The following is a 144,179-nucleotide window of genomic DNA, read 5'->3' as shown; positions in this document are numbered from 1 at the left end:
TAATTGTTCCTTTTTTTCTCTAAAGAAGTAAAATGGACATTTGTGTTGAATTATCAGCTGGTTCATTTAAGAAAAATCAGTATATCAGGGCTCCTGGGTGGCTCAGCTGGTTAAGCGACTGACTGATTTCAGCTCAGGTTATGATCTCAGGGGTCTGGGATCCAGCCCCACGTCAGGTTCCACGGTCAGCACAGAGTCTCCCTGTCCCTCTCCCTCTGCTCCTCCTCACACTCTCTCTCTCTCAAATAAATAAATAAAATCTTTTTTTTAAAAAAGGAAATACCAGTATATCAATAACAGGAAGATAAAGTAGCTATTGGTATTACACTGGCAAAATGTATAACAGAACAAGAGAATAAATTGTCTTAAATATCTCTGAAGTAATGCAGCTGAATATTTGAAAGTTCAAGCCACTAGTACCTGCATGATGAAGATACAAAAAAATCCTGCTCCATAACCTGTCGGGGATCATCAACCAATTTCTTTGGAACTACCTAGCCATTTGAAAGACCCCTTCCTTGGCATTCAGAAGACTTGACTTTTCCAGTCTCATAAAGTAAGCAACCAAGAGTTTTCCATGCAAGGATAAGTACTTTCCCATGAAAACTTTATGAAGTGACATAGACCCCTCTTCTTTTAGAAACCAATCATGCACTATATGTTAAACCTCTCTATATTGAAATGCCCTGCACAAAGGTTTATTCTCTAATTAGAGTATACTGGAATACAGAAAGAGTCAGAGATGCAGCTCTGGATATGTGCAACGAGCAGCTCAGTCTCCTGGCCCAACCCAGACTTCCCAGTTTCATGGGTCAATAACTTACACTCTCACTTTTTCTTCCCAAGAGCTAAAAAAAAAAAAAGCCACAAGAATAAATACAGAAATAATGATAATATCTGTTTCTATAAATAAATACACAAAAGCACATATTCTCGCTTATTTCAAAAAAGGGTTTAGGGCTGTTTTTAAAAATATTGTTATTTTTAAGTATATTAAGTTTTAATATCACATATTAAGGTTGTAATATCAAAACTAACATTTCTCATGGCATGATTTTCATTTGAAAAAAACTTAAATTGTATTTCCTAAGTCTATTCAAGATTCAAAGAAAAGTAATCATAGCTCCAAACCTTGCCAGCAGTAATTCAAAATAAACTACCTGATCAGGAAAAGGGAGATGTATTTCATGGACTCACCTGGCAAACAAGGTTTATATGTTTAATGAGCATCCAAAAATTATGAGGAAAATATAGTGGCATGAATAATATTTGAGTTATAATTATATGTACTTAAGCCATGTCAATTATATTCTTTAATGGTCCTAAGATCATCTATACTTCTGAAGCTTTTCTGCTGTCATATCCTGATCTCTAGATCCTTCTCTTGAATACCCTCATGGCAGCTCTCATAGGGTTAACTAGTCCAGCTGAAATTAAAGTGGACTAATGTAGTTTGAATAGGGGAAAGATATGATTGAACAATAAGAGACAATTTGAGGGACGCCTGGGTGGCTCAGTCAGTTAAGTGTCTGCCTTCAGCTCAGGTCATGATCCCAGGGTCCTGGGATCCAGCCCCATATCAGGCTCCTTGCTCAGCAGAGAGCCTGCCTCTCTCTCTGTCAGCTGCTCTCCCTGCTTGTTCTAGGTTGCTCACTCTCTCTCTCAAATAAATAAATAAAATCTTTTAAAAAATAAATAAATAAACAAGAGATAATTTGAGGGCCAATCCATTCTACTCAGAGATGGAGGGGTATGGAGGAGAATATGGACATTTAGAGAAATCATGGGAATCACAATGGGATCTAGAAGGATCTAGAGACACACACACACCTATCATTCAGCTAAGAAGAGATGTAAATATGATATCCAATTATTTATTTCAAACCTTCGATTTCAATTACAAAATGTTAGTGTTGAAAAAGGCAGAGAAGATTACCACATTTTTCTCATATTTTACAGTCATCTTTGTCATTTTGGGATGCTATAACAAACTACCATAGATGGAGTGGCTTAAACAGCAAACATATCTTAGTCCTAGAATCTGGGAAGCCCAAGATCAAGGTGCTGACAGATTCATTTCTGGTGAGGGCCCATATCTGGTTTGTAGACGGCCGTCTTCTGTGTCCTCACAGGGCAGAGAGAGAGCTCTCATGTGTCTTCCTCTACTAAGGGCACCAGTGCTATCAGATTGGGGCCCCCACCCCTATGACCTTATTTAACCTCCTCACCGGCTCTAGCTCCAAATACAGCCATGGGGTGGGGGCACAGGAAGGGCTTCAACCTATGAAATTTGGAGGACACACACACTCAGTTCATAACAATAGGTGCATAACCAAGGACAGGAGAGGCAAAATTGCTTATTCAAGGTCATGGAGTGTGCAGAGTCCGTTGGAGATGGGCAAGCCAAAGCTTGAAGAGCCCACGGTTAGGACAGGAGCCTGGCAGTGGGTGAGCTTGGAAAGGAAACTGACCTGGGAAGAATGAGCTCCTGGGGAAAACCCCCCTCCCTTTCTTTTGCTCCCCTTGTGGCCTAGGGCCTGTCACCCTGCAAGTCACAGTCACTTCCTTCCATTCCACATTGCTTTTACTGACAGTCCCAGGGTTCATGTTTGCTTTTTTACTGGCAACCAGCACATCAGCTAATAGTAAATCCCAGCAATTCTTTATTCATCTGTGTACAGCCAACAATTACAAAGACACGCTCATTTTATTTCTTCGATTGCATGATGAAAACAGAGACTTTTCATTTCACTTTTTCCTCCCCTCTTGTATATTAAAATTCCACATTCTTCAAGGGGAAATGTACTTGAAAATGTAGATGAGGGGCCCTCGGGTGGCTCAGTTGGTTAAGCACCTGCCTTTGGCTCAGGTCGTGATCCTGGGGTCCTGGGATAGAACCCCATCGGGCTCTCTGCTCAGCAGGGAGTCTGCTTCTCCCTCTCTCTTTGTCCCTCTCCCCACTTGTTCTTTCTCTCTTTCAAATAAATAAATAAGATCTTAAAAAAGAAAAGAAAATGTAGATGAACAAACTAAATTTTTTATTTAAATGCCACCATTAAGGGTTTTTTTCTATCCACTACCCATCTTTTTTTTGTTTAAGTAAGTAATTTTTGAACTTCATATCATTAAGATAATAAAATAAAGGCACAGGGCCAGTGTGTGCTGTGGCCCCTTGGCTTGCAAAGTGTCTTGTCTTCTTTTTCTCCTGAGGCTCGGGCTTTGAAGAGAACAAAGTAGCTCTGGAGTTTTCTCTTCCTTCCCCAGAGTCATTATTATCTGAAGAGCAAAGAAAATAAAGCTGAATGTTGCTTCACTGCAGCACTTCTCAATCTTGCATGCCTGTTTCATCTTGTGGTAGTGGTGGCATTGTTCCCAGCTATGGGGAGAATAGGCTCTTACCTGGAGTGCTTAAGCAAAGAGTAATTTATTAATACTCACAGAGGAGTCCATAGGAATGAAAAGAAGTAAACAAAAGGAAGAAGCCCTTTAGGCATGTTCTCAACAATAAAGCCAATATTTCCTGTAAGGGTTGCCCAAAGAAACAGCCTTCCGTCTCAGGGCCCCCCCACCCCTGACCACCACCACCACCACCACCCCCCCATCCCCATCTCTAAAATTTTACACTTTCTTCAGCTTTTTCTCATAGTCCAGTCTATCCTGGGGTGAACTAGCCTGTCTCTGGTTAGTCACACAGAAGATTAGAATCAGAAGTATATGATATGTCATTTACTAAACTGTAATCAAGTATGATGGCTCCCTGGAGATGATCAAATGTGAAACTGGTTGAGACTTTCCGCTTGTAATATAGATTCAGTACAGAAATGCCTATCTGGTGGTTTGTATCTGGTCACTCGCCAAGGAGCTATTTTTTTCTCAGGTATCAGACAATTATTCTTTCTGCATAAAATTTTTTATTTTGACACATTTTAAGTGGAAATCCTTCTAAAGTGCATAACAAGTTTGCATGATTTTACCGGTAGGGCAAACAAAACATAATTTAATTCGTTACCAGTCTCAAGATAATTAGCGTGTCTTTCGGATTGGGATGTTTCCTCACCGAAGAGCTGAACAGCCTCTTCTACATGAATTGTGGCAAAACAGACAGCTACTAAGTAAAAGGACTTCTGAGTTGAAGGCCGGTGGTGGTCAGATACTTGGCCTCAGGACCTTCACCTGGGGACCCGACATGATGCGTTCTCAGAAGTTCTGGGAAAGAGTCCTATTTAACTCCTCCAGAGCAAAGACTTGGCACGCGACTGTAGCTACACCCAGAATTACAGATGGGGCTATCTTGTGATTCTGTGGGAAATTTGCTTCTTTACTTGGCTTGTGCTGCACAGTATGTCATTTTCTGCCCACAACTTGGTGAAAGAGAATTTCTCTGAGCTCCTCTCCAAGCATGTGTGTGCAATGCAAAGCAAGCCTTGTGTAACTTGATAAAGGACAAAGGAATAAGATTATCTATTCTCCAAAAATACCTTGAGCAATACAACCCAAAGAATGCTATCTTCAAGCCTGTGCCTATTCCAAGTAAATGTAATCATCATCACCCTTGAATTAAGTGGATAATAGAAGGTTCTAAACACCATGTTTTAAAGTACTAAAAAAATAATTCAAACTCAGTCATAGTAATGATTATTGTATAATTTGAGCAAAGAGTTAATCTTTGAAGACTACAGATACTATAAATAATTAAAATATCTAGAAGAGAGATACTAATTAAAACCCATTCACATACTTGGATATAGTTTGCTAGAAGTATGTTTTGTTGCTAGATGTTGATAATGATATTTAAGAAGACATTATGAACATAAAGAGATTTACGAAGGTTATAATTCATACCATCAAACCCTCTTTTCCCAACTTCCTGCATTGTAGACTGATTTCACTTTTCTTTTTTTGAATACTAGATATATTTTACAAAACTTTGATCCTGTTCAAAATCCTGTTCAGGATTTTGGCTCCCTTTTTCCTAATGAAGCTCATATTCATTGTCTTAGCATTTTTGACTTTATCCCCTCTTTGACCCCAGTTTGTCTTTCCAATTTAGTTTCCAACCCTTGCTATACAAACGTATACTCTCACATTATTAGACATTTCATCATTCCTTAAGAAAGCCTTGCACTGGTCTTGGGCCATTTCTAATGTAATCTCTGTGAAGCCTCTGTGATCCCTCCAAATAAGAGATTGGTCCTTTATCTGAACTTCTGTAGTCCTTTGTACTTCCCATGTGGCATCTGTCACATATGGTGTTGTATTGTTATCTGTATCCATCTTATCTCTCTTACTATATTGTAAAGTACCTTAAAGGCAGAATGGGAGTTAATTTCTCATAGGACTATCACTCACAATACCCAACATGGTGCTTTACATATACAAAATGCAAGACGATCAAGTGATATTACATATGTATGCAGCAGGTCACTTTCAGTGGCAAAATAACAGAAACCTAACTCACACTGGCTTAGTTTCTGAAAGAGGAATGTATTGACTCATATAAATGGCCAATCCAGGGATGCAGCTGACTTCATGTATAAAAGGATTGAGGGGCTCAAAGAATGTCATTACTGTTATCTCTCCTCAACTCTCTGCTTTTTTCTATATCTCTTTGTCTTCATTTTTCAAGGAGATATTTTCCACATGGTTTTCAAGAAAGGCACATACAACCTCAGGTCACATACCCCAGGGAAGAGAACTATTGGCTCTTCCTGGGTTTCATAAAGTTACACCAGATAGAGAAAGAAAGCATAGTTTTTAATGGAACTCAAAGACAAATGATAAGAAAGCACTCTGGACATTAAAAAACTGTTAAATTATACTACAAAATTACAAATTAACTTGCTAAGAATCTTTCAGACTAATGTAAGGGTTAGCCTTCCCATTTTTAAATTGTAGTGAAAATATCAAATCAGCAAGAATATATTATACAACTGTGTATTATACTCAATAGACACAAATGATATAAAAGCCAAACTCAACCACTGAGGAAATGTAGTCTAGTTGGTGGTTAAAAAAATTTGATGCATGACAAATAAATGAATATAAGACATGGTATTAACCAAATGTTAAAAATTGCAACACAGGTTGCCTGGGTGGCTCAGTTGGTTAAATATCTGCTTTTGTTCAGGTCATGATCTCAGGGACTTAGGATCAAGACTTGCATGGGGCTCTCTGCTCAGCAGGGAGTCTGCTTCTCCCTCACCCTCTCCCTCTGTGTTCTCTCTCTCTCTCAAATAAATAAACAAAATCTTTTTTAAAAATTGCAACACAGATAATAACTTTAATAATAACTCAAGAGGGGCACCTGGGTAGCTCAGTCGGTTAAGCATTCAACTCTGGTTTTGGCTCAGGTCCTGATACTGGGGTTGTGAGATCGAGCCCCTCGTGGGGCTCCACGCTGAACGGGGAGTCGGCTTGAAGATTCTCTCCCTCTGCCCCTCCCCCTCACTCATGCACCCACTCTCTCCAAAATAAATAAATAAAATCTTAATAATAATAATAATAACTCAGGAAAGACAGGATGATTGTGGAATAGAATGATCTTTGAAGGTTTTATAGAGTTTGGGAAAACTATTTTGTTCAGTGAAAGATGGACTGTTTTTGAATTGTTAGAAGAGGGTAGGAAGAAATTAGGGTGGAAGGAAAGAAAATTAAATGGTCTAGAGGTAAGCATTCTATTTGTAGAGACATAATTATAGACAACAGCTCAGTTATAATGGAGAATTCTTGTCAAGAATGAGGTGAAATGGTTATAGTGAAGTTAGCTTAAAGCAGATTTTGAATCCTGGGTCTCTGAGTTTGAATTTGATTTAGTTCTAATTTCCACTATATGTAGGTTTAAAGAAGAATTGAGAGGGAAATCCAGCTGCAGGTCATGATAAAATTGGAGCTCAGCCTTTGGAATTATGTTTCTACTGTGAAATAGGGGTCAACATTTCCATTTATGTGGGTTGTGAGCTGCACAGCCCTAGTGGGCACCAATCACATTGCAGTCTCTTGGGGTTGTGCAGTGCACAGCCCTTATAACAGTGTATGGCTATTAAAAAGAAACCCACAAGCCCAAGGTGGAGTCATTCGACCCCAGAACAGTAAATGAGGACTTAACTGCAATTTCAGCTTCTCCAGGAGTAGAATTTTAAGCCAGTCAATTTAGAATTTTGTGGTCAGCACCAATGAGGTAATCTGCTATGGGCTCTCTCTATCACCCAAAGGAAGATGAGGTAATCCACCTAATAAATCCCTCTGCCTTTTCCTGTTAGGGAAGGTGACCTTGCCTGAACAATCCCTTCTTTTATTTTGCTAATAACTTCTCGTCCCACCCTTCCTATAAAAACCTTCCATTTTGTACAATTCCTCCGAGCTCCTCTACTTGCTAGATGGAATGCCTTCTGATACATGATTCTATTTTTTTTTAAAGATTTTATTTATTTATTTGACAGAGAGAGAGATAGCGAGAGCAGGAACACAAGCAGGGGGAGTGGGAGAGGGAGAAGCAGGCTTCCTGCAGAGCAGGGAGCCCGATGTGGGACTCGATCCGGGGACCCTGGGATCATGCCCTGAGCCGAAGGCAGACGCTTAACGACTGAGCCACCCAGGCGCCCGATACATGATTCTATTAATAAAGTCAATTAGATCTTTAAATTTACTCCGTTGAATTTTGTTTTGCTTTGTTTTGTTTTGTCTTTACATGGCCAATCTGGATGACTTTCAAGAAACAAAAGAACACATCAGTTTGACATTGGTGGATGTCTTTAAGTAGAACTTAAAGAGAAGGTTGAAAGGTGGGGACTAGATTATGGATTGCCTCAAATTCCAGGCTAAGAAATACGGACTTTGTTCTGTGTTTAATGCAGGGAAATAATTGGGGAAGCCATTGAAGGATTTTGGATAGAATAGTGAAGTTGTGGGGTGCCTGGGTGGCTCAGTTGTTAAGCGTCTGCCTTCGGCTCAGGTCTTGATCCCAGGCTTCTGGGATCAAGTCCCACATTGGGCTCCCTGCTCAGCGGGAAGCCTGCTTCTCCCTCTCTCACTCCCCCTGCTTGTGTTCCCTCTCTCGCTGTGTCTCTTTCTGTCAAATAAATAAAATCTTGAAAAAAAAAAAAGAATAGTGAAGTTGTAGTCAGTGTTTCAGGTGAATTAAATTTAGACTACAGGTTGGGGATATATTCAAGGAGCAGAAACTAGCAAATAGCGAACAATTAATAGATCATTTGAGTAGTGCAGAGAAGGTGGACCATAAGATAGAAAGCAAAGGAGAGATTTGGGAGGGTTTTGTTTTGGTTTGGTTTGGTTTTGGTTTTTAAAGAAAAAGAAGGAAAGGCAAGAAAGAGGGATTTTATGAATCTCTTATGAAAGAAATATGTGCCCTGGGACCTATTATTATTATTTAGATAGAGAATAAAGGACAAAAATTACATTTCCTTCAGATCACTCCCAATGACTTTACTGTTGGCAGTTGTATAGCTTTTTACAGTAATTTCAAATATATTATTCCATTTGGTTATAGATACTTCTTGAAATCATGAAATTAAACAATGTCCTAAGCTTATCTGAAATATAGAAATTGCAATTCATTACCTAAAATAGAGTACAGTTTAGAATTCTAATGACAACTCTTCCTATGTCTATTTGGACCAGAAGAGAATGAATGGTGAGTAGCACCAGCATGTCAAAATCAGACTTTTCATGTGTTTTGGATCCCATTCTTCTTCAGGGAACTTGTTCCCTATCTCTCCTCTTCCCATCACTGAGTTGCCCTTCAGCATTTTAGAAAAACATTCTTTAACCACCTGGGGTATCTCCTCACTTTCCAACAGTCCAAGCTACTGGTACAGAAAGTGTACATTTCATGTCTCTTTGTCCTTTGCACTCAGTCACTTCTCAGTCCATCCCACCTCTGCAACTTTTCTCCCTGAAGATAACGCAAACCTCCTATTTGTTATTTCTATTGGACAATTTTCAGTATTTACCATCTTTGACCTCTCTACAGTGGATAATAGTTTTCTTTTCCTTCATTCTTTAAACTCCTGCCTTGGGTTCCTGGTCTCATTCTGTCTAAACTGTGTTGCCTCTATGCCCTTGACTTTCTCCTGTCCTTTCATATTAATAATCCTCCAGGATTCCATCCTTCACACTCTACTCTTTCTCATTATATACACTTTATCTGGGGAATTTCATTCACTCCTAGAGCTTATATACTGATAGTTGTCAACTCTATATCTCTAATCCAGATCTAAAGCCATGTATTTACAATTGGATGTTCCACACATGCTCCACAAAACATGTCTAACACTGAACTTCTTACCAGTACAAGTCTCTTCCAGATTTATGGAACCACCATTAATGCAAGGAACTATGATAGAAAACAGAGAGTGGTCCTTTCTTCTCCATCCTCCATGTGATAGTTAGTTTTATGTGTCAACATGATTGGGCCACAGGGTACACAGATATTTGATTATACATTTCTGGTTGTGTCTGTGAGGGTGTTTCCAGATGAGATTAACATCAAAATTGGTAGACTTAATAAAACAGATTTCCCTTCCCCTATCTAATCCATGAAAGGCCTGAATAGAATAAAAGGTTGAGTAAGAAAGAATTCTTAATCTTGGCCTTAAGGTCTTCAACTTGAAACATCAGTCTTCTACCTTCGGACTCAAACTCAGCCTGAGACCTACATCAACTGCTCCCCTCGTTCACAGGCCTTTGGACTCAGACTGGAAATTTACCCTCAGTTCTTCTGGGTCTCCAGCTTGCTGATTGCAGATCTTGAACTCAGTCTCCCTAATCACATGAGACACCTCTTTCTATAGAAAAGTATATATATGTATATATATACTTTTGGTTTTCTTTCTCTGGAGAACTCTGACTAGTTCAGATTTTGGTACCAAGAGCAGATCTAGAGGACCACAATTTTAAGGAAGAGTAGTTGTGAGGTTTCTGAAATTGGTTCTCTAATCTCATTAGACTGAAAGATGGTAATGACCCTATTTCCAGTAGTGAAGAAAGTCCCTGGCAAGATCTGGCAATAGAGATATGCAAAATATCTTCATTAGATATTCTAATCAACCACTTTAAGAAGTAAGGAGGTTGGTGACTGCATATATAATACTTTCAAATGTTTTTGCAAATCCAATGAATTTAATGAGGTTGGTTGGTTGCTCATAACTTTGCTGGAGAAAGTGATGAAAGAAAGGATGAGCTCAGGGATGTAAATACTCAGTTCCAGTGTCACATAAATGACCTAAACACTTCTGTGTGTGCCCTAAAGTAGACCCTTATCTCCTGGAGCCTCAGGGCTGAGATTGTTGAAAAGCACAGAATTTCATCCTACAGTTGGCTGAATTACAACACTAGTGGAACTCCCAGCTCTACAGGGAGTCTACTGTTCAAATGAGGGCATTGATTGGGAAAGAATAGAATCCTGTAAATTGGAATGGGGACCTGTAGGAAGAGCCTGATGAGGTTGGGGACATTGAGCCTCTGAAATCTGGCTAGTCTTCTTTCCCAGTGTAAGTGGCCTCCTCACTCCCAGTGGTATTGGCTTCTCCAGCTCCCCCTTACTCCCCATTGGAGGGAATTCTGCGTTACCTGAGGAAACTGTAACGCTATGCAATACAAAGCTGATTCTCCTTAGGACCCACATCTACTGCCCCTCTTTGCTTCTAGACCTATAACTAGACTCAAATTCCAGAAGGTCCCTAAGGATGAGATACAAAGTGTGACCTATGAGGAGGTGTGCTACACTCCAAAAGAATTATGTGACTTTTCTAATTTATATAGACTAAAATCTGGAAAATATGTATGGGAATGGATACTGAGGGCATGGCATAATGATGGAAGAAGCAGAGCTGGATCAGGTTGATATTATCAATATGGGCTTACTAAGCAGAGATCCTGGATTTAACATTGTAGCTCAGGGAGTTGGAAAGGGTTTTAACAGTTTTAGTTGATTGGATGAAACATGGACCAAAAAGTGGCCTACTATGAGCAAACTAGAAATACTTGACCTACCTTGCTTAAATGTAGAGGGAGAGATTCAAATGCTTAGGAAGTTTGGGATGCAGATTTGTCAAATTAGTGGATTTGTCAGTTAAGACTTACCCACTCTGAGAGTCCAGGTGACATACCAGAGTCCAGAAGACACCTTTCACCACTACTCTGAGAAAAAAATTGTGAATAGAGCCCTAACATCCTTAAAGAGCTCTGTAATCACTCTTCTTTGTAGGCCAGTCCTTAGAGTGGGGACTACAGTCACTGAATCAGGACACCTAAATGCAATGGGAGTAATTGGATCCTGGGGTAGCAACGGCCAAATGGCAGCATTCAACCACCAAAGGCAAAGTTACCATAATGGATAGCAGTCAAGCAGGAATCAGAATAGTCTGACTTGCACAAAACTGTGGCATTGGCTGGTTGATCGTGGTGTTCCAAGAAGTGAGATAGGTAGGAAGCCTATATTCTCACTTGATCTATCACAACAGAAAAGTTTTAGGTCAAGTAGCAAAAGTGTAACCTGAATCATAAAAATAGAGTCATGGCTTCTCAACCAATTCCTGGACTTGATCAATTTTTAGACCCAGAACCTGTTGAATAGAGAAGACACTGAGTCCCCTTGAGACAGAGTCCCTGTATACTGCCAAAAATTTATAATCTTTCTTCAAGCCTTCACCGAAAGGACCTCCAGGCTTTTACCAGGGTAACTGGGCATTGAGGAAAGAAAATAATGAAACTTGGGGTGCCTGGGTGGCTCAGTTGGTAAAGCGGCTGCCTTCGGCTCAGGTCATGATCCCAGCGTCCTGGGATCGAGCCCCACAACAGGCTCCTTGCTCCACAGGAAGCCTGCTTCTCCCTCTCCCACCCCCCCTGCTTGTGTTCCCTCTCTTGCTGTGTCTCTCTCTGTCAAATAAATAAACAAAATCTTAAAAAAAAAAAAGAAAGAAAGAAAAGAATGAAACTTTTAGGGATTACTGGACATTGGCTTTGAACTGACACACTAATTCTAGAAGACCTGAAATATCACTGTGATTCACCTGTTGGAGGAGGGGCTTATGGAGGTCAGGTAGTCTGGGGACTTAGCTCAGTTCCCTCTTACAGTGGGTCCGTGGATCCTTGAACCCATCCTGTGGCTATTTTTCCAGTTCTGTGATGCATAATTGGAATAGATATAATTTAGCGGCAGGTGGATTCCCTGCACTGGCTCCTTGACCTGTGGAGTGAGGACTATTATGGTGGGAAAGGCCAAGTGGAAGCCTCTAGAACCTCCTCTAACTAGGAAAATAGTAAACCAAAGCAATATTACATCCATGAAGAGACTGCAGAGATTTGTGCCAATATCAAGGATACAGGTGTGGCAATTCCATGACATTCCCATTCAACTCACCTATTTGGTCTGTGCTGAAGACAGATGGATACTAGCGCATAACAGTTGATTTTGTAAGCTTTAACCAGGTGGTGACTGACTACAGCTGCTATACCAGTTATGGGTTCAAATTGTTGAGCAAATTAACACATCCCCTGATAGCAGATATGCAGCTATTGATATGGCAAGTGCTTTTTCTCCATACCTGTTAGTAGGAACCAGCAGAAGCTACCTGTCATGAACTGGATGTTATCTGACCCACCAAGCCATAAAGTTAACATGTACAACAGCACTCCACCAACAAGTAGAAATGGTATGTATGTGGTGTGTTTTAAATGTACTGAGACTCATTTATATCTCAGAATATGGTCCATTTTGGTAAATGGTCCATAAGCACTTAAAAAGAATGTGATTCTGTTGTTGAGTGGAATGTTCTATAAATGTCAATTAGGTCTTGGTTGATAATGTTGTTCAGGTCTTTATATCCTTACAGATTATCTGGCTACTTCTTTCATCAAGTACCAGGAGAAAAGTGTTGAAGTCTCCAACTGTAGCTGTGGATTGGTCTATTTCTCCTTGTTCTATTAGTTTTTGCTTCATGTATTTAGAAGGTCTACTATTAGGCACATCATCATTTTGGATTATTAGGTCCTCTTGATAAATGAACCCCTTTATCATTACGAAATGATCGTCTTTCTTCTTGATAATATTTTTTTCTCTAAAATCGACTTTCTCTAAAAAAATTAAAAAATAAAGTAAAATCTCCTTTCTCTGTTATTAACATCACCACTCCAGCTTTATTTTGATTAGCATTCTCACAGTCTATATTTTCCCTTTTGGGCATTTTTAACACTTTTTATTTTGAAGTAATTTTAGACTAACAGAAAAATTGCAAAAATCATTCTCCTTTACCAACTTCCCCTCACACAGACTGTCTCTTCAATCTGCCAGGGTTTTTATCTCCTGTTGGGGAGATGGCCATGCTCCACCTGGGCTCCCCCTTCTCTATGCAGCAGCCTTCTGGCCAGACAGTCGTGAGAACAGTCATTACCTCTTTTGTTTTCTCTCTCTCTAGAAGCACTCTTTCCAGATGCCTTATGGATGAACCATTGTATCATATATTTTGTTCAGTTTTTTAGTTATTTCAGGCTGTAGTGCAAATCTGGTCTCCTTATACAGTATTTTGTATCTTGTTTTTGTTTTTTTCTCATTTAGCATTCATCATATCATGGTCTGTTCTTTACGAACACAGGTTAGCAGATATGTCACCGCCCCATGCATATTTGCTGGGAAACCTTTGCCATTTTCCTTCCCCCCCGCCCCCACGCCCCCGGGCTGCTGGTGTGCTTCACTGCTGTGGTAACCAGTACCTGGGACTCGGGCTGCTGTGGCCATTTTGCTGTTTGCACAGAGGACAGGGAAATTTCTGGGACTTTACGCCCCTCAACCAAACCCTTAATTAATGACTCCATGGAGCAGTGATATAAATATGCCAGCTCTCTTGCTCCTTATGGGAACAACTCTGAGTATGATCTAAACTTTTTCCAGAGCTCTTCTGAGTGAGCAAAAGTTCCTTTGGGATTGCTCATTTGCCATCCTTCCTGCTATCCTGATTTTTCATGAGAATTCTTCCTAATAACCTTCTTCCACATGAAAGCTTTCTTCAGGGTACCTTTCTGAAGGTTCCAAGCTAAACAACTAGTTTTAATGTCTGCTTAATATTTCTTTTAGAGATTCTGGATGAATCCAGAGAGAAAAGAATCTTTTAGAGATTCTTTTAGAGAATTCCAGCATGGGGGTGTGTTCCTCCCATCCACAACACCAAGCAATTCTTGGACAGCAGCAGGCAGTCCGAAAATTCAACTCAAGTCTAATCCTACCTAGGGGCACCTGGGTGGCTCAGTTGGTAACCAATGGTAAGCATCGGCCTTCAGCTCGGGTCATGATCCTGGGGCCCTCGTCTGGCTCCCTGCTCAGCCAGAAGCCAGCTTCTGCCTGCCACTCCACCCTGCTTGTGCTCTCTCTCTCTCTCTGTCAAATAAATAAATAAAATCTTAAAAAAAAAAAAAAGTCTGATCCTATCTATCCAGAGATAGCATCAGATTTCACAGGTTGAAGGCTCAGTCCCACAAGACTGTACCCCGACTCCCAACCCTTCAGACACTTGTCTCAAGCTGTTACTTGTGCTTTTGACCAACCTGTTACAAATTGGAGGTTCCAACAATCTCCTACTTAAATTTGATTAATTTGCTAGAGCGGCTCACAGAACCCAGGAAAACACTTACTTATGTTTACCAGTTTATTAGAGGATATGATAAAAGATACAAATCAACAGCTAAATGAAGAGATCCATAGGGCAAGGTATGAGGAAAGGGTGGGGAGCTTCCATGCCACTCTAAGCATGCCACTCTCCCCAAAGCTCCACCTGTCTACCAGCCAGGAAGCTCTCTGAAATAAAGGACCAAAAAGCTGTCTTAGGTTTTTCTGGAGGCTTCGTTACATAGTCATCATTGCCTAAGTCATTGCCCATTGGCTGATTCAATCTCCAGCCCCTTACCCTGACATTGGAGGATGGGACTGAGAGTTTCAATCCTTTAATTACACGTTTGGTCCTCCTGGCAACTAGTCCCCGACTTTGACCTTGGGTCGGGTCCAAAAGTCACTTTCATTCTTAACAAGACACCCATTTCACCTTTATGGCTCTGAAGCATTTTCAGAACTGTGGATAGAGACCAAATATATCTGAGAAATATATTGTCGTCATCTGAATGACTAACTGTATATTTCTTATAAATCATTATATTGCAATGTTCTATTCTTTTTTTTTTTTTTTTAAGATTCTATGTCTAGAGACATAGCAAGAAAGGGAGCACAAGCAGGGGGAGTGGGAGAGGGAGAAGCAGGCTTCCCACCGAGCAGGGAGCTCAATGTGGGGCTGGATCCCAGGACCCTGAGATCATGACCTGAGCCAAAGGCAGACGCTTAACTGACTGAGCTACCCAGGCGCCCCTATACTATTCCTTATATACCATTTATACTATAATTTATTGAACTATTTCCAAATAGTTCGGCATTTAGTTTGTTTCTACTTTTTTTACAATAACTAATTTTGTGATAATCATCTTTGTTTTGTTGTTGTCGTTGTTTTAAGTTTATTTATTTATTTAAGTAATCTCTACATCCAACATGGGGCTCAAATTCAGGACCCTGAAGTCAAGAGTTATATGCTCTACCAACTATATTTCTACAGATAATTATCTTTGCAAATGTTTTCTTGAGTTCTAGACTACTTCCTATGCATAGATTCCTAGAAGAGAAATTACTGAAAAAAGGTATGAATATTTTATGTCCTCGATCTGAATTGCCAATTTGCCTTCCAAAAAATGTATCAATTCATAGTTCCTTTTGCAGCATATCTTTGTTTAAAATATTTTTGACCACATGAAGCCAATCTTAATGTAAACTTTTTAAAAACCCTTGCTATTTTTATTAGTTATAAGATTATTAGTATTGTTTTCATTTCTTTGATTACTGATACTGAATACTTTCTTACATATTTACTGGTTGTTTACCTGCTTATGAACTGTTTATGAACTGTTATCTGTTTATGAACTTTGCATTTTTTATTATCTTAGTGTTTTAACAATATGCATATAATTATATAAAGTTGTTAGATCTATGTAATTTATGCAATCTATTTAATCTATGCAAATATTCTCTGTATATGTCTGCTTTTAAACTTTTTAGTATTGTTTGAAGTGTGACAATTTTGAATTTCAAGTAATCCAATGTATTTATTTCTTTTCATTTCTGATTTCTCCTAAGGCTTCCCTACTTAGAAACTGCACTACATTTAAAATCAGATAAATTTTATTCTACATTTTTCCCAAGATTTTTTTCTTTCTTTCTATCTCTTTATCTTGTAAACTCCCCTGTTATTTATTCTGATCTTTGTCAGAGAACAAAAATAGATTTCATTGTGTGCTAAGTTTACTCACTCACTCACTTAAATGTGTTCAGTGTTTACTAGGTACTAGGCGTAGTGCTAGAGACATTGTTGGTAAAGGCAGATGTTTAGAGGGACACTGAAGTCACATCTGAAGCTGATGTGACTGGGTCTGGCTGGCTGGGTCTGCGGGACCCAGGGGGTCCCACAGGACCAGCCAAAAAGGTCCTTGACTTTGTGCACTGGATAGAAATCAAACGTGAGCCGAGAGGAAGTGAGAGCAGAGTTTATTAAGAGAGGGAAAGAGTGTAGAGACAGAGCATCTGAGAACCTCAGAAAGGAAAGAAAAGTGAATTTTGTCTTTGCTTGGGGCCTGGGGTTTTTATTGGGGGTTGTGGTCTGGTGCGCAGTGTCTTCTCAAGCATCCAGGAACAAAGATGAGGGTCTAGGTGCTCTCCATAAGTCACTTATGCCCTGGAGCCAAGGGTGTTGATGAGTCAGTGGTCTCCGGAAACATTCATGACAACCCCACCTAGTCACTCTTAGATGTTATTTATTGTGCTGGAAGTCTCAAAAAAAAAAAAAATCATTAAATCCTTGACTTTCACAAAGAGGACATACACTCTCTGTTTTATAAGGCACGTGTAAGTTGGGGTGTAGGTCCTAGCAAAAATAGAAGCAAGAGGGGGAGGAGCAAGATGGCAGAAGTGTAGGAGACCTAAATTTCATCTGGTCTCAGGAATTCACCTGGATAGGGATCAAACCATTCCGAACACCTATAAACTCAACAGGAGATTAAAGAAAAGAATAGCAGCAACTCTCTGAACAGAAAAGGGACCACTTTCTGGGAGGTAGGACGTGCGGAGACGTGAATCCGAGGTGATATTCGGGAGGATAGACGGAGGGGGACGGGGCCTCTGTCGGCCACTACCGGCAAGTGATAGAGCAGCGGAACACAAAATCAGAACATTTAGAAGTCGGCTCCACTGAGGGACGTCGCTCCGGTGGCTCAGCGGGGTGTGGAACCCTGGTGGGACAGTGTGGACTCAGGACCCTCGGGGTCACAGAAAGATGGGGGTGCCTGAGTGCAGCAGAGCTCCCAGGTATCAGAGCAGGGAAGCCAGCTATAGAGACAGAGCCAAGGCGCAGGCTCTCAGCTTGGGGTTGCCATAAACCGTGATCCGCGGCACAGTCGGGCCACTGCTCCTCCAGCAGGGAACCAACAAGTGGCAGATCCGGGGAGACTCCCCTTCCTCCCCCAGGAGGAGCGGTGTGGGAGCACACTGCAGGGATCTTCTGGGTTTGGAGACTCCACATGGGGTCGGGTGCCAGAGATAGAAATGCTTGGTCACAGGCCAGGTGAGCACGGAGTGCGGCCACAGACTGGGGAGACGGGAGTGATTGACTGCTTTTCTCTGGGGGGTGCACTGAGGAGTGGGGCCCCACGTTCTTGGCTCCTCCGGGGCGGAGACTGGGAGGCCGCCACTTTCACTCTCATCCTCCAAAGCTGAGCGGGAAGCTTGCAGGGAACAAAAGCTCCCGAGAGCAAACCCGAGCAGATTACTTAGCCCAGACTGGCAAGGGCGGGGCAATTCCGCCTCCGGCAAAGACATTTGGGAACCACAGCAACAGGCCCCTCCCCCAGAAGATCAGCGAGAACAGCCAGCCAAGACCAAGTTTACTGATCAATGAGAACAGCAGAACTCCAGCACTAGGGGAATACGGCACATAGAATCCATGGCTTTTTTACCATGATTCTTTAGTCTTTCAAAGTTAATTTTTTTTAACTGTCTTTTTTCTGTTGTTTTTGAATTTTTCTTTTTCCCTTTTTAAACCACATCTTATCAATCCCTTTTTTAAAAAATATTTTTTATTTTTCATTTTTAGAATCATATTCTATCCCTTCATAGTAGTTAACCTTATTTTTGGTATATATATATACATATATATATATATATGTATATATATATATATAAGTTGCTCTCTCTTTAAAATTTTGGGATACAGTCTCTTCTAACAGACCAACCTATACCCTAAATCTCTAGTGTATGGCTTTGTTCTAGTCTCCTGCCTGATCACATTCTCTCCCTTTTTCTTTCCTTTTTTAAATCCTCTTCTTTCTTTTTTCAACCAACATCTTATCTTCTCAATTCCTTTTATAAAATCTTTTATAATTTTCATATTTACAGTCATATTCCATCCCTTCATCATATTTACCCTTATTTTTGTACATATATAAGGTTTTCTTTCTTTAAAATTTTGGGAGGCACTTTCTTCTAACAGACCAAAATATGCCCCAAATCTAGTGTGTGGCACTGATCTATGCACTAGCCTGATCATATTTGATCATATTCTGGTTTTTTTGTTTGTTTTTATCTTTATTTTTTTCTTTTTTTTCCTCTTTTTTCTTTCTTTCCCTTTCTTTTCCTCTGGTTTCAGGTCTCTTCTGATTTGTTTAGTGCATATTTTTCTGGGGTCGTTGTTACCCTGTTAGCATTTTGTTCTCTCATTCATCTATTCTCCTCTGGACAAAATGACAAGATGGAAAAAATCACCTCAACAAAAAGAACAAGAGGCAGAACCAACTGCCAGGGACCTAATCAATATGGACATTAGTAAGATGTCAGAACTAGAGTTCAGAATGATGATTTTAAAGATACTAGCTGGGCTTGAAAAAAGCATGAAAGATATTAGAGAAACGTTTTCTGGAGAAATAAAAGAACTAAAATCTCACCAAGTCAAAATCAAAAAGGCTATTAAGGAGGTGCAATCAAAAATGGAGGCTCTAGCTGCTAGGATAAATGAGGCAGAAGAGAGAATTAGTGATATAGAAGACCAAATGATGGAAAATAAAGAAGCTGAGAAAAAGAGAGATAAACAACTATTGGATAATGAGGGCAGAATTCGAGAGATAAGTGATACCATAAGACGAAATAATATTAGAATAATTGGGATCCCAGATGAAGAAGAAAGAGAGAGGGGGGCAGAAGGTATATTGGAGCAAAGTATAGCAGAGAACTTCCCTAATTTGGGGAAGGAAACAGGCATCAAAATCCAGGAGGCACAGAGAACCCCCCTCAAAATCAATAAAAATAGGTCAACACCCCAACATCTAATAGTAAAACTTACCAGTCTCAGAGACAAAAAGAAAATCCTGAAAGCAGCTCAGGAGAAGAGATCTGTAACCTACAATGGTAGAAACATTAGATTGGCAACAGACATATCCACAGACACCTGGCAGGCCAGAAAGGACGGGCATGATATATTCAGAGCACTAAATGAGAAAAATATGCACCCAAGAATACTATATCTAGCTAGGCTGTCATTGAAAATAGAAGGAGAGATAAAAAGCTTCCAGGACAAACAAAAACTAAAGGAATTTGCAAACATGAAACCAGCCCTACAAGAAATACTGAAAGGGGTCCTCTAAGCAAAGAGAGAGCCTAAAAGGAACATAGACCAGAAAGGAACACAGACAATATATGGTAACAGTCACCTTATAGGCAATACAATGGCACTAAATTCCTATCTTTCAATAGTTACCCTGAATGTAAATGGGCTAAATGCCCCAATCAAAAGACACAGGCTATCAGATTGGATAAAAAAACAAGACCCATTGATATGCTGTCTGCAAGAGACTCATTTTAGACCAAAAGACACCCCCAGATTGAAAGTGAGGGGGTGGAAAACAATTTACCATGCTAATGGACACCAAAAGAAAGCTGGGGTGGCAATCCTTACATCAGACAAATTAGATTTTCAACCAAAGACTATAATAAGAGATGAGGAAGGACACTATATCCTACTTAAAGGGTCTATCCAACAAGAAGATCTAACAATTTTAAATTTCATAGCCATCTATGAAAACCCACAGTGAATATCATTCTCATTGGGGAAAAAATGAGAGCTTTCCCCCTAAGGTCAGGAACATGGCAGGTGTGTCCACTATCACCACTGCTATTCAACACAGTATTAGAAGTCCTAGCCACAGCAATCAGACAACAAAAAGAAATAAAAGGCATCCGAATCGGCAAAGAAGTCAAACTCTCACTGTTTGCAGATGATATGATACTTTATGTGGAAAACCCAAAAGACTCCACCCCAAAACTGCTAGAACTCATACAGGAATTCAGTAAAGTGGCTGGATATAGAATCAATGCACAGAAATCAGTGGCATTCTTATACACCAACAATAAGACAGAAGAAAGAGAAATTAAGAGTCGATCCCATTTACAATTGCACCCAAAACCATAAGATACCTAGGAATAAATCTAACCAAAGAGGCAAAGAATCTGTACTCAGAAAACTATAAAATACTCATGAAAGAAATTGAGGAAGACGCAAAGAAATGGAAAAACGTTCCATGCTCATGGATTGGAAGAACAAATATTGTGAAGATGTCAATGCTACCTAGAGCAATCTACACATTCGATGCAATCCTTATCAAAATACCATCAACTTTATTCAAAGAAATGGAGCAAATAATCCTGAAATTTGTATGGAACCAGAAAAGACCCGCATAGCCAGGGGAATGTTGAAAAAGAAAAGCAAAGCTGGTGGCATCACAATTCCAGATTTCAAGCTCTATTACAAAGCTGTAGTCATCAAGACAGTATGGTCCTGGCACAAAAACAGACACATAGATCAATGGAACAGAATAGAGAGCCCAGAAATGGACCCTCAACTCTATGGTCAACTAATCTTTGACAAAGCAGGAAAGAATGTCCAATGGAAAAAAGACAGTCTCTTCAATGAACGGTGTTGGGAAAATTGGACAGCCACATTCAGAAGAATGAAACTGGACCATTTCCTTACACCACACACAAAAATAGACTCAAAATGGTTGAAAGACCTAAATGTGAGACAGGAGTCCATCAAAATCCTAAAGGAGAACACAGGCAGGAACCTCTTTGACCTCAGCCGCAGCAACTTCTTCCTATAAACATCACCAAAGGCAAGGGAAGCAAGGGCAAAAATGAACTATTGGGACTTCATCAGGATAAAAAGCTTTTGCACAGCAAAAGAAATAGTCAACAAAACCAAAAGACAACCGACAGAATGGGAGAAGATATTTGCAAAGGACATATCAGATAAAGGGCTAGTATCCAAAATCTATAAAGAACTTATCAAACTCAACACCCAAAGAACAAATGATCCAATCAAGAAATGGGCAGAAGACATGAACAGACATTTTTCCAAAGAAGACATCCAAATGGCCAACAGACACATGAAAAAGTGCTCAACATCGCTCGGCATCAGGGAAATCCAAATCAAAACCTCAATGAGATACCACCTCACACCAGTCAGAATGGCTAAAATTAACAAGTCAGGAAACGACAGATGTTGGCAGGGATGCGGAGAAAGGGGAACCCTCCTACATGTTGGTGGGAATGCAAGCTGGTGCAGCCACTCTGGAAAACAGTATGGAGGTTCCTCAAAAAGTTGAAAATAGAGCTGCCATACGACCTAGCAATTGCACTACTGGGTATTTACCCCAAAGATACAAATGTAATGATCCGAAGGGGTACATGCACCCCAATGTTTATAGTAGCACTGTCCACAATAGCCAAACTATGGAAAGAGCCAAGATGTCCATTGACAGAGGAATGGATAAAGAAGATGTGGTATATCTATACAATGGAATTTTATGCAGCCATCAAAAGGAATGAAATCTTGCCATTTGCCATGATGTGGATGGAAATGGAGGATTATGCTGAGTGAATTAAGTCAATCAGAGAAAGACATGTATCATATGATCTCACTGATATGAGGAATTCTAAATCTCAGGAAACCCACTGAGGGTTGCTGGAGTGGTGGGGGGTGGGAGGGATGGGGTGGCTGGGTGATAGACATTGGGGAGGGTATGTGCTATGGTAAGCACTGTGAATTGTGTAAGACTGTTGAATCATAGACCTGTACCTCTGAAGCAAATAATACATTATATGTTAAAAAATAAAAAGAAGAAGATACCAGGAAGGGAAGAATGAAGGGGGGGAAATCGGAGGGGGAGACGAACCATGAGAGACTATGGACCCTGAGAAACAAACTGAGGTTTCTAGAGGGGAGGGGGGTGGGGGATGGGTTAGCCTGGTGATGGGTATTAAAGAGGGCACATAACTGCACGGAGCACTGGGTGTTATGCGCAAACAATGAATCATGGAACACTACATCAAAAACTAATGATGTAATGTACGGTGATTAACATAACATAATAAAAAAAATTAAATAAAAAAGAATACAAGCAAGAAAAGGAGCAAAAACAGTTTATCATGGGGTTGCTTTAGCTTCCCTGTCCCAGTCACTCAGTGAGACAGTTCACTTAATTCATTACTGATAATGGAAGAGAGAGAAGGAAGACGTGTGTGAAATAATGCCTGCCCAGGGCTGAGTATTTTACTCTCCTTTTTCATTGTGTGATATCAACTCACTCCTTATAGAAAAACAGATCTTATGATCAGGGATATATTCAACAATTTTAAAACCAGCAAATGAGTAGAAAGCATCATTATCCTGAAGAGAAAAGATTTTCATGAGTTATTGAAAATATCCACCTTTTCCCCGTCTTAATCTAATTACTTAAAAGTAGCAATATATAACAAATTATTTTTTCCTTAAGCATTTTAAGATGATTGCAATAATATTGTTTATGCAATTTCACATTTTCCTTTTTTCATTTAATGTTATGAAGCATTTGTAAAAGTCATAAACTACTAAGTAAACATATCTAACAGTTATACATAAAAGGTTTTAAATGGACCAATTACTGTTATTCAAAGCGGAGTCCATTTTTCTTTTTAAATAAATACATACTGTTTTACAGATTCTCTATTTGGGATATTATCATACAACAGTGCCCATTTTGGGGGGTGTGCACATTTAATCAGAGTGAATTAATACAAGTACACACCACCTTAGGCCCTCAAACAAATTTCTTTTTCAATTAGCCAGGCAATCTTTTCAATTCTCTTCCTCTTAGTGACTCTTAAGACCATTCATTCCATAATTTATTGAGCCTCTAAAATGGAAAATGAACTATAATAGGGCACTGCCTTAAGAAGTAACGTTCCAGACATTCCAATGTATTTAATGTGACACTTCAAATCTTTAACCTATCCCTCTCTACTAGCTCCTTGAAGAAATTCTTGTGTGTGCTAATCCAAAAACAAAAGCCCCCACAGCAAACTTTCCCTCAACCCCATTGTCTCCCCAAGCTCCACCCAATCTATCTTCCTTTGCAGGCAAACTATCAAAAGCAGAGTTCACCCTCCTACTCCTCTTCCCTTATTTACCTGTCACCCATTTATTCCCCAGCCCACTGTAATCTTCCACCCCACCCCAATCAGTTCCTTCTACAGCCTCCTTGTAGTCTTTATCCCAACTTCCTTTTGGTAATTCTACCAATAATGCTCAAAGTTCTCTTCTTAATACCTTTGGTTTCCCTGTTACTTCTTTCACATACCTTTTCTTGATCACCAGTTCTTCCTTTTACCTCACTAGTCATTTCAACGTATGGTAGAAGCCCTTAATTCCACTTAACCAACTCACTGGATGACAGGAGGCCTTCCCCCCTGCGCACTTCAGGGCTGAGGACTCCTGGCACTTAAACTAATCTCCGCTTGGCCTGTGTTTGCCCCCTTTACTGAATGCTTCATAGAAACTAGTGGTTTGTTCTAAAAGCTGTTTATGCAATTTCACTTGCTATTTTAATTATGTAATTTAATCAACTGTTATGTAAACTAATGAAATATGAGAGTGAAAAAAATGAAAGAGTTGTTTCTATGAAAATTAAGATAAGTGATTTGGAAAAGCTCCATAATGGCTGGTGTCCGAAAGAAAAATTGCGGTCAAATTAGGTGAAAAACAAAACCTTCCTTTCTCGATGTATTTCTAGAAAGAAAAAACTCCTTCCAATGTAGACGTATTTACATTGAATGAGTTTACCGTACAAATATCCTGAAGATCTTGCCCCACTCAACGAAGCTGAAACTGGAATCTGAACGATGTTCTTTGGCTTAAGTGGCTAAGCTGAGCTCCAACCAAAAACAGATCCCCACACAAAGCCAAGACCTTGCCCTTCATCAAAAGAGAATGAAAGCAAAGTAACATTTCTATGTTTGGAGGGGTCTATGCATCACTTTTCTTTTTCCCAGCTTGAACTGCCTCTACTGATTAACCGATACCATTGCTTTCTCTAACAGGCCTCCTTCTCTAGAAATCATGATTACATCATGAGGCCTCCTGTTCTCTTGCTCTGCTCTCTCCTTGCGTAATTTAATTTCCAACCAGAGCTCCAATTTAGCCTTTAAATCAACAAGTACCAAATACACAAGCTCTTCACCAAAGGGTCCATGGTTCGTTCATCATTATATCCTCCACCTTTCATTTCCCTCCCCGCATTGTGCCTTGCATACAATAACTACTTGAGAAAATTGTTGACATATAAAGCCTAATGAAAACATTAGTCCAGGGGTGCCTGGGTGGCTCAGTCGTTAAGGGTCTGCCTTCGGCTCAGGTCATGATCCCAGGGTCCTGGGATCGAGCCTCGTTTCGGGTTCCCTGCTCCGCGGGAAGCCTGCTTCTCCCTCTCCCACTCCCCCTGCTTGTGTTCCTGCTCTCTCTGTCTCTCTCTGTCAAATAAATACATTAAAAAAGAAAAAAAGAAAGAAAACATTAGTCCATAAATTATAACCCAAGAATTAGAAATCTAGCTTGAATAAGCGGATTACAAGAAAAGTCCCCTAATGTCATAATTCATCCCTTCTCAACTATTAAAGAAGCTCAATTAATAATTATGATTGGAAAATTATCATTTTAAAATGGGTAGCTGATTTTTTTTTAATCAACTGTTAGTTTTCCAGAAATGTACAAACAAATTTAGGTCGACAGTGACAGTATCACGACAACATTCAATTTTATTTCAATGAAGTCCAGAGTTTGTCTTGTTCTCTTGAATCCTGTGGGTTTATTCTCTCTGAAGCTAGCCAGCACAGATATGATTATCCCTTGCATTTTACAGATGAGAGAATTAAGGTCCTAACAGTTCCTGACTTACTGTTGACCTCATAGATAGTTTGTAACTTAAATGGGATTTGTATCCTGGCAGTAGGCATCTTGAGTCACCTTTGAATGTTCCTGAATCCCTTTTCAATTGGGCAGGAGAATCAGGGACTAAGTAGCAAAAAGTGAAACTCTTCTATCCATAATTATGGCTCATCTGCTCACCAGCCTGTCTAGGATTATGCCATTAGAGTTCAGTCCTTTGGCTTGATATATTTTCTCACAAAATTCTTGAAAGCAATAATAAGTTAATAATTCATCTGTTAGTATCTCCCTATTAATTAATATATTCAATTTGCTTTCCTTTGAATAACTGATTACTTGAAGGACAGTAATAGGTGTTTTGAGGAAGATTATTTTAGATTTTTATCCTTTGTCTTCAAGAAGGGAAGGACAATGTATATGTATGTGGGTGGGTAGTAGGGAGTGAGGGTCATAGTCATAGACAAGGATCCTGGGAAACAAAAGGAGATTACTGGGATGTTGGATGCCAAGATTTGAAGAGTTGCACTAGAGAGTAGAATGAGAAGGAGCAGAATGAGGGAAGACATGTGTTTTTATTTCACAATTTTAATATGAGCTGAACTTAATGCTGAGGTAACTCGACTCTTACGATCTTTTTCTTTTTTTGAAAGTTTGCTCTACTTTATTTCTGAGTAAAACCATTGATAGTCCCTTTGTTTTGACTCAAAATATTCCTGAAACTAGAGCATAAAAAATATTTATGGAGCAGTTATGATTTCCCTTAGGAATAGTTCTGAAATTGAATGTTGAATTTCTGACCCAGGACTTAGCATTGGATACATCATAAATATGATCAGCCATGTCTCATGACAATTAAGAAATTACTACACATGCCTATCATATAACATTAAAATTTTAATACCGATTCTATAAAATGGTCATGGATAAACCAAGCACATCTTTTATACAAAGCAATCCAATAAACTATACATTTTGGGGGAACATTAAAAGTGTCATGTTTCATTGACTACTGATCTTCCCACCCTTTGTTTGTCTGAAATCTCTGAGTTACTGAAGACAGTGAGCTGGTGAAAAGCAGCCTGAATGAGTCAATGGAAGATTTGGGAAGTCCAGTTTACCTGAGTCTCACATATGGTCCTTTTCCATACATTCAAATATTCTATGAAACTAAACTCTTTTCGGGGCGCCTGGGTGGCTCAGATGGTTAAGCGTCTGCCTTCGGCCCAGGTCAAGATCCCAGCATCCTGGGATCGAGTCCCACATCGGGCTCCCTGCTCCTTGGGAGCCTGCTTCTCCCTCTGCTTCTCTCTCTCTCTCTGTCTCTCATGAATAAATAAGTAAAATCTTTAAAATATATATATATGTTTAAAAATAAATAAATAAATAAACTCTTTTCTAAAAGTAATATGCTAGCTATAATAAACATTAAGCAACAAATTCAAAATAATCTCTTATGCCACCTTAGAATTTGGAAGAGTTTATGGTATGCTAGATTGTCCTCACTTGGAAGGATGTTAAAGACATTTGAAATGAGAGTTCTTATTTCTTTAGTCTAGCTACACATCTACACATTTAGGGGCTCCTAAATAATTTTCATTTTTTAATTATGAAATAATTTTCATACTTTGTTAATCTGCTAACAATTACCAACAGGTTATTAGCAAAATTTTGTGGAAAAGGAGTTTCAAAACATTTCTCACAGAGTCCTCAAAAAAACAGAGTACCTTGAATGTAGCTTCCTTACCTCTCAAAACAGAGTATATATAAGTGGCAAGCAGGAAGCCTTGTGTTAACTAGGTGATAGCAAATGGGTGAAGTGGCAAAAAGGCAGAGATGGAGAGTGTAGTTTTCTACAGAGGAAAAAGGATAGTTGATTTCTGCAAGATTTACATGAAAAGGTTAAAGCTGTGCTTTATTAATACTGAAACACCATTTACAATTTTATTTTTTTACTGATATATAATTGACATATAACACTATTATTTTTAGGTGTATGAAATAATGATTCAATATAAATATTTATTGCAAAATGATCACCACAATAATTCTAATTAACATCCATCACCACACAGCTACAAATTTTTTAAAAAATTATTTAACATTCATCACCTTTTCTTAGGTGTTGATGTCTCTTGCAAACTATTGAATTCAATTTGTAGTAAAGAGATTTAATTTAAAAATTTCACAGACAATGGAAACTACTTACTCTAGGGTGGGTCATCTATTTTTATTAATTATACACCTGCAGTATCCCTCAACTATATTTTTCTTGCCTTCCCCTATTTTGAAAATGAACAAATTTCATTGAAATGATAAATTTAGTAAAACTGGAAAGAATGCTAAGGTTTCCAAATACTACCTTAGTCCTTCTCAAATGTAAGACCTTGAATCTTTAATTTCTTCCTGCCTTAGAAATAAAATATTAAACTGGTAAAATACCTCAGGATATATAATTTTAAAATTATATATATTGTTAAATATATGGCATATAGAAACATAATTATATAATACTATTTAAAAAATGATAAATAAAAGTAAAATAGAACTAACAATGGACCTCACAAGACCAGTAGAAATAGCTCATCTATTACAAGTTCTACCCAAAGGCAATGTTATGTAAATTAAATTTATAGGCCCTGGATAGCTTCCCCAATGTTGGCCTCTCAAAAGCTTTATACTGATATTTTTAAGAAACTAGCAGCATACTTCACCTTGGAAAAGTAATTTTATAAAGACACTGCCATTAGTGATTTTATATACTTCTGCATACTCTTCCTGAATTGGAAATAATGGATAAGTCCAGGTAATAATTTTTGTTCTCTTTCAAATTTTATGACTAAAATATTGAGTTGTGTTTTATGGCCTACATTTATTATATTCTGTAGCGTCAGCCAGCAGCTTTAGGCAAAGAATACCTTTGGATTCTGAAATCAGATGCAAAGGAATCAGATTTTTAAAATGAGTAATCATGTATCCTAGAAGCATAGGATTTTCCAAAGATTCTGAAATACAACTAAATATTGCATACTGTGTAATGTAGGAGTAATAATTTTCCAATCCTCTGTACAATTTCTTCCTTCCTTTCTCTCTCTCTCTTTCTTTTTTCCTTTGTCTGTCTTTCCTTCCCTCCCTCCCTCCCTTCCTTCCTTTTCAGTTAAGGTAATTTTCTCTCCTATTATGGGCCAGGATTGTTGCTATAAAACTTCATTTCCAGAGTAGTTTTGGTAGTACTTTTGGAAGAAGTGTTTATTTAGCAAATTGTACACTGATAATACTAAGGACTTTTTATAAGGAATTTTAACAAGGTTGCAGGAATTACCCAGTCTCAATTTTTAGAAGTAAAACTGAACGAGGGAAATTTAAACAGTGGTAGATTGAATAATGAGTAAGGCTATATAATATCTGTATGACAGAACAAAATTCTAAAACTTCCTTAAATAATTTTCTTTTTAAACCAGGTTCTCATTTTAACGGAGCAGACACAGTTTGTTAATATCATTTGTTTAAAAAGAATGAGAACTTGGCTTCCACAGGAGAAAGAGATAAAAACAGCAGGATTCTAACCTAGATCTACTGCTGAACTCCTTTCTGCATGTGGAATGTAGGTCCTAGAGCTATCACAGTCCCTTTAATAAACTTTAGTTTCTTTACCAAACTGTGAGGCTAATACTTAATCTGGGTGTGATAAGTGAGATAGTGTATTTGTAAATGAAAGCATTTTGAACAATATAATTATTGTTATATTGTAAGTTATTGTTTATTAGGGAAAAGCAGATGCCAGGCAAACTTAGTTTTCATGGTAGTATAAATGTCATAGGCTTGCTAGGTTGTAATGAGGTTTATTTTATGGTTTAGCATTCTCTAATTTCAGAGTCTACCTAAAAAAGTTCTGCACCAGAGACCACCTTTATGTTTAATTGGCTATGCAGATCTACCCTCATTTTGAGCACCCATTGGCTATTATTGTGATAACTAAAGTCTGGTTAGAATATCATAAAAATTATGCAGCATAAAATAAATTCCATGACATTTCTGAGGCATTTGAGAAATAATTTACTTTCTTAGATGTCAGGTCAAGAGCAGAAACAAAATGATCATTTATGCCTAACCTCAATTTTTCCCCCTCAAGTACATAAAAAGAACAAAAGCACTGTTTTCTTTGAATTTGATTTTCTTTGAAGAGGTTTGTGGTTATTAAGTTTTACTTTGTTTTACATAGGGAACCTTTGTTGGCCTTTAAAATGTAATTTAGCAATGTAACTGATGTACAATCCAGCAAATACATATGACAAAATGTATGCATACTTATTTCAGCCTCTGAGATTTGTTTTTAAATTACTCTGTTTGGAGCCCGGGGAAGAATATGAGATCATTTCTTTCCCCTCTGCCAAAGGCAAGCTGATTTCCCCAACCCACATGGACAGTTGAGCAGTAAGTCTACCGTGTTAGCGTGGCTGACTCTCCCGACTCGCGTCCTGCCATCAGTGAGCACACACGCATTCACTCTAGCACGCGGGATGGGGCAAGAGTCCATTGGCAAGACATCGCCGGTTCGGCTACGCAGCTTATGCTGACTGTGTAGCTATGCTACGTGTCTGCCGCTTCTGCCCAGTGGCTGGGGTAAGAAAGAGAGAAAGGGTATTTGCTAGAGTGTAAGCAGTTGCTCCCACCCACTCTCTCCCACTTATATACACTGTACTCCTCTCCCCACGTGCATTCCGAGTGCTGGGTCACGCACACACTCACTTGCACTCACACACGTGCGCACCGTAGCTCGCCCAGCCGCAAGCCGGGACACGTCGCCCGGGCACCCCAACCTCCCCGCCCCGGCTTGGCGACCTCTCCCCATCCACCCGCGCTCCACGTGGGCGCACCCCGGCGCCAGGCGGCCGCTCTGCCCACGGAGCCCCCCGCGGGCCCCCGCGGTGGGAGGGAAGGCGCGGCCCGGGGTCGGACGGACAAAGCGGGCGTCCAATCGAGCCCCGCACTGCCTCCCCGAAGGGAGGGAGCGGCGGCTCGGACGGGCCCAATGAGCGGGGAGCCCGAGTGGGACTTCCTCCCGGAATCCCGTTGGCCAGAATAGCGGGGCCGTGGGTGACACGTAAGTTGGGTGGGAGGCGGCGGCGGCCGAGGTTCGGCAGCCCCGTCAGTGACACCGGCCCGCCGTCCCCCAAACCCCGCCGGGCCCGTCGGCCCCCGCCCATCCACCTACCCCCGCAAGCCGCGCACGGAGGCGCCGCCGGGAGCCGGGTCCCTTTGTTGGGCGCGCACCCCCTCCTTTTGGTGGCAACAAAGTCGCGCAGTGGGGAGCCGCCGCGAGGGGGCGGGGAGCGGCCGGGGCGGGACTCCGAGCGCCGCCGGGGGCAGCCGAGCCAAAAAGTGGGGAGGAGGAAAAAAGGCAGGCGGCGTCTGGGGACCGGCGCGGGCACAGCCCGCTCGGAAGTATGCGGAGGGCCCACTCTCGGGCCCGTGCACTCGCGGAGAGCCAGCCTCGCAGAAGTTTGGCGGCCGCTGCCCAGGCGGCGTCGATGGCTGTGCGCCCCGCGGCGCGCGGGGGCTGAGCGGGCGCCACTTCCCCTCGGGCCCCGCTTTTGTGTCTCGCGTCTTCTCCTCATGCTGCGCCCGGCCACCTCCTGCGGCGGCCGCTGCTGAGGCGCTGCGCTCGGGCAGAGGGGAGGAAGGGACGGCGGCGGCGGGGGCGGCCGCGGCGCGGGGTCCAGGCGGGACTATGGGAAACGGGATGTGCTCCCGAAAGCAAAAGCGGATTTTCCAGACGCTGCTGCTGCTGACCGTGGTGTTCGGCTTTCTCTACGGCGCGATGCTCTACTACGAGCTGCAGACGCAGCTGCGGAAAGCCGAGGCGGTGGCGCTCAAGTACCAGCAGCACCAGGAGTCCCTTTCCGCCCAGTTACAAGGTACGGTTAACGGGACGCGCGCGGCCGGTGGCCAACTTCGCCCCGCGCCTCCCGCCCCGGCTGGAAAAGTGGCATTGGTGAAACGCTGGCACTGCGGGTGCCACTTGTGACCATCACGGACATCAGAGGCGAGCCCTGCAGGGCCGCCGGGTCCCCGAAGTGTCAGGGGAGATGACATCCCCACCTCCCACTTCCTCCGGCGGTTACGTTTGAAATGGGTAGCACCAGCGGCCGGTCGCGCCGGGCGTTGGATGGGACGGTGCCCACTGGGCGCTTTACCCCAGCACTTGTCAGTGGCCCAGCTGTAGTCTGGGCAGGCCGACCAGTAGCCCTTCCTCCGTTTCTGCCAGCCCATCCCGGGGTGGGGCGGGGGGCATGGTCTCCGTTGCTGGGTATTCGCTTTGAGTTGACTTTGTCAGTAGCATAAGAAATGGAGATTGGCCGCGATTATTCAAACTATGCTGTTTTTTCAAGGGAAATTTAGCCATGACCTAGCTGCCCAAACCAATGGCCCAATCGAATGGAACCTAGACCTGCTAGTTTCTGTTAACTTAATAGGGTGACTTTAGCGATGTTGGAAGTGTTGGAAAAGCCCACACTACTACTGTTCACCATCCTGCAGGTATGTTTTTTTGGGGAAAAAAAAGTTTGTCTTCCTGAGTAACTTTTAGTTTATCACAGAGGTAAGGGTGTCTGTGTGTTGTGTATTTTACAGTTAGCCTTGAGAAGTCCAAGGGGAGAAACACAGTTTTTCATTCTATCAGATACAGTGAACACAACTTGAGCAAGACCTGCAGAAAGATTTAAAATTCCTATCCTTCTATTTTAGAATCTCATTTAATGTAAATTTCAGAAACATAAATGATGCAGGACTGCAAACTAAGCACCATGTGGTCTTAAGAGCATAGTCATCCTATACATATTTTTTTGAAAGCTTTTACTTGTACTTGTGTCTAGTTTTCAGCAGTCATGCAGTCTTCTCCCCAACCAAAAAAAGTAATACTAGAAAGCTCTGAGTAGTGAAATGTTGACAGTCTTTGCTGATAATGCAAATATAGCTTATTTCATGTTACTGGGAAGATACAAGCTGGATGGATGTTTGTGTCAGGGTATGTGTATACAAATGGAAAACAGATGCCTTTTCGTTGCTTCAGCTATTTTGAGTGTTTTCTAGTAAAAAAAATTAAAATGAGAGAAAATGACATGCGGCTGATTGCTTGGTCTTATTTTCTCTTCCCAACTTAGAAGAAAGGGAAGTATTTTTAGCTTACTGAAGCTGCATAGCCACAGGCAGTGAAAATATGTGAGCTGGGTTTGGTTCAAAAGGAAAACCTGTTTTGATACAGACTTAGGTTAAGAAAGTTTTTCTTTAAACTTGTTGAAATTTACCCATGACTTATTGTTGGTATACAAATTTTAGGTATTTATGTATTTACTTATTTTACTTAGAAGACATTAGTGGTTTCCCTATGAAGTTCAGTACAGTTAGACAAAGGGAAAAATTTGCCATCTAATACTACAAGGGCAGGACTGGATTTTCCCACATGTGGCTGGCAGGGGCGTGTATGGTGGATGATATGAGGTTGGTGCCTTGGTGTCTTAGTTTAGGAGACCCAAGCAAACAGACACGGTCAAGTTCACCAATACATCCTCAGCAGTGCACAGTGCCTGACACTCATGAAGGAATCAATATATATTTATTCAGTCAACAAACGAGCTAGTTATCCTGAACTGTGGTGAGAAGATTAATTCTGCGCTCTTTTGTCTGCTTTCTCAGGCTTCACTTCCCTGTTTCTGCTTTTTGAAAAGCAAAACAAAACAAAATAACGAAATATTTTGCCCAAGTAGAGCTTCTGCCTCAGCAGCCAATGCTGGAACTGACTGACTGAAGCCCTGATTTCTGAGTCATGGCCTGTATTTGCAGTATTTCATCTTGAAAATCAATCTCAATTTCTTTTCTCCTTTTATTTGCCTTCTTTTGGTGGTGGTAGTGGGGGAGACTGGTGGCAAGTGGTAATAAAAGGCCATTAAAATATACAACATTTGTTTTGTAGCAGGAGATGAAAAAATAGCTAGTTTGAGTGGACCTAACGTCCGTTTCTTAATGTATTTTGCCATTTCCTCTTGAATTGTGCTGCAACAATTATAATACGGTTATGCATGAAGAATTATTTCCTAAGCAGGCTATAGTTTCTTTTTTTAATGGATTCACGATTGACTTCTAGAGCATGTATTTTGTATTTCACATCTGCAGGCCATTTAATGAAGATTTTTCTGATGGTATGCAGCTTTTGCTTCCCTTTTCCAATGACAAATGACACTTTCCTCAGCAGCGCTATGTTGTACCATGTGCATAGATTTGTTTTGAGGGCATTAGGCTCTCCATTCTTAGGAATCGTTTAGTTAAGTGAGATCTCTTGACCTGGGTTGGATTAAGATCAGAGTTAATTATGAGTGGCCTTCTTTAAAAAAAAAAAAAAAATATATATATATATATGTATATATGACTCTTGAAATGTTTAAGTAGTTTGGCCCTGTAATTTGAAGGTATACATTTGTTAAGTGAGCATATTTAGGTCATCTTCAGTTTAAGAATGGGTTGTACTCCAGAGATTATTTTGAGAGTAGGTTACGTCTAACTGCACGTGCCTTTTGTAGTAGACCCGTTCCATAAATAGGAGATGGTGAGGGGTGACCTGGGGCAAGTTCCAAGACTAAGCAACGTCCTCTCCAGTAAAAACAAATGTCTGTCTGCCAGCCAGTATGTCTCTTTCCTCCACTATCTCCCGCTTCTGCCGCACATTAATTCTACTGAGTAGTGGGGCAGAGGTTACATATAGGTGGCAGAGGCAGTGGTTACAACCTTTGACCAGCACAGTGTTTAGTTAACCTCTTAAATTTTTTTTAAAACTGCTTTCAGGTGGGCCATGCCCCACCCTCTGTGTCTATACACAGTGGTTCTTAGCTCTGACTGCCCCTAAGAGTCACGTGGGCAGCTCCCAAACCCAATCACTCACAATCTGTGGGGGTGAAACCCACATGGTGTCTTCCCCAGGTGATTACAATATGCAGCCAAGGTTGAGAATTGCAGCCCTGTAATCTTAAAACGGAGCCACTTCACACATTTACTTTACTTGCTTGGCCGCAAAGACGTCCGAGGGTTTTATTGTTGCTTTTACCCCAGCATGTGATTCAAATTTTAGTCCTGCAACTTTCTGTGTGAACTTGGCCCTCATTTTTCTGATTTAGACGATGGAGATTAGAATGATCTATTTCGTAGGGATAATGTGAGGATAAAATAATGAATACCTATGAAGCTCCTAGCACATACCTGGCACACAGTAGGTACTGCTCATTAAACATCTTTAATGATCTGTTATTATTATCATCATGGTCCCTGTTTGAGGTAAGATAGTTCACATCTTTCTCTTCCCAGGTTTGTCATGGGTAAAAGTTTTAAAACTGACAAAATTTGTTTTTATAATTAGCTACCTCCTCTTATTGTACCTGATTGAACATCAAAGGAAACAGGTAAACGGACATGAATCCAAGTACTTTCCTCTGGAGAAGGGACCTTCATTGACAATTTAAACTTAAAAAATTAAAGTAGGGTTACTGATTAACTCTCTTCTGTGTCATATCAGATAAGAAGAAGGTGTAACTCCTAGGGTAGGCAATAACCTTGTGTAATAGGATCTGGAATAGAGATAGAACTATTTAAATTTTTTAAAAGTAGGGGCAAATAGCCCCTCATTCCTGAAACACTGTATTACATTTTTGCAGTGCTTTTGGTCCTCCCAGTGATGGCCAGAAACCATTAAGAAAAGGTTTATATAATGTTTCCTACGCTCCTGTTCCAGATAAGTGTATTACAGCTATTTAAAGTAAAAAAAAGTGGGCGCCTGAGTGGCTCAGTCGGTTAAGCGTCTGCCTTTGGCTCAGGTCATGATCCCAGGGTTCTGAGATAGAGCCACCTGTCAGGCTTTCTGCTCATTGAGGGGGAGGGGGTCTGCTTCTCCCTCTGCCCCTCCCCTGCTCATGCATGTGAGCTCTCTTTAAAAAAAAAAAATTAAAAAGTTTGGTGCTTCTAAGGCTCATACTGTTATTTAAGTTAGTTGTCCCTTGCATTGTGTTCTCCTAACACAGGATGGCACGCTAGCCTGAGCGTGAACCTATCACATTGGAACTGGTGACTTCTTTGTTTTTAACCTACCCTGAATCTGCTTAAAAAAGAGTTAAGAGTCTCCTTCAGCTCAGGGCCAGGCTTTCTTTCATCTCCAGCGCGTGGTGCCTGGCATACAGTAGGCGCTCAGTAGAGAGTAGGTCTATAGCTTTGTGGTATTCTCTGCTTATGAATGTGCTTCTATACAGTGGGCAGGGAAGTGTAGTGGCTACAGGCTGAGGGGTCAGAATACTTGGGTTTCAAGTCTTGCTGTCTTTTTTTTTTTTTTTTTTTACCGTCTGTGTGATCTTGGGCAAATTACTTCTCTGTGACCCACTTTTATCATACGTAATAATCAGAATAATAATGCTTATAATAGGTTGTCATGAGGATCAATCATGTTACCCGGCATACAGTGCTTGGAATTATAAGGCTTCCATTTTGGACTGTACAACAGAGTGGTTCACAGAACTCAGTGATTTAGACCTAGGAGTGTGGGCTGTATGTGGTTAGGTGTACTCATTTTCAAGTGCAAAGTTAGGCCTTAAAAACATCAACTAGATACTGTTCATTAGATGAACATTTTCATCTAAAAAATAGAATTAAATATTCTTTAACTTCAGTAGTTTTTATTTATATGTAAACCCCTGCCTTAAAATGCACTCCCTGAATAAAAGATGAAAGCTTCTAGGTACTTTGTGAAAATCTGACTCAATTAAGCGTTCTGTTAAATATATATGATTTGCACAAATTTGTAAGATTCTACATATTGTGTCTGCCTTAGTCATCTGTATAAATTGGAACATGCCCATATTGGTTGACCACATAAGAGAATTTCTCATTATTTGTGAGCCTTTAGTTTAAGTCCCAGATAAACTGGAAGACTTACCTTGACTTTATTCTCTTCTGCCTTTCCGAGGACAGTTTCTTATAGGGCTGGGGCACAAGACAGGTTTCAGCAGCTGTCAACGAATGAGTGACTTGGCGTTGGAGAACTGATATGCAACAGATTTGAGAGAAACTAAAAGAAGGGAAAGAGGGAACGGGACTGCTATCAGTTTATGACTTTTCAAAGCACTGAGGAATATTCTTGCTCACGTGTTTATGTCTAAAAAGAGAGAAACGGACTAGTGAAGGGAGGTTGGTTTTGGCATCAAGTACTGTTTGAATACAGCTCTGGTGTTCACAGGAAGAGGCCTTGAACAGGCAAGAAACGCCTCTGGACTTCAGTTTCTTCATGTTGAACTGGGGATAACAATGTCTATTTTGCACACTTGTATAGATTGTAAATAATACATCCAAAATGACTAGCACGGGTCCCAGAGCACTACTACATTTATTAGGTGACCAGGACTGCTGTTGCTGGATTAGCATTGGACTGCTTTTTATTTTGCTCATTGTTTACTGCATCTAGTAGGCAATAGTGTTATTAGTTGTGGTCTAAATGTGGCTCTTTTCAGAATTAAGTGCCCAACTTGGCTGAAACTTTTATTTAAGACATTGTCACTCTGTCTTTTCTACTGTATTGACCCTTTCTTTTCTTTTTCTTTTTTTTTTTAAGAAAGAAAAGGCCTGTGTACACTTAGGTGGGATCAATTAAGAGTGCTCTTTTTCTTTTTGACAAATAAGTGTTTTTATTTTATCATTGAGGACAAAATGTTTTTGCTACTTTTGCCAGTCAGTGCTTTATGGATTTTGTAGCTTCGGAAGTAAAAGTTATATATAATACAACTTTATTATAAAAGAAAAGTGGCAAACTATTTTTTTTTCCCTTTCAAGCCACTGTTATTTAAAGGGAATGTATTTTGATAGAATTTTGAAAATTTATTTGAAGAAATTAAATTATTTTATTTTTTTATTTTTACTTTTTTTAAGATTTTATTTATTTAACAGAGAGAGAGACACAGTGAGAGAGGGAACATAAGCAGGGGGAGTGGGAGAGAGATAAGCAGGCTTCCCACCGAGCAGGGAGCCCGATGCGGGGCTCGATCCCAGGACCCTGGGATCATGACCTGAGCCGAAGGCAGACGCTTAACGACTGAGCCACCCAGGCGCCCCGAAATTAAATTATTTTCAATACATAATATTTGTTGAATGTCTACCAGGTTCAGGTGCCGTGTTAAGCATGTTACATGCATTTTTTTTCTTTTAACAGTGACATAAGCACGTTAATGTGAGTGAGCATTCTGAGGCTCAGAGGGGTTAATTAACTTGCTAGTGTCAAGGTCAAATCTAATGAAACTGAGCTTAGAACCCTAATGTAACTTCCCAGCCATGTTCTTTTCACAGTACTCCATTGCCCTCAAAATTATTTTCGTGTGTCTCATGACAATATCGATGGCTTGGGAAAGTAGGTTAGGTGGGTCGTATGAAGAGTCAAGATAAAATTTAGAATCAGAAGTAACAGGGTGATTATTTGATGCAGAGTGTAGGACATTTGCTGCTGTTACAAAAGGTAATTTTGGTTGACATGGAGTTGATTTTGGTTGGTATGCAGATGCTGCATTAAATAACATTGACTCATATAATAAAAACCTTAAGCCCTTTTGATTTCCCTTTCACTGTTTTCTTGACAAGTCAAGGAGAAACTCTCAGTTTGATGCTAGAATCTCTCTCTTAGATATAGTTACTCATTTGTTTTTCTCAGAGAGCTGAATAAGGTCAGCCCACAGTTTGATAGCTGGAATTTAATAATTGTTTGTTGTTTTATTGCATTTTAAATTTACAGTCACTATATCCATTAATACCATGTAAATCATATTTTCCATTTACAAGGTAGTAGTGTACAGGGTTTTTTTTTTTTTTTAGAAGTTTGTTTTAGGGGAAAAAGTGAAATTTGGCAATCCATAGTACCTGTGCAGGTTTTGCATGCATAAAGTAAAAAGTCCTGTTTGAGTACCTGCATGTCTGTATTTCAGGAATGCGTTAACTGAATCTGAAACAGACATTGAATTTTATAGCTAAAGAAACAGTTCTGAAGCGGATTAATCATTTATCATATATCTCAAGTCCACGTATCCTGACTTCCAAAACAGCATAGCATTCCTCTACTGTGCTCTGCCCTCTCTGGAGACCAGTACCCTCTTCTCAGTTCCAGCAGAAATGGGTGTTGCTATTTTTAAACAATGCTATGTATTTCTGAATGGCATATTTGAGTTCTTTGTTTTTATTGGCCAGTGAGTGCTTATTCAGAGGACATGCCAGTCATTGCCCTTCACTAATAAACCTCACTAAATAGACTCATAGCCTGGAGGGATGTGGGCATGAAATAAATTGTTCTTTAAAACAGTATGACATTTTAAAAAATATTGCCTTAACTATTTTTTTCATATATAAAATGTCACAATATGATAGATTGTGAATGGAAAAGTAAAAGATGGGCTGTCATTCTGAAAGATAAGGCATTATAGCACATTTGAATGACACTATTTCCTTTCTGTTGAGAGCGAGTTTAAGAAAAATATATGATTATTTTGGGAGAGTCGAACATTTTATTTCCCATTTCACATATCATTTAAACCCCTTCTTTAAGTGGAATTTTTATTACAAACAACAACAAAAAAAATCTGCAAATCAAGATATTTAAGAGAGCTTTGACATTGCTTGTATGATCTTAACAATAGCTATGATGCTATATAGTAGATATTCTAAGCAGATTAAAATTGGGTGGCTGTTAATTACTTTTTTACTTAACTTTTTTATGTAGAATAGTTTAAGTTTTACATTAGTGAGATTAAATCTATAATCTCTCAACCTATTAACGCATTGATTTTTAAAAGAATTTTATATCCTTTTTAAAGGTTTGATGCTATAAAACATGTTAATTTGCACTGATGTCAAGCATCACTTTCATGAGAAGATGAAAAATAACTTGTCTTCACTATGTAGGTGAGCATCGGCTCTAAATCCAGAAGTCATCTAAGTTTGAGCTGGGTGTGGGTGAGGCTCCTTGGGTATAGTTCCTCAAGTACAGTTCCTTGTCATCTCTATATCTGTGAAACTAGAGTCAAGATACTGACCTCAATACAACCAGCCTACAGCAATGAGGCTGGCATAAGATACCTACGTGTTCTTGTTCAAAAAAGGGTAACATGCATGGTATGTAGGAGTCACTGGTCCATAGCAATTCTGAAATCCAGCTAGGCAGATGTTCCTTGACTAAGTTTCCAGACCTGGGGATAATTCTCCATGGCTTTTGATTCTACTCCTTGGGCTGTTGGCTCTACTCTCTGAGTCATCTTTCCTTTTTTTCATGAAAGGTAGCATGTGTTTTGCAGCCAAGTTTTCTCAGCCTGCTGCCTGACAGTAGAATTGGGGGTTATATGGCCTTTTTTCATTTAGTACAGTCTCTGGTCCTTTCATTCTAAACCGGCAGGGTTTCTGCTGATCAAATCCTCTCAAAACTTTTGTCAGTCTCCTGTGAAACTTGGGGTTTACTCTGTTAGACAAAAACCATACCCACATATTTCTTGGAGATAAATCCTTCTCTACCTGGGGCTTCTGCTGAGACAAGGGATAGGCAGTGACCTTTCCCTTTCCAAAGGCCTGTTGATAGGCTCTCTGTGTCATAACCTTAAGCTTTTAGGAGACTTACAGTCTGACTGAATAGCTCTTTAAGAGGCCACATTTCTGGGGCGCCTGGATGGCTCAGTCGGTTGCACCTCCGATTCTTGGTTTCGACTCAGGTCATGATCTCAGGGTACTGAGATCGAGCCCTGTGTCAGGCTCCATGCTGGGTCTGGAGCCTGCTTGAGATTCTCTCTGTCCCTCTGTCCCTCTCCCCCCCCAACTTGCACATGCATGCTCTCACTCTCAAAAAAAAAGGGGGGGCACATTTCTAAGGTCTTAACAAGGATTTCTGAAGCCACATCTTCTGTCTCATCTTTAGACCATGTATTCTCTGACAATTTTCTGGAATTGATCTTTGCGTGGAAGCTGTTTCTTAATTTCAGCATTGTTTGCTGTCCAGAGACGCTGAGAATTTTCAGAACTATCAAGTCCTGCCTCCTTTTTGTTCAGCAGTCCTTCCCTCAATTTATCTTCTCACAGTTTACTATAATCAGCAAGAAGAAACCAGGTAGCATCTTCAGCACTTTGCTGGGAAATCTTAGCTAAATTACCCAGTTCATTCAGCACATTTTTTTTTTTTTTTACTTCTTATATAACTGCAAGTGACTGCAGGTTATGTAACTCTGCATAAGTGTGGGTATTGTTAAACCTTTTGCTACTACATAATTTCCAGTTTCCAATAAAATTTTCCTCATTTTCATTTATGCCCTTCCTCGCAATCTCTTCAAAGTCCAAAATTCTGTGAATATGTTTAAGGCACTTTGCATGTTGACTCACACTCTTCTTAAGGCCCATTGCACAGTTCCAAAGCTGTTTACCTTTCAGATTTTTGTGATGGCAGCACCCTATTCCAAAATCTGTATTGGTTATCCTATTGCAGAGCCAATTATCCCCAAACTGAATTGGCTTAGAACAACAAATGTTATCTCACAGTTACTATGGGAAAGTAATCTGGGCTTAGCTGGGTGATTTTTTTCAAGATCTCTCATGATGTTGCAGTCAAGCTGCTGACCAGGGTTTTAGTCATCTTAAAACTTGCCTGGGATTGAATGATCTGCTTCAGAATTCACTATTGTGTTTGTTGGTAGGCCTCAGAAGATCCGCTTTTAATCTCAGTTATCTGGGCCTTTCCCTAGGACTTTCTACAGTTCCACCAGGGAACTTAAAAAATGATAGTGGGCTTTCCTCAGGGCAAAAGATCCAAGGGAGAGCTAAAGAGAGAGTATGCAAGAACCTAAGATGAAAGTGAAAGTATTTTAATAACCTCAATCTTGAAAGTGATAACCCATCACTTCTGCCATGTTCTGTTCATTAGAATTGAATCACTAAGTTCAGTCCATGCTCAAGGGAAGGGGTTTGTGAGGGCCCGAATAACAGAAGGTGGAGGTCATTGGGGTCATCTTAGGAGCTGCCTACCACAAAGTGGCAGGTAATAATGTCATTATTGTCATTGTTGGCAGTATCATTACCAAGGTCATCATAAACTAACATTCACTGAGCACTTGCTCTGTAGCAGGCACTGTTCTAAATTATTTTCTTGGATGATCCAACATAATACTTTCGTAAAAATGTGTTACTACATATTTTAATGTGATTTATTATTTAATTTGAAGTGTATTAGCAAAAAGTGGCATTTGAAATCATGGCACTTTAGAGAGAAATTATCTGGTATTTAAACCATTTGACCTGTAAAGACTGAAATTAAAAGAGTCCCATGCAACGCTCTGAAATATAAACCCAACTAGTAAACTGCCAAGGGAAATCCCATAGTGGAAAGGATCATGTCCTTGAGGAATTTCAAAATCTATTGGCAATATGTGAAAAGGTCTCACTCATACAATATTTGACTGTATTTTTTTGGCAAGTACATAAGAATGCAGTGCAGTGTGTTTGTTCATATAATATTTTTACTTCTGACTGTTCCTTCTGATTTTATAGACTGCAGTCCTTGGTGAAGACCTTGTTATTTGATGGTCAGAAGATAAATTTGGAAGGGATGGGTTTTACTGGTCTTAGAAAGATAAATATCTTTGATTGATTGATTGATTGATTTATAAAGATTTTATTTATTTGACAGAGAGAGACACAGCGAGAGAGGGAACACAAGCAGGGGGAGTGGGAGAGGGAGAAGCAGGCTTCCCTCAGCAGGGAGCCCTACGCGGGATTTGATCCCAGGACCCTGGGATCATGACCTGAGCCAAAGGCAGACGCTTAACGACTGAGCCACCCAGGTGCTCCAATATCTTTGATTTAAAGAAAGAACATTAATTGCATGACTGGTGATTTCAACTTGTTCATTGGTCTCTTTGAAAATCAAGTTTAAAAAATTACAATAGAAGAGTATTCTTTCATAATATTAATAAAAATAGATTATAAGAGCATATTATGAAAAAGACATTAAATGTTTTCTAAACAATTGGTATTCCAAATTCATGATATGACCTCACCCTTCTTTTTTTTTTTTTTTTAAAGATTTTATTTATTTATTTGAGACAGAGAGAATGAGATACAGAGAGCATGAGAGGGAGGAGGGTCAGAGGGAGAAGCAGACTCCCTGCCGAGCAGGGAGCCCGATGCGGGACTCGATCCCGGGACTCCAGGATCATGACCTGAGCCGAAGGCAGTCGCTTAACCAACTGAGCCACCCAGGCGCCCTGACCTCACCCTTCTTAACATATTTTAGTAATTACAAGTAATTTAGAAATTACGAGTAAATACGAGATCAGTATTTCTCACAACCCTGAGATCAAGATGGGAGCTGTGATCAGGAGTCAGACAATTAACCAACCGAGCCCCAAATATTTCTGTTTTCCATTTGACTTCTGTTATACCTTCCTAAATGAATTTCTATGAGAGATAGGATTGGGAAGTGGATAGGGAATATCTTGTCAAAATGTGTTTGAGGCCATATGCCATTCAAGAATCAAGAAGAGTTCTCTCCTTGTCAGTGAAAAGTTGCTGTTGAATTTCTGTGAAATTCTGTGAATTGCTTCCTTCTGCAAAGGAAGATGATTCTCTTCCTGCCCCACTGATACCTATGTGGGTGCCAGATTGCTGCCATCATATTCACTGATACTCTGGGCTGCTGTAGACATCTTTTCCTTTGTGATATTCACATGGATACCATTAAGTCCCTTGTGATATGTGGTCATGTTTCAGGATTTCTTTTCCTTTAGTCATGCCACTTTGAAGAATGAAGAGGTAGACCAGACAGAGTGGTGGGGAACAAAGCAAAGTTTGTTGAGTGATAGTACAAAGCTCCTGAAGAGGGAAGGGACACAAGAGAGTTGCCACTGGAGTTTCTAAGTCTAGGAATTTTTTTTTTTTTTTTTTTTAAGATTTTATTTATTAGTGAGTGAGAGAGCACAAGCAGGGGCAGAGGGAGAGAGAGAGAGAGAGAAGCAGACTCCCCTGCTGAGCAGGGAGCCCGACGCAGGGCTGGATCCCAGGACCTTGGGATCATGACTTGAGCCAAAGGCAGATGCTTAACTGACTGAGCCACCCAGGTGCCCCAGTCTAGGGGCTTTTATGGGCTTGTTGGGCTGGTTTAATCCTGTTAACCCTCCATGAGCCTGTTACCCAATCAGGTTTTTGTCATCTATCACATGGGAAAGGGTGGAGTTCTCCTTCCAGGGTGTCATAAAATCCTTTTAAGGGTGGTTTCCTCTTAGGGTTGGGGTGGGGTGGGGCAACAGGAGGGCCTTGTTCCTGCCTGCCTTTCTTCCAGCTATCCTTCATCAGTCTTCATTCTATGTCCCCAAAACCAAAATGTAAAAAATTCTCTACATGTTCTACAATGCAGTATTAACATGTGCAGTATGGTTCTTAGGGAGACTTAATAGGTTGCATAATTTTTTCTCTCATGTATCTTTTGCTCCATTGGTTGATTAGTACCCATTCGGATTAAGCTAGAGGATGTACTCTGTTGTTAAACTGTCCAAGGAAGTAGTAGCTACTAACCCGGTTAGCTAGAATGATGCTTTTGTGAGTGATTATCAGACTCCTTATTTAGACCCTAAGAAGTCTTCATCTGAGGGTCCCATGGTAGCAGTACTTTGAGTAGAGGCTGAGTCTTTAAAGAAAGACTACTTTGTTTTATTGTAGGCCTCCAGCTGTTCTCAAAACTGCCTTCTACCCAGCAATAACTCATTCCTAAGGCCATATTGTGTGTCTCATCTGTGACCCTCTCTTCTTTAAGGGTGGCATTTTCAATTTGGGATCCATGGGGGTCCATGAACTTCCTGAAAATATATGTCAGCTCCTTAAATGTGCCTTTTTCCAAGACAGAAGCCATAGCTTTTATCAGCTCCTCAAAGCATCAGTGACCTAAAATAAAAAAGGTTATGGTTTAGGGCAAATTCCTTCTTCTGAGGTCTTTTTAAGTCCATCTTGGAATTTGAGCTCCCTTGGTCCTACCCCATGAATCCTCTAGAAAGTGGCTGAATTTGTAATGGGGTAGTCAGTGGCTATTTCCCTAAAGCCCTAATCTACTCCACCCGTCTCAAATTTGAGATTCTGATTAGGGACTTAAATGGCACTTTATATACTGCATTCCTAGAATCCACTAGTAACTGCTTAGTAAATAATAAAAAATACCTTGTAATTACGTGAGAAATTTATATCTCCCAAATTTATATTCATGATATCATTTGGTCCTGGAAGCAAGATATAGAGAAAAGCAATACGCTGTATTATTACCATTTTAAATTTGAGGAAACAGAAGTCACACAGCATGACAGTGACACACTTGGGATTAATGTTCAAATTGCTTGAATCCTAACTCAGGGCCCTTAGTTATCCTTGGTTTCCAAGGTCCTCTCACCCTGGAACCAAAATGAGGTTTTAACAATATTCACAAAACAGAGTTTCTGACTTCACCTCTTCAGAGGGAACTCTATCCTTTTTCGATTCTGCTAAGCAGTTAAAAATATTCCCAGATGGTGACTCACCTGGCTAGAGGACTGGTCTCCTTGGAGTCCACCTGCCACGGTAACCAAACCAATGAGAGTTTGTCCACCTGATACACAGCAAGCCAGTATAAACTGACACTGGGCTTCTGCAGTGAAGAAAGATAGGCTGTTCATTGGTGTGGCACCACCCAGGAGAATGGACAACTAATGCTCAGAAGCCTGGAACTCTCTGATTGCTTGCATGTGAGGGTTTTTAAGGACAAAATTGGGGACAGAGGTCTTCTGAGAAGGTGGATGCTGTTGATTGGAGGCCCATGGGGTCATGGTAGCACATATTCCTTAATAACTTATGGCGCCACTTCAGTCTGGTCCCCCCATGGTCAGTTCTGTCTCAAGAGACTTGGAATCTGAGAAATATCTTTGTTCCATATGTGAGAGCTTTCATTAGTGCTGATTAATTACTTGTCCTACAGGTTCCTTTGAATGATAAGCAAGCATTCCTATCCCTTGAGCCTAGGCGTATGTGTTCCTTGGTTGTCAGGTCCTTCCTGGGGGTGATAGGACCCCTAGTATTCATTCTTACATCTGAACTTGTGAATTCCAGCTCCACTCCCTGCCCCTTCCCCCTTTGTCCACAGAAGGTACCAGTAGCTGCCCAAGCTGCTACTTCCTTCTTCACCTCTGCAGCTTTCCAAAGTCAGTGGCAAGTTTACCTTTTTTGTTTTTTGGATCTTACATGCCCTGGAGGATCCAAGCAGGCTCCATAGGGACTGGGCCCCAGGGCAAGAAGAGTGATATTCACTATGATAAACTTGGCTTCATTACCGGTTCCATCTATCTCTGGCACATTGCCCTTGACCCAGAAAGTAGGGTGTTAGGCTGTCCCTTACCTTAATAATAAGTAATTCTTTTTTTAGACTCCTCTGCATCCTGGGGTGTAGACAGAGCTTAAGCTCACACTGGGATCCTGCTTTCACCAGAGGCTGTCACCTCCTGCTAGCATCTGTAGCTTCACCTTGACTTCACAGGGGGACTTTGAATCTCACCACTCAATTGATTCTCCAGCTGTGCTTTTTAGCTTCCAGATGTAGAAGTCAGATCACTCCTAAATAAATCATAGATTGGTAGAGCAGGAAAGAATGTTTATAGAACCCAGGTTGCAAAGAGTAGCATATGGATATGTTTTGGTTTGCCCCACACAGTGCTCTGAAAAATTTCACAGTAATTGTCTACACGGAAAAAGAAAGATATTTTATGTAAACATCCAGATTTCTGACTGTATTTGAAAAGGCCAAAGATCCCTTGACACTGGTCTGCATTCCTGCATGGTGAGTGGCCCACATTTTGATCGGGGCATGTGGGCTTCGGTTGGCAGAAATTCTCACTGGGAATTCTGTATGTTGGACAATAACTTCTTTAGTTGATCAATGAAGAAAGTGAAGCTTCAAGAGATGGAATGATCTGACACTTGTGCTGTCCAATATGGTAGCCCCTGGTCATGTGTGGTAGAGCATTAAAATGCAGCTGGTATGACTGAGAAACTGAATTTCAAATTTTAGCTAATTTAAATTCAGTAGTTAAAACTAAAGCATTGTTGGGGTGCCTGGGTGACTCTGTTGGTTAAGCATTAGGCTTCCGATTTCTGCTCAGGTCATGATCTCGGTCCTGAGATCAAGCCCTGTGTCAGGCTCCACTCTCAGCGTGGAGTTAGCTTGAGATTCTCTCTCCTCTGCCTGTGCCCCTCCCCCTGCTCGTGCTTGCTCGCCCTCTCTCTCTCTGAATAAATAAATAAGTAAAATTTAAAAAAAATCACAAAACTAAAGCATTGTGAAATATTTTTCTGGAAAACACGACCTTACTGTTTTGGTGGCACTACATTTTGGCGAAGTGCTGTGTCGCATTCGATATTATCGGTATATTACAGTGCACATATACTTCTTACTTTTTAAAATGTGGCTACTAGAAATTTAAATATCACAAATGTGATTCACAGTGTGTTTCTATTGGACGGTGCTGATCTGACAGAGTTCACACAGACCCCCCGGTCTGGAATTTGTCAGCAGATATCCACAGTTCTAACCATACTTTTTCTCCATTACTAAAGTAGTGTCCTTTTTTTTTTTTTTTCCATAATTCTCAAAACCTTTTTTCATTATAACATATACTCTCACAAACTCCTATGGGAATTTGTTTTTCCTAATTTTTACATGGTACATAATACAGAAGTGATTTTATGTAAAAGAAAATTTAGCTCTGTATATTAACAATTTTACAATAAAGCTAACTTTAAAGATAATAAAACTAATATTCATGACATATAAAGACTATTTTCAATTTTTTTCTCATTGTTAGTGACACATTTTCTCTGAATTATTTGTCTTAGAAAACATTTTTTTCAGAGGACAATTTTTAATACATTCAAAATAATACTGTGCTTGATTTTGGCACAGGTGTATATTAAAATGTAGTCTAAAATTAGTTACCTATTGTAACTTTAAAATAAGGCAAAATTACTTTTAGACCTATTATATTTTCTTATATTTGACATGGTAAGAAAGAATCAAATACTTTGCATATAAAACATTGGGCATGTGAATAGCTCAGTCAAATCTAACACTTTTTTTTTGACATTTTAGTTATTGAACCATGAATTTTAACTTATATACATAAAAGTGCACAGATTGTAAGCATACAGCTTCGCAAACTTTCACAAACATGTTTATGTCACCAGCAACCAGATCAAAACACGTAGCAATATCAGCAGCAGGTAGTTTTGTTGAGCCCCTTCAAGTCACTAACTGCCCCTCCCTCTGTGGATAATCACCGTGGATTAATTTGCCTGTTTTTGTACTGTATGTAAACGAATTCAAACGATAGATATTCTTGTGTCTGGCCTCTTTTGTTTAGCATTGTTTGTGAGATTCATCCAAGCTGTTACATGCAGTAACAGATTGTTCATTTCTCTTAGTATGCCATTAGAATTTATTCATTCTTCTATTGATGGACATTTGGATAATATCAATTCCTGCTGCTATGAATGCTCTGGTTCTTTTGCCTTATTTAGGACTAGCAGCTTCTCGATGTGCTTGATGACTATTTTGAGTAAGATGATGCCACTTAAGGACTATTTTGAGTGTATTTGTAAAATCATTATTATTGCCCCTCTACTAGTGCTAATTTAATATTCTTACGCATCTTGTCTACAAATGCTGGTCTATTATCAGTACAGATTTAAAAATATAACCCAAGTAAGAACAACTATAACTTAATGTTCAAGACACAAGCAGTGGTATCATTGTCCCGCCAAGTATACGCTGCCCATGGGACTGCCTGGGTATGAATTGGCCTATCGGTTCTCGTGTTAATTATCATTCATGCTCATTTGGTACATTTTTTTTCCCATTTGTATTGTGTAAAGGGGTCATCTAAAATTAATGAATTTTTTTTTTAAAAAGTAGAAATTACAATAGGCCCAATTACTGCCTTTTGCTAAATTAATTTACTGAAACATAGTGGCAATCCCACTAGTTTGGAAACACTGCCTCTCACTGGAAAGGTCCAAAGTATAACCGAGCATTCCGGAAGAATGGTATGGAGTTAACTCACATTCTGGTGGGTAATTGAACTAACCTTAAAATTCCTTCTAAGTGGGGCGCCTGGGTGGCTCAGTCCTTAAGCGCCTGCCTTCGGCTGGCTCAGGTCATGATCCCAGGGTCCTGGGATCGAGCCCCGCGTCGGGCTCCCCTCTCTGTGGGAAGCCTGCCTCTCCCTCTCCCACTCCCCCTGCTTGTGTTCCCTCTCTCGCTGTGTCTCTCTCTGTCAAATAAATAAATAAAATCTTTAAAAAGATTCCTTCTAAGCTAAAATTTTGTGATTTTTTAATTCTGAGATGCTAGCTTAAGTGAATAATAATGAAAATAATAATTACCTGTAGTGACTCCTACTTACTAATACACAGTTTTCACAGTATCGCCTTGCTTTATTATATATAAATGGCAGAAAGGGCAATGACATTCTTGGAATTGATCCCTGAAAATCTCATTAATATTACTTTTATAATGTGATAACTGAACTTCATTCAAATTCAAAAAAATTCAAAAAAAAGAAAAAATTAATAAAATATCTGTGTAAACAAAAATCTGCCCCATTTTTTAAAACAACAGATTTCTAAATCCTTTAGGAATATGAAAAGATATCCTCCTAACCCAAGAATTAACAGATGATTCCCTTCTAGTTTCAGGCAGGCCCTGAAAGTATTAGTCCTCAAAAGTAATAAAATTGCACATACCAAAAACTTCTTCAAGACTTTTGCTAATTCATACTAGCTTCTCCTCCCAACATGAGTTAGTTTGCACATGAGGTTTTGAGAAACTGCTCAAACAAAACAAAACAAAAAACAGGCAAAAAAGTTCTAGAGTATATCAGACATTTAAGGAGGTGCTTTATGTTCAATTCACTTGGAGGACTGCTTGGTAAATTAGAGAAACATCTGAGGTTACAAAATTATAACTTGAATGTCTTAAAATATAGTTTATTCAGTTTATTATAGTTTATTTCTGGAAATTACACTTCAGTTATAGAACAAATGTCTTTCTATGACAATGTTTTTCTTAAAAAAATTCCCTTATTAAAAAAAATCTGATTTTCTGAAATGGAAGATAGCCCAAGAAAATGACTATTTGAGATAGGTAAATCACAAAGGTGTGGTTCAGAGCAACTAATGTTACATGAGTTGTCATGTAAAGATACTGAGAGTCAGTACACTAGTTTTTGTTTTGTATTGATTGCAAAATCTTAGTGTCTTATAATAACAAACATATTCATGTTCAAGTTCTGCAGTTTGGCTGTGGTTTGGCCATCAGGGACTGGGCTTGGCTGGGCCTGACTTGTGTGAACCTAGGCCTGGGCAACAGGTTTTTGGTTAGTTTCAAGTAGACTCTGAATGCTTCCTTTCTACAGCCTGCTAAAAGGATTCCATCTACCTGGGGGTGCCTTCCTCAGTGGATTACAGGAGCACAAGAGGGTGAGTGTTAACATACAATGCCTCTTAAAGCCTGGGCGAGGAGCTGGCGAGCGGTCAGTGTTGTCCACTTCCCACTGGCCACACAAGTCACGTGGTCAATCCCAACATGAGTGGATTGGGATGCAGAAGAATCCTCTGCCTGTGGCAGTAAGTGCATAGTAGGGTGTGGATATAGTGCAGTAGTAAGGGATGAAGGATTTAGAATAATGACTCCATCTACCCCATCAGTCAATTTCAAAATTGGTACAATGTGAGATAAAGGAAGAAAGCTGCTTTTATTTGAGTCATTTTGCAGTGATTTGATGTAGACTTTTTAAAAGAGTAATGTTAAATAACAATTTTAGTTATTTTTGTGTATTTCTTAGAAAAGGATATGTTTAGGGGCGCCTGGGTGGCTCAGTCGTTAAGCATCTGCCTTCCGCTCAGGTCATGATCCCAGGGTCCTGGAATCGAGCCCCGCATCGGGCTCCCTGCTTGGTAGGGAGCCTGCTTCTCCCTCTCCCACTCCCCCTGCTGTGTTTCCTCTCTCCTGTTTCTCTCTGTCAAATAAATAAATAAAAATCTTTAAAAAAGAAGAGGGAGAGATAGAATATATGACTGCTCATTCACTGACATAGAGTAAGTAGAACTTCTCTACCAAAGCATTTCAACATTTAATATAATGATTTTAGCAGCAAAAGCAGATATGATAAAACATAGAATTATTTTTATATACTAATTTATGTGGGTTAAAAAAACTAAAGCAATTTAGAACATGGGCCCATGAATAGGATTGGGCATTTCAATTTTTTTGTACACTCCTTATGAACATATGTAATACTTTTTTTTTTTTTAAGATTTTATTTATTTATTTGACAGAGACACAGCGAGAGAGGGAATACAAGCAGGGGGAATGGGAGAGGGAGAAGCAGGCTTCCCGAAGAGCAGGGAGCCCGATGCGGGGCTCGACCCCAAGACCCCGGGATCATGACCTGAGCCGAAGGCAGACGCTTAAGGACTGAGCCACCCAGGCGCCCCCATATGTAACACTTTTTAAAAAAAAAAAATTTGGTGCATATTCACTGAGATTCTTTTGTAAAAAAAATTAAATGAAAAAATATTCAATTATTACTTATTTAAAGGCTCTAGCACCCACTGTGCTAACCATATATGTTTATACCCAAGGCCTTGGGAAAAAAGTACAGAAAATTCATACATACAAATGTTCTTTTTTGTCTGTCTTTTAGAGAACTTACCTGATTTTAAACATTTCTTCTAAAAAGTTGCACGTTCATGGGGTGCCTGGGTGGCTCAGTCAGCTAAGTGTCCAACTCCTGATTTTGGCTCAGGTCATGATCTCAGGGTTGTGAGATCAAGCCTTGAGTCCTGTGGGGAGCCCTGTGTCAGGCTCTGTGCTGGGCATAGATCCTGCTTAAGATTCTCTCTTCCTCTGCCCGCCCGCCTGCTTTGCTGGCGTATGCACATGTGTTCTCTCTCTCTAAAAAAAAAAGTTGCACATACCTTCCATTTAATGTGAGATTGTGTGTGTGTATATGATTGTATATATGTGTGTGTGTGTGTAATTGTTAATTATATTGTCCTCTTCAGTAAGCTAATCCTAATAGCAATTTGTTTAGGTTTTTACTTTTTAAAGCTTGGTTTTTCATGTCTCAGCCTAAGAATATCAGAACTCTGTACTAAAAAAGGGAAGCTGAAGGCTGGTCCCTAGGTATACAAATATGGCCTTGATTTGGAATTGGATATTTCCTGTGAGTCGTCCTGACATGCTTTTTGTGCACATAATAGAAGAAGCAGTAAGAAGAGGCAAGGTTTTTTTCTGACAAGTTCATTTATGTACTTTTTGTGGACATTGCCCGCTCAGAAAATTTGCAGAGTAGGAACATGTAGATTCTTGTTAAGCTCTAATAAAGCTCTAAGGCTCTATGAAACCACTGAATAGTCTGCAAGTTACTAGTTTAAGTATTCTCTTACTTAAATACTTTTCGTCATTAACTTTGTTCCTTTGGAAATACGTTGATGTAGAAGGAAAATCAGGCTTTATTTTTGGTCTTCCTCATCTCTTGTTTTATTACTTTTTTTTTTTTTCTTTTTAACCTCACTAGTGGATTGCTTAAGCAACTTTTTTTTAACAGTCTGGTTGGCACCAATCAGAATAGACACTGAAAAGAACATTTCGATTGACTGCTTAATTCTTTCCATGTCTCACTAAATTTTAACTCCAAGAGGTTAGTTTTTAACTACCCCACCTAAAATTATTTTTTGAAATTTGAGTTATATTTCAAGTAGGTCGTATCTCTGTTACCCTTTTTCTGGGGTGGTTCTGGTTTTATCCAGGTCACTCAAAAACCAGAACCTATTGGCATGGTGTAATCTACATGGATAAGTTTTTCATATAGTTGTGTTGACTCTTCTTTCAAAATATATATCCTGAATTGTGGGGCGCCTGGGTGTCTCAGTCAGTTGAGCATCCAACTCTTGGTTTCAGCTCAGGTCACGATCTCAGAGGTTGTGGGATTGAGCCCCACATTGGGCTCTGCGCTCAGTGCAGAGTCAACTTCAAATTCTTTCTCTCTCTCCCTCTGCACTCTCCTGCTAGTGTTCTCTCTCTCAAATAAATAAATAAATAAAATAACATATATATATTATATATATTATATATATAATATATATATATGTATCTCCTGAATTTTACCAATCTAGACTATTTCTAACATCCTAGTCTGACCATCATCTCTTGACTGGACTAATTGTAGTAGGCTTCCACCTGGTTTTCTTGCTCCCACCCTTACGTCCCACATAGTGGTCAGTAGTTTACAAAGGTTATTTATTTATTTATTTTTTAAAAAGATTTTATTTATTTATTAGACAGAATACAAGCAGGGGGAGTGGCAGAGGGAGAGGGAGAAGCAGGCTTCCTGCTGAGGCTCCATCCTAGGACTCTGGGATCATGACCTGAGCCAAAGACAGACACTTAACCAACTGAGCCATCCAGGCGCCCCAAAGGTTATTCTTTATAAGATATAAATTATGTAATGCTATCTTCCATTTCTCTTTGGAGAAATTTCACCTCTTACTACTTTATTGTACTTTACTAACAAAATTCTAGCCACGTGGGCCTTTTAGCTATTTGAAGTGACACTGCAAGCTCACATTCTAATTCTTAGGGTCTTTATACTTGCTGTTTTCTCTGTCAGGAATATTCTTCCCTGAGATCTATTCTTCACTAGCTCCGATTTATTTAGGCCTCAGCTCAGATATCAAATACTAGAAGGGTAGCGCTATAATCTGTTGCTACATAACAAATTACCCCCAAACTTAGCACCGTTAAGCAACAAGCATATAAATATTAGCTATTTCACAGAGTTCCCTGAGGTCATGAATCCAGGAGCAGCTTTGCTGGATGGTTCTGGCTCAGAGTCTCTCATGAGCCTATAACTAAGCTGTTGGCTGGGCTTCAGTATCTAAGAATCAGTTGGGGAGGATCTACTTTCAAGCTCACTCACATGGTTGTCGGTAGGCCTTAGTTTCTCCCTATGGAATACCCTTGCATAGATTGCCCGAGTGACCTCATAACCTGGCAGCTGGCATCCCACAGGGTGAGGGATCTAAGAGAGGAAGAGCCCAACGTGGAAGCCATAGTCTTTCATAACCTAATTTTGGAAGGGAGATAACATCGCTTGTGCTGGATGCTATTAGTCACACCGACCAACCTATTACAGTGTTAGAAGGGAGTACACAGGATTTGAGTACCAGGAGGTGGGGATCACAGAAACAGTCTGAAAGCCTGCCAACTACTGCAGCCCTGCCTCCCATTGTGATTTCCCTGGTTACTTTCAAGAAGCCTGCACCCTTCATATTTTTTTTTTTTTTAAAGATTTTATTTATTTATTTGAAAGAGAGAGACACAGCGAGAGAGGGAATACAAGCAGGGGGAGTGGAAGAGGGAGAAGCAGGCTTCCTGCTGAGCAGGGAGCCCGATGCAGGGCTCGATCCAAGGACCCTGGGATCATGACCTGAGCCGAAGGCAGACGCTTAACGACTGAGCCGCCCAGGCGCCCCATGCACCCTTCATATTTTTTACCTCTGAACAATCTATAGAAGTTGTAACTACATCTCTTCCTTGATATAAGGTAATACCCCATATAAGCAGAAAAATGATAATAGTTCTTTTACCCAAGTACTCTATCCCATTATTCTCCATGATTTTCTTATTTGTGCTGATGACTATCTGAAATGTTGTATCTCCAAGTTGTCTGTCTTCCTCTGTGAGATTATAGGACCTTGAATTCAGAACACTGGTATTTCATGTCTGCTGTTTTAATCCTTGAGCTCAGAATAGTGTCTGAAATGTAATAGTTATTTGATAAATGAACAATAGGTTTGCCTTTTCAAGCCCTAGAAGTGTTTTTTTTTTTTTTTTAAGATTTTATTTCTTTATTTGAGAAAGAAAGAGCAAGAGCGAGAGAGCACAAGTGGGGGAAGGGGCAGAAGGACAAGCAGACTCCCCACTGAGCATGGAGCCCAATATGAGGCTCGATCGCAGGACTCTGAGATCATGATTGAAGTCAGATGCTTAACAGACCGAGCCCCCAGGAGCCCCTCAAGCCCAAAAGTTTTATGTTAACCATTTTATATGGAAATGTTTCTACATGCCTCCCTATATTCTAGAATTGAGTATATTGTATTGTGCATAAATTTCACTAGTTTAATATTAGCTGAGTTTACCTTATGTAGAAGGCACTGTGCTAGATACTCTGAAGTTACAAACACAAGTAAGACATGGTCCCTGCCCCCACAAGAGTCCCGTTAGTAAGGAAGGGCAGACTGTGGTGTGGGTCATATGAGAACAAGTAAACTAGAGGAGAGGGAAGAACTATAGGGCCCAGGGAATGATGACACTTGGAGGAGGCTACACAATGGAATGCCCTGTAGGTGTCTGAGGGTCAGTCCAGTTATTTTATGCTGTAATACTATGTTCCTTTTAGCACATTCAGAAGGTAAGAAGCAAAGAGACCATATTTTTTTTTTAAAGGTTTTATTTATTTATTTGACAGAGACACAGCAAGAGAGGGAACAAAAGCAGGGGAGTGGGAGAGGGAGAAGCAGGCTTCCCGCTGAGCAGGGAGCCCAATGCGGGGCTCGATCCCAGGACTCTGGGATCATGACCTGAGCCGAAGGCAGACGCTTAAGGACTGAGGCACCCAGGCACCCCGAGACAATGACAATTGTCATTGTCCCAATGACAAATTGAGAAATAGAAATAAATAGAAATGGTAGATTTATTTATATATTTGTAACAATCATCTTGCTGAAATGACTAAAAATATATGGAATTGTGTTTCATTCTATGTGGTCATATGTAGAGCAGTGTGCCTGTGCATCAGGTAGCTCTAGACCAGTGTATCTGTGGAATTAGTTCTCTGAATAGTGATTATTTTGATAGTGTTCTCTGCTGTTAGCGTGTTCCTGTCATCCTTCTGTCTCTGTCTTCTTAAAGTTGCTTCACCTCATTGCTGTGGATTTGAAAGCCCAGTAACCAAACTTGATAGAATTATATATAAGAAGAATAAATAACTCTCAAACTTTTCAAAGAAGTTTTCAGGGAGGTGTTAATTTTTAGTTTAACCATTTGTGGCCCATTTTTACATCTTTCTAGTACTCTCCTCGTTCAGTCCCACTTCCCTTAATAGGAGGTTATCTTACCTTAGGTTTTCTCTTAAACTTTTTGTCTCATGTAGTATATCAGAGTTGGCTTTAAAGTCAGACTGACTCATAGTTCTGCCAGATTTTAGCTTTATGTCCTTAAGTAAGTGTTGGATCTTTCTGAGTTCCATTAAAAAAAAAAAAAAAAAAAGTCAGATCTTCCTCACAGGGTGAGTGTGAAGAGTAAATGAATATGGCCAGGCCCTAGAATGTGACCTAGAATGTGGCAGTCTGTTTCCTGCTTTCCTCCTTTGCCAGTTATTTCCCAGCAGGTTGAATAGGTTTCACACTCCATCACCTAGTGCCTCATGACAGATACCTTGGTAAGCAGCATCCATAATGCATGATCCCTTTCACAGGGATGTCCTGGCTTATCTCTGGCAGTGTAGGGCTGGGCCAGGAAGAGCAGGCCTGCAGGCACCTTTGTTTCCTAAGACTGGCAGCATAACTCAGGGAGTGATCCAAGGTTGAGGTTCACAGCAGAGTGGTACCAGTGACTTGGCCCTATAGAAAATCCAGTCTGAGACTGGCCATAAAAGTAAACATGCTCTTTAGGTATCCATCAGAGATTTGATCCCCATAAGCAGGTTTAACTGCTGTTTGGTATTTTATTCCCTACCCTGGGTTTACAGAAGTGGAACTCAGAGGCATCTCAGCCTTTGAGAAGAGTAATGCCATGGAGGTTTTATGGGAGGATGAATCACTCACGGTACATACTCAAAGTTAACAAAGCTTTTAGAGCAAGGAATTTTTTAATTAAAGTAAGTTCTACAATATCCTTGTAATTACTTACATTTTTCTACTCCCTCACATGTTTTCTCAGCTTACCCACCCTTGTGACTCATTCAGTAGCAAAATCAGTGAAATCAGCATTCTCTTCTAGTCATCAAGCAAAAGTGGGTCATCTCCCTGGCCTACTGGATTGTCTGGTATGCCCCAGAGAAGCTCATTTCGGCTGAGCCTCTCCTTGCTTCCATGTTTCCTTGCTTTCCGCTTGGACTGGCTTCCACCAACCATCAAGAACTCCTCATCATGGCCAGCTCCTTCACTCCAGGTTGCTCTTGCCTCAGTGTTGCATTTCTTGTATTCATTTACCTCCATGCCCTGAGAAAACTGCTAAGATTCAGCCTTTTTCTTGTTGTAAATTCAGCTGAAATTCATTGGGTACCTATTATGTGCCACACGCTGAATTAGGTCCTGATACTTACATTATGGATTAGAAGAATGAGGTTCAGAAAAGTTATGTGTCCAGAATGACAAAAGTAATAAATGGTAGAAGGAATTTGAATGCAAATCTGCTGACTCCAAAGGCAGTTTTACTTCTAATTTAGCACACCCCCTGCCCCCCTTTCCTCCAGGCCAACGTTGAGAAACACTGATGATGTGAGCTGGAAGACTTCATTAGGTCATGCTTGAGTCTGTACCACTGGCCATCACCTCCTGTCCAGCTTTGGCAACTGCTGTAAGCGGCATGTGGCAGGTGTGCAGGGGCTAGGTCTATAGAACGGAGAAAAAGATAGCGTCACCACTGATTTGAAAAAAAAAAAAGGTTGGTCTTAAAAGTAGATTTAGCAATTCAAGATAGAAAACCTCCACTCACTAAGGAGAGTAGACTTAACTAAATTTAAAGAAGTTGGGAGAACTCCTTGACTTCGGTTTATTCAGAATATGGATTTAATCTTTAATCAGAAAAGTAGAAAGGTGTTACCTGTTACATTGAGTAAGCATTCCCTTTCAAGTTTTAAAGCTACATGCCTCTGTCTAGACTGGTCACAGAAATTGTTTTTTCTTTTTTCTTTTTTTTTTTTAACTTCTTACATAACCTTAATGAAAATGAAGGTGGTTTCTATGAGTTGAAAAATAGGTAGTTATTGATTAATTGCATTATTAGAGGGCAATATTAAAAATAATTGATTTTGGGTTTCACAATGTGATTTTTGAGTTTACCTTAGAATCTGTATTTGATGACATAGAAGATTACATCGGAGACTTTATTTTTTATTTTTTTAAAAGATTTTATTTATTTATTCATGAGAGACAGAGAGAGAGAGAAGCAGAGGGAGAAGCAGGCTCCCCAGGAGCAGGGAGCCCGATGCGGGACTCGATCCCAGGACCCTGGGATCGTGACCTGAGCCGAAGGCAGACGCTTAACCGTCTGAGCCACCCAGGCGCCCCTACATCGGAGACTTTAATGAAGCCACAGTGTGAACACCCAGCTCAGGAAGATGAGGAAACTATGCACTTCCCCAGACTTTGGAATGAATATAAACCTGGGTTGAAATTTGGACTCCATAATTAAATATTTGGATGACCCTTGGCAAGTTACCTAGCCACTTGGGCTGTTTCATTTGCCTATTCAAATAAGGGCTACACCTGCTTGCTTTCTGGAGTTAGGAGTCTGATGAAGGCATCTGTCTTGTGCCTAGTACATGGTAGACATTGCAAAAGTCCACCATTTTGATTAGTTGATAAATGACAATTACTAGAAAAACAAAGTATTTGGCTTACTAATGGTGAGTTGGTAATTTCATCTTGAAGGAAAGGCTTCATAGTTCAAAATTTGCTACATTATATCAAAGGTTTTATGTAACACTAACTTAGGAAGTGAAAATAGAGACAGCCTAAAGCTCTAATGACACCCTTTTAAAATTCCCATTAAGGAAAGTAAGTTTAACATAAGACATGATGTTTTTAACAGGCATTTTTATTTTTCTCAGGAAATATATTTTGGAATGATGTTTGAAAGGCTTCCATTTCAATCGTTAATTCATTTTACTCAGAGACTTTGAACATCAAAGTCCCAAAACTCAATTAAGTGAAATAGTCAGGAACTAGAATATTCTGGTGAATTTAGTTGTCAGTGTTAAATAGAAAACTTATTACATTCTCCGCCCATATGATTTCTGGTCTCTGTATTTAAATCATTCTGTTCAATTTGAGTTTATATTGAAAGGTCTGTGGCAAGTTTGTTTGTTTTTCTGGACAAAGGAAGGGAAATCAAAGAAAATCCTTTTTGTTTCAAGTTATATTACTGAAAAGCATTCCAAAATACACTGATTGCTTTACTTCATTGGTAAGAATGGTGACCATTGGAAACATCAGTTTTCTTCCAGTGCCAGAAATATAGATTAGATATAAAGAAGATTCAACTTAAATGAGCATAGCAATGAACTGACTTATCAGTGAATTTTGATCTTTCCTTTCCTTCTGGAACTTGAGTGCCAAAAAAAAAAAAAAAAATCCACTCAGTTAAGTTACGGTGAAATGAGCATCAGCATAATTAATCGATAGGCTATAGACTTGAAAGAGTAGCTTATGTTTGTGTAGAAATTTGGAAAGTGCAGAAAATTTTTAAGAAGCAAAAGAAAAAAGTCATTGATAATCTCAACAACCAGAGCAATCTTGTAATACTTCAGGTTTAGTCTTTTTTTTTTTTTTTTAAGATTTTATTTATTTACTTGAGAGAGAGAACACAAGAGCAGGGGAGAGGGGCAGAGGGAGAGGGAAAAGCAGACTCCCTGTTGAGCAGGGAGCCTGACTTGGGGATCGATCCCAGGACCCTGGGATCATGACCTCTGAGCCAAAGCAGGCACTTACCTGACTGAGGCACCCACGTGCTCCCAGGGTTTAGTCTTTACCTATAGAATCAAAGGCAAATGGATGTGCAGTTCTTCTTCTTTTTTCTTTTTTTTTTTTACAAGTTTAAGTTTTTTTAAACCTGCTTAAGTTGGTGTTTTGCTTTATGTATTCTTATTTCTGAGTTTTAAAGAAATTATAAGAAAAAATGGATGAAAAGAGCAGATATAAAGCTTTCCTTTTATGCTTAAAAAAAAAAAAATATCTGTCCTTAATCAGCATTGCTGTATCTTAATGGGTATACAGAAAAAGATAAATTATTTTTAAAGGTTTTTGTTCTGGGGCACCTGGGTGGCTCAGTCGGTTAAGTGTCCGACTCTTGGTTTCAGCTCAGGTCATGATCTCAGAGTTATGAGATGGAGCCCTGCATCAGCTCTGAGCTCTGTAGGGAGTCTGCTTAAGATTCTCTCTCTCCCTCTCCCTCTGTCCCTCCTGCTCATGCACACTCTCTCTCTCTCTCAAATAAATAAATGTAAAAAAGTTTTTTGTTCTACAAGAAGTTGATATGTAAGTAGTAAATCATATACTCCTTTCAGAATTCAGTGGGAAAAAAATGTTCTAAAAAATAGGAGCATTCAGAACCCAAATTTTAAGATTTTTTGTTTTGTTTTGTTTTTTTGCCTTATTTTCTTCCTCAGAGTGTTGAATGAATTGTTTCATCATAGTAATTTTTTGTTTGTTTACTTTCAAGGTTTTTTTTTTTTGATAGTAGGAAATGTAAGCTTGACAGAAAAATGCATCCATGAATTATCAGTATATCTTAACATAGATTAATTCCTGATCATTGACTTTGTGAGGAATATTTTGTGAAAGTTATTCTAATTCTATAATGCAGTATTATCAGATATGTATTTTTATCATCTATCTAGTGATATTTTATAAACTCATTTAGATTTAGAATAGAAATTAAGCTCATGGCAACCATTATTTCTTAGTTCTATAGTTAAGGAATTATAAAATTATTTTTGTATATTCCTGGTGAAATAGCAGGCCAGAAAATAATATGCTCTGTAAGATTTCATCTGTGTTCTTTTCAGATTCATGGAACTCTGGAAGAAAGATGATAGAAATACTCACTTTCTGCACTTCACATAAATATCATGTATATTTCCATATTGATAATGTAGAATTGTTCTTTCTGCCTTTTTTTTAGAGTCTTGGCCTTTTTTTCATTTCTTGAATGGCTGTGTTGTATTCTCTGGTGCATTTAGTATGGGGATGATTTACTGAATTCTGTCAGTTCCTTGGCAACTACATTTCAGATCAGAGGTTGTTTGGTTTTGGTTTTGCTATGTCACTTGTGTGTGTGTTTTGTAGCCTTGGAGGAAAAGCTAATAACTATTTAGTTCTGTTTTTTGTTTGCCTACATATACTACTAATTATATATTTATTTAGGTAACAGTTCAATGTGTATTCCTAGGTTTATTGCTTTGGATCAAAGGCTAGAATTCTTAATTAATAAATTTGTGGTGCTGAAGGGATAGGCTACTTGTAAGTACTGTAGTTTTTTCCCCCCGCCATCGAGTAAGTAATAAAGTAGGCACACAATTATCTTCATTGAAAGTAGCACTCAAAAATGGGTTCTTTAAATGTTAAACAAAAAATTTACCTAATGTGTTCTCAAGATTCTAAAGCAAAGATGAGAGAACCGAGGATGAATATTAACTAAAAATTGTCCTAATTTTTCTGTGATGATTTGTACTCAGCATAATTACAAAATTTTTTTCTTTTATCTGTATACTTCTATTAATACAGCTTGATGGGGGCCTATGTTGTATAAACGATTTTAAGGTAAATTTAAAGATAATAGTCTCTTTTCTTTCCCACAGTCTCTTGAATGACACCCACAAAATTACCATAGTAAGTGGATTCCTTTTCTAATGAAGTAACTCTTAAGGAATTCAGAATAATGGAACAAGACTATACCAAATCACCAGAAAGTTTAATACTTTTTAAGTAAATGCATTTTTAAATACTGTAAATGTAAGATGAACTAATGGCTAAAGAAAGGTCACTGTATCTTCTAATGAATAGATGGGAGTAATTTCTTATTAGCACCTTGTTCCCTCACAAATTACACGTGATTGGATGTAAAAGCTCTTTGTATATAAACTGTAAAGGGCTACACAAACATAATTTGTTATGATTGCTATGAAAGTAGGTTTTAAGAGACCTTTCTTCCCCCTGAATATATGAACACTCATTTACAAATATTTTTAACCTCTTAGTGACAGTTTTATTTACAAGATGATAAAGAATAGAACTGAGATCTTTAGTGAAATAACTGTTTGCTCTTCCTGAGAAATTCTGATTTACACTTTGTCAATGGAGAAATAACATAAAAATGAGAGGCGAAGTGTCTAGTATGCTAATGAGTTTTATTTTAAGGGCTGTGGTTATAATTAGTTTTGTTCTCTACTGCTTGAAAAAAACTATTATTATTTGTAATAATAAATGTCAGTTACTTAAGTCCAAAGTATTATAAATATTGAATTGGTTGAATCTGGAACTAGTGAGGTTATTCTGTGCCTGAACTTCCTGTTTTCACCTACCTCCCAATTACTTGCAGCTGTCAAAATAATTTTAATTATTTTCAGATACTTTGCAAAAGAAAAGGGTCTTAAGCCCTTCAGCCAAAAAGGTGTTGCCCCTTCTCTTCTCCTCTTCCTTTAGAGGCCTGCTGGGTCCCTCTGTTGTAGTCAGGCCAGCATTCTTTCTGAACATCACCATTACTCTCTAAGATCTTAAACATTTATCCAGGTCATTCCACAGTTCTGATCCCGTGTCCTTGCCTGCTCAACCACATCAGAGAATCAGAATTTTAGAGCTAGGACAAGCCTTAGTAATCAGTTGGTAAGCCCTCTCATTTTGCCAATGATGAAACAGAAGACATTAAATAAATACTTCTCAGATTAAAAATTAAACCCAAATCTCTGGACTTCTAGCCTTTGGCCCCTTCCACCATCACCTCTTGCCTGCAGATAAATGCAAGTAGGCATGAACAAAGTAACACTTGCAATCTCCCATCTCGGTGTCCAGGCTGTCCACCAGATATGCCTGGTTATGTCCCAGTATGTATAAGAGCTATTTTGGGGATTAAAAAAAAAGTTATTGTGGGAGACCACATTGAAACATATATTGGGCAGGGGAAAAATGAGCAAGCCCACTTCTTAGATCAATTTGCGATTAGAGTAGCAGTTGTACTTTGCTGCTTTTATTATTCATTCATTATTATTCATTCAGTGTCAGAAAAGGAAAACGTGTTTGTATTTTTCACAGCCAAATCTATGAAAAAGGAGAGCTCCACTATAGGACACCTTAAGTATGGCACAGGGTCTTAGCTTGTATATATATTTTCAACTTTTTGAAAATCGTGGGAAACAGATAAATCTGCAATCGTGTTCTTCTGTCAAAAGCTTTTTCCTAAAAAAAATCAGAGCCTTTGTCAGCATTTTGCTAAACTGGGTCCTTTCTCGCTTGTATTTAAATTTAATATATTGAAAATATGCAATACCAATTTGAAATGGTTTATGTATTGTCAGTGTCACCACTCTTCTAGTAATTACTGCAAATATGCATGGTTAGAATTTTAGCACTGGAAGGACCTTGGCCACTCAACTGTCCAACTGCATTTTATTGCTGAGGAAATAGAAAGGTGAAGTTTCTTGGTTGTGAGCATAGAACTGGTTAGTGTCAGGCAGCATGGATCTCAGGAATCTTGGCTCAGGCCAGTGGTATTTTCCCTAAATTATTTGAAAAATCCTCTAAATTATCTCTTGTCTCCATCTAATTCTGTTTGTCAGCCTGTCTCCTTTTTCTTTGTTGCTTTTTTCTTTCAGTAGAATTCATCTCAGTCCTCTTTATTTTCAGTGGATTTAATCTGAATTCTAACTATGGAATGAAGTTGAGAAGAAAAATCGGAAGTCTGACTCTAATTAGAATGCTGATACCATCAAAGATTTTTTCTTTTTTTCTTTCAGCATCCAATCATGCTCCTTACTACAGATCAGGACTGTTTATTGATTTTTCTGTGCTTTCAAAAGTCCCCATGTACTTTGTTAATTTAAACAATATAGATATATTTTTTTCTACCTTTGATAGAGAAACTTTAGAGGTTGCCAGTGAATTCCCATGCTTCTTTTGGTGCAAGTCAGCTGTATCAAATTTAAAGTGTCTTAAAAGAGGGCTCTTGGAAGTCCACCATGATATATAACCATAAGGCTTTACATACATAAATTTTATGGAACAGTTGATATGCAGAGTACATTATTAACGTCACGTGCAGCCTTTGACCCTGACATTCATTTGTCTGCATTAGTTCAATCACTTAATAAACATTTAACAGGTACCCATTTTGTACCAGACCCAGGCTAGTGTCCAAATAGTAAAGAGACCAACTCCCTCATAAGTAATCCACAGTGCAATAGAAGTGGCAAATCTATATATAAAATGATAATAAGACTGTGGGTAGAACTGTGCCTAGGGCCCTGTGGGAGGGAGAAGGAAGGGCATCCATACTGCTCAGAGAGGCCTCCAGGGATCACAGTGAAGGCAGATGCTGATCATCTTGAGGGTTGGGTGTCATGTCATGCATGACCTTATTTACATGACACAGACCAGTATGATGGAAGTATCCCAAGGACTGCTCACCAGGATATGCTTTCACAAAACCCTCTATATCCTTCTTGTATTATACCATCATCAAAAATCTCTCACTGTCACCCTCAAGCCCACAGCTCCTAGTAAGTAGTGTGCCTTTTCTTAAAGGCTGAAGAAAGGATAACACTTTTATATTTGACCTTTGAGGGTCTCACCCAGTGATCCCAGCCCTGCTCTAGTTTAAGGACTTCTACGTAGTGTTCAGTGATTAATGACTAAATGGTAACTCGCTGCCCCAAGTTGGGCAGTGCCCAACATCTCAGTGCAGAAGATATTCCTGTTTAGAGCCACATGTGTTCTTCTTAAACCACTAGGAAAATATTCATTTTCTGTAGCAGAAAGTATAAGGAAATATACTTAATTATATTTTTATCCCAAAGGAAAGCTTAAAAATGAATGGCCAAAAGTGAAAATAGAATTCAGGCTATCAGTAGGAATTCCAGTGAAACTGGTAAAGTAACTTTTAGACATTGAGTGCTGACTTTATTCCCACAGTCCCTTATTTTATTATTATTATTTAAGTTCCCTCAGTTGTAACCATAAGTACTCAGGCAGTTTGGTGGCAGTAGGACAAAGATATGTCAGGAAGAGTAGGATTGGCTGTGGGGAATAGGCTGAGGTTCGCCTCAGAGGGATCCTTGTGTTGGTCTTAGACCTGTAAGAGATGGTGAAATGGCCCTTCCCAGCAAGGAACTTCTCTCTGCCAGCAACACGGGAATTTCTTAGATTACTCTTTAAATTTCTCTGTGCTATCTGGATATTCCTATCAAACATTAAACATGTCCAACAGGTGACACATGATTTGCCCCACCCCAGGCCTCCTTGATCCTGGACCCATCTTTCACACGGTAGCCTAAGGCAAAAATATTTGTACCATCCTTGGATCCACTCTCATGGTGCACTTTGAATCAGTCACTCAGGCATTTTGATTTGATTTCCTTAAATATATTTTGTTTCTGGGCATTCCTTTCCCTGTGTCAATGATTATTGCATATGCTTGAATATTATAACGCAAGGTTCCCTTCATCCTGCAAAATTACTCCTCAGAAAAAGAGGGAGTGTTGTTGTATTAGAGTGAACACAAAGCCTCTGCTATTTCTGGGTGCGTTCCCAACTGCTTTATTTTAAACAGCAGAGTACTGTGTGAGGAAGACACATTAGCCCAAAATGACCTCGTTTGATGTGGTTAGATATTTATGGAAGGCACCTGACCAATTTTTTTTTTTTTTTTTTTAAGGATGAAATAGCACTTAGAATGGTCTATTTATTCCCAGGACTGTGTCCTCCAATTGCAAATGCAAAATGTTTTTATAAACAAGTCTTTTTACTACCAACCCCCCAAAAGCACTGCAGTACATTCGAGTTAACGATACAGAAAGCATGAATGTACACCTATAGGACAAATGAAACTGTCATCTCTCCTAATTTTTACCAGATGTCTGCAGCTTAGGATGTTTCCTGTGATAGCATCAGACCGAGATTCCACAAACGCTGTGTCTCCAGTGAAGTTGGGTATGCTTCAGAAAACTCAGAGGACTAAAATTCTGACTTGTGATACTACAGACACGGATGTCAGACAAACGCATGAAGAGTTTGAATCATGGTGTTTGGAGAGATGTGGGTCGAAAAAAAGTGACATATCTAAATGTGTTTGATATTTCATTGTGACTTGAACTGAAAATAACAAATACCCTTACCTTATATAAACAAGTATACATTCAGAAAAGTAGAGGAATCATAAGTGTAGAGCTCAGTGGATTTTCACAAAGCAGACAGTGTATCCAGCACTCAGACCAAGAACCGGAACATTTCCCTCACCCAAAAATGCTCCCTCTTGTTCTCTCCCGGTCCCTGGCTGCCCGCCTCCTCCTGCCATATGCACACTGTGAACAGCATCCCATCTCCTAGCACCACGGATTAGCTTTGCTCGTTTTTGAACTGCTTGTAAGTAGAATTATTTAGTAAGTACCACTTTGCTGCCTGGCTTCTTTCCTCAACATTATGTCTGTGAAATTCATCTATGTTCTTACAGTTAGTTTGTTCACATTGCTGAGTGATACTTAATTTTTTTCAACAACCGCAACCTATTCATTCTCCTATGGTAGGTGATTGTGTTATTTCCAGTTTGGGACTGTTAGGAATAGTGCTGCTCTTAAGACTCTAGAGCTATGTGACTTCTGGTTAACTAAATTAATGTATTTGGTTGGGGACATGCCTAGGCATGGGATTTATTGGCCACAAGGTCTGTGTTTGTCAGCTCTGGCAGGCACTGTCAAACAGTTTTCTAAAGTGGTTGGACTGACTCACACCCATCAGCAAAGTCTTGCCAACCTTTGGTATTGTCTGTCTTTTAAAATTTTAGCCACTTTGATGGGAGAATGGTGGTATTACATTATGATTTAATTTGATTTCCCTGATGATTAATTTAGTTGACCACTTTTTTGTACATTTAATCACTGTAAGAATATCTTTAATCACTTTAGAATATCTGTAAGTGTTAGAATATCTTTCACTGCTCTAAAATTTTGTATATTCCAGTTGGGAAAACAATCAACTTTTTTTAATTGGATTGTCTTATTGGCATAACTGGAGAGCATCTCATATTCAGGCAATATGGAATTTTAACCTTCATGTTACTTTATTTTAGGTTATTGCAATGACCTCCTAAACTAATCCATCAACCTCGACACTCTCTTGGATTCTCTATCTTCTGCACCACCCATAAACTTACTTTTTGGCAACCATGCAGATCTGATCAAGTCAATGGCAGCCCTGCCTCACTCATTCTCTCCCCACTTGCCCACTTCCCTAACATCCCTATGCTAAACAGCATTTCCAGAACTCCCTTATAAAAGCACATGGAGTAGGGGCAGGTGGTACACACTTGCTAGATATTCAGATTCTTGGGTATCTTCCCTGGAAATTCTGATTCAGTAGATGCAGGTTGGGCCCCAGGAATCTGTGCTATTAAGAAAGTTACTCTTATTCAGTTTGAGTAATACCATAAACAGATTTTTTTTTTTTAATCTTATTTCTTTATTTGAAAGAGAGAGAGAAAGCAGAAGCAGGGGGAACAGCAGATGGAGAAGGAGAAGCAGGCTCCCTGCTAAGCAAGGAGCCCAATGCAGGGCTCGATCCCAGGACCCTGGGATCATGACCTGAGCCGAAGGCAGAGGCTTAACCAACTGAGCCACCCAGGCGCTCCCAGATTTTTTGTTTTTGCCTCAGTGCTCTTGCATGTTCTTTCTCCACTGTCTGTATTTTTCTGTCTTCTTTCCTCCATTGTCATCTCTCAACATCCACACAAGATGTTACTTGTAGGAGTCTTTCCTGCAGGCTGAGTAAATCACTCTGTAATCCATAAATTGCTTATTCCAGATCTTCCTCACAAACCTATTTCACTAGTAACCTTCCGCATCTCAGCTGATAACATGCACTGGTTTTATTCTCAGTATAAATGCAGAATCTGCCATAGCCTGCACATTGGTCCTATTCTCCCATTACCTCATGCCTGGATTACTGCAGAAACCTGCTAATAACTGCTTTCCCTGCTTGCATCTTGCACCCATGCGGTCAGAGTGATCATTATTTTAAGATCTAAGTCATCACTCTGTACTCCTGCTCAAACTCTCCAAAGCGTTTTAGAGTAAAAGCTAGAGTCTTCACTAGGTTCTATGAGGCCCATCCCAATTTGTCCCCTTTCCCACCTTCGCCCTTTGATCTTCCAGCTCACTCTACCTCAGCTACCCTGACTTTGTACTTTTCTTAGAACATCCCAAGTATGCTTGCCCTGTAGAGCTTTTGCCTTGCCCATTCCTTATATCTAGAACATTTTCCTCTAGATGTCTGTAGTAGTAACTTGCACTTTTATCAAGTCTTGGCTCAGATGTCTTCTCCTCAGTGAGTCATGCCTTGAATACCCGATTTAGAAATGTGACCCATCCTCCCCATACCTCCAGTCTCTTTTACCCTGTTCCCAACCCCCTCCCCCTGCCGCTGACACTCATTAGCTCCTAATCATTTATATATCTGCTGGAATATGAGCTCCCCAAAGGCAAATATTTTTTTTACTGTTGGGTTCATAACGTATTTCCCAAATATCAGAACCAGTGTCTGGTACATAATAAGTGTTCACTGAATACTTGTTTGATTTGTTGAATGAAGTATTCAGGATGCAATAGATATGTAACCTTAAATAATATTTCTGTATAAGCCAGATTCTTATGAAACCTTTTCCAAGATATATTGCATAATTTCACATCTTGAGGTGAAAATGTGACATTGGGAGTTTGGATGAAGATGGGGTTGCTTGTGTACTGTTGTGTTGATTTGAAGAAGTCCGTTGTAGCCTGGCTCATCCTGCCCTCCTCGTGCTTATGCTCTGCCATGCAGGTTTGTACAGAGTAAAAACCTCTTAGGGGTTGATACTTGAGTACTTTACTTTAGGTTGTTTCCTCTTTGCTGGTGTTGGTGGAAGTGTCCATGGAGACAGGTTCCCATGATGAAATCAGATCACTTAGGAAAATGAAATGTCTTTTCTGGTTGGTTCAAGCACATCAGTTTTGAAAAGTATATGCATAAATGCATAGTCCTTTATAAAACCAATGTGCTTTTGCATATTTTAGCCCATCTAAAGGGCATTCTTCTACATCCTTGCACCAATTTGGGATGACCAGAAGCCTCTCTCCCTCTTTCTCTTTCTCTCATTCATTATTTCCTGAAACACTGGGATGCTGTCCTGCTAAAATCTGACTGCTAGATAAGAAAAGTATTACTGTACAGGGTCTATTTATATACATCTAATTTTAGAATAATTTTGCTTCTATTAACTGTGAGTCCTTAAGTTTCTAATATATATGCATATGTATGTATAATTTATATATATAATTTTTGCTTTGTAGAGTGCAACATTTTCATGGGACAGGAGGATATTTTTCCTCTCCTCTTACAAAGAGAGTCTGTTTAAAAATCTGCTGGAACAGCAAGTCATTATGTCAGCTCACCTAACCTTTGGTGAGCTCTAATTGTCTTCTTACTGTTTTACCTGACTTTGCCTCTTCTCACAGCCCGAATTTATTGATTATAAGCTTTTTATAAGAGTCAGTCCTACACTTTTGTGTTTCCCAAGGTGCCTGGAACACTGCTGGGCTGTAATATAATAGCTCTGAGGACCTAAGAGAAGAATCCTTTCATGAGAAGTGAATAGATTTCATCTAATAATAAGAATGATTATTAGTAGCTCACCACTTGAAAGAAGACTCGTATGAAGAAATATATCTTAAGTCAGCTAATGTAATCCTTATTTGAAAAAGCCAAATCTCTGATAGTGTCATGAGGGAAAGCCTGGGTATAGTTTTATCCAAAATAGAAAAGGCAGTTAAGCACCACTCAAATCATGGTTAAAATTTCCATTTGAACGACTTCATAAACTGTATGCATTAGCAAACTTAAAAATAGACACTTGTGTGAGCTATTATAGGAACTTTATTGTGCAGCAAACAAAAAACAAAACAAAACAAAAAAACCCCCAGAAAACCTCCAATTGCCATGCAGTAGAAAAATACCTAATCAGACTGTCCTTTTTTTCTCTCAGCATCCTGAAAGCGTCTATATTCCAGGGCTATGATTTAACTAATGCTAATCTTATGGGCCTGCACATCAACAGATAAATTTATATTTAATCTCTATTCTGTTACTTCTCCCTTCTCTGCGATACATGAGTACTAATGAGCCAACAAATGTGGAAATTTAGTTTAAAAGTGCCTGGACATAAAGGATGGTAGACAAATGAGCAAAAGTATGAAGTCTCTTCTAAATGCACTCATTCATTTAACAGCTATTGAATACCACTAGATATTAGGAACTGGGGTATTGGGACGGAAGTAGTAATGAAGGTTTGGGATATAGAAGAGGAAGTTTAAGGAGATAGCCAATCCCAGCCTTCGAGGCACATATAGTTCATTCATTCATTTCTTATCTATCGAATGTCGAATCCAATGTGCCAGGGATATAGGAATGAAAGAAGGCAAACCGGCAATTCTTACCCTGACTAAACTTATATTCTAGTGGGATAGAAAGGCAATAAATAAGACAAATTAACTAAAAAAAAAAAAAAAAAAAAAAAAAAAAATACCGTAGAGTGTTATGTGCTAAGGAGAAAAATAAAGTAGGAATGGAGACCAAAAGTGTTGAGGGTGGGGAGCAGGTTGCAGTTCTCGGTAGGTTGTCCAGGAAAGGACTTGGTGAGAAGGTATCCTTTTAGTAAAGATATGCAGGAAATGAGGGAGTCAGTCGTGCAGGTGCCTGGAGAAGGAGCAGTGGAGGTTCCAGCAAGAGGCAGTTCAAGGTGCTGAGGTGAGAGGGGGCCTGGCCTGTTCAAGGAGGGACAGGCTGGAGCAGGACAACAATCTGGTGAACCCTGAGAGGGGGTTGGGTTTCACTCAGAGTGTGATGGGAAGCCACTGTGAGGTTTTCCCCCCGGCGTGGAATGTGAATATGTAATTTAGTAAAGGGAGCTAACCATAGGAAAAGGTTAATTAATAATTGAATTCAGCTATAAATTGTCAAGCAGACTGGAAAGGTTAAATTGTACTAGAAGATGTAAAACTAGGATGAGTGAGAAGTAAAAGCTGGACTTAACTGTGAGAGATCATAGTGAAGTTATGAAGACAGTGCAGGAGTTGGGCTAAGCGCCGACGGCAGACTTAGGGTGCCCTTGCCTGCCCCCTGGGGGCTGGAGGGAGGATCCAGTGAGATCCTCAGAATGTCGCCACACTCTTATTTTACTTAGTTGTTTTATATGGGTTATTTTCCAAGGAGATCTCCTCTGTTCTTTCTCAGACTCCTTATGAGGTAAAATGATGAAGGAAGGAAAGATAATTGGAAAACTGTGTCTATGATTTGTCTTCTTGTTAATTACCAAGTCCTTGTTCTACAGAAGAGGGGGCGGCTGTCCTCCGTCCCATGTCTGGTGAGTTAGAACCACAACAGAAAACTGTTCTTAAAGACTGTAATAAATATCTGCTATTTTAGGCCTAAAAACAAAGACAAAACAAATCTTCAAAAGTATTATGTTCTGGCAACTAAGGTGATTTCAATTTATCTTCCTTTTTGTCATTCCTCTTGCTATCCTACTTAAAAATCTTCAACCACAGGGGCACCTGGATGGCTCAGTCAGTTAAGTGGCCGAGTCTTGATTTCATGATCAAGGTGATTGTGATCTCAGGGTTGTGAGATTGAGCCCCGCTTCCGGCCCCTCATTCAGCACAGAGTCTGTTTGAGTTTCCCTCTCCCTTTCCCTCTGTCCTTCGTCCTGCTCTCTCTCTCTAAAATAAATAAATAAAATCTTAAAAAAAAAACAAACCTTCAACCACAATTGTCAAAAGCACAGATTTTTTCATTTTAATCTTTATCCTCTGTAAAGTGATAAAGGTAATTGCAATTCTTAATGTTTTCACAAGTTGAATTGTGTGACTTTCATACAGTTGTTTGTTTTTTATAAAGCTAAAACCTTTTGTTATTGTCAAGACTGAAAGCAAAATTTTATGGGCTGTTGCTTCTGCCAAAGAAACATTGCCCTCTCTTGGCTTAAGGTGTTAAAACACTTAGCAATGTTTTCTGTCTAATTTTGGAGTGTTGCTTTTTAATTCTGAATTGGAGCAGTTTGCCCTGAAATGTCATGGATTTGTATTTTGCCCATAAGTGGATGTATACAGCTAATTTCTCTTGTGACTTTCAGAGGAAGTCAGAGTTAAAATGGAAAATTGCTGTGGGAAGCTGGCATGATTTTAAACTCTTGAGTGCTTGGAGGAGGAGTAAAACCTCTTTTGACATTCTCCACTGCATGGAAAATATTAAACTCCTTTTCAGGAAGCAGGGGAGATGATGAGTATTACGCATTTTCATCTTTTTCTCATGGGTTCTTGTGATTCAAATCCTATCCCCATTGCAGTGTTACTCTGAATTAAAAATCTTGAATGCCAAGATTGAATCATTATTTTTGTCCTTAGTTTTCCTTAAACTTGTCTGGTGCTTTGAGAATATTCATTATGTACCTTTTTTGTTGTAGAGATTCTAGCAGTATTAGCTCATCTTCACTGATGCCCTTGACTTCAGAGTATAAATAGAAAAATAGAGATAGGTGACAAGGATTGATTAGCGGATCCTCCTTCTAAGTGAAACAGTAAACCTATCTAGATAAATCACTAGCTCAAAGGCCTGGAAAATGCATGTTAAAAGAATTAAGGGGAGTGTGGGTGTATGTGTGTGTGTGTGTTTAGTTGATAGGGAAGTTTTCTAGAAGAACTAAAAGGACACGAAAAATTCTATCTGGTCTGTTTTACTGTCTTTCAGTTTATATTTAAAAAAAGGCTTATGGGTTTTGGAGCTGTTGGACTGATTATTTACTTCTTTTTTTTTTTTAAGGGAAAAATTTCTTCTAAGTAACAGGGAACCGAGATTAATATTTTATTGCCTTTTCGAGTCCCCCGCCCTCTCTCCATATTATATATATATATATACACACACACACACACACACACATATATATATATATAATTACTTCATTATTATTAGACTTTAATTGTAGGTTTGAAAGCCTCTGATTCCTTCTCTGGCAATCTTAAGCCACCACAGATAGGAGAAAAAAGTATTTTAGGATTTTCTAGCATTTACTCTGTGCCAGGTGGTGTTCTAAGCACTTGGCACATATTAACTCATTTAACCCTGACTTCCACCCAGAGACATAGATACTGTCATTATTCCCATAGACGATGTCAGGAAACTAAAGTACAGAGAAGTTCAATAGCTTGCCCCATAGGGGATGGATCTGGGATTTGAGTCCAGACACCAGACTCCATGCTCTCAGCCACTATGTTACCGCCTGCCTCTTTCTTTCTCTGCCTTTCTTTTTCGAATTTGCAATTCCAAGGGTGAATTTTCACGCCCACTTTCCCTTCCCTAATGTGGTGTCCTCAGCTTATCTTTTAAGGCTCCTTTTGGCTTTGTTTTCCTGAACTTGAGGAAGGAACGGCACTTCTCCCACCTCTCGCCTCTGCCAGTTGCTGCTGCTGCCTTTTCTCCCCTCGCCCTTGCTGGTGGTCTTCCACCCTGACACCATTTCTGCGTTCTTAAGTTATTTTACGTCAGGACTAGAAACTGGTGCTCCACTAATGGCTTGACCAGTTCTGAGTAAGAAAACATGAATAGTACGACTACCTCATGGTTTGTGTGTATATCCTCTCTTCCTGTTGACCGCATCTTTGTTCACTGCTTTTGCAAAACCATATTCTTCATGCCTTAGATGTTGCTACTAGTGATGCCATCTTATTCATCCGTGAATATCTCAAGATTTCTCAAGACCTTTGAATTTTGACTGGAATCCACAAACATATCCTTCTCTTAGTGGACATTGTGTAGCATCTGTTTAGGTTATTGATGAAAGTTTGTAACTGTGTATCCAAGGATTTTCTGGCTTTTGAGACAAGACTGCTATTAATATGTTGAGTGTGTAAATTCCCATTGAGCATAAAACTGTCAAAGACAGTTGTATGAGTCAGTATGATAAATGGGTACTTTGGACCAGCTGTTGGCACATTATCTACGTGACCGCATTGCTGGCAAGAGACTAAAGAATGGAGCACTGTCTCCCACCCTCTCATGGCATCCCCTATACTCCCTCTCTACTTGCTGTAATCTAGTGGACCCTCCACTCTTACTGAAGATGAAATAATACTGATGAGTTTTCTGCTTCCCAGTGCAAAGACAGTCATTACCTGATTACCAAGTCCCATACAAGCCTGACTTTGCAACAGCAAGATTGTAGTGATTGCTGCTGTATCTTAAGTAAAGAATTTCACCAGATTGTGATTTGCAAATGCAGCGTTCCCCTCTATTATTTCCCATCTATCATTACCATTCCATAACAAGATTTACTACTTAGAGTCTGAGGTGCCTGGCCATAGGTGGTGAGCAGTCCTCTCCTGTTTGTCTTGTTGATTATACTGCTGTCTTTTAAAATCATGGATGTTTCTAGGCTGGAATCCCTTCCCTCTAGTGGTCCTGACTACCAAGGGGTCCTTGGGAGCCCCTAAACTTGGGCCCTCCCCACCCCCACTGCCACTTCAGTTCCATTGGAAAAAAGATCTTGACTATTCTTCCTGTTCCTTTCTTTGAAAGTGATGCACGTGCTTGCTAAAATCATCTGTGATATATCCACTTTGTGCACCACAATTCCATTTTAAGTGGCATGTTTATGTTTCCATGACCCTACCCAGACCTGGGAACTTTGGCCAGTGGATTAGAGGAGAGGGAGTATATTTCCTTCCAGCTGGGGGGCTCAGGTGTTCCTCTGCCATCCTATTCTTGCCTCTGGGATATCAGGATAGCATTGTAATAGACCTGGTTCCCTGTACATTTTTCCCACCTGACTGAAATTCTCAAAGACTGTAAGCATGCATGCAGTTTAGGGCGTGGCTTAGTGAGATCCTTAAAGTGCTAATCTTTTTTTCCTCTGCCGTGTTCCAAACATCATTCCAGATGATACTGTTCGTACCAATTCAAGGAACTTCTTGGTTTTAATAGGCTTTTAGAAATCGGCAGAGGGACTTATATACCGTACAGATTGGTTTGGAAAAAAATGTAATTTCTCAACAGTGGACTTACAACCAAGCTTTTTGGAGTTCAGCTACCTTTAGCCCAATTTCCGACCTCTGTGCCTTTGTCCCTGTGATGTCTTCCAGAGATGCCTTTCTCCCGTGGCACCCTTTTCTATCAAATTGCTCTTCATTCTCAAAGCCAGCCAAGAGATGAGTACCTCTGATGACTACCTCACCCCTCTCCCATCCAGAGCTCATCCTTGTCTTTCCTTGGGCTTAAATATACTTTTATTATGCTAAATGTATTTAGCTCTAATTATATAAAAATTACCTAACCTATCTACTGTGTTAGGTTTGAGCTGCTTGTGGCCAAGGCCCATGTCTATTCATTTTGCATTTCTACACATAATGTGGTTCCAGATACATAGTAGGGGCTCCATAAATGCAGACTTATATTGGATCCTTTATAATAAAATAGCACGGGGAGGGGGGGTAGGGGTCATCTGGCAAAAGAAATTGAACCCGGACGGAGAAAAAGACTGGGACAGGGATTGTTAGGATGACTTGTGGGAGGCTGAGGCTGCGGGGGAAGCTGAGATTGGGGCACACATGCTGTGGGGGAGGACACCATGCCAGATCGGGTGGTGGCAGGCATTCTAAGGGGGTGTGCACAGAGAGGTTAGCAGAAGTGTGAGTAGAGGTAGGGGCTGTGGTAGTTGTAGAGGGAGCCCTGGAAATGGAAAGTTTCTGTGGGATGGCAAGATGAGACATGCAGCATGGGGAGAGGGTGGAGGACACAGAAGATGCTGGGCATGTTGGAAGGAGGACAGCAGTGGCTGGTAACTGGCAGCTGGGACACTGGGGAAAGGGCAGGCAGCAAGGAGTTACAGCAGGTGTGAGGGGGGGAGTGGCTGTGACCTTGGCCCTTTGGGATGGCCAGTAGTTCTGGGCAGCTGGATGTGTGGTACCTGGCAAGTCAGTGATTGATGATTAAATTGTATCTTAGGTAGCCAAAGGCAGCTAAAGACTGGTCGAAGAACCAAATGACATCTTGGGCTTAGTCTGGCAAGGAATGAGATCATAGGTGACCATAATGCTGCACAAATAGGATTCAAAGCATACCTCAGAAATTCAGTTTTTGCCTTTTTTCCCCTTCTTTGCCTTTTACAAACCACTCTGTGAGGCTGGGTTTTCTGTCCCAGGACGAAAACACAGACTTGGATACTTCTCAACTTCTCTCAGATTAAAAAAAAAAGTATTTGTAACTTTTATCCATAAACACGGTCTTGGTCTAGTAAGTATTATGTCTGGTCTAGTCCATATGCATGCATTTTATTATATAAATAAAATACCTATTTTCTTATTTTATTCATTCAAAGGCAGAGCTTTTCCCACTCTCCGAGCTCCTGTTTGCTGTAGATGTGAAGCCAGAGGTGGGGAAGAGAGTTCTGATAAGCTTCTCCTCCCTGTTTTTCCCCTAGGATATCCACACTTCCTCTCTACTCGCCAGGCAACGCTGGCTTTTTCAGAGTAGACAGGGCAGGTAGGGGGAACCTTGGTACCATGGCAGATGTGAACCTGACCTTCATAGGTTCTCTGTAGAGTCCCTCCCTCTTCATTTCTCTGGCTCTCTCACCTGTGTTTTCCTTGATGTGGGGGAATACACCATCTCTTTCATGCCGATGGGGTGCTGAGGTTTTCTCAAGGGTCCAGCAGCCTTAGTTCCGATTCAGATCATGGGGACTTGGCAGTACTTAAGGGATACCTAGGTGGAAAAATCCTGGAGTCTTTAGGAAATGCTGTGCTAGTACCTAAGAGAGAGGTGGGAGCTAGAAATATAGATGTGGGGCTAACTGCTGTGCAAACAGTGGTAGAAGTCAAGAGAGTGGACACATTTACCCAGGAAAAGACATGGAACCTCACAGAGAAGGTTTTGAGAAGCAGGAGAAGGAGCAGGGGCTGGTAAAGAAGATGGAAAGAAACTTCTTTCAGAGTATTGCTTAGTATTGCTTCTATAAAGGGGCAGACCGTGCAGAAGTCAGCTCAGACTGTTGTGGCTGTTTTTTACCCAGCATGTGGAACTTATAAACGCATACATTTTTATTTTAATTGTGAAGACCCTAAAGTGTTTACCCCCCATTTTGAAAATTGATGTGAATCTTACTTTAGAATTTCTAATTCTTTGCAGACAAATTTTAACTTTTTTCTTTCAGTTGTGTATGAACACAGATCAAGATTAGAGAAATCCTTGCAAAAGGAAAGACTTGAACATAAGAAAGCAAAAGAAGGTAAATAGAAAATGCAGTTTGTATTCTGTGTTTTTATCATACTTTGAAACATCATGTGCTTGCTTTACTTTGTTGTTGTTGTTGTTGTTAAGAAATGTCTCAAATCAACCCTAAGTCACTCTTACAGGTAGACAGAGAAAGTCAAGCCCTATGTTTTGCATTGTACAACACAGTAATTCCTGCTTAAGACTGGGTTCTGAATCTTTCATTCCATGTGCTGCAACCTTGGGGTAGTTCGCATTATTAGTTACACATATTCTATGAAATAAACAGCTTTTCATCTGGATGTTACACACATACGTTACTCATACCTGAAAATTCTGTCCATAGATAGTAGGGGTCCATGTTGTCCAGAATATGACAGATTTTATACATTCATATACACACATGTGTACATACATACATACATATATGTACATTTACAACATAATAAATTGATCACATTGTATGGCGTCTCTTTTTTTCGTATGGTGTCTTTTAAGTTACGCACTTATTTTCATCTTGTGAAGACTTACTGGCACAGCTGATCCGTTCAAATTGAAAAATTAGCATCTAGCACAAGCATTGGGCAATGCTATTGATTTTTCTATATCGCATAGGCTTTATACAGCTTGTTCTTTGAAATTATCCGCTTACTAGCTCATGTTTTGTGAAATCTTGTGAGGAAATATAAGTTAGGTATTCTGTCTGACTATGTTGGTGTGGGGTAGAGAGAGGGAAACTGAGAGGGCAGTATGGGTTAGGATGTTTTACTGACCCTTGGATTAAGCCTGTCTGAGGAATAGGAGTTTAACATCATGAGAATGCTTTGATGGGATTTGGATTTTCCTTGTCTTTAAATGCAGAGTGATTTTATAGAGCCATCTAGTGGATAATAAAGCTTTAAGAGCATTAAAGATGGTTTCCACTGTTTGCTTTCTCTTTTCGAGTCCTGAATGATTTTAGCGTGCCATCTAGCGGACAGCAATAATCATCTCTGTCTTTAGGTATGCCTCTTTTTTTTTTTCTCCTAAATTTCAAGGAGAGTTAATCACAGAGTGCACATTCTAAATTCACTTCTAATTAATTGGTTATAATGTGTATTTTCCTTATTCAAGATATACAGCTTTAAAATAAAGCTGAAAATTATGTAATAGTTTTTTTTTTCCAGCTCTTTCTAAAAAGGCCTTAAGAGGCAAAATAAAGTATGTTACCAAACAGATTGCTTTTATTTTTATTTTTTTAAATATTTTATTTGTTTATTTGACAGAGAGAGAGACAGCGAGAGAGGGAACATAAGCAGGGGGAGTGGGAGAGGGAGAAGCAGGCTCCCCGCGGAGCAGGGAGCCCGATGCGGGGCTCGATCCCAGGACCCTGTGATCATGACCTGAGCTGAAGGCAGACACTCAACGACTGAGCCACTCAGGCGCCCCCAAGCAGATTGTTTTTAAAACTAAAATATTTTTCACAAGTCTGAACAAAATTTGCTTTTATTCTTTTGAAAATTCCATGATGAGTTAATCACACCCAATTTTCACAATTTTTTATTTTCTAGATTTTCTTGTTTATAAGTTAGAGGCACAAGAAACACTAAATAAAGGAAGGGTAAGTTTTGGATTTTTTCTTGATTATTTTATGAAACTTAAGGAGAGGGAAATAATAGTGGCAAAATCTTTTACTATGTTGATCGTTAGGACTGAAAGGCTGAAATATACATACATATGTATATGTATATGTGTGTGTGTATATACACACACACACACGTACGTATATATGTATGTATGTATTTATTGCTGCCAAAAAAATCCTGCAATGTTACTGTCACTTGCACAGTCCAAATTCACTGGAGAAAAGCAAGTTTTTCTCTTACTCCAAGAAGAATATATAACCATGAGTTGAATGAAACACTGGCATTTTGGAGTATTAAAACTGAGAAGAGTCAGTTCCTCGGATAGCTGGGAGACTGTCAGCTTTCAACTCTTACCGCCTTTAAAAGCCCCAGCCAAAACTGTGTGCTTTCTGTTGTGCATTTCATAATGCAGTTTCTTTGTAAAGTAAAAGAGTAAAGCAGTAAAATAAAGCAATAGAGTAAAAATGCAGTTCATCTTAGAAATGGTAAAAAAATGAAAGAAACAACTGGTTGCAGGTGTGCTTGTGCTGGAGCCAAAGCAGGGGTGTGGGGGTCAGATAGAAGAGCCCCACATGGGGAGAGAAGATGGTTGGGTGTCTCGTGTACACACTGCTCCCGGCTGCCCAGGACTCTGCACCTGCGTGTCAGGCTGTTCTGCTGGGACACACATGTACACACGTGTACACCACTGGAACATGGCTTAGGCTCAAGCGTCAGTCCTGGCTCTTCTACTAAAGGAAGTGTTTGCCCTCAGCTTATTCCTTATCCTTTCTCCATTTCTTCGCTCTGTGAAATGGGAGTCTCATTTGGGTAAAGTAATATATGGAGAATTCCTTACGCACTGAAGCTCAGGGAAAGAAAGCGCCTTTTCTCTTGCAAAGCTTGCGAGGCCTGGACCTAGTCCCCTCCGAGCACCTGGCACAGTGTATCAGCCATGCACAGTGACAGTGGCTCAGGACAAGGTCCTTGTGCATCGGAGCCTCGGTTCTTCTCAGCTTGAGAGGGGAAGTAAATCATTTCCAGGGCCCCTGCTAAGCTGCTTTTTTACAATTCCATGTCTTGCTTTTTCTTTACTAAACTCTAGCAAACTTAGAGGAATGTTAAGACTTCATTCCAGCCATTAAATAAAGAGATGGCTCTAGAGACATCCTGGTTCAAGCATAGAATTCATTGTAGCTTATGTAAGTGAAATAAATGGAATTCTTCTGTTAAGTGCATTAAGCTATGTTTAGCAAGAGAGCCAGATTCATTATCTTTGTGTTAACTATTTTCTTTTCAATTTACAGCAAGATTCCAATAGCAGATACAGTGCGTTGAATGTGCAACATCAGATGTTGAAAGTGAGTAATTTAAAGTTGTTCCTCATGAATGCATGAATGAAAGAATTAACTGAGTAACTTAAGTGATTAAGGAAAGCTTACGAAAAATTGATCTGTATGGTAGGATGGTACATTAAAGTCATATTTCACTAAAAATGCTGTAGAATTGTAATGTTCCCTCCTCTTACCACCCAATTACAACAATCCTAATCATCTTATTATACATTTTCTTATAAATCTGTCTGGTCACCTAATTTTTAATTTTATTCTCTTTCTCTTTTAAGGCTTTCTTGTTTGTGTTTGCTTGCTTAGTTTCTCACAGTGGTTTTCCTCATATGTTTCTTTTTATCTTAGGCACACTGGAGGCAGTAGAATGATTAAACGCCTCCTTCATGTTACTAATATTTCATGTGTCCTTTTACCTACCACAGGAACACAATTTATGTTTAAAGATTCTCCTTCCTTGGTTCTTGGGTAAAACTCATTATTGTGTGTCGAGAAGACTTGGAACGAGAGAGAGTGGAGGGGAGAGAGTCGTGATTTCTGTCAAGCTAGGAGAGAGGAGTGGAGCCATCAAGCGTTCTGCACAGGAGGAAAACCCTGCCACGATCTCCGCACCTCCAACCTCCCTCCCTTGCCCGCCTCGCTTTTTGTTTGGTGTTGTCTTTCCTCCTGTATCAGGAGAACAAGTGCTTTTTATTGAAGCCAGAACCGTTCCTAGTATCAAGAAAGTAGTGCGTGGATTAAAGCAGACCACCCTTTCACATTAGCATTTGGAGACTGTGGGTTTTATCTAGATTGTGATTCCAGTGTAGGAGTATGACGAGGAGTAAGGTAAATAAGAATCATCCTATAAACAATGTATTACTTCCCCCAAAGGGAAATAACTCTTTTTTTTTAAACTAGGTTACCAGGAAGGCTGAAAATTAAAGAAGGGAAATAAAAAAATGTTGCTCGGAAAACATCAGATTGAAAGAGGAAGTCTGGAATAGCCGTGGAGGGATAATTTTTCCATTCGCTTTACCTTGTTTCCACAGCAATTTGAGCCCCTGGGAGTTTCCCCAATCCTTCCCCTTTCCATCTCCCACGGCTAACTTCTAACTTCTTGTTGTTTTTACCGATGTTCAAAATTAAGGAGAAAATTATTTCTGACCATGATCCCAAACCCTTGATTTGAAATGTAAGGGAAATGCAGGGAAGCTGCCCCAGTTCAAAGCAACCTGAGGAAAACAAAGCCTCCTGCTGCAACTGTTCTTTCTTGAGAGAGAAAGGCTCTAGACTGTGGTATAATTTAGAGAATGTACATCTCTGCTCAGGTTCTCGTCTTTGCAGAGTCAACACGAGGAGCTGAAGAAACAGCACAGTGACTTGGAGGAGGAGCATCGCAAACAAGGAGAAGACTTCAGTAGGACGTTTAATGACCATAAGCAGAAGTACCTGCAGCTACAGCAGGAGAAAGAACAAGAACTTTCTAAGCTAAAAGGTATTTGGAAGTCTGATTAGCTAGTTTATATGGAAATAACTACTCAGTGTAATGTTTCAGTAAAGCAATAGAATCGTGTTTGTTTGCATGGCAATTGATTCACATTTACCATGTGGTGCTTTACCAGCCACTTACTTCTTTGTAACATTTCACAATTTTCCTTATCTCTTTGGGTTTGTTTAGGAAACAGAATAGAATACTTGGTGTTTCCCAATGGGGCACATTGGCCACATCGGGCAAGAAAAGTTCTCTTTTTATGTGTGTTGTAAGATATTTAGTATCTCTGACCCCTACTCACAAAATGCCATCAGTGCTCCACATTCAATGTGATGATCAGAGTTGCCCCATGCATGTCCTAATCTCCAAGGGGCTAAAAAACTACCTGTTGATCACTAGTAGTAGCTTTGAAAAGCTCAGGATCTAGAGTCAGACTGCCCTGGTGAGTCTTGGCCTCTTCAATTTCTAGTTACAGGACCATGGACAAATTGTATGATCACCACAGGCCTCATTGTCATCATCTGTAGAATTGGGATATTCATAAAAAGCTATTCAACCTCGTAGGGTTGGATTAAATAATTTATGTAAAGCACCTAGCACAGTTACTGATATGTGATCAGTGTCAGCATGAGGTATTTTCATAGTATTATGAAACAAATTGTATCACTCTGAGTATATGTAAATTCTGAAAAAGGGAAATATTCTACAATCACCTATTCAGGTGCTAAATAAGTTTGAAGTGTGAGAATTGGTTTAAAAAGTCACATGGTGCTTGCGAAAAAACAATGGTGAAATCCGAGGAAGGTCTGTGGTCCAGTTAATTATACTGTGCCAAACAATATTTTTATTTTATATAAGATATCATCGTAGAAGGAAGCTGAGTGATAGGTACTTTGGTCCTCTCTGTATTTTTATTTGCAATATTTTGTCTATAAGTATTTCACAATAGTAAGTCATAACAAAAAGGCACATGAGAGTTAAGTAGCCATTGAGGCAGAGTATTAAGGGTTAGGGTGGTCTTGAAAGTGTTGGGCCAGGTGTCAGCAGATGATACCCGAGAGCTGTAGACGTGCAGGGGCGTTGGTTGGCTGTTGGTGATATGGCAGATGGTGGGGGTCATTAAGATAACAGACAGAGAAACGTCCTCACAAAGGAAATATAAAGCATGTTTTCTTGCATCTCCTCTATATTCCTTTCTTTGAAACAAAGTGCATTTAGAGCAAAATTTTAACAAATTATATGTAGAAGTAATAAATCAGAACCGTGGAAAATAGGAGGACACATGTATGCGAGTTCTGCGTACTGAGATAATTTCAGCCTCATAACCTGGTCTGAACTTCCTGGTAGCCACGACCGAAAGGGAAATGCAGTAAGTTTTGGGGCTCTTATCATCAGAAAGAAAATATACCTACCCTGTGCGTGGGGCAAGGCAGGGAGAAAGACAAGGAGAAAGAAAGAGAAGGGGTGAGAGAGAACTGTATTTCTGGTATCAGTTAATTTTTGGAAGAAATTTCTCAGAGGCCTTAAACAATAGGGTGTGACAGTGCCTTTGACACTTTACTGAGCAGTTTCTACGTCAGCACTTTTGTTTGATTATGATCCTTTGGTAAAAGCTTCGGATAGTGAGTTAAAGCACATGGTGACAGATGCAGGTCAGTAGTGACAACTCAGACGTATAACCCAGGTAGTCTCGGGTTAAGTTTAATGTGATACCAGGAGGGAATTTAGAATTCCTGGGAGATAAACTGGTAACGTAGAAGCTTAGATAATTATTCTTTTTCATTTCTGTTCTAATAATAGCTGACACTCAGGACATGTTCACCATGTGCTAGTACCAGGTGAAACTTTTCATGCAATTGTTTTATTTAATTCTCATAACAACCTGTAAGCAAGGCATTGTGTTTAGCCTAATTTAACAACGGAAGAAACTGAGCCTTCATAAAGTTAAATAACTTACTCAAGGCAATACAGTTAAGGCACAGAAGCAACTGCCATTAAGTTTATGACCTCAAACTCCTTTAGAAGCTAGCAGTTTGGGTATTTGTGTGTGTGTGTATGCGTGCGTGCATGTGTGTATGCATATGTGTGTGTGCGTGCGTGCATGTGTGTATGCATATGTGTGTGCGTGTGTGTATGTGTGTGAATGTGCGTGCAGGTGTGTATGTGTGTACGTGTATGTATGCATGCGTGCATGTGTGTGCACGCGTGCGTGCATGTGTGTATGTGTGTGCACATGCGTGTGTATGTGTATGTGTATGCGTGCGTGCATGTGTGTATGCGTATGTGTGTGCGTGTGCGTATGTGTGTGAATGTGTGTGTGCAGGTGTGTATGTGTATGTGTGTACGTGTATGTATGCATGTGTGCACGTGTGTGCGTGTGCATGTGTGTATGTGTGTGCATGCGTGTATGTGTATGTGTGTGAACGCGTGCGTGCATGTGTGCGCGCATATGTGTGCATGTGTGTGCATGCATGTGTGTGCGTGTGTGTATGCGTGTGTATGCGTGCGTGCATGTGTGTATGCGTATGTGTGTGTTTGCGTGTATGTGTGCATGCATATATGTATGCGTATGTGTGTGCGCGTGCGTGCATGTGTGTATGCGTATGTGTGTGTGTGTGTGTGTGTGTTTACTGAAGCCCTCTCCAGCCAACAACACACTGACAGTCCCCTTGGATCTCCAGTGGTGTCCTATTTTGACCTTTGCATCAGAACCTTTCCCACCTTGCTCTTGACCTCTCCCTTACACCTAGTCAGCCATCCAGAGCTCAGGGGTGAGGCAGGGATGATAAAGGTGTAAAAGTGGACAGAAAATAGGGTGAGAGATGGGGGCGGGCACTTTTTTTCAGTGCTGAGTGCCACGTCGGAGAGCTCAGGTTTTGTCTGAGGAGGGTGGCTGCCACCCAGGGATAATTTGCCTGGCACACTGTAGACCCAGACCTGCTGTGTCAGCATCATTATTAACAGCCTCCCCTTTCACTTTCAAAGGTATCTCCCATTGAAAAATGAATTATATTGTCACCTGCCACCATTCAACTTCTGCTGACTCTTGTCACATGAGAATTGGCCTCATGTTGCCAGATCTTAGTAGACCCAGATCCTTGATTTTTAAATGGTGCCAACTATTCATATGTGGAACACTCTGCATAGGCCAACACTGCAGGGGCCAGGAGAAAAAAAAGAAAAGAAAAAAAGTGTGAGCTGGATTCAGCCCCGGGGCTGCCAGTTTATAACATCTAATGGCCAGATGCAGCGAAAGTAAGAAATTCACCCAGTGGGTAGGAGAGGTGGGCCTGGAATCTTTAAGTCACTGAGGCTGTTCCCTGAACAGTAGGCTTAAGATTGGAGAGATTAGAGGGCTTCACTGAGACAGCTACAGCCTCACATTGTAGGCCTGGGAAAACTGTCCTATCGCTATTGGAAGGGGGAATTTGTATCAGGCAAGAACTCAGTACCAGGGGAAAGAAAATATACTTAGAATTTTTAAGCAGGTAAGTGGGGTTTCTCTCTGTCTCTTCTTTTATTTCTTGAGTTGTCTTTGCAATTGAAATACCTTTTGGGGTCCATGGAAATTATTCATGCCATGAGAAATAGGGTTTGTACTAATTTTGATAACTTTAATTTGTGGAGAGACTCAAATCTTATACCATCCCTGCCTGTTACATTTTATTCCTGAGGACTTGCTTACTACAGAAATACTTCATTTTTAACTCCTGAGTAATTAGAAATCCTTAACTTCCACACTGTGTAGCTTCCTTAAAAGTATTTAAACTACCAAACCAGATTGTATTGGAATGGCAGGCTGAATCCATGTCACATCCCAAAATGATAGAATTTTTGTTGATTTGGCATGCTATACTGTCAAAATTCAAAACAAATCCTAAAAATAGTTATGTGAAGTTGTAGATGTGACAATAATGGAATCAAAGGCCAGAAAAATCTCAAGGCTTTATGCATGATTTTTTTTCTCCACAAATAGAAACTGTGTACAATTTGAGAGAAGAGAATAGACAGCTAAGGAAGGCACACCAGGACATGCATACACAGCTTCAAGACGTCAAGGTAAAACAAACCCGGGCATTTGACTGCTTAGTATTGGCCTGCTTTACTTTGTAGAATAGCTTTACAAGTCATTCCCTAATTGACCTGCATTCAAATCCACATTGTTATTTTGGACTTTGCATAAACTGGATTGTGCCCACTACTTCTACCGCATCTGCATTGTAAGCTAAAAGATGGTCTGAAAATCCAAACATTTTCATTAGTACCGAAATGATTCTTTGGCTAGATGGTTGCATTTTAATAAGCTTTTTATTTATAGAGGTTTATTAATAATGAAGTATTTGTTTCTTTGGTTTTGATTTCATTGTAAGGGATTGTGATATTTAGGTAGCACGTTTTAGATTTCAGAATACTATCTTATTATCTGTCGTCTTCTCTCTACAATGATTTTTAAACTCAGCAAGTGCTGCAAGAACAGCAAACAAGCAGGCAAGCAAGCTACGTTTGGGTGCTCATAGCACTGTCAGCCGAAGAAGAATCTGTCTTAGAATGTTAAATCTCAACATGTAAAATTCTTTTTTGTGTAGCAACAGCATAAGAATTTACTCTCCGAGCATGAACAACTTGTAGTGACTTTGGAAGACCACAAGAGTGCGCTAGCTGCTGCACAGGTTAGAAGGGTAGCAGCCTCTATGGGTTCTCCTTACAATCTGCTTAACATTTCCCAATTCCTTTATGCATGTAGTCTCTTACAAGCCAATCTTCAGTGAGTTCTTAGGACAGAGCTCTCCTGATCCTGAGGATCATGCATGCTTTCAAAATTCAATCAAGAGAATATTAAATAAGCCTTTGATTATTTTTTTGCACTGGTAGTGTGGTTGGTACCTATGACTATTTCTACCCTCCACCAGCCCCTACATGCAATGGTCAAATGCTTGTTTAAACCACAGAAATTATCCCATATATATGGTCTTCCGCCACTCTCTGACCTGTGGTAACTCTTCTTATAGGATCTATAGGATTTTATGATGCTAGCTACCAAATAAATTATTGTCAGACTTTTTCTTCCATCCCTCCCTCCCTTGCTTCCGTAACCCAGCCTACACACACTCCTTTTAGGACTAGCCTTATGTGTTCTTGGCCAAATTACAGAAAATAAGAGATCTCATGTCAATGGAGAAGGAAAAACAAGAGTCGTAAGTTCCGTTTTTCAAAGCCTAGAACAGTCCCTGGCACAAAGTAAGCCCTCAGTGGTTATTTACTGAATGTACAAACGAACGAATACAAGTGTTGGAGAGCCTTTTAAAGAATACCATACTGTGTTTTACAGCTTTCTAGGAGAAGCAAACAAACAGGAATGGCTAGCTTAGTCACTAGGTTTATACTTCTCTTCAGTTGGAAGAATTAAGAGGAAAACCAGCTATCTGTCTTTACCAGGAGACCATTTTTTTTTGTATTATATTTTGTCTTTATAAAATTAGGAAAAGTATAACATGCTGGGCCTTGACGCATCTCATTGGCTGTAGCATCTGTATTTGTGGGACTCCTTTTCAAGGTAGTCATTGATTATCCCCCTATGAAACTGTGCCTGTGTGGTAATTTTTTACAGGTGTACAGATTAAATTGACTTTAGGAGATTATTTCATTCAAAACCCTCTTTATAAAATTTTTACCAAATACTATTTTATTTGAGGCTGCTTTTCATGCTGAAAAATGTGACAAACCAATTTGAATATTCTGTGTGCTATGATGGCCACAAATATTAGACTAAGCAGCAATTTGAAAATCCAGAGAAATGTAAATTAAAATAATGCATTTAATGACCAAGACTGAATTCTGTAGTAAGCACATCGGCAGTACTATGGACAAGATTTTGTAATGGAAAAAAATATTTTTATGTAACTTATGTATAGTATTCTATTTCTTTAAAAATATATTCTGCTCCTTTGAGAAGGGGCTCAAGTTGTCCTGCCCACCAACCACCCCCTTTAAATCATTATGCCAGAACTAGGTGTAGTACTTAGAGTCCCACCTCAGATCTCCATATTAATACTGCTTCAAGCATCTACATTTCTTATGTAAATCATCTTATGAGACTGAGACTTGACATCCTGATTTTTTCTTAAAGATTTATTTATTTATTTGAGAGCATGCATGGTAGGAGGGGCAGAGGGAGAGAGAGAATCTTGAGCAGACTCTGAGCTGAGCATGGAGCCTGACACGGGGCACGATCTCACGACCCTGAGATCATAACCTGAGTCGAATCCAAAAGTTGGACGCTCAACCGACTGAGCCACCCAGGTGCCCCAACAACCCAATTTTTAAATGTAGTTGAGTGGGGGGACAGCAGGAACAGAATAGAGGGACGTGTGGGTGGCTCAGACAGTTAAGCGTCTGCCTTCAGCTCAGGTCTTGATCCCAGGGTCCTGGGATTGAGTCCCACATCGGAACCCTGGCTCAGCAGGGAGCCTGCTTCTCCCTCTCCCTCTGCCGCTTCCCCTGCTTGTGCCCCCTCTTTATCTCTCTGACAAATAAATAAATAAAATCTTTAAAAAAAAAAGAACAGAATTTTGAGTTTACAGTGTGTCAAGGATCATCATAAGAACTTTTTATACAGGACTTTAATGTTCACAGTCAACTGAGTTATATAACATTGTGTCCTTTTTATTTTTTTAATTTATTTTTTTTTAACATTGTGTCCTTTTTATAACTAAATAAAAGGAGGTCAAAGGGAAATAAAACAGCTGGCCCAAGATCAGCGACCAGACTGAACTTAGAGTTTAGGTGCTCTTGACATCATGGTCATGTGTAACTCTTAAACTGTTGTTTTTGGAGACTATCCTGCATCACAGTTACCTGGCCTTGCCCCAGACCTACTGAATCATAATTTCTAGGGTGAGGGGCCCAGGAGATTGCACTTTTAACATGATCCTTTCGTGGTTCTCAATTCACACTAATATTTGAGAACTGAGCATAACTGCTTTCAAATATAATATCTCTAGGAGGAGGAGAAAGAAGAAATATTTATTAAAAGTATCACTATGTGGATGTCTTTTTAAAAAATTTTCTTTGGGGACGCCTGGGTGGCTCAGTCGGTTAAGTGTCTGCCTTCGGCTCAGGTCATGATCTCAGGGTCCTGAGATCTAGTCCCGCATTGGGCTCCCTGCTCAGTGGGGAGTCTGCTTCTCCCTCTGCCTTCTGCTCCCCCTGCTTGTACTCTCTCTCTGACAAATAAATAAAATCTTAAAAAATAAAAAAATAAAAATTTTCTTTGACCTCCAAAGTTGGTTTGCAAATGTTTTGATAGATTTCTGGGATAAGGGCCACTATTAGCCATATGACATACCTTTGTACAAATTACAAGGATGCACTCCTCTGAGATAGATTTAGCAAGAAAACTTCTTCACCTTTGTGTGAACTGGAAAAAAATAAAAAGGCCCCCCTTCGTTGGGGTGGAAGAGCACTCTGCCAGGGTGCACGGCTAGGGCAGTGGGGGTGCCAGCTGGGTTCCAGCCTCCACTCACCCGCTCTGCTGTGCCCACTGGCTGGAAACTTGTCCAGAATGGATTTCTGTGTTTCTTGGATGTGTTTATGTAGGTGTGTGTTTATACACACAGCATTTCTGTTTTAGGATAACAGTGTTGGTGCATATGATGAGCTAAGTATGAGCAGTGTCTATTGATTTTCTTAGTGAAGGTATTTGATTTTTTTTCTGTCTTTCTAGCTCCTTGTATTAAAAATACCGTGCATGCACACACACATACACACCACCACCACATATACACAGATACACCTGGATGAGTGTATTGTAGTTTAATACTTACATTAGCGCCTTTATCACCTTACAAGAAAGGAGGTTCACAATTGAGGAATAAAAATCTAGGCTCATTTCATGCCTATGCTATTGCTTTCCTAAATCTTCAGAGCACAATACCAAAAGCATTCTGGAAAGTTAAGGACCCTATTTGAGCACAGGTTGATGGTGGCGGGGGGTGGGGTGGGGGGGTAGGTGGCCTGAGTGATTTTATAAATAAATAACTAAATATATATATACTTAGTTACTTATTTTGAACTTATGATTCCTTTTCACTGAAAAACATTACTCAGACCATATTGGTAAAAGATATCTGCACTTGTATTTATATAATTGTGTGAATTTTTAAACAGATTTTTTAATGCTATAAAACTGATTGCAAACTGTGTTTTAATAATGATATTTATACCAGAAAGTTATTTATAAAAATTCTGACTGTTTAACATAGCATGAAAAGCTAACATCTGTCTTAGATTTTTTTTTCCTCCGTTCCCTTTATATCTAATTCTCATTTGCATGTGCTTAAAAATGGTTAAGCATGTCCAAGTAAGAATAGCTAATGCATGGAAATAATCTGCATATTTTTCCTAACTTGTACTTAGGTATAATATTTTAGTCTAGTCTTCCAGTGAACCCTAGTGTCCATCCATGAACGATATCTCTTTCCCTCCTCAAATTGTACAATTTGTATCCAATTGTGCAATTTATACACAGACACAAGTTGCAGAATATAAACAATTGAAAGATACTCTGAATAGGATTCCAAGCCTTCGAAAGCCAGAGAAAGCAGAGCAGCAGAATGTTACCCAGGGGACACATTCTCCACGAGGTGACAACACAGCGAGGGAGGTCGCAGCCGGAGAGCCAGAGGTAAGAGGCGTGAACTGGTATTCTGTGATGGGGTCACCTTCCCCGTCAAGCTGTTATCAGGTGAACTGCTCTAAATATTGCCAACTCTGCCTCCAGAACAGTGGTTCTCAAATTTTAGCGTATATCAGAGTCCCCACCAGAGCTGTTAGAATGCAGATAGTTGGGCCCTAGGCCAGAATTTCCAGTTCAGTTATTTTGGGATGAGGCCTGAAGATTTGCATTTCTAACTGATTCAGCTGGTCTGGGGAGGACGCTCAGAGAACTACTGCTATAGTATTTTCTGGGAAAGACTTTACTGGCTTTATTTTTTTGGAAGGGGCTGTTGTATCTGAATTTTTATATTTTCTTTTTGTTCTTGTTGTTTGGCTTTTTGGGGGGTAGAGTGAGAAGTTTAAATGATCATGAGGCTGTTCTATAACAGCCCACTCAAGTATTACAGTTGGTAATATAGTTGAACTTGATGCAGTGCTAGGTCCACACAGAACAAGCCAAAATTGTATTTAAGAGGTCTTGATAAAACTATCAAAGGTATGAGTGCTAGTCTCTTAATCCACTTTTTTTTTTTTTTTTTTGCATTCCTGCTCTTCATAAAAATTGAGCCTTGCTTAAGAGTGTCTCCTAAGTGGGACATCAAAAGTAGGGTCACCCTTATCCTCAAGTCTAACATAGTTGTTTTAATCACATGCATAATACAAATGGCAAATATGGGTGTCTTTCTCCCTGAAAAAGTTGTTTTTAACAGTGAATGTTTGAGAGTGTGTGTCCTGCATGACCATCTTACGGGAGTAATTAAGTTGCTGTGAGTAGACTTGATTGAAGTCTTTAGTCTTGCAGAGCATTCCTTCACAGACAGAACCTTCTGTGTCTTCATGGACCCTTCTTTGTTACTATTAAGAAAACATGACCAGATCCCTGGCCTGGGAACTAGTCCTCTTCCCTGTCCTAGTCTGACTACCTGTTTCCTGGATTAATTAATCTTTTAATGACTCAGACCTTTAGTTTTTCATCTGTGAGGTGGAGATAGTAGTTATCTGCTATAACCTTTCTCGCAGGAATTCTGTGGAGATAAATGGCAGGTATTTGAAAGCACTTAAGGCTCTTTAGAGAAATATAAAATATTCCTCTAAGTCAGAGCAGTATTATGTCCAACCTGCCAGGTATGTGAGGACGTTGGTAAGACATACATCTCCAGAAGTTGTCTTCAGATGTCTGAGAGAGGACTTTCTTCCTCCATTTATTTATTTACTTACTCATTCATTCATTCATTCATTCATTCATTCATTCTGATTTCTCAGTTATAGTTCTGTCAATTTAAGAAGAGGGCTTCCCATTTATTTCAATTTGGAGGAGCAATCTGACCAAATAAGTTATTTTTCCCAATAAATAAGGTTGGAGGCGGGAAGGAGTGATAAATTTTCGTGTGATATTATATCATCTTTTTTTTTGCCCCTCTTTTCTAAGTAATGAAGATCACGTGGAACTCTCTGAAATTTTAAATCCAGGAACACCAATTTAAACCAACCAATTTTAGAAGAGGAGTTCTCTGTAAAAAAAGACATTTTTTTATGTTGAATTTTATGTATTAACAATACAAAATATTTACAAAGGATTCCCTCTGATTTATGAAGAAATACTACTCTAATGTGTTAAAAAATATTTTATTGTATGGGGCACCTGGGTGGCTCAGATGGTTGAGCGTCTGCCTTCGGCTCGGGTCATGATCCCAGGGTCCTGGGATCGAACCCCACATCGGGCTCCCTGCTCCTCGGGAAGCCTGCTTCTCCCCCTCCCTCTGCCACTCCCCTTGCTTGTGTACCCTCTCTCACTGTGTCTCTTTCTGTCAAATAAATAAATAAAATCTTTGAAATATATATATATATTTTATTGTATCTGGTTTAATGGGCACAAATATTTTTAGCTAACATGGATGCCTATTAGTAATGGCATTCTTTTTTTTAATTAGTCAGTAAAAAATAAACCCAACTCATCTTCAATTTGATCTTGTCCTTCTCTTTCCAAATCATTATATTTTTTAAAAGTTCTATTCTTAATTGAAGTAAGCTCTACACCCCTCCCCCACCCATGGGGCTCAAACTCACAACCCTGCGATCAAGAGTCGCATGTTCTGGGCGCCTGTGTGGCTCAGTTGTTTAAGCGACTGCCTTCGGCTCAGGTCATGATCCTGGGGTCCTGGGACTCTCAGGTCATGATCCTGGAGTCCCGGGATTGAGTCCCCCCATTGGGCTCCCTGCTCAGTGGGGAGTCTGCGTCTCTCTCTGTCTCTCCTCCTCTCATGCTCTCTCTCTATCACTGTCTCTCTCAATAAATAAATAAAAATCTTAAAAAAAAAGATTTTATTAAAAAAAAAAAGAGAGAGTCGCATGTTCTTGCAGCTGAGCCAGCCAGGTGTCCCACTTTTCAAATCATTATTGAAAACAAAATTTACATTGAAGAAAATTACATAAACACCTCATCACTTGAAGGTTGAGGGGTTTTTCCTTTTTGTTTTAAGGGATAACAGGAGTTAGATTGCTTTTGGGGAACGGGTCTGCTGAGATGTGGTCACGTATAGACTTTACTTTTAAATTACTTACTGTATTCTTCCCGGGATGAAATTGTGCTTATGTTATCTCTATTTTATAGGTGAGATTACAGAGTGAGAAGAGTTAAGTGACTCCATTGCAGCCATACTTTTCAGTCAGGACTCTGTATTTCTAGACTCCAGGATTTTGCTTATGTTGTAACCCCATAGACATGGTAATAAAGAGATTATATCACTGCTTTCAAAATGGAAGAGTGTCATTTCCAGTGATGTGCTTGGCCTAGGTGTCTCGAAATAGTGTTGGGTGGCAGACACATGAAGCAGTTCCTAGAAGAATGGAAGAAACAAAACTTTACCGTCCCACCCGGAAGGAGGCGGAGTTTCAGGCTCTGGCAGAGCTGAAGCAGCATGAAGCTGAAGGCAGAGAGCCCGAGGAGCGGCAGGTGGAAGAGGAGCATAGAAAGGCCCTGGAGGAGGAGGCGATGGAGCAGGTCGGGCAGGCCGAACGTCTGGAGGAGGAGCATGATCCATCACCCGAGGAACAGGATCGGGAATGGAAGGAACGGCGTGAACCTCGAGAAGAAGCCAACCTTCTGGGAGGGCACGCGCCCAACAAAGTACGAGGTCATCCGCTTCATGTCCACCAGGGTTATGTTTTGTCGGCTGGGACGGGGAGCATGGCTTTGTTCTTAAATATTGAAAAAGCCTCCCCATAGATGACAATCCCTAAAATAAAATCTGAGTGAGTTCGCTAAATGTTATATGCACGTATTTTAGTTTTCTATTGTCATGCTCATAGCATAGCTGCCCAGGTACCTCAGAAAGGTGCCTGGGGGAAGGAGAAGGCTGTTGGTGTGTGTATTTTCTTTGTCAGTAGTTCCAAACAAGGGAGCTCCGTGCTGCCCTCCCTTGAGCAGTAAGAGGAGGGATGAGCGCCTGATGGGGCACTTCCTGGAACATGCTCAAGTCCCACGGGCATCGTGAGGCCGAGAAAGGTCTCATTTTCTGTGATCAAAAGTCTCCTTCTCCCTGTTCATTTACTATCAAATGGTAGGTTGGCTTTTGCACATTCATCTTCAAGGTGGTTATTGTTGTCAAAAGTCTGATCTTATCACTTAAGGATGCCCCACTGGGAGAGTATGTATGTTTAACCAGGCTCTGCTCAGGCTCCCCCTACAGAGCACACCCCTCTTACATAAATAAGGTTTTTTCCCTTTAAAAAATCCATTATTATTAGAAATCATACTCATAAAAGAACTTGAAACAACCCTGAACGCAGAAGCTGAGCTGTCTCTTCTTCTGCTATCTCTAAACGGATACCTAACGGTGGGCTACTTAGCCTTTCCATAGATGCTGATCACCTTTTATTTATGACTCTGAAGTTGTGTTTGGCCCCAGACTTTCTAAGACTTCAAGCTGGTTGAGGCTTTAGGCTGAGTAGATGTGAAGGCCTCTATCGCACTTCTATATTGTTGCAAACTTAGCATGGAGAAGCCTCTGCCGGTCTTGTGTCCCTCATAGCTTTCTTCAAAAGTAATCCCCCTTGTGGGTTTGATTTTCCTTACCCCTGCACCTTCTTTCTGTTGGTGAAAATTGCGTGTGCTTATGTTGGTTGAGAGAGAGGGTGGCAGAGGAGAGAGCAGTGGGTAGCTCAGTGGGAAGCAGAGTTTAAGAATTCCTGTATCAGTTTTTCCTTTAGTTAGAAGGTATTATGTTTGCCCTCATTCTCTTTTTCTTTGAAGAAAATGGTTCTCTGCCTCTCCACCCTTACCTGAAATTTGGCTTTTTTTGCTTGCTTGCTATGGTTAACCTGAGGCTGGCTGTGCATTCCTAGAATTAATTGGTGTCCCTGCATCTTAAACTCTTCATGGAAAATCCTTAGCCACAGCTTTAGCCCACAAATTGCCCCAACTAATGGTAGGTCACCAAGTGCCCCCTTAGGGCAGAGCCTCTTGAACATAACATTTAATTAAGGCCCCAAACTGATTTTTTTCTGTTGTGCCCTCTTCCACGTGAGAGGGAGCACATTGAAAATCTGCCACAATGCCAGGAAATCAGGAAGATCAGTAGCTGAAAGAAGCCAAGGGCGACTAAGGGAGTTGGGAAATAGGAGTTCTGGCTCTGGGTGACCTTGGAGCCAGGGTGTAATCACAGTTCACCCGACAGATGGGGATTAAGGAAACAAGCCAGCCCTGCCTCCCGAGTTTGTCGTGAGAATCAGAGGAAGAGAGAACCCAGAGGTCCCGACTACCCTTGCTCAGCACCTGCTCGTTTTCCCTCAGGTATATCCTTCAGCCAAGCCGGTCACCAGGGTCCGGTCGCCGTCTGAGGAGCAGTTGGAAGCGCGGAGAGTGGCCGCCAGGCGGGCGGAGGAGGCCCAGCCGCGGAGGGAGCAGCAGGAGGCTCTGCACCAGCAGAGGCTGCAGGGACACTTGTGGAGGCCGCAGCAGCAGCTTCTCGCCAGAGAGGTGGCCCGGCAGAGGCAGGCCGGCCCACAGGAGGGGCGGCCGCAGCCCCCGGAGCAACCCCGGTAGCCTCCTCCTGATGGGCGCAGACAGCCCCTCCTCTTGTTCTCTTTGGTTTTATTTATTTGTTTATTTTTATTTATTTTAAAGAATTTATTTATTTGTTTGACAGAGAGAGAGAGAGACAGCAAGAGAGGGAACACAAGCAGGGGGAGGGGGAGAGGGAGAAACAGGCCTCCCGCCGAGCAGGGAGCCCGATGCGGGGCTCCATCCCAGGACCCTGGGATCATGACCTGAGCCGAAGGCAGACGCCTAACGACTGAGCCACCCAGGCGCCCCGCTCCCCTTGTTCTTATAAGCAGGTGGCAAGCAGTTTTGTGTATTTATTACCTGTGAGCTTGGGTGTCTCCTGTGGCTGGGGCAGAACAACAGCTTGAGAATTAAATTTCCAAATATTTAATTTCTAAAATAATCAACATTTTTAACCCCTGATTAAAAATGTTAGGTCTCCCAGCTTAGTTTAGGTCTCAAAATAACTAGCAGATTTTTTGCTAACTTTATTGTACTTTATCACACATGAAAGGTGTTTTATCTCTTTTAAAGTATCCTTTGAAACTGTATCTGGAATCTTTATGAAACCTAATAGCACAAGGTTGAAAAAAAATTTATGACTTTTTAAAAAACGTTGAAAAATTTGTTTATCGCTACCTTTAAATATAAATTACTTATGGCCAGTTGTGCCACTTAATCTGTCACTGAATTGATAACATTTGTGTCCCTTACAGGCAGCAAGCTCATTATGATGCTATGGATCATGATATCGTTCAGGGAGCCGAGGACCAGGGCATCCAAGAAGAGGAAGGAGGTGGTGAGGCTTCTTAGATGATGGATATGTTAATAAGATTACTTGGTAACATGTAATATCAACTCAGAGTAGTGCGCACGTCTGAGTACACACAAAGGAGATCTGTGTACTGTGTGTCTTTTGTTGTTGTTGCTGTTGTGTTTTTAGTATTCCTCCCAACCAGTGCACATTGGTGGCCCAGACAGCTCGAGATCATCTATTTCCTTTCTAATGTTTTTCCCGTCGTTTAAGCTTTTTTGTATACTTTTTGTATACTGAATTGTTACTTCTGACACATTATCATAGGGCTGTTATACTCTGGGAAATGGCTCCATTTTCACCTTACCTTGGAAGCCTTTGGATCATTGCCTTTAAAAGTTTTTCAAATTAAGGCAATAGTAGCTTTCACTTGTGGTGAGCATTTCCGATGTAATTTATCAAATATCACTTACTCTATAATAGAACTAGAGAGTAACAGTCTCTCTGGCAAATCTAACACTCAGATATGTATCCTTTTTTTAAAGAGCCTGAAAGAAGATGATTACCCAAACTCCCTCTATAGCCTGTTCTGATATTTTATAGCCCTTCTAGTCAAGAAATTGTTTTCCTTATGTCCCCCTGCACAGCACTTTAAGGTTTTTTGTTCCATTATCAGTAAGACGAGAGAACAGTTTGTTCTCTTATTTACTTAATGAATCCCTTGGTACACTTGAACCTGATGGTAAGTTACCTTGCATCCTTATTTTCTTTTTCTTTTTTTTTTTTTTTTAATTTTATTATGTTATATTAGTCACCATACAATACATCATTGGTTTTTGATGTGGTGATCACGATCCATTGTTTTCGTATAACACCCAGTGCTCCATGCAGAACGTGCCCTCCTTAATACCCATCACCGGGATAACCAGTTCCCCCTCCCCCCTCCCCTCTAAACACTGTTTGTTTCTCAGAGTCCATAGTCTCTCATGGTTCATCTCTCCCTCCAATTCCCCCCCCACATTTTCCCCTTCATTCTCCTAATGTCTTCCATGTTATTCCTTATGTTCCACAAATAAGTGAAACCATATGATAATTGACTTTCTTTGCCTGACTTATTTCACTTAGCATAATCTCCTCCAGTCCCATCCATGTTGACATAAAAGTTGGGTATTCATCCTTTCTGATGGCTGAATAATATTCCATTGTATATATGGACCACATCTTCTTTATCCATTCACCTGTTGAAGGGCATCTTGGCTCTTTCCACAGTTTGGCTATTGTGGACATTGGTGCTATGAACATTGGGGTGCATATGGCCCTTCTTTTCACTACATCTCTGTCTTTGGGGTAAATGCCCAGTAGTGCAATGGCTGGGTCATAGGGTAGCTCTATTTTTAACTTTTTGAGGAACCTCCACACTGTTTTCCAAAGTGGCTGTACCAACTTGCATTCCCACCAACAGTGTAAGAGGGTTCCCCTTTCTCCACAACCTCTCCAACATTTGTTGTTTCTTTCCTTGTCCATTTTTGCCATTCTAACTGGTGTAAGGTGGTATCTCAGGGTGGTTTTGATTTGGATTTCCCTGATGGCTAATGATGGTGAACATTTTTTCATGTGTCTGTTAGCCATTTGTATGTCTTCTTCAGAGAAGTGTCTTTTCATATCTTCTGCCCACTTTTTGACTTGATTATTTGTTTTTTGGGTGATGAGTTTAAGAAGTTCTTTATAGATCTTGGATACCAGCCCTTTATCTGTAGTGTCATTTGCAAATATCTTCTCCCATTCTGTGGGTTGCCTCTTTGTTTTGTTGACTATTTCCTTTGCTGTACAGAAGCTTTTTATCTTGATGAAGTGCCAAAAGTTCATTTTTGCTTTTGTTTCACTAGCTTTTGGAGATGTATCTTGAAAGAAGTTGCTGTGGCCAATGTCAAAGAGGTTACTGCCTATGTTCTCCTCTAGGATTTTGATAGATTCCTGTCTCACATTGAGGTCTTTCATCCACTTTGAGTTTATCTTTGTGAATGGTGTTAGAGAATGGTCGAGTTTCATTCTTCTACATGTGGCTGTCCAATTTTCCCAGCACCATTTATTGAAGAGACTGTCTTTTTTCCATTGCATGTTTTTTCCTGCTTTGTCAAAGATTATTTGACCATAGAGTTGAGGGTCCATATCTGGGTTCTCTATTCTGTTCCATTGGTCTAGATGTCTGTTTTTGTGCCAGTACCATGCTGTCTTGGTGATCACAGCTTTGTAATATAGCTTGAAATCGGGCAACGTGATGCCCCCAGCTTTGTTTTTCTTTTTCAACATCTCCTTGGTGATTCGGGGTCTTTTCTGATTCCATGCAAATTTTAGGATTGTTTGTTCCAGCACTTTGAAAAATGTCATTGGAATTTTGATCGGGATGGCATTGAAGGTATAGATGGCTCTGGGTAGCATAGACATTTTAACAATGTTTATTCTTCCGATCCATGAGCAGGGAATATTTTTCCATCTTTTTGTGTCTTCTTCAATTTCTTTCATGAGTGTTTTGTAGTTCCTAGAGTATAGATCCTTTACCTCTTTGGTTAGATTTATTCCGAGATATCTTATGGTTTTTGGTGCTATTGTAAATGGAATCATTTCTCTAATTTCTCTTTCTACAGTTGCGTTGTTAGTGTATAAGAAAGCTACTGATTTCTGTGCATTGATTTTGTATCCTGCCACATTACTGAATTGCTGGATGAGTTCTAGTAATTTGGGAGTGGAGTCTTTTGGGTTTTCCACATAAAGTATCATGTCGTCTGCAAAAAGAGAGAGTTTGACTTCTTCTTCGCCAATTTGAATACCTTTTATTTCTTTTTGTTGTCTGATTGCTGTTGCTAGGACTTCTAATACTATGTTGAAAAATAGTGGCGAGAGTGGGCATCCTTGACGTGTTCCTGATCTTAAGGGAAAGGCTCTCAGCTTTTCCCCATTGAGGATGATACTCGCTGTGGGTTTTTCATAGATGGATTTTATGAGCTTGAGGAATGTTCCCTCTATCCCTATACTCTGGAGAGTTTTAATCAGGAAAGGATGTTGTATTTTGTCAAATGCTCTTTCTGCATCATTTGAGAGGACCGTATGGTTCTTCTCCCTCCTCTTATTAATGTGTTCTATCACATTGATTGATTTGCCAATGTTGAACCACCCTTGCATGCCGGGGATAAATCCCACTTGGTCATGGTGGATGATCCTTTTAATGTATTGTTGGATCCTATTAGCTAGGATTTTGTTGAGGATTTTGGAATCCATATTCATCAGGGATATCGGTCTGAAATTCTTTTTGATGGGGTCTTTGCCTGGTTTGGGGATTAAGGTAATGCTGGCCTCATAGAATGAGTTTGGAAGTTTTCCTTCTGTTTCTATTTTTGGAAACAGCTTCAGTAGGATAGGTATTATTTCTTTGAATGTTTGGTAGAATTTCCCAGGGGATCCATCAGGCCCTGGACTCTTGTGTTTTGGGAAGTTTTTGATCACTTCTCCAATCTCGTTACTGGTTATTGGCATATTCACGTTGTCAGTTTCGTCCTGTTTCAGTCTTGGCAGCTTATAGGTTTCCAGGAAGGCCTCCATTTCATCCAGATTGCTCAGTTTATTGGCATATAGTTGTTGATAATAATTTCTAATAATTGTTTCTATTTCCTTGGTGTTAGTCGTGATCTCTCCCCTTTCATTCATAATTTTATTAATTTGTGTTTTTTCTCTTTTCTTTTGGATAAGTCTGGCCAGTGGTTTATCGATCTTATTAATTCTTTCAAAGAACCCCAACTTCTAGTTTCGTTGATCTGATCTACTGTGTTTCTGGTTTCTAATTCATTGATTTCTGCTCTAATTTTAATTATTCCTTTTCTAATGTGTGGCTTAGGCATCATTTCTTGCTTTTTCTCTAGTTCTTTAAGATGTAGAGTTAGTTGGTGAATTCGGGATTTTTCTATTTTTTTGAGTGAGGCTTGGATGGCTATGTATTTCCCACTTAGGACTGCCTTTGCAGTATCCCATAGGTTTTGGACCAATGTGTTTTCGTTCTCATCTGTTTCCATGAATTGTTTAAGTTATTCTTTGATTTCCTGGTTGACCCAGCCATTCTTGAGCAGAGTGGTCTTTAGCTTCCAAGTATTTGCATTTCTGCTCAATTTTTTCTTGTGATTGAGTTCCAGTTTTAGAGCATTGTGATCTGAGAATATGCAGGGAATAATCTCAGTCTTTTGGTATCGGTTGACACCTGATTTGTGACCCAGTATATGGTCTATTCTGGAGAAAGTTCCATGTGCGCTCTAGAAGAATGAGTATTCTGTTGTTTTAGGGTGGAATGTTCTATATATATCTATGAGGTCCATCTGGTCCAATGTATCTTTCAAAGCTCTTGTTTCCTTGTTGATTTTCTGCTTAGATGATCTGTCCATTGCTGAGAGTGGAGTATTGAGGTCTCCTACAATTAACGTATTGTTATCAATATGACTCTTTATTTTGGTTAACAGTTGGCTTATGAAGATAGCTGCTCCTATGTTGAGGGCATAGATATTTACAGTTGTTCGATCTTCTTGTTGGATAGACCCTTTAAGAATGATATAGTGTCCTTCTGTGTCTCTTATTACAGACTTTAGTTTAAAATCTAATTTGTCTGATATAAGAATTGCTACCCCAGCTTTCTTTTGAGGTCCGCTGGCATGGAAGACGGATCTCCATCCCTTCACTTTCAGTCTGGATGTATCTTTAGGTTCAAAATGAGTCTCTTGTAGGCAGCATATGGATGGGTCCTGTCTTTTTATCCAATCTGCAACCCTGTGCCGTTTTATGGGAGCGTTTAGGCCATTCACGTTGAGAGTGATTATTGAAAGATATGAATTAATTGTCATCATGTTGCCTGTGAAGACGTTGTTTTTATAGATTGTCCCTGTAAATTTCTGTTGTAGATCACTCTTGGGGTCTTTCTCCTTTTATAGAACCCCCCTTAGTATTTCTTGCAGGGCCGGCTTAGTGGTCACATATTCTTTCAACTTCTGCCGGTCGTGGAAGCTCTGCACCTCTCCATCCATTCTAAATGAAAGCCTTGCCGGATAAAGTATTCTTGGCTGCATGTTCTTCTCATTTAATACCCTGAATATGTCTTGCCAGGCCTTTCTGGCTTGCCAGGTCTCTGTGGATAGGTCTGACATTATTCTGATGTTCCTCCCTCTGTACGTAAGGAATCTCTTCCCCCTAACTGCCCTTAAGATGTTTTCCTTGGTTCTAAGATTTGCAAGTTTTACTATTACATGCCAGGGTGTTGGCCTGTTTTCCTTGATCTTAGGAGGGGTCCTCTCTGCCTCTAGGATGCGAATGTTTGTTTCATTCCCCAGATTAGGGAAGTTCTCAGCTATGATTTGCTCAAATACATCTCCTAGTCCTCTCTCTCTCTCCACTCCCTCTGGGATTCCAATGATTCTGACATTGGAAAGCCTCATGGTGTCACTTATTTCTCTGATTCTATTTTCATGGATTCTGAGTTGTTTTTCCCTGGTCTCCTCTTTTCCCTTTTTATGGATTATGTTGTCTTCCAGGTCGCTTATTCGCTCTTCTGCCTCAGTTACCCTAGCTGTTAGATTATCTAGATTGGATTGGATCTCATTGATAGCATTTTTAAGTTCTGCCAATTCAGCTTTCATTTCTGCCCTTAGAGACTCTATGTTGCCATTAATTGATTTCTCCATTCTAGCCATTGTCTTCACAATTGCTAGCCTGAATTCCATCTCCGACATCTTGGTTATATCTGCATCCATTTGTAAATCTGCAGCATAAGTCATAATCTCTGAGTCTTTTCTATTTTGGGGGCTCCTCCTCCTAGTTATTCTGTTGATGGGTGTTTGAGGGAATGTATAGAGTCCAAATTATTGACCAGAACCCAAGCAATATGCACCTGTTTTCTTGGGACCTTAGGGTTGCTGGCCTCTTGTTTTCCCAGCCTGACTTCTGTGGGAGGGGCCTGCCGCGCTGTTATTCAGGCAACCCTGTTCGGGCCGAGTTGCCCTGCGCCCCTGTGGCGGGGGATGGGCTCAGTGAGAATCAGTTTTTGGGGCTTTTGTTCTCTGGCGGCTTTTCTGGCGGCTTTCCGCGTCTCTTCCGCAAGTCAGAGCAGAAGAGACCGTTTCCAACCCTCTGCCTCAGAGCAGAGATCGCAGTCTATTCTTCAGTGAGCTCTCCAGGCCACACTGTCTCTGTTTCTGTCCGTGCTGTTAGAAACTGCAGCAGCCTGGGTTGTGCGCTCCTCCGCAGCGCTCCCAGTCCTGCCTCCAGTTCGGAGCACGTCTCTGCCCTTCGTGCTCCTAAAATCGCCAGCCGCCCCCAGGTCGCACGCACGCGACCCTGCCACTCCGGGTTTCCATCCTGGGGGCTGCCCTAACGTCCTTTACCCACCACTACCGGTCTGTGAGTCTGTGCCCATCTGCAGCACGCGAGGCTGTCGCTCACCGGTGGTGTAGGATCCCCATGTCCAGGCACCCTCCCGCTGCCGTTTATCCTCTGATATCTGCCCGCGGAATCACAGCTCCCTGCTTCGTACCTCACATCCAACCGCCTGCGATATTCTATTTGTAGAGATCCAGATCTTCTTACACCTCAGGCTGGTTTCATGGGTGTTCAGAGTGGTCCAGTAGATATCCAGCTCAATTCCGGGAACCAGTTGAAATAGGATCCCCTACTCCTCCATCCTCTTTCCCCCTCCTCGCATCCTTATTTTCTATAAGCTAAATACTCTCCATGTACTTAACCTTTCCTCTTACATCTTACTTAAAAAGTTGTTTGCTCTTCTCTTTGTATGCTCTTATCTAAATTCCCTTTATGGAAATATTTTTTTCCAAAAGCTGCAAGTAAACGTCTGTGGGAGCTGAAATGTGAGATATATGTCTGGTGGCAGCCCTCATCAGTGCCATATCAGACGACACACGATCAGCTGGATTTGATTTGAGCTCCACAGATGGAGTTGTTCTTTCTTTCATTTCCTGAGACGTTTTTGGTTTCTTCTTTTGGTACCTTGCTATTTCCTCTGATATTACCAAATTTTAATAATTTTGGCAGCGTCCAGTTGACTGGGCTTTCTTTTATTGGGAAAGTTTTGGTTATTGTTTTTTGCATAACAAGGGGGAGAATGCAGCTGCTGTTATAAACATCTGTTTCAGAAGGTAAGAATGGTGTTACTCACCCACGCCATCTCCTTAGACACACGGTCTGGGAAAAGGACATAGGTTCCTTCAGAAAAGCTGAGATATATGCCACATGGTAAATTAACCTCTCTGGAGGAGAGATTGGGAGAAATGGTCTGGAGGAAAGCCCACCAGTGGCTTTTCTTTGAGTGAAAGGGCGGAATCCTGTCTGGTTCATCTGCACTGATGTTAGTTCCTTCCATTTGCTAGCCTATGAGAGAGACAACCAGCACCAAGATGAGGCAGAAGATGACCCAGAGAATGGACATGAGCCTCAGGATCAGGGGCCCCACGAAACCGATCCGGAATCTGAGGCAGATGTAAGTGTCCTCTCTTTTGGTCACGACACTTGGAAACCCCCAAAGCGGAAAGGAAACTTGAAGGTTTGCCTGACGCCAGGCCTCTGGCTCCAGCTCTGGCTCCAGATGTGTCTGTTACTTGGTCAGTGCCAGAGGAAGGTGGCTTGCATAATTACATGAGCAGTGTTGTTAACTGTAAACCGGGGGCATGTGTGTGTGATGAGACCGGCTCAAAAGTTGTTCTGGGAAAACTTAAAAGGAGTTTCCCTTTGCCAACTTTAATAAAATTAAAACTGAGAAAAGCAAAATTGAGAGGCATTGAAATATGTAGTCATTCTGAAAGATGGAAAAAAAAAAAAAGCAAGTGTGGGAGTTAGAGAACCGGAGAAAGGAAATGGACCATTATGGAGCCTGTTGAACAGTCCACTAGTGCGTTATGTATGTCTTGTGACTCTGTCATCTCCCACCAGTCAGGCCCAGCAGTCAGGGGCCATTTTAATCAATATGTGGATGGATAAGGATGCGTGGCTTGAGAAGTAAAAGAAAAATCTGCTCAGGTGCCATGGTGCTATAGAAAAATTAGAATATAAATTGGTAGAGACCTACTAACCGAGAGTGTTCTTTGGGTTTACCGAAGGACCCTGGACTCTCAGTTCAGCTTCCGTTAAGTGTTCTGTTGGTGACCCTGGAGGCATCGGGAGGCTCCTGCAGGCATTACCGTATCTGCCCAGCTTGGGCTTTAAACTCTGAATCTTTATGAGAACATGTATTATTTTGAAAGGTGCTTCGGGAGTTTGAGTGGAAAATAGAGATAATTCTCAAGTTGATCATATGAAGGGCATTTGTTGAACCCCGTCACTGAGAGCTGCCGGAGCAGGGTTAGGGAGGGATTTTTCAAGATATACTGCCGGAGACTGGGTTAGCCCCTTCTTGTCTCCTTCACAGCCCCTTTCTTAGGTTCTTTCCAGTGGGGCCTTCTCACTCTTCGACGGTTGTCCACCCACTTAACGTGAGAAATCACTGGCAGAGGAAGGTTTGTCTGTATAAAAATCAACATACTCATGAAAGAAGTTACAATTTGCCTATCTAAATCTCTCATTTTAATGATTTCTCCTACTTGGTCTTTCGGCTTTTATTAGCTGTTTTTCTTGTTGTCTATTTAGTTATGCTCACATTTCTTGTGACAGAATTTGGAGGACTGTTTTGGAATTGCTTGCAGAAAACAAGTGCTGTTTGTATTGCATTCTGATTCATTCAGCCTCTGACAAATAAAGCAAGTTTTCTCTTTTGACAGTGGGATGTGTACTTGCGAGTCCTGGCAAGGATGGATCTGCACAATCTGGTGGAGGACGATTTCATTTTCTGCCAGTGTGTGTGTGGCCTTTCAAATGAAATTAAGTTTGATCCTGGATTTTGAAGTAGTGGTTGCTTTTTATTAAAATTTTGCAGAGGGCAGCTGTAGAGGATATAAACCCAGCAGATGACCCTAATAATCAAGGCGAAGATGAATTTGAGGAAGCTGAGCAGGTGAGAGAAGAAAATTTGCCAGATGAAAATGAAGAGCCAAAACAAAGTAATCAAAAGCAAGAGAATGCAGAGATGGAGGAGCATTTGGTGGTAAGCAGACGCTAGTGCAGAGGGTGGTTTTAACCTGGGCATCTTAAGAACTGCCTGGTTTATGCAAAAAGTTAGTCCTAACGCACGCTGACAGAAGGTTCGCCTCTTTGGTTGGGGTTTAGGCCATTATGTGAAACGATATGCCCCCACTCAGAGAGAGAGGGTAACACACCTCCTAGGTTTTGTGTTGGAAAGGATTATTCATCATTTCCTGGCCACTGATGCATTGCAAGTACATTTTTTATGGCTGCGAGCTTGCTCTTTGTCTCGGTGTACTGTAAAACACATCTCCAGTGTTCAGTAACCTGAGCTTCCCCTTTTGTTTCAACAGATGGCAGGAAACCCAGACCAGCAGGAGGATAATGTTGACGAGCAGTACCAGGAAGAGGGAGAGGAGGAGGTAGGGAGGCGGAATGCAGGAAACTCGTCAGGATGCTTGGTGCATCGCACTCCCCTTAAGTGGCGGCATCGGCTTTGACACGCCTTCTGTAGACACCTTCAGAAAGACATAGGCGGGATGAGAGAGGGTGCTTGCAAGAGGAAATGGACCGTGGAAGTAGAGACATTTGGTTAGGAGGGGACAAAAACAGGGTCATAAAATCCTTCCTTCTGGTTCTCATTAGAAATTTTGAACTGAAAGAAGACATTTGGCCTTCTAGGAATGGTGGACTTAGGTCTATGTGATCTCTGTAAGAATATTTTCTCCTGTTTCTTTCCCTCATAAAAGGTAGAAGAACAAAGCTTTGCCTATTGAGGGGGGTCTGGAATGACCCCTGTAACTTGCTCTGTAGACATTGCCACAGTTCTGCCTCACAGCGGTATCCGGCCCCACAGTGTCCGTCAGAATACACTTAACGCCTTCCAAAAAAGTTTTTGAGTCTCTACTTTTTGCCTGTCTTACCTCCTAAGAATTTAGTGTCATAATGAAATTTAGCAATAAAGAAAAGGAAAAAAACGTAAGAAGCTCAGTTGAATAAAATGCATTTGGGTGGAATTTCTTTTCTTTTTTTTAAAGATTTATTTTATTTTAGAGAGAGAGAGCATGGGGTGGGGAGGAGCAGAGGGAGAGGGAGAGAGAATCTCAAGCAGACTCCATGCTGAGCGTGTAGCCTGACACAGGGCTCGATCTCACAACCCTGAGATCATGACCTGAGCCAAAATCAAGAGTCGGCTGCTTTAACCAACTGCACCACCTAGGCACTCCATGGGTGGAATCAATCTTTTCTTTTCTTTTCTTTTCTTTTCTTTTCTTTTCTTTTCTTTTCTTTTCTTTTCTTTCTTTTCTTTCTTTTCTTTCTTTTCTTTCTTTCTTTCTTTCTTTCTTTCTTTCTTTCTTTCTTTCTTTCTTCTTTCTTTCTTTCTTTCTAGATTTGATTTATTTATTTGTTAGAAAGAGAGAGAGAGAGTGAGCACAAGCAGGAGGAATGGCAGGCAGAGGGAGAAGCAGGCTCCCCACCGAGCAAGGAGCCTGATGCGGGGCTTGATCCCAGGACCCTGGGGATCATGACCTGAGCTGAAGTCAGATACTTAACCGACTGAGCCACCCAGGCATCCCTCCATGGGTGGAATTTCTTAAATTTCATTTTAGTTTACTTTTTATTGTAAACTTCTGGCAGATTATTGTTAATTAGTTTCAAGGAGCACCTATCATGGTGACACATCTGTGTAAGTGATGGATGAATGCGAATGGTTGAAGCTGGTTAGTCACAGTGCTCTGCTGTGTGGACCACTGAAGCTCCATACCTAGGGATATGCTCTGAATGAGGCCCTGTGTTTAGTCTCTCTCTGGCCCAGTAAAGCTCTGGTTCAGAGGGGTTTGTCAGCCAGGCTTCCTGCCGACATGGGGCTTTAGCCCCAAGGGGGACTGCATGAATGGATGGACAGATACCCCCACCCCTGGGAACCCTGCTCAGAATACATGTGCTACTATACTCGTGTGCGTAGTTCCCTGCGTTTTCAGTTTTGTTGAATTTGTCCTCCACTTCTCAGAGCTAATGCTAAAATTTGCACTTATACCAGAGAAACAGAAAGGGATGTTGCTCTTTACAGCCATTGGCAATGTATAGCTCTAGTCATGGGCACTCTGGCTTGATCTTTTTATTCTTTCTCTGTTCTCATCCTGCTGTTCATCCTGATCAAGATCCTGAGCTGTGGTATCACAAGAGAGCATTAGGAAAACTGGAAGCCTTGAATATTAAGACATTTTGCAAGAAAAAGGTATTCATCTGGACTTGTCTTGTAACAGGATGTCTGGACAAATATTATTGTTTCATTATGTCAGATGTCACATTATCTGTGAGGGATTAAAAGAGAGGAGGTTCACCTTGGCTTCTTTTTAAAAATGCAGAAGGGTAAACATAAAATTTTAATCCGTATTTACTGATTACTTTTTTACCTTCATATTATGTCAGTTAAAGTGGAGAGAGCACTCCTGTGATCCAAGCGGGGTCAAGGATAGGGAAAAAACAAAGAGACAGGAAGGGAAGAGAGTGGTGACAGGCTGAGGTGAGGACTGCTGCTCTTCGTGTCCCTCAGGTCGGCTGAGCCCACCGGAGCCCTTTTTTCTCCCCGCAGCAGGGCCTGCGTCTCTTTCTCTGGTTCCCTGCTCTGAATTCCTGTCTGGCGTCTCTGCCCCTCTTTCGGACCTCCTCTTGCGTAGGCTCGAGGTCGTGCACCCTGCCATGTAGGAGTGCTCTCAGCCTGCCTTTCTCCTTCCTCGGGTGACTCCCCTCTCTGCCCCTGAGTGGCCCTTACACAGACTGTGGTGCTTCCTCGGGCAGTTCCTGCGATGCTTAGCTATTGGATCTTCCCACCTTTTCCCATTGTTCCCAGTTCTTCCCTGGAGGAGGGAGTGGTTCCCGAATACCATTTAAGGACTAGTAATAGAGACGAAGTTCTCACCAGACTGCAGCAAAATGAGAAAGAAAGGAATGCAATACGTGAGAACCCATTTCATGTTTATAAGTGATGCACGTGAGACATTTGTGGGACACTCCGAAAGCCATGCAGGGCCGTGTCATACATGTCCCTCTTCTCTGCATTGAGCCTCAGAGTACACCGACTACAGGCCCATTGCTGTCGTTGCTTCCCCTCCCATGAGTCCCACGTCACCTGACTTCCATCAGCATTTGCTCCTAGGGAGGAAATGCATCTTGCTGGGCTCCTCCCATCAGACTTGTGACTTGAGCTCAGACAGTGGGACCCGAGATAAGTGGGCTTTTTGGACATTTGCACTATCCCTGCCTTCTTTTATCTTAGTTCAATAGCGTTACCCTTCTATGACATAAAAACGATGGGTATGAACAAGTGTTCACGGCTCACTGCTTGGGACATTCATGTGGGCATCCCATCCCCGTGTTGCTTACTTTCCAGATTTTTTTTTTTTATTAAAGATTTTATTTATTTATTTATTTGAGAGAGAGAGAGAGAGAGAAACAGCATGAGAGGGGATAGGGTCAGAGGGAGAAGCAGGCTCCCTGCCGAGCCGGGAGCCCGATGCGGGACTCGATCCCAGGACTCTGGGATCATGACCTGAGCCGAAGGCAGTCGCTTAACCAACTGAGCCACCCAGGTGCCCACTTTCCAGATTTTTTATCTACTTACGAGCAAACAAGACAAATTAATGGCATTGCCAGAAAGTGCTATGGGTGCTTAAAAGTGGTTTAAATGTTCAAAAAGATATATGTTACATAGATAGATAGGTAAGCTTGAAAACTCTGAGTGCTCATTTTCTCCAAATACAGTTGAAAATAGGTGGATCTGCACACTCGTGGGAGAGCACATACAGGGTCGCTCAGCTGCTGGTAGGGGGACCGCCAGCCTGTGAGTCACCACAGCACGGAGTTGGTGAGGTGCACAGCTCCTGCTAACTGAGACTCAGCCAGCTATGGTGTCCCTCACGAGAGCTGCTGGTGCCGAAGGCCTTTCCTTTGTCCCACTCCATCCACATCTGTAGATTCTAGCAATATGCACTACTTCAAGTTCAGTCTTCTGGTTCCTGTCTCATCCCATGACATCTTTGATGTGAAAGCCAAAGCCCATTTCGGACTCAGTAGATCCGTCTTATTTTGGCGATTAAACTTTGCTACATCACATAGGGACCATTTCTAAAATGCCTAAGACATTAGATTTCAGTGACTAAAAATGAGTAATGAGGAACAGTATTGGGAAATCTTTGACAAAATGTTTGCGTCAGCTTTATCAGGGTACTAAAGAGGGTCAAATGTGGAAGACATAACTGGTGTGTCTCCATTATAAAAGAGTAACATTTGGCTTCTGTTATTAGTCTAAGCATATCTGAAAATTAGAAACTCCGTATCATTTTGTTTCTTTTCAGTAATGCCTTTTAAGATGAGTTTGCATTACTTTGTTCCAAACACAAAGAATATATTACCAGAATAATAATGTATATCTATAAATTTGAAAATTACAAAATTTTCATTTGTGGGTTTCCTAGATTAAAGAGTAATTTACATCAGGGTTTCTTACCTCAGATTCTATTGACAATTGATAAACAACCCAAATTTTCTACAATAGATCTCCAGGGAAGAGAAGAAAGAATTTAGGTAAGGGTGTTTATCTCTCTAGCCAGAGACACTCTTAACCCTGCACTCACTGTCACTCAAGCTAGTAGCTCTCAGTTTTTGCTGTGGCTAAGAATCACCTTGGAGAGAGTGTGTGAAAGGTACAAATTCCTGGATCGGACCTTACCCTTGGAGATTTTGATCTTATCTGTGCTGGGGACTAGGAATCAGAGCTCCAGGAACACACTGTTTGGAGAAGCATTCCTAGAACAGGTGGCCACAGGTGGACTCGGGAAGTCTGAACCTCCTGAAAATTCTATGTTACATTATGTGTATCTGTGCCTATTTGCTTAAATTTGCATTTCTTCCCAAGGTCTTAAAAGGGTTCATGACTCCCCTCCCCCGCCACAAAATTAAAAATCACTGATTTTTATCAAACCCTTTTATTTTACAGATAAGAAATTTGAGCCTTAGAGAGGTTAGCTAAGTTTCTGAAAGTCATACAGCTTGTTATTTTTGCAACCATGATTAGAGCTCACCTAGATCTTTAACTTCCTTTTATAAGAAATGTGGGGGCTGGAGGAATGAGTTAGGTGATACCTCAGAGAAGCCAATGAATCCAGAGTGTGGGTCATTCTACAGGAAAACAAGTCAATAGCATTAAGGGAAAAAGAGGGGAGCAGAACTGCTGTTAGGTATAGCCTTTGTTTGGATGATGATTAGGCCAAACCAAATGTAAATAGACAGTTTTGGGGGTTTTTTGTTTTGTTTTTGTTTTTTGTTTTTTATTTTTATTTATTTGACAGAGAGAGAGAGCAATGAGCGGGATGGGGGCAGGGAGGAGCCAGAGGAGAGGGAAAAGCAAGCTCCCCACCGAACAGGGAACCTGATGTGGGGCTCCATCCCAGGACTCTGGGATCATGACCTGAGCCAAAGGCAGATGCTTAACCAACTAAGCCACCCAGGTGTCTGACATGTTGATAATCAGGAAAATATTAAGTCAGAACTAGACATTAGATGATACCATGGGATTATTTATCAGGCGTGATAATGGCATTGTGGTTCTATAAGAAAAAATCCATTGTTTTTAGGGATACATACTGAGATGGGTAAGGATGAAATTACATGATATCTAGAATTTTTAAGAATAGGTCATCAAAAAAAAAAAAAACACACTGATAGGTGATGCAAGGGTGGCAACATTGAGCTAACTTTTGAACCTTGGTAATGGCTGTAAGGAGTTCCTGAATTATTTGCTTTATTTGTATGTGCTGGCAAATTTTCATAATAGATTTTTATACAGCTAGCATTTGGGAGCCATGGTTTAAATCCAGGTCTCTCTAAATCTACAGCCTGTGTTAGGGTTTGGCAGATTATAGGCCTCGGTCCATTTTGTAAGTCAGGTCTCATTGGAACATGGCTTTTTGTTTACGTATTGTCCAAGGCTGCTTCTGCACCCCAACGGTAGGGTTGAGTAGCTGCTCCAGAGACTTTATGGCTGAGCAAGCCTGAATATTTACTAAGTCTGGCCTTTTATAAAAAAAAAAAAATCTGTGGACCCTGGTTTATACATTCTTTCCCACCATATTGCAGTTTCAAGGCAGTTCCTTCCCACCCCAACTAAACCAAGTTTGGTGTTCACTAGTATATTTTCATTATTAAGACTACATAAGACGTGCCTTTGTTCACTGAAATTGATGGGGATACTTCGGCAATTTAACGATGTTTCAATTAGTGAGGCTTTAATATATGTAGTCTGAAATTAGTAATGCAGTGTTTTCATCTCAAGTGTTGTCATGAGATTCTTTGACAAAGGGCAGAAGAGATGTCACGGACCACTGATAAGAGCCTGTAGGTGAGACTAGGGTGTCTTCTCTTTAGCTCGCACCACTGGGACATGTGAATACAAAAAAAGCCTTATGCCACCGTCCCCAGAATGTATTTATTTGGTTCTATTGTAGTTCAGGGGCTGTGAGTCAGGCTGACGTTGGGCTGATGAGAAGAGGTTCAATAAAGCTGGGCTTTGTCTAGGCCTCTTTGAAGGGTCATCTTTGTCAGCTCTTAACAAGCCAGGTTCCTACCAAAGCTCGTGTGGTGGGTTGTGGTTCATTCCTCTCACACCTGGGCTGGACACTTTGAGGCAGCCTTAATTTGTTCCTCTTTAAGTGTAACACCTGTGTGCTTTCCTTCCCTTGCCCATTTCTGGGATTTTTAACACCCCCTTCCCCACCTCCACCCCCAAACTGGTAATTCTGTGTGTTATTCAGGAAGACCTACTCTTATACCACTGTCCTAGGACAGGTCAGGTTTTCTTTTAGTCCCAGGACACTACTTGATGCTTAATGGATGGGCAGCAATTTTTTTGAAATTCAAGTGACTTCAATCTTTTGGCATGCGTACGGTTTTCAAAATAGTTAAGTTAGAAAATATATTTTACCTTGTATTTTTGTGGAATGTAATCACTAAATAGAGGTTATTTTGCAAAAATATTTGGGTACTTTCTTTGATTTACATTTTGAAAAAGATAATTGGGATCAGTGACAGACACGTAATAGTAATAGCACACACAAAAGAAAACTACTTGAAACAGAAATGTCATGTTAGAACATTGAAGAGATGTAGGGATTTGGGGCAGTTTAGTAACTATTTCATGAAGAAATTGAAATGATTGTGTTCTATGTTCTAGATATTTTAGCCAGAGAACTTTATTCTTAATTATAGGATTATATATATACATTTTCTCTGTTTTCTACTACATCATGTATAGGTAATGGTGTCTGTTTTCTGTGCCTTTACAGAGCAGGTATTTTTTGCATTGGTTCACTTATTCATTCATTGACTGATGCATTCACCAGTATTTATTAAGCAATTGCCATGTGCCAGGTACACATCTAGGTACTAAAGACAGTTGAGTAAGACAGATGGTTCCTGTCATCCTGGAATTTACATTCTGTCAGAGCCTTCAGACTTCTGCAGTTCTCGCATCTTCTAGGTTGGCCTGTTAAACTGCTCCCATTTTAATTTTATAAGCTGAATTTCCTCAGGTGTTATACTTGCAGGGTTAACACTTATTTAAAGAAATGAGAAATTCAGACACAAAAGTCCTAGCTCTGAATCAATGGCATTGATTTTTTTTTTTTTTTAAAGATTTTATTTATTTATTTGAGACAGAGAGAATGAGAGACAGAGAGCATGAAAAGAAGGAGGGTCAGAGGGAGAAGCAGACTCCCCGCCGAGCAGGGAGCCCGATGCGGGACTCGATCCCGGGACTCCAGGATCATGACCTGAGCCGAAGGCAGTTGCTTAACCAACTGAGCCACCCAGGCGCCCTGGCATTGATTTTTTGTAGGAGGTGTATCATACATCTCTTCGTAGCTAATAGACAAGTTAAATCTTTGACTCAAAAAGACTTGTTTTTTTTCAAATTTATTTTTAGTTTAATTTTGTTTCTGCTATTTTTAATGAGCTGTTTGGAGACCAAAATATGTCGTTGCAAGTGTTTAAATGATAAAAAGGGTCACCTAGTATCTCTGGTTTCTTTCAGGTTCAGGAAGATTTGACTGAAGAGAAAAAAAGGGAGTCGGAGCATAATGCTGAAGAGACCTATGGTGAAAATGAGGAGAACGTACGTATGGGCCGGAGGTGCGCCTGCTCGTGTGCGCGTGCGTGGGAGACGCGTCTGCCCCGTGGGTCGAGACACCAGCGGGCACGTCTCAGGTGCCGAGCAGTTTCACGGGCCAACTAGAGTTAGGAAAGCCTGTGGCGACGTGAAGCTTAGGGAAGACTGGCGCCATGGCCTGCGGAACTTACTCCTCCGGTCGCTTCCTTTCTCTAAAAATGAGGGACTTCACTTTTTTTCTGACGGGGGTATTATTTGTATCGCTAGCTCTACACCCTACCTCTTCGTTTCCCCTTTTTCTTTTACCTTTAAGGCCGATGAAAAAAACAATGATGGCGAAGAACAAGAAGTTCGAGATGACAACCGCCCCAAAGGCCGAGAGGAACCCTACGAGGAGGAGGACGAGGAGGAAGAGGACGGGGCCGCCGCTGCGGGGAAATCGCGGCCAAGAGCGGAGATGTAGCGGCGCCCGACGGCGCGGACGGTGCGCCGCCAACCGCGTCTTTCCGAGCTGCTCAGAAACAAGTCCGCCTCCTGAACTCTAGGATATGTAATTACAGAATTAAGAATTTAGGCTTTTTTTAACTTTTGTATTAGAAGTGCTCAGACGTTTGTATGAATATATTTTGATAACCTGGGTTAGAGCTTCTTTTGTATTCAAGCTGCACACGAGCACGAAGACAGACGATGAAGCAACCCTTAGCCTTTGAATCTCATTTTGCATAGATTACGTGATGCTGGGAAGGGCACCGGTTTTGTGTATTTCAGCTTCTTGCTTCTCTATCTTCTCGTTTCCGGGTGTTCTGTTGTTTGCCTTTGATAAGATAACAGGATTTCAAACAGGGAATACTGCAAAATGCCGCGTAGCCTTTAAGGAGAATGGCCGGTGTCTTAACTGCTGCCTTTCTGAGGTTCTTGTGTATAGTTCGGATGGGATTTTCACCCCTCTGTCTCTCGAATAAGATCCACGTACAGACTGACATAAATTGGAAAGGCATTTTGGTTATAAAGGCAGTTTTTCAGGCTTCTCCTATCAGTTAGAAAAATGTCTGGCTTTACTTCAAATCACAGCTGTTCTCGAATTAGATTTTAAAATGAGATGCTACTAAAACTCATGACACAGCCTTCTGGACCTTGATATTCCAGTCTTCAAACAAGGTAGGACACATCAGTGTATTAACCTTCCTGAAGGACTGACACCTTGTTTAGTAACTAATTTAGTGTGTGGGGGTGCTCTTTTCTACGTGAGCACCCATTCAGTTCTTTTTTTTCTGAAATCGTCTCGTGATATCCTTGTTTCAATATCTAGTTCTCTACAGTAATACAGATTTCCCCCATAAGCTCTGTTCCTCAATATGTAATCACTTTGATGACAAGTATGAATATGAAGGCATTCCAAATTATACAGTTGAATAGGGTTATTTTTCGAAAACTATACAGTGAAATACCCATGGTGATATGATAGACCATCATGACTTTTGTGTTTGCTGGGATCGGAGCCTGTGTTATGCCCATGTATGGCATTTTAATGCCTGCAAAAGTCCCCTAAAATAAAAAAATTAAAAATCAAAAATTTCTTTTGGGATCAAGACATATTTGTCTCTCTACATAAAGATTTTTAAATATATAGAATTAGGTTATATAATTCATATGTGTGTGGTTTTGTAATAATACTCAAATTAATAAGGACATTTAATTTCTACCATTGTTGTATGAATGTAATGTTAGTTTTTAATAACCACACTCATGTATGATTTTGATTATCCCAGTGGAGTGATTATGTATGTATGCATAGGAATGTTTTGTTCAAATGTATTTTGGATTTTCAATAATCATAAATCGAATTTTACCTTTATGTATAAAAACCCTTTATGTAATGTAAAATGTATAATATTGTACATAATATTCAGAATACAATTATTTTGGTAAATTAGTTTGTATTTTTAATGTCCCAGTTGCAGTATTTAATTATTTGAACCATATTGAAACTTCGTAATAGTCAATAAAGCTATAAAATGTGGTAAATCTCTTGAAGTCTGTGATTTCTTATTAGTTTCTGATCCTATCGTTCAGTCCTCTTTTATATAAGGAGAAATTTTAGGAGGTACCAGTATAGATTAATGAATTATAAAATGCCTTTCCAACCTTTTCCTACTTTCCTTATCTCTCTCTCTCTCTCTTAACTGGATTGGTACTTGATTTTCTTTCCCCCTCTCCTAAAGAAAGAGCTAAGAATTGTCATTTTATGTGAGCTAGTTCTTGGGGAAGAAAATATAAATAGATAGAGAAATGTAAGAGACTGTCATGTGAGCACACACGAAACAAGGAAACACATTTTAAATTCCCCCTAGGAAAGCAACCAGCCCAAACCATTCTACTCTGTATGGCACCAAGTGTTTAGAAGAGAACTAAGCAGTCAGAGTTGAGCTATATTAATGAGATGTGCAGAAATAAAGTGTCACTTGTATTTATCTTGCCAATTAATCTGTGACTTTTGGTGCAGTCAATAAATCAAAGGATTTGGGCCCAGTGACATAATCAGAAGGGGGGGGAAAGGCACATTTATTAGGGACAAGGACAGTGGAACACAAAAAAACTACCTTAGTACAATGTAAGGACTATGTATTTGTAAGCGTGATTTTAAAAGATCCTGGAGGAAGGGTATATTCTGAACCACAGGTAAGTCACAGCAACTTACTTTCATAAAGGAAAATTACTGACATTTATTGAATGCCTTCATAATGCAGGCAGTGTGTGAATAGAACCCACTTTATCCCCACAGCGATCCTTTAATGTTGATGGAATCCCCCTTCTCACAGCTGAAGAACTCTGCCCTCCTGGAACATTTGACATTATGTAACTGCTTTGAGTTCTGTTTTGTCTTCAGTCCTCTCATGATGTTGCGGTACATCTATACTGTGGCATGTTGCACAGCTGTTAAAAAAGTCAATTTCTAGTCTCGAATCTTCTTTTGCCTTCTATTGTACTATCTCTTCCTAGTTTTCCTCTTACCATCCTGGCTACCTTATCTCAATCTTTTTTTTTTTTTTTTTTTTGCAGGATTCTCTTCTTATGCCTGCCCTTAAATATTAGTGTTCTTCATCTTTTGTCCTAAAGGTCTTTCCTCTACAGCCCTCTCCCCATCGATGCCTTAGACACATGTCTCCCGATTTATTTCTTCAGCCTAGCTTTCTGTGACTCATTCCGCCTCAAATTTATAATTTTCAAAGCTGAATTTGCCTTTTTTCCCCGCCAAAAACCTGCTTCTAGGTTCAGTATCCCAGTTCGCTAAGCTTCCCAAAACAGAAACAAAGTTTGTCCTTAATTCTGTCTTCACTCCCTACAGATGCTACCAAAATATCTTTAAATTTGCCCCCCCTTTTTTTTTTTCCATCCGTACTATTCTGGTTCAGGCCACTGTTACCTTTTACCTGAACTATTACAACAGTCCCTTAACTCTCTCATTTGCTCTTTCCTACCAATCCCTAAAATCTGTGCCAGTGTGATCTTTCTAAAGGTAACTAACACTCCGCCATTATAAAATTATTTAATAAATTGCTCTACCACGTAGGGAAAATTCCCAACTCTTTAATAGAACCTACATAATCATGATCTGGCCCCACCTTATCGCTTCAACCTTCTGATTTACATTCTAGTACTGAATCATAAATCTGGCTCCTTTTTATGAAGCACATTCCTCTCTTAATGTCTTAGTAACCAGCCTTTACCAACGCCAAAGCTATTGTGTTGTTAATTTAGGATAGCTGGTGTCCATTTTCTCGGTTGTGTGGAGTCTATGGAAGTAGAGAACAAAACTAACCTACAAAGAGAAACCAAAAGCACAGACAGAGGTGAGGGTTGTGCCATTTTTTCAGTCCCTATATCTTGCCATCCTTGATGCCAGCCAAGTCTACCCATAGCTTGATTAATGAGCAAATAAATCCTACTTTTTCATTTGAGCTAGTTGGGAATGGATTTGTCACTTGCCATCTGAATATTCCTGACTAATACTTAATATTCAGTTCTTTTAAATCATGCTTTCTTGTATCATGGTAAATTTACTACCTACTCTCCCCAGAAACACTGTTCAATTGCTATTCACTCTCTTTGCCTGACTCATTGCTTTAGGTGTCCCCTTAGATACCATTTCCTCTGGTAAGCGGATACCTTCCACTCACCCCCCACCCCTCAGTCTAGGTGGCATACCTTTTCTGTGTCCCTCTGTAACATCCTGTATTTCATATCCCAGTACTTACCACAGTGAATGGAAACAGCCTATAACGTAATCTATACTCTTCTTGACATACATGTTCGGTGAGGGTGGAGACCTTATTTCTCTTGTTTATTGTTGCAATCAAACACCGATACCTTCAAATATTCAATATTTACTAGATGAATGAATATCTTACAGTCCTCATCTAAGAATATTGATTATTTCGAGATGATACAATGAATAAGTGGCAGAGCTAGGATTCCTTCCCAGGTGAATCTGATTCCAATGTTAATTCCAAATATAGCCGGGGTTGAATGGATCACTATCCAGTGTCACATTCTGAGTTTCATATATTAAGAAGGTGTGCTTTAAATTCTGTAAAAACAAATCTAGTGGGAGTCAAAAATTTTAAAAAATGAGCAAAATCTCAGCCATAGGGTCTTAAGGAGGAACCAAGAAATTGGAATTATTTGATCAGAGAAAGATACATGGTCAAAGGAAAATGTAACATTGTATGTCTATCTTCTTAGAAGCATCCACTGTAGTGCGAGGAATAAAGAATTTTTTGAGAAACAGGTTGGTGGAGTTACGAAATCTAGAGGTTTTCAAATCAGAATACATTAATCAATTAAGACCTAAAAGAGCCCCGTCCAAGCCAAGGATTAGATGAAATATTCTCTTAGAATGTCCTTGGGTCTTGTGACTGCCTGCTGCAGAGGGCCAGTTGGTATGATGGAGTAGTCCATGTGTTCATCCGCTGGTTGTCCTTTTGTCTGCATACCATTCCCCTTCTGCTCTTCATTTGTAGAAAGGCCTAATCCTGTAACCACAGAATTGGTCCCCAAACCAACCATTGTTCCTTCTTTTTTTTATTTTTTTTAAGATTTTATGTATTCATTTGAGAGAGAGAGAGAGGAGACAGAGCACAAGTTTGTGTGGGCCAGGAATCCAGGAATGACTTGTCTGGGTGGTTCTGGTTCTGGGTTTCCAATGAGGTTACATTCAACTTGTAGTCTGATGGCTAGACAGAGCACAAGCAGGGGAAGAGGTAGAGGCAGAGGGAGAACAGACTCCCTGCTGAGCTGGGAGCCCTATGTGGGGCTCGATCCCAGGACCCTGGGATCATGACCTGAACCGAAGGCAGGCACTTAACCCTCTGAGCCACCCAGGCGCCCCCTTCTAGGATTTCTATATGAGGCTTGATAAGAGAAATTCTCTCTGGCTGCTGACGGTGGAAGGAAATATACATTTGGAGCTTCCAGGAGTCATCATCCTCATGACCTGGAGAACACCCAGTTGCAGAAGGAAGAAATGAAGCTAATACAGAATGAGGGGCAGGACTGGATATCAGGGAGGAAGAAGAAAAGTGGGAAAGGGAGAGAGACAGAGACAGAATGATAAGGAGAATGGTATTCAAATTCCCAGGTTCTGACTTCCTTTGGTTTCCCTCCCTTTTTTTTCTTCAGCAAGTTTGAGGTTCATTTCAATCACATACAACCTAAAGAATACTGGGCGCCTGGGTGGCTCAGTTGGTTAAGCGACTGCCTTCGGCTCAGGTCATGATCCTGGAGTCCCGGGATCGAGTCCCACGTCAGGCTCCCTGCTCAGCAGGGAGTCTGCCTCTCTCTCTGACCCTCGCCCCTCTCATGCTCTCTCTCTATCTCATTCTCTCTCTCAAAATCTTTAAAAAAAAATACTGATTACTTCAGCATTATATATAAATTACAGTATTCTGTATCAGCTTTATTTCTTCCTGCTACAACTGAGTGTTCCCAGGTCACAAGAAGTGAGACTCCTGGAAGCTCCAGATGTATATTAAATAGAGAGATGATAGATGATAGATAGATAGATAGATGATAGATTAGATAGATCGATAGATTAGATAGATTGCTAGATTAGATAGATAGATAGATAGATTAGATTGATAGATTAGATAGATTGATAGATTAGATAGACAGATAGATGGATAGATTAAATAGATAGATAGAAGATTAGGCTGAGAGAAAATCCTTGGCATTAACTTTTAGTCATATTGCCCTAAAGGTAACAAGTTTTAATAAATAATGACATACTTTTTGCCAGTCTCTTGATCTTCTTGTTTTCTCTTGAATCTGTCTTTAAATCCCAGAGAATCTGTGTTGAAAGCTGGGGATTATTTTAATGACGTTAAGAATACTCATATATCCTCCTTCTTTAGTCTACACCAAAGATTGGCAAACTTTTTCTGTAAAGGACCAGACAGTAAATCTTTTAGTTGTTGTGGACCAGAGACCCTCTTCTGAAACTACTCACCTCTGCCATTGTACTGTAAAAGTAGCCAGAGACAGTACATAAAGGAATGAGTATAGCCGTATTCCGATAAAACTTTGTTTACATAAACAGAAAGCATGCCAAATTTGGCCTGCAGACTGTAGACATCTGTTATATATGATCTGAATGCTTGCTGTAAAAACAATTATTTCAATAGAAAATAGAGCATTTTGGATTTTCAGGTATCGTAAGGCTTTCTATTTCTTTCCTATAATCCCTTCTATTTTAAGTTGGCAAGCATTCAATATTATCTCAGCTGCTGCATTTGTACACTATTTTAAGTAATTGGAATGAAATACTTTTGTCCTTCACCATCTTGGCTGACCTTGTGCTTACCATTCCCTATATGTTACTAATGGAGCTTGAAATTAAATGTCATTTCTGTTTGTCTGTTAACACATACACAGAATTCCGTATAAGGTACATGACTTTAAAAGAACTGATCCATTGGAAAACATGGGTTTGAGCAAGATGAGATGACTTCTTTTGATCTGTGTGTTCTTTCTCCTTTTAAGACTTAAGGAATGAGAACCAATTACCACAACTGCCCATTAATACATTAATGATAATCAAATTTGTGATCTCGACTCCAAATGTTTTTTGGGGGGATGGGGGTTTCTGTAGGTGTTCTGATTCTTGTTAAGTTTATGTATCCTAATAGAATTAGACTTCTTTTTTTCCATAAAGGCAATTTGAACACCTTTACCATCCCTTAGCTCTGCCAATTACCTCCTGTGGTGGTTTTAAGGTTTATCCACAAAATTTGTAATAGTCATCCCTTTAAGAGCTGGAATCTAGTTCCCGTACCCTTGAGCATGGACTAGACTTAGTCACTGACTTCTAAAAAATAAAATTGAAGGAAAGTGATGGTGTGTGACTCAGAGATTAGGTCACAAAGACAATGCAGCGTCCTCCATGTTCTCTCTTAGAAGCCAGCTACTGTGTCATGAGGATATTTGAACAGCCTTATGTTGAAACCTACGTTTGTGTGGCAAGAAACTGAGGCCTCTAGCCAGCCAACAACCAGTGAGAAATTGAGGCCTCCTGTCCACAGCCACCTGAGTGAGTTTGGAGCAGACCCTCCAGCCCCAGTCTAGCTATCAGACTACAAGTTGAATGTAACCTCATTGGAAACCCGGAACCAGCACCACCCAGACAAGTCATTCCTGGATTCCTGGCCCACACAAACCTGAGATAATAAATGTTTATTCTTTTAGGGTTTGGAGTAATTGGTTACACAGCCGTAGATAACTAATACATCTTCTAAGGAGTGTTTATAACTCCAAGTGGAGAGACCAGTGGTGGATATGATGTGCAGCTGCATGGTGGAACTGGGCATCTAGCCAGTTGCTTTGCTGGAAGTCAAGTCTAGATGCAATGGTGACAGAAGATGAAGTTCAACTTACTGAGTTAAATAAATTTAACCGAATTTATTTGTTCGAATTATTAGATTATTTTTTAACACAGTGTTACTCAACATGGATTCACAGCCGAAGAATTTCTAAACTAGTGATACCTGGGCTCCACGTCCAGGGACTCTGAATTACTGGCCCTGGGGTGTAGTCTAGGCATCAGAATTTTAAATTTCCTCAGGTGTTTCTAAAGTGCAGCTAAGATTAAGTTAAAAGTAGGAAAGGAATATTCCCTCCCCAACATCTCCCTACCAGATGATAAATTACAATTTAAATTCTTGGATTTCTATATGAGGCTTGATAAGAGAAATGCTCTCTGGCAGCTCTGATGATTAAAACAAGTCTCAGACCAAATCTGCAAAGCACATATTTATAGGCAAGCACACACAGACATTAAGCTTTCCTGAATTCTCCATGAAGCACAGATCCTTATCCTTTTAGACATTCTAGACAGGCAAAAGGTGTGAAAGAATTGCTCAGGACAGATTCTATAATATCCCAGGCACAGAATTCAGCTAGATTTCTGGCCAGATCCTGCACCTGACAGACTTCCTTAAGAGGCCCAAGTCCTCTTGCAATGGGTGCTAGGCTTACCAGGTGCTCAGACCTCTCTTGGGGGAGGGGGAGGGGCCAGTACCTATACAAGACTTCCTCCAGTTCACCCACCGATTTTGAAATACAATTCATTCATTTCTAGAATGAAAAAAAAATGTCTTTAATACCCATGGTACCATCTAACAAAATAGGGCTGATTTAAGTGAAGAGTTAAGTAAAAGATATTGTGATAGTGGCTTCTGGAGGGTGGGCCCTGATGAGACCACCAGTTCCTCAGCCCTGGTTGCATATCAGAGCCACCAAAGACACTTTTTGTAAAGAGTCCTGTCCTGACCCCAGTCTAATTAAATCAGAAACTCGGAGGGTAGAGCCTGGGCATTGGTCTTTTTAAAAGGCCTCTCAATAAGTCATGATCACGAAGGGTTAGGGTGGCAGGGAGGTGCAACCCTAAAGGGGTAGTACACCTAATGGAGTGTTTTGGGTGATGAAACTCTTCTCTATTCTGACTGTGGGAATGTTATGCAAATCTATACAGGTATGAGGACTCTCAGAACTGTACAACAAAAGAGAAGCTCAAGCTTATTGTATGATTTTAAAAATATATAATTCTTAAATTCTTTTTTTAATCTTTTTTTTTAAAGATTTTGTTTATTTATTTGAGAGACAGAGCATGAGAAAGAGAGCACATGCAGGGGGAGCAGCAGGGAGAGAGGGAGAAGCATAATCCCCACTGAGCAGGGAGCCTGATGCAGGACTTGATCCCAGGATCCTGGGATCAGGACCTGAGCCAAAGGCAGTTGCTTAACGGACTGAGCCACCTAGGTGCCCCACTATTAAATTCTTTTTAAAAACCTCAGATGATTCTAATGTACAGCCAGCCTGGGAGATCACTGGATTAGATTCCTTCAAGGGATGATCCATCATCTTTGGGACATGTCTTCATAGTTAGGGCACCAGCAGCGGGTGAACTTCCTGCCGCCCCTACCCCACATATGCACGTAGATGAGCACACCATACTGTCTATGCTGAAGTATTCTAAAGTAAATTTAAAATGCTGTAATACTGAGATACAGCTGTCTTTCCCACCTTCACACTGGGGAATGTCAAAATATGGCAGTGGAGAATTGCTCGAGTCAATAGTTCTATTAATCTCTGCTCTTGGAGAAAAAATTCATAATGCAATTGCTTTGCCTCAAAAAACAGTTTCTCAAACCCATAAACTATGGTTTTTATAGAATAACAAAGAATCCCAAAAGGAGAGTAGTTTGGCAGTTTAATTAGTTTCATTTCTGAGTAGGATCATAGGAAGAAATAAATACATTTTATATCACAAAACAGTGCATGAATATGTGTGTGTATATCAATGACATAAAAGTTTCAAGAAACAGCTCATGCCGTTCCTATTTTATTCTATTTCATGGCAGTGTCAGTCAACACTCAGTCTCTTGATATCAAGATGCACAAATGGTGAGAAAATCACAGTTAAAGTACTCTGGGAGAAAATAACCATGTGTCTGTGCTTCTTCCTGCCTCGTGACAAGGAAACAGACAGGAATTTGACCTCTGGTTGCACCATTCTCTAGTTTTCTGAAATGAGGAAAGTTTCTTGATCTTTGTGCGCCTCCACTTTCTCACTTATAAAATGGGAACAATTGTAGCAGCCTTCGGGTTGTGGCTGGGACCCCTGAATCCTCATCTGAAGCGCTCTATTCCAAAGTTTCTCTTCCCTTCTTTACGTTTAAGACTCACTGAGAAAGAGACGGGACATGGAAGCCGTGAATTGTTTCTTAGCTTAGAGGCCAGAAGACTAAACCTAACCTTTTTTTTTTTTTAAAGATTTTATTTATTTATTTGAGAGAGAAAGCGAGCATGAGCAGGGGGGAGGAGCATAGGGAAAGGGAGAAGTAGGCTCTCCGTTGAGCAAGGAAATTGATATTGCACTGAATATCTCCGTAAAAATATTTTTACATGCATTATAATTCCTTCGGATAAACCCCTAGAAGTGGACTTATTGAATCAAAAGTAATCTACATTTTCAACGTCTTTGATAAATTTTGTAAAATTGTCCTTCAGAAAAAGTGTGCCAGTTTTCTCTCCCATCTTCAGGGTATAAGAGAGTTCTGGGGGCGAAGGGTCCTCAAAAGCCAGTGTGTTGCCTATGTTTTAACAAGTTCATTATTAAGAGAGAAAGGCAGGGCACCTGTGTGGCTCAGTTGGTTAAGCAGCTGCCTTTGGCTCAGGTCATGATCCCAGTCCTGGGATCGAGTCCTGCATTGGGCTCCTTGCTTAGCGGGGATCCTGCTTCTCCCTCTGCCCCTCCACCTGCTTGTGTTGTTTTTCTCTCTCAAAAAAATAAGTAAAATCTTTTAAAAATTAAAAAAAAGAAAGAAAGCCAGAGAAGCAAATTATGAGCTCTGAATTCACACATCAAAATTCTAAATGCCATGTTACCCCAATCCTCAGTATGCAAGTTCTTTTTATTTTTATTTTTAAAATTTATTTATTTGAGAGAGAGCATGCAAGTAGGGAGGAGCAGCAGAGGGAGAGGGAGAAGCAGACTCCCCACTGAGCAGGGAAGCCGGACCAAAGCTGAGGTTGATCCCAGGACCCCGGGATCATGACCTGAGCCAAAGGCAGATGCTCAACCGAATGAGCCACCCAGGTGCACCTGAGACTAAACCTAACCTTATTGTTGTCTTTTTATGTTGAAAAATAATTTTTGTTTTTTTAAATTATTTTTAAATCATTTTTAATTCCAGTGTAGTTAACATACAGTGTTATATCAGTTCCTGGGTACAATATAGTGATTCAACAATTCTATACATTACTCAGTGCTCATGGTGATACATGTACTCTTAATCCCCAACACCTATTTCACCCATCCCCCCACCCACCTCACCTCCCCTCTGGCCACCATCAGTTTGTTATCTAGAAATACGCAAACAATGAATCATGGAACACTACATCAAAAACTAATGATGTCATGAATGGTGACTAACATAATAAAATAAAATTTAAAAAAAAGTCTATTTTTTGGTTTGTCTCTTTTTTTCTTTGTTTTGTTTAACTTCTACACACAAATGAAATCATATGGTATTTGTCTTTCTTGGACTGTATTGTTTTTCTTTTTTTTTCTTTTTTTTAAGATTTCTTTATTTATTTGAGAGAGACAGAGAGAGCACAGGAACATGGAAGAGCAGAGGGAGAGAATCTCAAGCAGACACCCTGCTGAGCATGGAGCCTGATGCAAGGGTTCAATCTCACGACCTGGAGATCATGATCTGAGCCAAAACCAAGAGACACTTAACCAACTGAGCCACCCAGGTGTCCCTTATTGTTTTTAATGATGGTATGTGGTAATAGGTCTTATCAGAGCTTTCAATATATTAAATATTCAAATATCTTAAAAATAGTATACATTCTTTAGTCTCCAATGATTCAGGACACTCTGGCTAGAGTCAGAAAAACAAGTTAAGCAGTTGTTCTGGCCAAAGAGGATTGAGTAGTTAATACAAACTGATCAGCCCATCCACATCCTTACTGTAACCAGAAAAGTTTTACTTTTATGGGTTTGCCTTATGGAAAACTAGTAGTATAGGAGGGAAAATGAGATGATCATCCTAGCTAAGGAAAAAGTTGTGCCAAGAGTCTCAGTAGAAGTTCTGGGAATGGCCACACAAAACAGCCCAGTTGAATTCCTCATGGTTAACTCACCTCCACAGCATCTCAGGGCATTTGAGGTCCTAGCAAACTAAGCAAAGTATATTCAAATATTCACAAGGGCACTTCCTGAAATTTAGAGATTGGAAAATATGCGATATGTACAAAAATATAAGTCATACAAAATGCAAGTTAGTGCCATGAAGTAAACCACAAGACAAAGCAGCTACTTGGCTCTCTCTCTTTTTTGTTATTTGGGGCGGGGGCAGGGCGGGGGCAGGGCAGGACTATTTATTCACAGTGCGGACTGCCATACTAACTCCTGAATGCGTGCTGTTTAGTTCAGTGTCTACTCAAGCCAAGACCAGAAACTTTTCTGAGACAGGGAGGAAAACATAATGACCACGCAAATTTCGTGGTACTTAGGGTAGTTCAATAGATTTCAATCTCCAAGCTGGCTTTTAGATCGCAAAAGCTATGGAAAAGGCTGCTGATCCTGAGAGAAAAGCAGGTGTTGGTTCACGACCTCGGGAGTGCCCCAGTGAACTCTGTAATTGGCCCCTGCATGGGGAGGGCAGGGAGGGCCGGAAGAAAGAGGCAGGCCGTGTTGGTCGGTGGCCGGTTTAATAAGCAAGGGAACTTCCACGGGAGGCTTGTGTTAGGCGCTGCAAGGGAAGGAAAGCTCCACACCTGCCCGCCAAGTCCTAAACGTGTATATAGAGGCCTTCACTGACTCCAGTCACGCACACGGTCCAGGTGATGCCAACAACACATCACATCTCCCCGCGGCGTCCTCGCGAAGGGCTGGGGCGGTGGGAACCGCGGGCAGAGGGAACATTTCCAGGGCAGCGGCGGGGCGCGGAACCTCCGCCTGCCTGGGTCCAGCTCGAGGGTCAACCGTGGTCACCTCCTCTCGACGACTTCCTCCAACAGCAGGTGAAATATGTTATTTGAAGTGCAACAAAATCACCGAGGTGGATAAAGAGCACAATGCATGTTTAATAAGAAACTGGATTGGGAGGAAAATCAGCTATTACCATACATTTGGAAAGGGAAGGAACCTGCACCCCGTAGGTTTAATCTGCTTGGAGGCATGCAGGAGAGGACTGCAAAATGAAATCTTGGCTTCTCACTTTGAAGATGCATTTGGATTTCCTGTGCACCTCTACATTGAAGTTTGGACTTTCTCATACTGCCAGTCGGTTACACCGCAAGACAGCCTGTGGTCAGGAGCATCTCCGTGGGAATGCCCTGGCAACCTTTTCCTGGCCTCTCGGAGCCTCACCTGTACGTTATCTCCCAGCGTTGCTGGAACGTCAGTGAACCACACCAGGTACTCCCTGTTGTCCTCTTCCTTCTCGTTGTTGTTTTCTTCTTCTTTTTGTGCTAATCCGCTTACTAATGTTTGAAATGCCTTAACGCTAGGACTTGAAGTTCTCAAGGAGGTTTGAACGATTTGGCGCATGGTTCTGGATGAAGTAGGTTCTCTACCTGCAGAGAATCTCAGGTAACTAAAATGTGTATCACATGTGTATGTGCATCTTGGTGGTGTGGGGTTGGGATGCTGCTGGGGAATGAGCCAAGAGTCTGCTGGCTGCCTCGGGCCTGGGGAAAGAGGAAAGGGCACCGCAGACCCATTTGCCTAGAGCCTGCCCACCTTGTTTGTCTTTAGCGGTGATGAAAGTAATGAAAATATTTTTCATTACAGTTCAAAGATGATGACCCTTTGCAAACTCTAGGAGTAGTTACTTTCATCCAATGGATTGCTGACTTTGATTCCTTCAGTGGTTTAGTAATTCTGTTCTGTACCTCTCTATGGAATGAGTTTTCAGAGCCCGTGGGAGCCTCTTCTGTGTTCCCTTTTCATAGTATCTTGGCTTCCATTAGCTCAGAGCTGTAGGAAGACACACAGGTACCATCAAGGCCAATGGGATGGAGACCATGATTCCAATTCCTTTTCTCTGCTGTTTCTTCCCTCAGCTTCACGTCTATAAATATTCTTGGTTTTTGAGGACGGACAGCTGAATTAACAAACAGTGCATCTATGCAAATAGCACAACAAGGACCCGTCTGGGCTTTAACCCTTTCAGCACTTCCCTGTGCTCTGGTCTCAGCTCTTGAATTCACGTGTGCTCCCCGCTTACAGGCAGACTTGGCTGTGGCCCCCCAGCCTCTCTATCCCGCTATCCATTCTTCTTTCCCTAACAATCTGGTAAAGTCAAGATTTTGTGAGTCAGGATTCCCTGCAAAAGACCAGTTGGCCACTGGCCAACATCCCGTGGCTTCCTGGCCTATTTTTTGTTTTATTTGATATCATAAGAGTAATAAGTAAGACAGAGTTTACACTAAGTCAAAGAACTGGCTTCTGGAAGGAATCTTAATGTTATACTTTTTCTTTTTAGATAGCTTAGAAAAGCAAATATTCTATGGCTGGATATCAGTACTAATTTTTTTTTAGTTATTTATTTATTTGAGAGAGAGAGTGTGTGACTTCACACACATGCATGTGGGGTGTTGGGGGGGGGGGTGGAGAGGAAAAGAAGCAGGCTCCCGGCTGAGCAGGGAGGCAGATGCAGCAGCAGCGGGTCTCCATCAGAGGACCCTGACTGAGATCATGACCTGAGCCGAAATCAAGAGCCAGACACTTAACCAACTGAGCACCCAGGCGCCCCTCAGCACTAATTTTTATATAATGTCTATGTTCTAGAGAGGGTCCTCATTTAATATAAAATGCTCAGCCACTTAAGATAGCCATAGACATTAAATATATTCTATGAAAACTTCAAAATATAGCATTAATTTTATGTATATCTGAGAGCCTGATATAAACACATGATCTATTTTAATGAAGAGGTAACTCAACAACCTCATCCATATGTAGAATTGTTGAATTAAGAGGGAATATAATATTGTGTATATTCCCTAGCCCACAAATTGAGGAGAAATCATTCAATTATTAAACTCCCTCTCTCATACTTTTTTCCATTTTAGAAATTACAATTACGCCTTTACCTTACATATGAAAAATTAATGAACTGTCATTTATATTTTGAGGGCTAGGATAAAAAACTAGTCAGCACCTTCATCTCATATTCTCATCTCATATTCTTGTAGCTTTCTGTTATTTCCCCAGGGATATAGGGCCAGTATATCTTTAAATCTATAGGTGATGCCAACAGCAAGTAAGCTTTTCTGGTGATTCAAACACTCTCAAGTCCCAAATGTAAAATTTGAAAAAAATATCCAACTGTAAATATTACTTTTGTGCCAGCTGAAAATCATATATGTCTCCCTGTTGCTTAGAAACGTACTTAGCCTTTTAGGTGATACTGCTTAGAAAGTGAAGAAATTGCTAAAATTAAAAAAAAATTAGTTCTAGGTTCCAATTAATATTGTCATTATTTTTAAGTATATTTGCGTTGTGTTTTCAGAATTTAATGTACTTGCCAAGTGATATCAGAAGCAAAGTCTAAATGAATGATTTTTCTTTGTCCTTCTTGTTTCAAACTGAAAATATTCTTGGGGTAAAAAGGGAGGGACATGAGTGAGAAAATAAAAGGTTCATGTGTTTTTGTATAATCACAAATGGCTTCATATATTTAGAACTGACTTTAGCAATTTTTTTCTGTTGTCAACTTAGTAAAATTATTGCCAAATTCATTATTCAACAATTTAACAATTAATTAATGGATTAACTGTAGCTTTTGAAATTATTTCCAAAGCTATTGTATATTTTTATGAACAACCAAGAAGGAAAGGTCATCATTTCGAAAAGATAATGGGAGAAGGTCTGACCTGTCTTTTCCTAAAGGTTCTATCAAATTAATTGTACAATATGAGAAACCTAAAGCATCATCTGTCAGGCAGGAATGAAATGGTCTATTGTTAATGGAGAAAATATAGTATTAGTTTCACATCACCATATAGCAACAAATAATTGGCAGAGGTAGGTTATTCAAAAGCTTAAATAAGATACTTACATACTGCTTTGAAAAGTGATCATTTTAGATAAATGAAGATCATGTATGTTTACAAGAGAAAAGAGTGATATCGTAAAAAACAACAACAACAACAAAAAAATACAGTAGTTTTCCTGGTTAATGTTAAAACAATTAAGGCATTAGCAAATTTCTATCTAACGATGAACCGTACCAAAATTTGACATTAGTGTCTCCATTAGCTTCCTAGGGCTGCCAATAGCAAATTAGCACAACAGAAATGTATTCTCTTACAGTTGTGGAGACTAGAAGTCCAAAGTCAAGGTGTCTGCAAGCTTTGTTCCTTCTGTTTTGAGGGAGGTTCTGAGGGAGAATGTGTTCCAGGCCTCTCTCAGCTTCTGGTGGTTGCCAGAAATCCTTGGTTTTTCTTAGCTTATAGGTGCATCACCTTCACATCTGTCTCTGTCAACATGTGGTGTTTTCCCTGTAAGTCTCTGTGTTGTCACATGACCTTTTTATAAGGGCATGCACCTTTGGGGCCCTGTGTGTTCTAGTACGATTTTATCTTAACTAATTACTTCTGCAAATACCCTATTTCCAAATAAGTTCATATTCTGAGGATCTGGGTGGACATTTTGGAGGGACAATCCAGTAGAGAATCTTAACTGTTGGAAAGAAAAAATGAGCAGTTTAAAAAAGTGGCTCAGAATGTTTTTGGTATTCATGGGCTTAAACTGACAGTTAAACAATTTTATTTGGGAAGTATGTTATTAAATTTTTATTCAATTTTATTAGACTAAACTAGGAAATAATACTATTTGGAGGAAATGTTGGCATAGTCTCTATCCACATTATCAGAAAGAATCAATAAATATTTATTGAACATTTACTATGCCCCAGGCACATCTTTGTAGAACATTGGTCTTTCATCTATCTGAAACATACTACTATTGATTAAAATATTTATTATATCCATTCTTGATTGCTTGTAATACATAAAGTAGGGCATGAATTGTTGGAAAAAGGAAAACAAGATAGACCTAGTACTTGTCCTCAAAAGTTTTCAAATAAAGACCTACTCTATTGTAAAGAAAGGTGCAGTTTGGTAAGTGAGGGCATGACAGGCTGTTACCTACTAGCCAGGTGATCATAGGCAGGTTAGTAAACTTCTCTGCATCCACTTTCTTTATCTGTAAATAGGGATGGTGATATTTGTATCTCAGGAGATTGTTAGGATTGAATGAGTACATGCATCAAAAGCGTTCAGAACCATGCCTGGACACAGGAAGCTCTGTATAGGTGTTAGCTACTATTACAAAAGAAAAACAACAAAAGCTGGTGCATACCAACATTTGAGGATGATGTGGGACAATGTTGTAAAGTCTTTGGGGGACCCAAATATTCTCCAGAAAATGGTTTCCAGAGAACACTGAGTAACTTGGTGGCTATAAATAATTTATTTGAGGTGGCAGTTAACTTTCTTATTGGCAGGAGTCATTGGTCTGTTTTAATGCAATGAGTGGGATTTCCTTGGATAATGATTTATTCTGGAGGTGAGCTTGCTGTTAAAAGTGAATCGGGTGGAAAACTTAAAGTACTTGACGAATTTGAGTTCTGTTGGTGTGTTTTTGATATCTGTGGGTTTGAATGTTTCCTGCTGTGATGTCCTGGGACAATGGTTGTGACAGAAATCTGTACTTGCCCTCGTTCCCCCCATCAAAAGAAACACTGGCCCAAGCAAAATAGGACAGTCGCCTTGAGCTCACACTAGTCATGGGTTCCTTTCTCCAAAGCTGCTATTCCCCTCTCAGACCGACTACACTTCCTGGGACATGTATTGCCACTGACAAAAAACATGCCACCCTAGAGCACCCTAGAGCAGGTAAATTACTCTGGTTCTGATGTTTTCTTCCGCCAGCCCAGCTAAGGCTGGTAGGAGAATTGAATGGAGACTCGGTGACCACAAAACTTGTATGAGTGCAGTCCTACCATTGACTACGAGGCAGTGTTTTTTTGTGTTTTGTTTTGTTTTGGCATTGACCAGCAATATTCAAGGGGGGGTTATAGGTGGTAAGTAGTGCGAGGAAGTGAATTTAGGTGCTTAACATAGTGGCAAGCAAAATCTAAGGATTGCAGCTCTGAACCCCCCAGTGCATTCATTAATGTGCAGCTGAGTTGAGAAAGCTATGGTAGACTTGGTTCCACAGCCCCCTGGAGGATGGCAAACTAGATGATCCATAGCTACGATTTCACAATGTCCATAACCTGGAAAAGAGGCTGCGCAGTGCGTCCTTCTCCTATATGTTTAAATGTGTCTGCAGTTTCTTCTATTATGCCTACTTCCTGCAAGTGATTTTTATGGTTCCTACGAAGAAAAGGATAAGAATAAATTTTCACAAAATTAAACTATGTCAGATACTGTCTTATGTATTAATTAGGAAAGCTGTAAAATATTTTTAGGGGGTTGATACATGTTCTAGGTTAAACGGATTTCACGGTAAAGTAAGTTTGGGAAACAGGTTAAACTGTGTTAAACTAAAATTGTTAGGGTACCCATATAATTTGTTGTCCAAACTAAGATACTTTTGAGAGAGAAGGGGAACACTGTTGATAATTATGCCAGAACAGAGGCATAAACCAGGACTGTCCCAGGCAAAAATTGATGTATGGTCACCCAACTTATCGTACATCATATTAGAACCTTTAGAGTAATAGTAAACATTTGCTTAGGAAGAAAATAATCCAGGATATTTCCCCCAAAATATGTACAGAACATGTTGACGGTCTGGGTGGAATAGTATTTGTGAAATGTCAGTTTTAAATACGTACTTAGAAACAGTGGATTCTGCGTCCCCATCCTCATTTCAAATTTAAAAAGAAACTACATAAAAACCAAAGGGAATTACCATCTCTATATAAATTTAAATGTCTATGGATGATGTTAAATTCTTTAATGAGGACTTTAATTGTGTAATATAAATCCTTGGGATTAAAGGCTTCTAAGGATGGCTGATATCCTATTAACTTTTTAATAATGTTATAATGCCCCAGGAGGAAATTAGGTTTGTCCCTAAAGAGCATTGGAACAGTCTGCCTATTTTGCCTACATTTTTATCATGGTGACTTTTGATTCTGAGAGTCTTTTACGGTTGTTTCAGGAAAATGCTTTATTGTAAGTCCCATTCATTTATGGGCATAAGATCATTTAAGTGCAGATTTCCTTGTTGCTGGAGCTATCCCTCTTACGGTCCTAGCAAAAGTTTCCAACTTTATAAAATGATAATGAGAGTTTAATGGCTTTCTTCACCCTCCAGGAAAAATGGTTTCTAGCACATGAGAGATAGAGGACTTCGCTTTCTCTGGGAAGACAAAAACCAAAATTGACCCCAGATCTCAAGCTTTAATTCTCCGATGGTGAATTGGATACTATTCTTTGCATGTTTCAATCTGTTTTCAAGGAGCCCCAACTCACTGATTAAAAACTAGGAAGTGGAAGGAAAGAGCAGAGATTCATGGCCTGAAGCATGAAGAAATTAGGACACTGTAGTTCAAAAGAGAATTAACAGTCTTTCAAACATTGGAACAGCATGAGGAGACTTGTGCTATTAGCTATACCTAGAACACTGGCTTAAAGCAAGGTAGGCAAAGGAAGGCCACCAGGGTGGTGAGAGGCAGGAGCGTGGGAAAAGTTAGAGGGTACTGGGGCAGGGTACAAGTTACGGGGAAAACTCAGCGTGCCTTAGATTAGCAGCGGGAACATTGCAGGCACTCCACAAACAGGTCAGTGTTCAGTGAGTGTTTGTTGAATGAATGAACGGCTCACAGTAATCAGATCTTCCCTCAATGTTTTGCTAATGTTGACACGTTGATTAGGAAATGCTGTTTGAATATAGAGATAAAATGATAGTTTCAAACAGTTATTCTGACTTTCTTAAGATCCTGAAATAGAGAAGATAAAATGTGCATACCCTTCTTTTTCCCTTGAGCAAGTTATTGAGATTCAGATTCTTTGCAGTTTTAGAGATGGTAATATTTGCTATATCTTCCTCACCTGTTTGTTTGAGGATCAAATGAGATAGTTGTAAGAACGTGTTATGAAAGCATATTGGATTTTTACTCTAAGGGAATATCAATGATTTATTTTAAAGAGGCTTTTCTCATCCAGCAAGTGATCAAATCTCTGCACACACAGGAGAGGCAAGGCAGAGCTTTCTGGTTGGCGCATGTGTATATGCTGTTAATGGAGCAGCATGAACCAGTGGTTCTGAATTTTCCAGCATGCGTTAGATTCACCTGGACAGCTTTTACAGCATACCTGTGTCTGTGTCTTGCTCCAAGAAATTCTGATTTAATTAGTCTGAATAGGGCCCAGGAACAGGTATATTTCTAAAGCTCCCTAGATAATTCTGTTTGTAAGCAGAGTTGAGAACTACTGTTTTAGACCAAAGCTGGGGGTGGGGAGAGAGAGAAAGGAGAGGGAAATAGAACCGATTGTTTTTTCCTATATTAATTCAGCAAAAATTTACTGACACTCTGTTATGTGCCAGACATTGTTCTAGGCATTGGGCACATATTAATGATTAACATAGAATCCATACCTTCCTCTTGAGTTTATATTCTAGCTGGGGAAGGCAGACAATAAATACATCTTTCATTGATTTTAAGACACATCTATTTCCCATAATTTAAAATCTCTAAAATTATTACGCAGTTCACAGTGGATATGGTGATAAAGCATTGCAACGTATAGTTATTATTTTTTTCTTCGTGGTAAATAGAATAATGGCACCTTTTTTCATTTTTGAGATCTTAGTTCCAATGGAATATAATTATATAATAAAACTTTAGAGTCAAGGAGACAAACCTCTCCATAATCAACAAAACATCATCATATAATCCAAAAGTTGAAAATCTTAATTAACATAAGTAAATAATCTTAATTATTAACAAGGCAATCATTAATAAATTATTAACCTAAAAAAACACTGCGATCTCTTCAACAAGGTTTTACTTCTCTGGATCAGCATTATAATGCTTTCATAAATCTTACATATTTTACTGAACAAATATTGTGAACCTTTTCAACGTGTGTAATCAGTTTTGGGACACAATTATCCATGAGTTTCTCATGTTCTCCACATCTTGAGAAGTGAGGCATTGACTACCTCTTGTTTCAGTTATCTTTTAAAGGATGTTTGTATAGCAAACAGCCTTGGAAGATAGAGGTAGTGTTCCTCTCCAAGGGAAAGGGCAGGCTTCCTTACTGTCTAGTGTAATAAAGATAATGTCTCTCTCTAAAACAAGGAATAATTCTCTTATTTTTCACTGTAAAATATTCAAGTTCCCTAAGCTCAGGGTTCCTCTCCTATTGCACATCCTGCTGCATGGTCAGGCTTCATCTTACCTCTTTTGCATTCCCTTTTGGGAGATGGGGTTTAAGGAACCAGCACAAAAGATGCTTATATTCTGGCTACTACTACTGTTGCTATGAATAACAAACCATTCTGTGTCTCTGACCAAGAAGTCTTACATCTTCAGTAGACACTCATGAAATTGTGGTTGGTTGATTTGTTAGCATGCAAGGAATAAAAAATTGCCAATTTTCCTAGCTCTTATCAAGTAGTATCCCTTTCAAAGAGCCTTTTTGAATTTTGCCAATTTAGGATATGGAGATGATTAATAGAATACAGTATCCTATGGGGCAAGATAGAAGGCAGCCAACATAGATACTACAAAATGTACATAGTCAAAAGAAATCAACGATAGGAGACTGAGGGCAGTCTCCCCAGTAAAAAGTCATAATCTCTTGCCTGATTTCCAGAAATGAGCCAGTTTTCAAACCCAGAGCCCATTTAGTAAAATGAAGGTTGAGTTCCCAGGAGAAAGGGCACTGAAGGACATGTGGTAACAATGCCCCAGTATTGCCCCAAAGGGACCCACAAAGTAGCAACATATAATTTCCCTGTTAACAGTTGGGCTAGTTGGGAGTCAGACAATAAATGGAATCTTGGCCCAGGTCCTACTCATAATAGTCCCTAGAACAACACATGGTCATTTTCCCATTCCCAGATGAATAATTATAACAGGCGTACTCAGCAGTTGGAAGAACCTCCATATTGATTGCTTGGTCTGTGGAATAAGAGTTGTCACAAGGGAGAAGGCCAGTTGGAACTCTCCTATCCCCTGCCAAAATAGTAAGCCACAATTATTTTAAGTTTCATGGGGGAATGGCAGGGATTATTGCTGCCTTTCAACTAGATGCAGAATTGATGGTCCCCATCATATTCTATTTAAACCAGAAAAATCCTGAAGAATGAGAGTACGTTGTGCCAGATGTGTGATATCTTTGCCAAAGCAGGATACCTGGCATAATGTAGATAATGTACAGCTTTTGATATGGTGAATTTATCCTTTTTCAATCCTTTAGGAAGAGGGTCAGAAATAGTTTGCATTCACTTGGGATGGATAAGAGTATACACTTATGATTTTGTTCCAGATCTATGTTAAATTTTCTCTTCTGTCATAATATAGTCAAAAGGACCTGGGCTGTTGAGACGATCTGCAGAACATCACATTGGTTCATTATATCAGTTACTTGTTATTTTGACCAGATATGCAAGAATCAGCAAATGCATCCAATACCAGAAAGGGAGGAAATAAAACCCTTTAGGGTCTTGTCCTCAACAGTGTAGGATATAAGACTTCTGTATTCTGGGGCATGTTGGGATGTCCCCTCAGAAATAAAGAACACATTTTTGTACCTCCCACCATTTAGAAGGAATCACAGTGCCTGGTAGGCCATTTCAGGTTTAAGGACAGTATATTCCAGGGTTGGAAAATGGTTCTAACTTAGCTACCAAGTGACAAAAAGGCTGGGAGCATTGAGACTGGCAGAGGAAACACTTCAAGAAAGGAAGGGAAAGGAGGGAAGAGAGGGGAGGAGAGCAGACGAGAGGGAAGGAGGAGGAGGAGGAGAAAGAGAAAGACCCTGAGGAGGAGAGGATTTTACACTTAGACATTTCTCACAATGTATTTTTTTCTCTCAAAGTGTCCACTCTCCTCCTCACCATGGCTTTGCCAAGGCTATCCTTTTACAAATTAAAACAGGCAAGGTCAGTCTAATATGGGCACATGACAACATTTCCAGAGAGGTGAGCTGCTTGGCCCTCAGGCATAAATAGTATGTTCAATTTAAATATGGTTGAGAGTAGGAAAGAAGAGTTAGATTAGTTTTATTAAGTAGATTTTTATTTTATTTTTATTTTATTAAGTAGATTTTATGAGCTGTATCACAGAATTGTTTCTCACAATATTATTTTTATTATAAAAAATTTAAAATAACTTAAATGCCAAGGAAAGGAAAATGGCTAAGCAGATTGCTTTGACATACCATGTAGTAATTAACAATAGTGTCTAAGAAAAATGCTCATGTTTTTCTCTCTCCCTATATATATATACATATATATACACACACATACATATATCACACCATGTATACAGAAGGTACATAATAAATCATTATCAGCAGTAGCAGCCTCAACATATTCATATCAGTAAAAAAGAAGGATATCAACCATTTACTTATTCTGCAAATAGTTTATTGAGAGCACTAATTGTCAATATAATACCCATGAAAGCAGAGATTTTTCTTTTTCATTTCCATATTCCCAAAACCTAGAATAGTGCTTGGTCCATTTTTAGGAGCTCAATAGTATTTATTAAGTGATTTTTTTGAAAATTTATGATGGTATATGACATAGTTTCAATTGTTCATAATCTCTTTAAAATACTTCATCATGGGGCTCCTGGGTGGCTCAGCCAGTTAAGCCAGTTAAGTAAGTGTCGGACTCTTGACTTTGGCTCAGGTCATGATCTCAGGATTGTGGGATGGAGTCCTGTGTCTACTCCGCATTGAGCATGGAGCCTGCTTGAGATTCTCTCTCTCCATCTGCCCCTCCCTGCTCTCTCTCTCACGCTCTCTCTCAAAAAAACGACAAACAAAAAACTTTGTCATGGACAACATGATATAGATGTGTGTATATCAGTTTTTATTTATAACCCATAGACATTTGGTCAACAATTCAAGGATTCTAATACATATTCCAGAGGTGATTGGTAATATTTGAAAGACATTGACCCATACTCCAGGAGTATCTACACCAGTGTTTCAGATATCACTTTGTGATTTTTTTTATTAGAATTCATTATTTAACATAAGGGATGCTAGAGGTATTTTCTCAATGGTGGAATGAATGATGTTCCAACTATGTTGATCAGATAGAAATACTTTATAGACACATGCAAATTTGCCTGAATGGTGTATTGAATCTTCAAATTTTTATTTAAATTTTAGTTAACATAAAGTGCAATATTGGTTTCAGGAGTAGAATTCAGTGATTCATCACTTACATACAACACCCAGTGCTCATCATCACAAGTGCCTTCCTTAATACCCATCACCCATTTAACCCATCCCACCACCCGCCTCCCCTTCAGCAACCCTCAGTTTGTTCTCTGCCTTAAAGGGTCTCTTACAGCTTGTTTCCCTCTCTCTTTCCCCCCCCCCTTCCCCTATGTTCATCTGTTTTGTTTCTTAAATTCCACATGTGAGTGAGATCATATGGTATTTGTCTTCCTCTGACCGACTTATTTCGTTCAGCATAATACACTCTAGCTCCATCCACATTGTGAAAGGCACGATTTCATTCCTTTTGATGGCTGAGTAATATTGCATTGTGTGTGTGTGTGTGTGTGTGTATGTATGTATACCACCTCTTCTTTATTCATCAGTTGATGGACATTTGGGCTCTTTCCATAGTTTGGCTATTGTTGATAATGCTGCTATAAACATTGGAAAGCAGGTACCCCTTCAAATCTGTATTTTTGTATCCTTTGGGTAAATACCTAGTAGTGCAATTGCTGGGTCCTAGGGTGTTTCTATTTTTGACTTTTTGGGGAACCTCCATATTGTTTTCCAGTGTGTCTGCACCAGTTTGCATTCCCTGAATGGTGTATTAAATCTTGAGACCCCATCAGCCTGATACCTCTGGAGGAGGGCTTTAGACTTCATGACCTATTCTATCACTGCTCCCCACCTTAGCATAGGGTGGCTATCTCTGCCTTAGAGTGACACTTCCATGAAGATTGCTGTGAGGTTTCCTGGAGATAGAGAACTGATGGTCCTGAAAGTTGTGGAATGTTTTCGTGTCTGGCAGAAATCACTGAGACTCGCTCTCATCGTTACAGATCCCGACAGCAAGGTCCTGAGAGGAGTCCTGGTTACTGTAGGTCACCAGTATTCACCAACAAGAACCCGACCATTGTGAAGACACACACTCACTTGGGTTAGATCATGACAGACGAACATCAGCATCATCCCCATTTTATAGACAAAGAAGCTAATGGTTAGAGAAATAAGTGACTTGTCAAAGTGATATAAACTTGTCGGCAGGAGAGGTGGATGGGAATTTGGGTATCATTCTAATATCCTTTTCCTTTTACTTAAAGCCGGTGGGGAAAAGATACCAAATTGTGTTCTTACCATAGGAGAAAAGTAACACCAAACCAAAAATTATGCATTAAAAAAAAAAACCTAAGAGAAATTATAGCAAAATATTACTAACAGTCAGCGGGATGATGGGCAATTGTTTTTCTTTCTACTTTTCTTAATTATATAAAATTTCTGTAGCATTTTTGCATTTATAAAGAGAAAGGAAACCTAAACTTTATCTGATTTCTCTTGAAAACATTTTTGGCTGAAGCAAACTGTTCTATCAATGTTCCTCAAAATAGAATATGTAGAGATAAATATATATTTATAGGCTAAATAAAGTTCTTGTGTCATAGCCCTAAAATATATTTATGCTGTTGACAGAATTTTTGAAATACACAGAATCCCAGCCAATGTATTACTTTTTCTATGAGTAGAGTATTTTTTAATTTTCTATAATTCATTTCTTAAAAGCAGAATATTGGTTTTATTGACTAAAATATAGTGTTACTCATTATTTTAGAGTCACATCAGAAGAAATGTTGAAAAGGAATAGAAATAAATCAAACCTCTCTGTTTTGCTGTAAATTTTCATCTGCATTGTTTATGTGAATATAATAATAAAATGCATTGCAAATGTTGCTAAGGATACCCTGGATGAAAGGAGGTTATATTTATGTTTCCTGTTGTTAATAATGGGAGAGCTGTAGTCTGTTTCACTTATATGCTGGCTGGGTTTTATAAGCTGATAAATTGGGACATTACAAATGTGTATATGCCTGACACCACAGATGAATAACTCCAGTGTAGTGACAGTCATTATCCAAAACTTTCATTAGAGCAATTACTTGCTCACTAAGTTTTGTGTTGTTACTTTTCAATGTGCAAGATATTCTGAAATGTAGGTTTTAAATATGTGAAGAACAAAAACGGAAGCCAATACGATAGTGGGATTTTGTCTGTGAAGGAAGGGGGGATGGGATGACAGCCTTTGATTCTCTGACCCCTCTCTCTCCTTGTTTGTGTTCATCATCATTTTGGTTTACACATGTGTGCTTGAACCACACTTTTGTCTTATTTTGATTAATTTCAGCAAACATACTGCCTCATGTTTGAGACATGTTCTGATTCTGGTGACAAAAATCAACAACAAAAATGTCATAACCCCAATTGCTAAGATTGCATTATCTTCTCACATAGTGGACCATTTCTATTTCTTTTATACAAAAGTAAATTAATACATTGATTATGTTATTAATGTCATATATTGATAGGTGTATGAAGACCTATGTTTTTGGAGATGATGGTTAGAAGATATGAAAGAACCCATTTGAGACTGACAGACGTAAATAAAACTGCCATTCAGCACTGCCAGGGCAGGAGACTGTAGCTTCAGTAGTGGTCCAGCTGACTGATGAGGAGCACAGCACTAGCCGAGGTGGGCCACTAAAGTCTCCATCAGAGTTTAGATTCCAAAGATTTTAAAGCCGCCTGCTCTACAATGTGGGACTATATGCCAGGGAAAAGGCAGTCGTTTGGCTTGGTAGGGTCAAAAATGTGTACAATGGAATATTATGCAGCCGTCAAAAGGAATGAAATCTTGCCATTTGCAATGATGTGGTTGGAACTGGAGTGTATTATGCTGAGCGAAATAAGTCAATCAGAGCAAGACATGTATCATATGACCTCACTGGTATGAGGAATTCTTAATCTCAGGAAAGAAACTGAGGGTTGCCGGAGTGGGCGGGGGGAGGGATGGGGTGGCTGGGTGATAGACATTGGGGAGGGTATGTGCTGTGGTGAGTGCTGTGAATTGTGTAAGACTGTTGAATCACAGACCTGTACCTCTGAAACAAATAATACATTATATGTTAAAAAAAAGAAGAAAAAGAAGATAGCAGGAAGGGAAGAATGAAGGGGGGGAAATCAGAGGGGGAGATGAACCATGAGAGACTATGGACTCTGAGAAACAAACTGAGGGTTCTAGAGGGGACGGGGGTGGGGGGATGGGTTAGCCTGGTGATGGGTATTAAAGAGGGCACGTACTGAATGGAGCATTGGGTGTTATATGCAAACAATGAATCATGGAACACTACCTCAAAAACTAATGATGTAATGAATGATGATTAACATAACATAATAATAAAAAAAAGATATCAAAAAAGGAATGTGTACTGGACTACTACGTATGCTAGATAACTTCTCTCCATCTCACTGTAGCATTCCCTTTTTAAATCTCTTTCATATAAGGCAAACATCACCTTATAAATATTGTCATAGAGCACTTGGGGTCTATTAAAATGCTGCATAATACCTATCCAACTTGAAAAAGCAAACCAAAAAAAAAATGAAATAAATTTTATGCTATAAATGAAATTAGGCTAATTTTTGCTTAAATAACTACAGAAGAAAGTCACTTTATCTTTTCCATATAAATGTAACTGATTAGTTTTTGAACCAACAATAACAATGGACTTTGTTTTCTGTTTCATGAAAGATGGAAGAACTTTTCATAAATTATAACTCATTTGTATCTTGGGTTCTCTGTTAGTAAAACTAATAATATTTTTTAAATGTTATGTTTCTTTTTTTAAGATTTTATTTGAGAGAGAGACAGAGTGAGAGAAAGAGAAAGAGAGAACATGAGTCAGGTGAGGGGCAGAGGGAGAAGCAGACTCCCTGCTGAGTAGGGAGCCCAATGTGGGGCTCGATCCCAGGGCCCTGGGATCATGACCTGAGCCCAAGGCAGACGATTAACCGATTGAGCCACCCAGGTGCCCCTAAATGTTACAAGTTTCTTTAGTTTGTTTTTAAGATAGCTTTTGTGTGTGTGTCTTGCATTATTTGTTTCAAGTGAAGATTAATCTCCAGTTCCCCAGGCATATCTTAGTCTGCATTGTGTCATTATTAGTTTTTGCAGATTTCTTTCTGAGTAGATTGCTAGTTCCTTGAGGAGAGAGATTGTTCTTGATTTTTTTTTTAATCCTCTCTCCTTTTTTTTAAGATTTTACTTATTTATTTATTTATTTATTTTTGGGAGAGTGGGAGAGACAGCGAGCGTGAGCGGGGCAGCTGGGCAGAGGGAGTAGTAGACTCCCCGCTGAGCAGGGAGCGGATGCAGGAGTCCATGCGGGACTCTATCCCAGGCCCATGGGATCATGACCTGAGCTGAAGGCAGACACTTAAACGACTGAGCCACCCAGGCACTCTTTTTTTTTTATCCCCTCTAATGCTAATGGCAGAGTACTATATTTAGCTGGACTTCAACACACACTGGCTAAATTAAATTGAAATTACACATTTAAAAAGAGAGGAAGAAGAGGAGGAGGAGAGGAAGGAAGTGGAAGAGAAGGAAGAGAAGGAGTTGAGGAAGAGGAGGAGAGAAAAGAGAAGGAAGAGGGAGAGCAAAAGGAAGTAAGAGGGAAAGAAAAGTTGGAGAGAAGCAGAGAAAAACAACCAAGCTATTTAATGGGGGGGCGGGGAGGGGGCCGAGAAATGCCCTTTTAGGAAAGCTCAAAGGAAGCGGGGATTATTTTACATGTTAAATAAACTCATTATGGGCTTCATAAAAAAAGTCAGCTTCCAGTGTAGCAGGCAAAACTGACCTGAGATCATGAAAAATCTGGCCAGAAAAATAGAAGGATAGCACAAAATAAATGAAATGTCAGTGATCTCTGTGCTCTTGACTTCCATTAGCATTTAGGGAAAGAATTAAACCAGACACAAGAAAGAATACTTCCAATAGGGGAAGAGGAGAGAACACGGGTGGAGTCCTAGAGAGGAGGCAACTTAAGTGGGACCTGAAGAATAGTATAGCTTTGGGCCCTCAAAGTAGAAAGGGAAGGAGGACGTACTGAAGGCAGAAGCTTCCGCATGAGCAAAGGCACGAAGACCAAGGCAGCCGTGGCGGGGGGGTCCATGATGGAACTAATATGAACATAGGGCAGCCAGGGGCTGAACCCAGGTCTGGATTTGAACCAGATCTGGATTTGAACCTCAGTGAGACAAATGTTCGCTCTCTTCTGGAACTTCAACTCTTGCTCTTAAATGCTCAGAACTCCTTCTCAGCTGTGAGCTATTTTCCCTGAGTCTTGTAGCATCAGAATATAAGGGGGTGAATAGAGATTTCCCCGGATGGAATTTCTAAACCGAGAGAAGGAACGGAGCGGGGCAGTTGGGTGGTAGAAACTCCCAGGGTTGTCCGTGTGTTTAGAGACCATCTGGTTTTCCTCTTTTCTTTGCAAGCGTTGCCATGAAAGCTCAGAGAGGTTAGACAACTTGGATAAGACAAACAGCCGGCTAGTGCCAGAGCTGATCCCAGGCCCTGGTGATCTGCCCTGTGCTTCCAGGGGTCATTCTTCAGGGAGGGGCGCAGTGGGGTCGTGGGAAGAGCCCAGCTTGTAGAAGGCAGACGGGGCTGGATTCAAGCCCTGTCTCCATTACTCCTTACTATATGAACCAGGGAATTTCACTGAGCTACTGTCAGCTCTTTAAAGTTGGGGATAGGGATGCCTGCATGGCTTAGTCGGGTAAGTATCTGCCTTCCGCTCAGGTCATGACCCCAGGGTCCTGGGAGCAAGCCCTGCATTGGGCTCCCAGCTCAGTGGGAAATAAATGTTTGTTGTTAAAGTCCACAGAATAGGGTATTCTGTTACAGCATCTGGAACTAGGAAAAATACCCTTCTATCTCATGGGCGTATAATAGTACCTACTCATAGAATTTTTGTTAAGGATTAAACTGGTCAATCCCTCAAAAATTAGTTAATCCATGGAAGTGTTTAGGGCAGTGCCAGACACATAATTACTGTTCAATAGATATTAGTTATCATCATCATTATTGGAGCAGAATCTAGGGTATGAATCTTCTTTCCATCACTTCTTATCTACATGACTTTGGTGAACTCTGTGCCTCAATTTCCTCACCTGTAAAATGATAATAATAGTACCTGCTTAATAGAATCATTGTGATAATTAAACAACCAACCAACCAAATAATAGCAAAGAGCTTAGAGTAGGTTTCATGTAGGCTGAGCACTCCACAAAACTGCGAGCGGCTTTCAGTTGTCTGAGAACCACCAAAAGATTGCTTTGTGCTTGTCATTTTATGTCCAGGTGATATAATTTTATGGAATCTACAAAAACTATTGAATGATAGTTTAGAATGAGTCTTTAAAAAAAAAAAGATTTTATTTATTTATTTGTCAGAAAGAGAGCACAGAAGCAGGGCGAGCAGCAGACAGAGGGAGAAGCAGGCTCTCCGCTGAGCAGGGAGCCCGACGCGGGGCTCGATCCCAGGACCCTGGGATCATGACCTGAGCCGAAGGCAGATGCTTAACCGACCAAGCCACCCAGGTGCCCCTAGAATGAGTCTTAATGCAAATATTGAAATAAGCCAAGGAGAAACACTTAACACACAAAGGTCTGAGTAAAAAATGCTGCAAATCCCAACTATTGACCTTATGTAGAGAGATGGCATTTTTAAAACTTTAAACTGATATAGTTAAATGCTAGTCACCAGTAATTGCTTATTCTGAGGAACTACTAATAATTGCTTCTCTGTGCCCTGAGGCTCTTCTTTCATTAAAACTGAAGCAATTGTAGCTTCTGTGGAGGG

At 40.2% G+C, this 144,179-nt stretch overlaps 1 protein-coding gene across 6 annotated transcripts; it reads left to right on the top strand.

Moving 5' to 3' along the window:
- Positions 1-30,415: 30,415 nt before the first annotated feature.
- On the top strand, positions 30,416-115,012 carry GOLIM4 (golgi integral membrane protein 4). Of its 6 annotated transcripts, XM_034998525.1 has the most exons (17): positions 65,442-65,540; positions 68,825-68,936; positions 76,732-76,806; positions 78,341-78,390; positions 79,702-79,755; positions 81,067-81,217; positions 85,191-85,273; positions 85,801-85,884; positions 89,742-89,897; positions 92,724-93,056; positions 94,722-94,969; positions 95,690-95,772; positions 103,140-103,249; positions 104,678-104,845; positions 105,177-105,245; positions 112,913-112,993; positions 113,301-115,012. In XM_034998525.1, exons 1-17 carry the CDS (start codon positions 65,493-65,495, stop codon positions 113,448-113,450), a joined length of 2,055 nt encoding a protein of 684 aa, XP_034854416.1. In that variant the 5' UTR covers positions 65,442-65,492; the 3' UTR covers positions 113,451-115,012. The 6 variants fall into 6 exon arrangements, with proteins under 6 accessions (XP_034854407.1, XP_034854398.1, XP_034854444.1 ...); XM_034998516.1 differs by lacking the exons at positions 65,442-65,540; positions 68,825-68,936 and adding an exon at positions 30,416-31,261 and having other exon boundaries at positions 95,690-95,769; XM_034998507.1 differs by lacking the exons at positions 65,442-65,540; positions 68,825-68,936 and adding an exon at positions 30,416-31,261.
- Positions 115,013-144,179: the final 29,167 nt, after the last annotated feature.

Source organism: Mirounga leonina, unplaced genomic scaffold (assembly GCF_011800145.1).
Source record: "Mirounga leonina isolate KUSES-001 unplaced genomic scaffold, KU_Mleo_1.0 Mir_115, whole genome shotgun sequence".
Classification (NCBI taxonomy): Eukaryota; Metazoa; Chordata; class Mammalia; order Carnivora; family Phocidae; genus Mirounga; species Mirounga leonina.
This window is presented reverse-complemented; position numbering and strand designations above follow the sequence as displayed.

Coding starts and splice junctions, on each gene's coding strand:
- GOLIM4 (XM_034998507.1), top strand. CDS start 31,075: ATGGGAAACGGGATGTGCTCCCGAAAGCAAAAGCGGATTTTCCAGACG. Junction 76,807..78,340: donor ACATAAGAAAGCAAAAGAAG/GTAAATAGAAAA, acceptor TTTATTTTCTAG/ATTTTCTTGTTTATAAGTTA. Junction 94,970..95,689: donor CAGCCCCCGGAGCAACCCCG/GTAGCCTCCTCC, acceptor TGTCCCTTACAG/GCAGCAAGCTCATTATGATG.